This window comes from Bombina bombina, chromosome 7 (assembly GCF_027579735.1).
Source record: "Bombina bombina isolate aBomBom1 chromosome 7, aBomBom1.pri, whole genome shotgun sequence".
In the NCBI taxonomy this organism is placed as follows: domain Eukaryota; kingdom Metazoa; phylum Chordata; class Amphibia; order Anura; family Bombinatoridae; genus Bombina; species Bombina bombina.
This window is the reverse complement of record NC_069505.1, coordinates 304,777,537-304,921,715: the sequence shown is the minus strand read 5'-3', so window position 1 is coordinate 304,921,715 and position 144,179 is coordinate 304,777,537. Positions and strand designations below refer to the sequence as shown.

Here is a 144,179-nt window from a genome sequence, read left to right as displayed (position 1 = left end):
ATAAATCGGCCCCTATGTATTTACTGTAAATATTTGACATTCCAATATTCAACACATAGCAGAATATGTTCTAAGCATTTTTAAATAGATATTCCTCTATCTATCTGTATATATCTATACCTATATATAATCATGTATATATATATACTGTGTGTATATATATATATATATATATATATATATATATATATATATATATATATATATATATATAAAACAACATTTTAAATTGGGGGAGATAAAAGGCGAATTTAAAATCCTCCACTACGCACACAATATAGAAAAAATAACTAATTGGGGGGTAGTTATCAAGCCGTCAACCTCAAATATGCTGGAATTAAGCAGCTTATTTGTGGCGAGGCTGATTAGCCTTAGTTATCAAAGGCTAGAGACCATCAAAAGTAGAATTTTGTGACGTAAGCTTCGATCCGCCGGACTCATTCCGACACAGATCGATTCTTACGTCACTCCAGATGTTCCGCACACAAGTGCGGCACTCTGACTACTTTTGCTAGTTATCAAAAAACACTTTTCCGGCCCAGCGTACCTGGTTTTCAATCCGCCGCCCTGGAGGCAGCGGATCCCATAGGAATCAATGGGAGTCTGACCATAGCGAAAGTACAAGTTCGCTGCTGCCAGACATCCCATTGATTCCTATGGGAGCTGTCTACACCTAACACCCTAACATGTACCCCGAGTCTAAACACCCCTAAGCTGTCCCCCCCTACACCGCCGCAACTAAATAAAGTTATTACCCCCTAAACCGCCGCTCCCGGAGCCCACCGCAAGCTACTCTATACATATTAACCCCTAAACCGCTGCTCCCTGACCCCGCCGCAACTATAATAAATGTATTAACCCCTAAACCGCCGCTCCCGGACACCGCCGCAACCTACATTATACATAGTAACCCCTATCCTGCCCCCCCTATACCGCCGCCCTCTATAATAAAGTTATTAACCCCTATCCTGCCAATCCCGTACCTCGCCGCAACTAAATAAATAGTTTAACTCCTAAACCGCCGCTCCCGGACCCCGCCGCAACCTATATTAAACTTATTAACCCCTAATCTGCCCCCCCTACACCGTCGCCACCTATAATACATTTATTAACCCCTATCCTGCCCCCCCTACACCGCCGCCACTGTAATAAATTTATTAACCCCTAAACCTAAGTCTAACACTAACCCTAACACCCCCCTAACTTAAATATTAATTAAATAAATCTAAATAATATTTCTATTATTAACTAAATTAATCCTATTTAAAACTAAATACTTACCTTTAAAATAAACCCTAATATAGCTAAAATATAAATAATAATTATATTGTAGCTATCTTAGGATTTATTTTTATTTTACAGGTAACTTTCAATTTATTTTAACTAGGTACAATAGCTATTAAATAGTTATTAACTATTTAATAGCTACCTAGCTAAAATAAAGAGAAATTTACCTGTAAAATAAATCCTAACCTAAGTTACAATTAAACATAACACTACACTATCATTACATTAATTAAATAAATTAACTACAAATAACTACAATTAAATACAATTACATAAACTAACTAAAGTTACAAAAAATAAAAAAAGCTAAGTTACAAAAAATAAAAAAAATAAGTTACAAACATTTAAAAAATATTACAACAATTTTAAGCTAATTACACCTAATCTAAGCCCCCTAATAAAATAACAAAGCCCCCCAAAATAAAAAAATTCCCTACCCTATTCTACATTAAAAAAGTTCAAAGCTCTTTTACCTTACCAGCCCTTAAAAGGGCCTTTTGTGGGGCATACCCCAAAGAAAACTGCTCTTTTGCCTGTAAAAGAAAAATACAACCCCCCCAACATTAAAACCCACCACCCACATACCCCTAATCTAACCCAAACCCCCCTTAAAATAACCTAACACGAATCCCCTGAAGATCATCCTACCTTGAGTCGTCTTCACTCAGCCGAGCCACCGATGGAACTGAAGAGGAGATCCGGAGCGGCAGAAGTGATCCTCCAAGGGGCGCTGAAGAAGTCTTCCATCCGATGAAGTGATCCTCCAGGCGGCGCTGAAGAAGTCTTCCATCCGGGCGATGTCATCTTCCAAGCGGCGCTGAAGAAGTCTTCTATCCGGGCGATGTCATCTTCCAAGCGGGGTCTTCAATCTTCTTTCTTCAGGATCCATCTTCATCCCGCCGACGCGGAACATCCTTCTTTCCCGACGGACTACCGACGAATGAAGGCTCCTTTAAGGGACGTCATCCAAGATGGCATCCCTTCAATTCCGATTGGCTGATAGGATTCTATAAGCCAATCGGAATTAAGGTAGGAAAAATCTGTTTGGCTGATTGAATCAGCCAATCAGATTGAACTTCAATCTGATTGGCTGATTCAATCAGCCAATAAGATTTTTCCTACCTTAATTCCGATTGGCTGATAGAATCCTATCAGCCAATCGGAATTGAAGGGACGCTATCTTGGATGACGTCCCTTAAAGGAGCCTTCATTCGTCGGTAGTCCGTCGGGAAAGAAGGATGTTCCGCGTCGGCGGGATGAAGATGGATCCTGAAGAAAGAAGATTGAAGACCCCGCTTGGAAGATGACATCGCCCGGATAGAAAACTTCTTCAGCGCCGCTTGGAAGATGACATCGCCCGGATGGAAGACTTCTTCAGCGCCGCCTGGAGGATCACTTCATCGGATGGAAGACTTCTTCAGCGCCCCTTGGAGGATCACTTCTGCTGCTCCGGATCTCCTCTTCAGTTCCATCGGTGGCTCGGCTGAGTGAAGACGACTCAAGGTGGGATGATCTTCAGGGGATTAGTGTTAGGTTATTTTAAGGGGGGTTTGGGTTAGATTAGGGGTATGTGGGTTGTGGGTTTTAATGTTGGGGGGGGGTTGTATTTTTCTTTTACAGGCAAAAGAGCAGTTTTCTTTGGGGCATGCCCCACAAAAGGCCCTTTTAAGGGCTTTTAAGGTAAAAGAGCTTTGAACTTTTTTAATGTAGAATAGGGTAGGGAATTTTTTTATTTTGGGGGGCTTTGTTATTTTATTAGGGGGCTTAGATTAGGTGTAATTAGCTTAAAATTGTTGTAATATTTTTTAAATGTTTGTAACTTATTTTTTTTATTTTTTGTAACTTAGCTTTTTTTATTTTTTGTACTTTAGTTAGTTTATGTAATTGTATTTATTTGTAGTTAATTTATTTAATTGATGTAATGATAGTGTAGTGTTAGGTTTAATTGTAACTTAGGTTAGGATTTATTTTACAGGTAAATTTCTCTTTATTTTAGCTAGGTAGATATTAAATAGTTAATAACTATTTAATAGCTATTGTACCTAGTTAAAATAAATTAAAAGTTAGCTATAAAATAAAAATAAATCCTAAGATAGCTACAATATAATTATTACTTATATTGTAGCTATATTAGGGTTTATTTTAAAGGTAAGTATTTAGTTTTAAATAGGATTAATTTAGTTAATAATAGAAATATTATTTAGATTTATTTAATTAATATTTAAGTTAGGGGGGTGTTAGGGTTAGTGTTAGACTTAGGTTTAGGGGTTAATAAATTTATTACAGTGGTGGCGGTGTAGTGGGGGGCAGGATAGGGGTTAATAAATGTATTATAGGTGGCGACGGTGTAGGGGGGGCAGATTAGGGGTTAATAAATTTAATATAGGTTGCGGCAGGGTCCGGGAGCGGCGGTTTAGGGGTTAAACTATTTATTTAGTTGCGGCGAGGTGCGGGATCAGCAGGATAGGGGTTAATAACTTTACTATAGAGGGCGGCGGAATAGGGGGGGCAGGATAGGGGTTACTAGGTATAATGTAGGTTGCGGCAGTGTCCGGGAGTGGCGGTTTAAGGGTTAATACATTTATAAGAGTTGCGGCGGGGTCTAGGAGCAGTGGTTTAGGGGTTAATACATTTATAAGAGTTGCGGCGGGGTCTAGGAGCGGCGGTTTAGGGGTTAGTAACTTTATTGAGTTGCGGGGGGCTCCGGGGGCGCCGGTATAGGGGGTAGAACAGTGTAGTTTAATATGGGTGCTTAGTGACAGGCTAGCAATAAAGCTGTAAAAAAGCCGAAAAGCAGCGAGATAGGATAAGTGATAACTATCACAGTCCGCTGCTCATCGCCCCGTACTTGGAGCGCGGCTTTTTGACAGATTTATTGATAACTTAGGCAAATTTTTTCAGGTCTGCTGCGGCGATGGTAGGCGAGCTTAGGCGAGCCTATTGGGCCAGCGAAGGCAGGAAAGTTGACACGTTGATAACTACCCCCCATTGTGTAGTTCATTAACAAATCTAGACAGGCCCAGGGGCTTGTTTTCCCACAGAAAACCTCTGAATTACATTGTTTTCAATGCAGCAAAGGATTCTGGGTAAGATATGCAAATTAAGTACAAAATGACACACCTTTTTACTTTAGTCTGCTTTTCAGCAGGTTCCCTTTACGCCAAAGTATCGCTGTTCACACAGCTTATAAACTTAGCTAGGGTTAGTGCAGCGATTCATAACCATCCCAGAACAGACTGTTTCGTGTTTTTTTTTCCACTCATCAGCTGGGAGAAGGTTAGAATCACTGCTGGGTGAAGTTGATTCCAGGCAGAATACAACAACATTTTAAATTAGGGGGAGATAAAAGGCGAGTTTAAAATCCTCCACTACGCACCAAATATAGAAAAAAATAACTCATTGTGTAGTTCATTAACAAATCTAGACAGGCCCAGAGGCTTGTTTTCCCACAGAAAACCTCTGAATTACATTGTTTTCAATGTAGCAAAGGATTCTGGGTAAGATATGCAAATTAAGTACAAAATGACACACCTTTTACTTCAGTCTGCTTTTCAGCAGGTTCCCTTTACACCAAAGTATCGCTGTTCACACAGCTTATAAACTTAGCTAGGGTTAGTGCAGTGATTCATAACCATCCCAAGACAGACTGTTTCATGGTTTTTGCCACTCATCAGCTGGGAGAAGGTTAGAATCACTGCTGGGTGAAGTTGATTCCAAGCAGAATACAACAACATTTTAAATTAGGGGGAGATAAAAGGCGAGTTTAAAATCCTCCACTACGCACAAAATATAGAAAAAATAACTCATTGTGTAGTTCATTAACAAATCTAGACAGGCCCAGAGGCTTGTATTCTCACAGAAAAACTCTGTATTATATTGTTTTCAATGCAGCAAAGGATTCTGGGTAAGATATGCAAATTAAGTACAAAATAACACACCCTTTTTACTTCAGTCTGCTTTTCAGCAGGTTCCCTTTACGCCAAAGTATCGCTGTTCACACAGCTTATAAACTTAGCTAGGGTTAGTGCAATTATTCATAACCATCCCAGGACAGACTGTCTCGTGGTTTTTGCCGCTCATCAGCTGGTAGAAGGTTAGAATCACTGCTGGGTAAAGTTGATTCCAGGCAGAATACAACAACATTTTAAATTAGGGGGAGATAAAAGGCGAGTTTAAAATCCTCCACTACGCACAAAATATAGAAAAAATAACTCATTGTGTAGTTCATTAACAAATCTAGACAGGCCCAGAGGCTTGTTTTCCCACAGAAAACCTCTGAATTACATTGTTTTCAATGCAGCAAAGGATTCTGGGTAAGATATGCAAATTAAGTACAAAATGACACACCTTTTTACTTCAGTCTGCTTTTCAGCAGGTTCCCTTTACGCCAAAGTATTGCTGTTCACACAGCTTATAAACTTAGCTAGGGTTAGTGCAGTGATTCATAACCATCCCAGGACAGACTGTTTCGTGGTTTTTGCCACTCATCAGCTGGGAGGTTAGAATCACTGCTGGGTGAAGTTGATTCCAGGCAGAATACAACAAATTTGCTGCATTGAAAACAATGTAATTCAGAGGTTTTCTGTGGGAAAACAAGCCTCTGGGCCTGTCTAGATTTGTTAATGAACTACACAATGAGTTATTTTTTCTATATTTTGTGCGTAGTGGAGGATTTTAAACTCGCCTTTTATCTCCCCCTAATTTAAAATGTTGTTGTATTCTGCCTGGAATCAACTTCACCCAGCAGTGATTTTAACCTTCTCCCAGCTAATGAGTGGCAAAAACCACGAAACAGTCTGTCCTGGGATGGTTATGAATCACTGCACTAACCCTAGCTAAGTTTATAAGCTGTGTGAACAGCGATACTTTGGCATAAAGGGAACCTGCTGAAAAGCAGACTGAAGTAAAAAGGTGTGTCATTTTGTACTTAATTTGCATATCTTACCCAGAATCCTTTGCTGCATTGAAAACAATGTAATTCAGAGGTTTTCTGTGGGAAAACATGCCTCTGGGCCTGTCTAGATTTGTTAAAGAACTACACAATTAGTTATTTTTTCTATATTTTGTGCGTAGTGGAGGATTTTAAACTCGCCTTTTATCTCCCCCTAATTTAAAATGTTGTTGTATTCTGCCTGGAATCAATTTCACCCAGCTGATGAGCGGCAAAAACCATGAAACAGTCTGTCCTGGGATGGTTATGAATCACTGCACTAACGCTAGCTAAGTTTATAAGCTGTGTGAACAGCGATACTTTGGCGTAAAGGGAACCTGCTGAAAAGCAGACTGAAGTAAAAAGGTGTGTCATTTTGTACTTAATTTGTATATCTTACCCAGAATCCTTTGCTGCATTGAAAACAATGTAATTCTGAGGTTTTCTGTGGGAAAACAAGCCTCTGGGCCTATCTAGATTTGTTAATGAACTACACAATTATTTATTTTTTCTATATTTTGTGCGTAGTGGAGGATTTTAAACTCGCCTTTTATCTCCCCCTAATTTAAAATGTTGTTGTATTCTGCCTGGAATCAACTTCACCCAGCAGTGATTCTAACCTTCTCCCAGCTGATGAGCGGCAAAAACCACGAAACAGTCTGTCCTGTGATGGTTATGAATCACTGTACTAACCCTAGCTAAGTTTGTAAGCTGTGTGAAAAGCGATACTTTGGCGTAAAGGGAACCTGCTGAAAAGCAGACTGAAGTAAAAAGGTGTGTCATTTTGTACTTAATTTGCATATCTTACCCAGAATCCTTTGCTGCATTGAAAACAATGTAATTCAGAGGTTTTCTGTGGGAAAACAAGCTTCTTGGCCTGTCTAGATTTGTTAATGAACTACACAATGAGTTATTTTATATATATATATATATATATATATATATATGTATATTGTGCCAAAATACCATCAGATGTATGTAGAAATATGTATTTATGAATAACAGAGTATATTCCGTTATATGCAGAATATTGGAATATAAAATATTCATATTTTCATGATGCTTTAGCGCTAATGAGATAATGCCATCTGTTTGTGTGAGAGAAAGTTTTTCCCCCTACTTTTTTTCTATCTTGACTTCTATGGGGGAATATGTTAATGCACACTCGATATTCTAACGTTGGATTTTTGCGCTAGTTGGCTTACCACAAGAGCGAAAACAGTTTACTTTCAACTCGTAATACGAGCGCAACCCGATGAACACAAAAATCTTAATTCTAGCACAAATAACGCTCTAGCGGAAGCACAAAATACTGCTCCACCCATAATCTAGCCCAAAGTATATTGTTTTCTAGGGATGTGCAGGGAAGAAATTTTAATTACAAACAAAAATTTTGTAACAAATATTTGTTTTCCAGAAAATTTGTTCCCTGCACTATTCATTAAAAATGTATATTATTTTTCATTTAAACAAATGTAAATGTTTCGAAGCTACAGGTGAAAAGTTCACCTGTAGCTACAAATTTACTTTTAAAGTGTAAAATACATACCCTAATGCATTCTGGAGAGCAGGCTAACCTGATTCTCTTCTGGGTGCCGAGCATGCTGAGCCTCCTGTGTGTCCCATTGCTTACAATACAGTTCATCAGCAAATAGATAATAAAGATTTGTCTTTGTGCTTAACTTTGAATTGGGCTGTTTATGTTGAACACCATACAAATAATGCTCAATGTTGAGCTCCAGTTGAAGATTCAGCTGGTGAACAAATGAGACACAGAAATACACATGTATGCACCAATCCCTGGTCACATCCTCATGTGGAGTAGTATGGAGGTGCTCTTGAACTGAACATTTGATAACATATTTTAGCTTTTTCAATGTGCTAAACAAGGAAATTTGTTTAAAATTAAAATGCTTTTATTATAGTAGGCATGTTATTTTTATACTACAATATTCCTTTAAATTCATAAATTTACACAGGAAGGTTATGTATCTGACTTTTCAAAGTCAAGAAGAAAATTATAAAAAAATGAGAACTCATAATCCTAATATTGTGCTTTCAAGTTAAAGGAAGCTTATAGTTATATCTGGATTTATCAAAAATGGTTATAATATTGTATTGATGGCTAAATTTGTACGCCTGATTTTTTATTTGTTCAATTATGTTCCTAAAATGTAACTTTTACGTCCCAATGCCATAAGGCATTATGTGGACAGCTATAGCCAAGGTTTAGTTCAAATATAGTAGGTCTCTCTTCTCGAAGACTAGATTAACAAGTCTATTTTTCATGAATATTGGTTTTACGATTACTACTGTTCTAGATGTGATGTAGAAGGTTGTAAATCTTTGAAACTGTTAGGCTTCTCTACAACAAATAAATGTCCCAAGTCAAGAAATATTCTTTATATTAAATATGCCCTGAGTACAATTGATAAACTAGTTATAAAAATGATATTTAAGTGAAATAGGCAAGACAAAATAGCTTATGATTAAAAACACACACAAAGTGGACGAGATGTTAATTTAAGTAGTACGATCTAGATAGCAAAATTAGTGAGATCCACTGAGTAGTTTCCTGAATATGTCAGAATAAAATCATGGAACAACCGTAACCATATATAGTATGATGTAGATCTTACATAATGGTCCATAGTTACCAAAGTCTGTCGGACCTGATCCGACAGTGCGGGTCAGGTCCCTCAGACCTCGCTGAATACGGCGAGCAATACACTCGCCATATTCAGCATTGCACCAGCAGCTCACAAGAGTTGCTGGTGCAACGCCGCCCCCTGCAGACTCACGGCCAATAGGCCGCCAGCAGGGGGTGTCAATCAACCCAATCATACCCGATCGGGTTGATTTCCGGCGATGTCTGTCCGTCTGCTCAGAGCAGGCGGACAGGTTATGGAGCAGCGGTCTTTGTGAGTGCTGCTTCATAACTGCTGTTTCTGGCGATCCTGCAGGCTCACCAGAAACACGGGGCATCAAGCTCCTTTCAGAGCTTGATACATATGCCCCAAAGACTACACTTAGCCCCTTTTTTAGAAGTATTATACTACCTAGTACGAGTAACTACTAATAGATAGACTTTTACAATATAGTGAGGATTGGATATGCTAATCCTGCTAATATAATTATAGTGAATTACTAGAACTAAAATAGTTTTGTTCCTGGTCTTCATATTTGGAAATAAGTCATTTGTTTGCGCCCTAGGATTGGAGTAAACTGTTAATTCCTAACATGTCTAAGTATCACATACAGATACTACTGTTTAATATGTATGTTTATCCTATTAACCTACTTTTCCTCTTTCTAGCTTTCTCTTTTCTTTTCTGCAGGCTCTCCAGAAATAGCAGTTATGAAGCAGCGGTCACAAATATTCGCAACAATTCAACCCGATCAAGTACTATCGGTTGATTGACACCCCCTGCTGGCGGCACATTGGCTGTGAGTCTGCAGGGGGTGGCGTTGCACCAGCAGCTCTTGTGAGCTGCTGGTGCAATGTTAAATGCGGAGAGCGTATTGCTCTCCGCATTTAGCGAGGTCTTGCAGACCTGATCCGCACTGTCGGATAAGGTCTGCAAGACCTTTGATAAATAGGGGCCCTTGCCCTCACTGATGAGGCCCAAAGGAGGCCAAAATAAAATCTGTGCTGACCTTGTTAGGCAGGATCAGACTAATGTACTTTAGCAAAGTTTTCCTTTAAAAAGCACAATTCAGATGAAAGACGCTACTTCCAGGTGCGTGTTTATATATATATATATATATATATATATATATATATATATATATATATATATATATATATATATATATATATGTGTGTGTGTGTGTGTGTGTGTGTGTGTGTGTATATATGTAATGTAAAAAGAGAGTTTTTAAAACATAGTGTATCAAGACACTGCACTTATGTCCATAAAGGAAGCTCTAAAACGCTCTCTATTTTTCCCATCGAACAGACGTAGGGAGACCTACTGGATCCACAAATTACATGATACTTTTATTCCAGAAGGTCTCAATGAATGTGTGGATCTAGCAGCATTTGATCTCTAATCATTTGGTATCTGACATGAGATGTTAGTCCATACTGTATATTGTTCCACTCATATGCACTCACTTATTAGTGCATATGACTCATTGGTGCACTCACATCCTGATATATAGCTTTAATTAATGATATATACCTACACTTTACACATATACCTATGTTCATACTGTTAAGACTTTGCGTCTACTTGCTCACTTCACACATATACTGTCTAACATAGCCTACACATTTATTAGGGACTCATCTTCTTATATCATATAGATTATTACAGTGTTATGAGTGATGCTCTATTAACTTCATTATCTATTCCGGTTACTTTTATTATTCAACAGTCTATATTTACACTTTTATGTACTTTTATCATATTATATATGTGACTAGTATCACAATATTTTATAGAGACTCCTCACTCCATGTTGTGAGAATATGACGGTCTCTGGGTTAGGGGAGCACCCCTATACCATATGACCATTTTAGCCACATATCCATGTTAATATATAACCCTCATACAATTCATATAACTTCTTTAAATAACACCCCCCCCCCCCTGTGGCACCACCACAAATCACCCAATATTATGTTAGCTCACTGCTTCCTTTCTATTAATTATTTATATTGACACTGTAAGTTGGCACACGCTAGCACCTTCAACCTCATATATAGACCCAATTAACCACACACACATCACTTCACACATCTCAGATCGTTAAGATATTATATAGAGATTATCTTCACACACATTTCCCATATAACAATTAGTACAACTGGAGACACCAGCGTCACCAGAGTACTACTAAGAGGTGCCTAGGGCAAATGAGATATGATAAGAATCTTAAGTATAGTACAATTAAGAGAGGTATTTACAGTAGATACTGTGGATAATGAATTACTATATAGAGATTATATAAGGCAAAAAATACTTAGTAACAAATGGAGATCCTAACTCCTGACAGATGGAGACAAAATTCAGATAAAAAAAAACAATTCAAAATAACAATAGAATGATGATGTGTATGAACTATAATAGTCCAGTATATGTATTTGGTTTAACAAGTCCAGCAAAGTCTGGATATTAGTGCCCAAAAGGATATATGTGGTGGGCAAAATTCCCAAATGAAGTAGGCTGCTCCTCCAGAGTGTTATGCCAGGAACACAGATGGAAAATCTAGAAGAGAATAGATAGAGGGCGCCACAGATGCAGATCAAATGTGATAAGAGCAAAACAACAATATGAACAGAGGAATCCTACTCACAAGTTGTAGCGCACATCAAAGTGCAGTAATCGCAATCCGGAACCACACGTCGTCCAGTAGACCACAATAGGTAGATTCCACTGATGGAGGTCTTTGTCTTGCCAGGGAGAGTCCAGGGATACCCAAGATAATAAAGTGAATATGGATCAGTACACCAAAGATCCAGCAGGCAGTCCAAAAAGGTGCTTGAAAGGAGCCAAATGTATATATCAAACCACAGCCCAAAAGGGAAGAAATGTGATCGGTAGCAAATAGAGAATTTAAAAACAATTTAAAAATGTAATAATAGTAAAAACAACAGCAACGCGTTTCTCAGTGTGACACACTGTTTCATCAGGCTATACAAACATTCTCTAAGCTGCCATATTTAAAATAACTAAGAACCAATCAATGATCAGAAAATCACACACCCCTAATGGGGCATACCAATATACAAATGGTGGAGTCAATTGGACAAAAGTTAGTTAGATATGTAATAAATGTACATTAACATAGATCATACAAACAGACCCTTGTTAGAAACAACATATTATTAGTATACATCTATTTGGGTAATATATTGTAAAGCATTACATGATTTTATTTGACTGTGCAAAGAATGTAATAACACACTGGGCCCCAAGGCAGAAACAAAAATGGTATGAACCTCTCTTGGGCGATAATCTAATTTTATTCTACAATGTTACTCTGATTTAGTTTATATATGTGGCCATTGTATGATAAACTATTGACCACAAAAGTATGGATGTATTAATAAGGTGCATATAAATAGCGTAAATAACATTAGTGTATTCGTTGCGTGATTGAAGTGATGTCAAAGAAGGGGCGTGACTGACTACACTGCATAAGAAAGTGTCCATCGAGTACAATCAGTGAGACACTTAGCTGGAAAATGGCAAAATAAAAGCAGACTGCAAGAAGGCTGAAAAGGCAGTATTGCAAAACAAAGCCGTGGTGTTAATTGTAGTCGGGTGGCGTAAATATACAAGAGGGCTAAGATCGTGAGGAATAAAAGGGGTGTGATGTATTATCAACCAATAGCGTGTAGCTAAAGTAATAACAGTGGGGCGTGCGGCACCAGAACAAAGCGTGATGTCAGAGAAGACAAGACTGACTAAACCAATAGCAGCCAAGATACAAGGTAGATGGGGAGGCACAAAACAATGTGAGGGGAGGATTAATACTGGAACGGCCAATAGCGTATGGCCATTGGGTAAACAAAGGGGCATGGATAGCAATCTAGTGCGTGACATCGTATCAGTACAGGTTTCAGGTTTGCCTAGCTACTCTGCATAGAAGGGGAAAGAGACATAAATACATAGAGCTCCTGGTGACTAAATGTGTGTAATAACGGAATGTCTCATCAAACAATAAAGAGACAAAATTCCAATAATAAATAATATTGATAATCAGTGTTCTAAGGTATATATGATAATTAAATAAGAATACGTGAAGAGATATTTGGAGGGGTGATAAAGTGGATGAAGGCAAAATGGGAGATATGAAAGAAACAATAAATCTGCCGATATATGCAGATATAAATACTTACCAAAGGAGTGAATAAGTGATGTAAAGGAGAGAGGGAGGGGGAAATATTATTGTTGAATAGCTGATCATCAGCTAATCTCGATACTCAGTCAATGTGGTGAGTATAGAAAACTGTAAAGAAACACAACGGTTCCCAGATACACAGTGACAGGTCCAGAAATAAAGGACCAGAGAATAGAAAAATATATACCAGGTGGAAATACATATAAAGAGGTGAATGGGAAAAATAATGCCAGCAGGAGTGTGATAGGGGAATGGACTGGTGGATATACATTTACTTAATATTAGTAAATATCAACAATTGTACTGGTAGAGTGGGTAAATAATAGAGGAATTAATAAGAGCCATGCCGACATGCAAAGGTTAGGTGGGGGGACAAGGGCCATGATTAAATGAATATAATAGGTGGTGTAAAGCTGGGGGGGCTGACAAATGATTTACAAATAAAGGGAAAAAAAAATGATGAGATATGAATGGAAATAAATGAGAGAGATTGTGACGGTGTATAATCAATGTGACTAGCGTGGAGAGAGGGGGCGAATCTACCAAGATCGTGACAAACATAAATATTAACATAACAGGTGATAAGAGAGAGTAAAAGACATTGTATAGAGGGGGTTATATCATAGGTATCCAGTGTATTCAATATGTCAATTGAGTTTCGTATTCATAAGCCAATAAACTATATATAGTCAAGAATGTAGTTCAGAATGCTGCTAAGTCCATATTAAGGTTGAGACCAGAGGGAAATAAGGTGTTCAGTTTGTAGATCCAATATGTTTCCCTCTGTCTCAACCTATTGAATCTATTATACAGATGGGAATGGGGAATCATCTTAAGTGGACAAATACTAAATGTGTTAGTTATCCTGTTATGTGTATTGTTGCAGTGTCTGGGAACACTATGATTGCAAAATTTGTTTTTATTATTTCTTAGATGTTCATTCCATCTATTCCTTATCAGTCTGCAAGTGCGGCCTACATATTGAATCCCACAAAGATTGCAGGTCAATAAGTAAATAACATAAGTGGAGGTACAAGTCAGAAATTGATGAATATTATATGATTTCTTTGTGACACTGGAAGAAAAGGTTTTACTCCCAGGTGAAATATGTTTACACATATTGCAGTTTTTCAGTGGACACTTCCCTATTCCGCTCTTTTTAGTTGGTATAAGTGAATTTGCTCTTCTGTTAAGTTTATGAACTAAAACTTTACTGGGTGCTAAAACACTTTTAAGTGTAGGGGCACGTCTGAACACACACTTGGGTTCAGAATCAACTAGTTTTCCTATAATTGGGTCCTTTTTTACTAGATCCCAATGTTTTTTGATAATGCGTTTTATCTTGATATGATTCACACTATATTGGGTAATGAATAATGGGTTAGAATGATTAACAGTTGTAGTATTAGTATAATGATCTTTTTTCTTGTTCTTTGGTTTATATACAAAGTAAGAATCTCTGTTGTCAAATTTAGCTCTTTCGTACTCAATATCGATTATTTGTTGGGGATAACCTTTTTCTTTAAATCTGGTTTTCAGGATGATACTTTGTTGTTCAAAATCCTCAATATGGCTACAGTTTCTACGTATCCTTTTAAACTGCCCATATGGGATATTGTTAAGCCAAGGACTATAATGGTTACTCCTATAGTGAAGGTAACTGTTACAGTCCACAGTTTTGAAATGTGTAGACTTGATAATTTTATTCAAATTAGAGAAAGATAGACATAGATCCAAAAATACCACTGATTGATGTTCACTATTACTAGAGAAAGTAAGGCCCATACTGTTAGAATTAAGATGTTTAACAAAGGATTCGCCAGACAAAACGTCTCCCCTCCATAGGAACAGCAGATCATCTATGTATCTGCCATAGAAGACCAGGTTCGCTCCAAAGTCAGATCTGTAGATGTATCTATCCTCAAACAGCCCCATAAAGAGGTTGGCAAAACTGGGAGCGAACCTGATCCCCATGGCAGTACCTAGTATCTGTAGATAATATTCGTCTTGGTAGACAAAATAGTTATGTTCCAAAATAAAAGATATCAATTGCACGATAAACTCCTTCTGTAATGCTGGAATGTAGATATCACTTGCCAAAAACTCAGATACAGCTTGAATACCCAATTGGTGTCGTATATTGGAGTATAAAGCGTGAACATCACATGAGTTCCATATCAATTTTTGATCCAAAATGATCTGTTCAAGCTTTTTTATTAGATCAGGGGAATCTTTGATATTGGAGTCTAATGTGATGACATAGCGTTGAAGATACCAATCAATATATTCAGATACGTTGGCGGTTAGGCTCCCAATTCTGGCTATGATGGGTCTCCCGGGTGGACATTGGGTGTCTTTATGCACTTTTGGCAAGTGATAATAAAAGGCACAATTGGGTTTTATGGGAATTAGAAAATTTCTTTCTGCTATGTTAATAATACCTTCCTGGTATCCAAAATTGATAATACCTGTCAAAATTTTAAGGAATTTCTCAGTAGGGTCAGTATGTAGCTTTCTATAGTATTTAGTATCACTTAGTATCTTATTTGCTTCAAGCAAATAATCTGATAAGTCTTGTAAAACAATACCTCCGCCCTTGTCTGCCTGGCGTATCACGAGGTTATGGTTGTTTTTAAGAGCTTTAAGTGCTTTCATCTCATTGGAATTGAGATTATTATTTTTGAAATGGGAAGTGGTCGGGAGTCGCTCTAGGTCTTCTAATATATATTCCTTAAATAAAGCTCTTAAAAACAACCATAACCTCGTGATACGCCAGGCAGACAAGGGCGGAGGTATTGTTTTACAAGATTTATCAGATTATTTGCTTGAAGCAAATAAGATACTAGGGCCTAGATTTGGAGTTCGGCGGTAAAAGGGCTGTTAACGCTCCGCGGGCTTTTTTCTGGCCGCACCGTAAAATTAACTCTGGTATCGAGAGTTCAAACAAATGCTGCGTTAGGCTCCAAAAAAGGAGCGTAGAGCATTTTTACCGCAAAAGCAACTCTCGATACCAGAGTTGCTTACGGACGCGGCCGGCCTCAAAAACGTGCTCGTGCACGATTCCCCCATAGGAAACAATGGGGCTGTTTGAGCTGAAAAAAAACCTAACACCTGCAAAAAAGCAGCGTTCAGCTCCTAACGCAGCCCCATTGTTTGCTATGGGGAAACACTTCCTACGTCTGCACCTAACACTCTAACATGTACCCCGAGTCTAAACACCCCTAGCCTTAGACTTATTAACCCCTAATCTGCCGCCCCCGCTATCGCTGACCCCTGCATATTTTTTTTAACCCCTAATCTGCCGCTCCGTAAACCGCCGCCACCTACGTTATCCCTATGTACCCCTAATCTGCTGCCCTAACATCGCCGACCCCTATATTATATTTATTAACCCCTAATCTGCCCCCCTCAACGTCGCCGACACCTGCCTACACTTATTAACCCCTAATCTGCCGAGCGGACCTGAGCGCTACTATAATAAAGTTATGAACCCCTAACCCGCCTCACTAACCCTATCATAAATAGTATTAACCCCTAATCTGCCCTCCCTAACATCGCCGACACCTAACTTCAATTATTAACCCCTAATCTGCCGACCGGAGCTCACCGCTATTCTAATAAATGTATTAACCCCTAAAGCTAAGTCTAACCCTAACACTAACACCCCCCTAACTTAAATATAATTTTTATCTAACGAAATAAATTAACTCTTATTAAATAAATGATTCCTATTTAAAGCTAAATACTTACCTGTAAAATAAATCCTAATATAGCTACAATATAAATTATAATTATATTATAGCTATTTTAGGATTAATATTTATTTTACAGGCAACTTTGTAATTATTTTAACCAGGTACAATAGCTATTAAATAGTTAAGAACTATTTAATAGTTACCTAGTTAAAATAATAACAAATTTACCTGTAAAATAAATCCTAACCTAAGATATAATTAAACCTAACACTAGACTATCAATAAAATAATTAAATAAACTACCTACAATTACCTACAATTAACCTAACACTACACTATCAATAAATTAATTAAACACAATTCCTACAAATAAATACAATTAAATAAACTAGCTAAAGTACAAAAAATAAAAAAGAACTAAGTTACAGAAAATAAAAAAATATTTACAAACATAATAAAAATGTTACAACAATTTTAAACTAATTACACCTACTCTAAGCCCCCTAATAAAATAACAAAGCCCCCCAAAATAAAAAATTCCCTACCCTATTCTAAATTAAAAAAGTTACAAGCTCTTTTACCTTACCAGCCCTGAACAGGGCCCTTTGCGGGGCATGCCCCAAGAATTTCAGCTCTTTTGCCTGTAAAAGAATAAATACAATACCCCCCCCCCCAACATTACAACCCACCACCCACATACCCCTAATCTAACCCAAACCCCCCTTAAATAAACCTAACACTAAGCCCCTGAAGATCTTCCTACCTTGTCTTCACCATACCAGGTTCACCGATCCGTCCTGAAGAGCTCCTCCGATGTCCTGATCCAAGCCCAAGCGGGGGCTGAAGAGGTCCATGATCCGGTCAAAGTCTTCATCCAAGCGGGGCAGAAGAGGATCTTCCATCTGATTGAAGTCATCATCCAGGCGGCATCTTCTATGGTCTTCCATCCGGAGCGAAGCGGCAGGATCCTGAAGACCTCCAGCGCGGAACATCCATCCGGACCGACGACTGAACGACGAATGACTGTTCCTTTAAGGGACGTCATCCAAGATGGCGTCCCTCGAATTCCGATTGGCTGATAGGATTCTATCAGCCAATCGGAATTAAGGTAGGAATTTTCTGATTGGCTGATGGAATCAGCCAATCAGAATCAAGTTCAATCCGATTGGCCGATCCAATCAGCCAATCAGATTGAGCTCGCATTCTATTGGCTGATCGGAACAGCCAATAGAATGCGAGCTCAATCTGATTGGCTGATTGGATCAGCCAATCGGATTGAACTTGATTCTGATTGGCTGATTCCATCAGCCAATCAGAAAATTCCTACCTTAATTCCAATTGGCTGATAGAATCCTATCAGCCAATCGGAATTCGAGGGACGCCATCTTGGATGACGTCCCTTAAAGGAACAGTCATTCGTCGTTCAGTCGTCGGTCCGGATGGATGTTCCGCGCTGGAGGTCTTCAGGATCCTGCCGCTTCGCTCCGGATGGAAGACCATAGAAGATGCCGCCTGGATGATGACTTCAATCGGATGGAAGATCCTCTTCTGCCCCGCTTGGATGAAGACTTTGACCGGATCATGGACCTCTTCAGCCCCCGCTTGGGCTTGGATCAGGACATCGGAGGAGCTCTTCAGGACGGATCGGTGAACCTGGTATGGTGAAGACAAGGTAGGAAGATCTTCAGGGGCTTAGTGTTAGGTTTATTTAAGGGGGGTTTGGGTTAGATTAGGGGTATGTGGGTGGTGGGTTGTAATGTTGGGGGGGGGGGTATTGTATTTATTCTTTTACAGGCAAAAGAGCTGAAATTCTTGGGGCATGCCCCGCAAAGGGCCCTGTTCAGGGCTGGTAAGGTAAAAGAGCTTGTAACTTTTTTAATTTAGAATAGGGTAGGGAATTTTTTATTTTGGGGGGCTTTGTTATTTTATTAGGGGGCTTAGAGTAGGTGTAATTAGTTTAAAATTGTTGTAATATTTTTATTATGTTTGTAAATATTTTTTTATTTTCTGTAACTTAGTTCTTTTTTATTTTTTGTACTTTAGCTAGTTTATTTAATTGTATTTATTTGTAGGAATTGTATTTAATTTATTTATTGATAGTGTAGTGTTAGGTTAATTGTAGGTAATTGTAGGTAGTTTATTTAATTATTTTATTGATAGGGTAGTGTTAGGTTTAATTATATCTTAGGTTAGGATTTATTTTACAGGTAAATTTGTTATTATTTTAACTAGGTAACTATTAAATAGTTCTTAACTATTTAATAGCTATTGTACCTGGTTAAAATAATTACAAAGTTGCCTGTAAAATAAATATTAATCCTAAAATAGCTATAATATAATTATAATTTATATTGTAGCTATATTAGGATGTATTTTACAGGTAAGTATTTAGCTTTAAATAGGAATAATTTATTTAATAAGAGTTAATTTATTTCGTTAGATAAAAATTATATTTAAGTTAGGGGGGTGTTAGTGTTAGGGTTAGACTTAGCTTTAGGGGTTAATACATTTATTAGAATAGCGGTGAGCTCCGGTCGGCAGATTAGGGGTTAATAATTGAAGTTAGGTGTCGGCGATGTTAGGGAGGGCAGATTAGGGGTTAATACTATTTATGATAGGGTTAGTGAGGCGGGTTAGGGGTTCATAACTTTATTATAGTAGCGCTCAGGTCCGCTCGGCAGATTAGGGGTTAATAAGTGTAGGCAGGTGTCGGCGACGTTGAGGGGGGCAGATTAGGGGTTAATAAATATAATATAGGGGTCGGCGATGTTAGGGGCAGCAGATTAGGGGTACATAGGGATAACGTAGGTGGCGGCGATTTGCGGTCGGAAGATTAGGGGTTAATTATTTTAAGTAGCTGGCGGCGACGTTGTGGGGGGCAAGTTAGGGGTTAATAAATGTAATACAGGGGTCGGCGGGGTTAGGGGCAGCAGATTAGGGGTACATAAGTATAACGTAGGTGGCGGTCGGCAGATTAGGGGTTAAAATTTTTAATCGAGTGGCGGCGGTGTGGGGGGACCTCGGTTTAGGGGTACATAGGTAGTTTATGGGTGTTAGTGTACTTTAGGGTACAGTAGTTAAGAGCTTTATAAACCGGCGTTAGCCAGAAAGCTCTTAACTCCTGCTATTTTCCGGCGGCTGGAGTTTTGTCGTTAGAGCTCTAACGCTCACTTCAGACACGACTCTAAATACCAGCGTTAGAAAGATCCCATTGAAAATATAGGCTACGCAAATGGCGTAGGGGGATCTGCGGTATGGAAAAGTCGCGGCTGAAAAGTGAGCGTTAGACCCTTTAATCACTGACTCCAAATACCAGCGGGCGGCCAAAACCAGCGTTAGGAGCCTCTAACGCTGGTTTTGACGGCTACCGCCGAACTCCAAATCTAGGCCTAAGTGATACTAAATACTATAGAAAGCTACATACTGACCCTACTGAGAAATTCCTTAAAATTTTGACAGGTATTATCAATTTTGGATACCAGGAAGGTATTATTAACATAGCAGAAAGAAATTTTCTAATTCCCATAAAACCCAATTGTGCCTTTTATTATCACTTGCCAAAAGTGCATAAAGACACCCAATGTCCACCCGGGAGACCCATCATAGCCGGAATTGGGAGCCTAACAGACAACGTATCTGAATATGTTGATTGGTATCTTCAACGCTATGTCATCACATTAGACTCCTATATCAAAGATTCCCCTGATCTGAAAAAAAGCTTGAACAGATCATTTTGGATGAAAAATTGATATGGATCTCATGTGATGTTCACGCTTTATACTCCAATATACGACACCAATTGGGTATTCAAGCTGTATCTGAGTTTTTGGCAAGTGATATCTACATTCCAGCATTACAGAAGGAGTTTATTGTGCAATTGATATCTTTTATTTTGGAACATAACTATTTTGTCTACCAAGATGAATATTATCTACAGATACTAGGTACTGCCAAGGGGACCAGGTTCGCTCCCAGTTTTGCCAACCTCTTTATGGGGCTGTTTGAGGATAGATACATCTACAGATCTGACTTTGGAGTGAACCTGGTCTTCTATGGCAGATACATAGATGATCTGCTGTTCCTATGGAGGGGAGACGTTTTGTCTGCCGAATCCTTTGTTAAACATCTTAATTCTAACAGTATGGGCCTTACTTTCTCTAGTAATATTGAACATCAATCAGTGGTATTTTTAGATCTATGTCTATCTTTCTCTAATGAGAATAAAATTATCACGACTACACATTTCAAAACTGTGGACTGTAACAGTTACCTTCACTATAGGAGTAACCATTATAGTCCTTGGCTTAACAATATCCCATATGGGCAGTTTAAAAGGATACGTAGAAACTGTAGCCATATTGAGGATTTTGAACAACAAAGTATCATCCTGAAAACCAGATTTAAAGAAAAAGGTTATCCCCAACAAATAATCGATATTGGGTACGAAAGAGCTAAATTTGACAACAGAGATTCTTACTTTGTATATAAATCAAAGAACAAGAAAAAAGATCATTATACTAATACTACAACTGTTAATCATTCTAACCCATTATTCATTACCCAATATAGTGTGAATCGTATCAAGATAAAACGCATTATCAAGAAGGATCTAGTAAAAAAGGACCCAATTATAGGAAAACTAGTAGATTCTGAACCCAAGTGTGTGTTCAGACGTGCCCCTACACTTAAAAGTGTTTTAGCACCCAGTAAAGTTGTAGTTCATAAACTTAACAGAAGAGCAAATTCACTTATACCAACTAAAAAGAACGGAATAGGGAAGTGTCCACTGAAAAACTGCAATATGTGTAAACATATTTCACCTGGGAGTAAAACCTTTTCTTCCAGTGTCACAAAGAAATCATATAATATTAATCAATTTCTGACTTGTACCTCCACTTATGTTATTTACTTATTGACCTGCAATCTTTGTGGGATTCAATATGTAGGCCGCACTTGCAGACTGATAAGGAATAGATGGAATGAACATCTAAGAAATATTAAAAACAAATTTCGCAATCATAGTGTTCCCAGACACTGCAACAATACACATAACAGGATAACTAACACATTTAGTATTTGTCCACTTGAGATGATTCCCCATTCCCATCTGTATAATAGATTCAATAGGTTGAGACAGAGGGAAACATATTGGATCTACAAACTGAACACCTTATTTCCCTCTGGTCTCAACCTTAATATGGACTTAGCAGCATTCTGAACTACATTCTTGACTATATATAGTTTATTGGCTTATGAATACGAAACTCAATTGACATATTGAATACACTGGATACCTATGATATACCCCCCTCTATACCATGTCTTTCACTCTCTCTTATCACCTGTTATGTTAATATTTATGTTTGTCACGATCTTGGTAGATTCGCCCCCTCTCTCCACGCTAGTCACATCGATTATACACCGTCACAATCTCTCTCATTTATTTCCATTCATATCTCATCATTTTTTTTCCCTTTATTTGTAAATCGTTTGTCAGCCCCCCCAGCTTTACACCACCTATTATATTCATTTAATCATGGCCCTTGTCCCCCCACCTAACCTTTGCACGTCGGCATGGCTCTTATTAATTCCTCTATTATTTACCCACTCTACCAGTACAATTGTTGATATTTACTAATATTAAGTAAATGTATATCCACCAGTCCATTCCCGTATCACACTCCTGCTGGCATTATTTTTCCCATTCACCTCTTTATATGTATTTCCACCTGGTATATATTTTTCTATTCTCTGGTCCTTTATTTCTGGACCTGTCACTGTGTATCTGGGAACCGTTGTGTTTCTTTACAGTTTTCTATACTCACCACATTGACTGAGTATCGAGATTAGCTGATGATCAGCTATTCAACAATAATATTTCCCCCTCCCTCTCTCCTTTACATCACTTATTCACTCCTTTGGGAAGTATTTATATCTGCATATATTGGCAGATTTATTGTTTCTTTCACATCTCCCATTTTGCCTTCATCCACTTTATCACCCCTCCAAATATCTCTTCACGTATTCTTATTTAATTATCATATATACCTTAGAACACTGATTATCAATATTATTTATTATTGGAATTTTGTCTCTTTATTGTTTGATGAGACATTCCATTATTACACACATTTAGTCACCAGGGGCTCTATGTATTTATGTCTCTTTCCCCTTCTATGCAGTGTAGCTAGGCAAACCTGAAGCCTGTACTGATACGATGTCACGCACTAGATTGCTATCCATGCCCCTTTGTTTACCCAATGGCCATACGCTATTGGCCGTTCCAGTATTAATCCTCCCCTCACATTGTTTTGTGCCTCCCCATCTACCTCGTATCTTGGCTGCCATTGGTTTAGTGAGTCTTGTCTTCTCTGACATCACGCTTTGTTCTGGTGCCGCACGCCCCACTGTTATTACTTTAGCTACACGCTATTGGTTGATAATACATCACACCCCTTTTATTCCTCCCGATCTTAGCCCTCTTGTATATTTACGCCACCCGACTACAATTAACACCACGGCTTTGTTTTGCAATACTGCCTTTTCAGCCTTCTTGCAGTCTGCTTTCATTTTGCCATTTTCCAGCTAAGTGTCTCACTGATTGTACTCGATGGACACTTTCTTATGCAGTGTAGTCAGTCACACCCCTTCTTTGACATCACTTCAATCACGCAACGAATACACTAATGTTATTTACGCTATTTATATGCACCTTATTAATACATCCATACTTTTGTGGTCAATAGTTTATCATACAATGGCCACATATATAAACTAAATCAGAGTAACATTGTAGAATAAAATTAGATTATCGCCCAAGAGAGGTTCATACCATTTTTGTTTCTGCCTTGGGGCCCAGTGTATTATTACATTCTTTGCACAGTCAAATAAAATCATGTAATGCTTTACAATATATTACCCAAATAGATGTATACTAATAATATGTTGTTTCTAACAAGGGTCTGTTTGTATGATCTATGTTAATGTACATTTATTACATATCTAACTAACTTTTGTCCAATTGACTCCACCATTTGTATATTGGTATGCCCCATTAGGGGTGTGTGATTTTCTGATCATTGATTGGTTCTTAGTTATTTTAAATATGGCAGCTTAGAGAATGTTTGTATAGCCTGATGAAACAGTGTGTCACACTGAGAAACACGTTGCTGTTGTTTTTACTATTATTACATTTTTAAAAAATTTTTAAATTCTCTATTTGCTGCCGATCACATTTCTTCCCTTTTGGGCTGTGGTTTGATATAAACATTTGGCTCCTTTCAAGCACCTTTTTGGACTGCCTGCTGGATCTTTGGTGTACTGATCCATATTCACTTTATTATCTTGGGTATCCCTGGACTCTCCCTGGCAAGACAAGGACCTCCATCAGTGGAATCTACCTATTGTGGTCTACCGGACGACGTGTGGTTCCGGATTGCGATTACTGCACTTTGATGTGCACTACAACTTGTGAGTAGGATTCCTCTGTTCATATTGTTGTTTTGCTCTTATCACATTTGATCTGCACCATGTGGGGCCCTCTATCTATTCTCTTCTACATTTCCCATATAGATCACTGTCTTGTCAAGACCGTTGCCTTACTATGTCTATTAATTAATCTGGTCACCTATATTATTAATAGTTCATCCCTATTATTTTATATACATCACATTATACATGCGATTATTGTACAGATACCTTACACTCTCCCTAGCTAGGACCTGAGGGTGTTTGGTTTAGGGCAATCACTCCCACAATAACGCTATCACTTACTCTCTGTATTATATAACTTCCATGTATTTAATTGATCTAATACTTATTATTTAATAAGTCATTTTGTCAGCACTATAAATCACTATTCACTATATTAGCCCACAGCTCCTAGTATTTAATACTAGTATGGACACGGTGAGTTGACATAACAAACGCTTTTTCACTTTGTAGCCAACGATAGTTATATTTTCACAGTACATCACACTATTATGTAATGAGTGCACACTCATTACCTTGCACACACTGTTAAACAAATCTGGCAGTCAGATAGCAACACTATGGTCAGCTCAATATATCCTCTTATACACATATATATATTTCCACTGTGAGTGATACACTTTAGTTCTAGTGAATAGTGACCATCTCTATTTACCTTTATTATGATCTATTTAGGCTAATCCACTAGACTAGGGTGAACTAAACACCCTGCAATATCCTCTATTAAGGTGATCCACGGAGCGTGTATTATTGTTTCATGTAGTTATAGGATTTGAGCCTGGTCCCCACACACCCACTACGTTTCATTGCAGAGAATGCAAGTCAGCCAATAGTCTCAATCACACAGTAGTCACTACATGAGACGTATTTGTTCTAAAACCATTCCTGCCTGAGCCATTATAATAACACTCAAATTGGATCACACAAGGAATTTATTTTATACTTGGCACTATTGCACTCTAACAAACACTAAATAAGAAAAAGCCTGAGACGCATGATATTCTTAATTTACTACTTGCTGCCATACATTACCATTATTTGACCTACCACTCTATCCTGGATTGCTGGGAGTTCCTGCTTCACCGGTTATCAGTCTACTGGGTGACTGTTTGATCCCAGTTTGCCTCTAGTGCACCAATGGAGGTGCTCCACCAAATATGAGTGCAATTATTTTCATATATTTTCTCATTGGCCCAAAACAATACTAGGCCATATTGGCATTGTTGTTATCTGCTTACACCACCTACAGATTGCTGAACATCTACTGGAGGTCAGTCTGCTGGGTGACTGAATTTGATCCCAGTCTGCTCCATCTGCACCACTAGGGGTGCTTTATCAAATGTGAGTGTACTCATTACACTAAGATTTGTCATTTTGTCAAACAATATTGGGCCATGTGGCGCTTCTGTCCTCTTATGTTGTCCACAGACTATATATATATATATATATATATATATATATATATATATATATATATATATCCCAATAATATTTGCAACATTGTGTGCATGCCAATTTGCAAAGTACCTAATTGTATGCAGGTCTGAAAATATTATTTTTTTACTCATATTCAGTACATATTTTTTTACATATGTAAATACATTGTTTTTTCTTGCTATCTCAAGTATCCAATTGAACAAATAAGCACCATCTGATTAGCTAAGCAAGAGTAATTAGAGCTATCCTTTTGAAAGAGCTTGTTATTCCAAATTCACAAGAGATACTTTATGAACATCTGCTGAAATCTCAAATAACATGACTTTTAATGCATTGAGTTCATTTCTTTGCCCAAACTGGTCGAACGGATGAGATTTAACAGAGCGTGTATATAAATGTTTAATTAAGAAGTGTTGTAGAGTGCATTATTAATATTTGTCAACAATTTGAAATGCATTAGAGTAGAAATTTACATTGTGGCACATTAAATATCTGTTTCCATTAATTTCACATTTATTGTTAAGTCCCATGCTGTTTCATAGCGTTGTGTGATGTTTGTCACTCACAAAGCTACATCTTCATTTTATGTTTGTAGCGTGCATCAAATTCTTTGATAAATGTATTTTTTTTCCGATGCCTTTGAGGCAGATTCTTGCAAAACTTTATTAAATGTGCTTTAGGTATTGACTGTTATTAAATTGTAATACCATATATTTATGCTTAAAGGGACAGAAATGTCATAATGAAACTTGCAATATTCAGACAGAGCATGCAATGTTAAGAAACGTTCCAATTTACTTCTGTTATCTCATTTGCTTTATTCTCTTGGTATACTAATGTGAAAAGCATACCTAGATAGGATCAGGAGCAGAAATGCATTACTTGGAGCTAGCTGGTGATTGGTGACTGCACATATATGTCTCTTGTCATTGGCTTACCTAATGGGGTAGATTTAGTATGCAGTGGATGCTGCATTCTACACCTATAGTTTCAGTTCCACCTGAAATGTAAGAAGACCACTGCTCCTTAACTTCCCCGCCACCTTTTAGGTGGCGGACTGAAATCATCCCGACCCGTTCCGAACGGGATGATTGACACTAGAAATGCTTGTGCTATGATAAATGCCAGCATAGTTACCCCAATATGATCAGTTTGCTCGCAGTGATGCATTGCTGTTCCTTCAACAAAGAATAGCAAGAGAATGAATGTGATACATCAAATGACCTACACATGAAATCTATAGTATCATTTATAAGTTACTTGCATCTGTGAGGCACATTAAATAATTTTAAATTGTGCTAATCTGTGTCGAAAAAGTACAAATAGAATGTGTGTTCTTTTTGTAAATTTTCCAGAGTAGTTGTCTAATGATGTAGAAGATTATTTAATTTCCTCTATCTCATAAATATCACGGTTTAAATCACTGCTTCCTAAACCCTCTCCGCCACCTTTGAGGGGACAGATTAAAATCCCAGAATGATGTAACCAGCGTGATTGAGAACCCTTGTTTTTGCATGAATATGATAAATATGGGCAGTAAACATCCACAATTTTTAAATACCTGTTTTCAGACAATGATAAATCTGCAAGTTAATCTTGACCATCCGGACAATGAAAAATCTGCAAGTTAACCCCCTGTAAAATTGTCTGTCCAGACAATGATAAATCTGCCCACTAGAATAACTAAAATAAATCTCTGGACAAAGTGTAAAATGCTGGAACATGGATAATAAAGGAATAAGAATGTGGTTGGTCCAAAAGAGTAATCATGATGATCAAGTGTCAGGGTCTTTGTGATTGATAGGTTGGATTTTTTTTTATTTATTTATGTATTTTTATCTGAGTGTGATTTGAGTGTGATTTTATTTATTTATCTATTTTTATCTGAGTGTGATTTGAGCATTCTTGAAAAAAGTGTAGGTTGCTCCAGGTTTTCTAAAGTGAAACAAAGCCATGAAGGAAAAACAGATAGATAGAATGACTTCCCAGTGTATAGCCAACCTGTAAATTTCAGGCATGATTTGTTCATACTGTTAGTAGAAAGTCTCAATAAAGTCTCGATATTCAGAATAAAAGCTATGGAATTTCATGGTAGTGTTAACAATTCTACTGATTTAGACTATTACCCTATTTGTGATTTTTTTCATGCGGTATATGGAGTTCCATTATTTACAATTTAGTAACTTGAATATAGAAATTTGTATCCTGGAAGAATATTCATGTGTGAGGAATAGGGAAAAAAAATCTGTGGGTGTTTTATTATTCCTTCCACCCGACTGAATATTTGGAATTTGGCCTGCCCCCGGTATCTCTCTGTCTGAAGATTCTGCCTTATTTTGCCAGATTGTTGCTGACCCGGCCTGTGAACTTCACTATGGTAACTTGTGTTACTTTTCCTTTATTCCAGCTACTGTACCTGCTAGACCTACGTTTCTCTTAACTTATTTGATCTTATTGTCTATAGGTGCTTCTCAGCCTTTGGGTCCTAACGTTATATTTTTAGGCTGCAGGATATTCTACCTGTCACTTCACCTGTTGCTGGCATAAGACGACTACTGGCCAGGTAACTGGAGTGAAGGGTGAAGTTCCTTGTAGACCTGAGAGTATACATTGGCCAGAAGATGAACCCCCTGGAAGTAACTAATGCAGTCACCTGCCAAGGGTACCTTCTCTGAGTTAATGTTACAGTGCGTATTAAGGCCAGAGAATGTTTTTCATACTGAATAGGATTAGCGTTACTGCATCCTTGATTAGGATGGCTGTTTTTCGCATGTAGTAGGGTATATAGGTTTTCTGCACTCAGTTTCTACTGGTAAACCAGAGATACCCCTTAATGTTATATCTAAATAGTTGCTCTCTGTTATGTTAAATTCATATATAAAGCCTAACCCTACTTCATTCCTATTTAGATAATCAACAAAGCTAGTAACAGATTCATCTATTCCTTTCCAAATGAACAAGAGATCATCAATGAACCATTTAAAAAACACTATCTCCTCTCTGTGGGGGGTTTCCATCCCAAAGATGTGGAATCGCTCCCACCAACCCATGAAAAGGTTACTGTATGAAAGGGCAAACTTAGCCCCCATAGCTGTTCTACACCTCTGGAGATAGAACCCACCCCCCAATTCAAAATAAACTCTTGCACTTTGTATTTTAAATACAGAGGAAGCAGAAACTTGTCAGGAGTTTTGTGTGCAATACATATGTTTTTAAATGCTGTTCGCCCAATTTGAAGATTTTAGTAACGCAGAATAAAGGGAAGTTTTATTTTGTTGTTGCTCCTCGGATCATTTTATTTTCTCACACTGTTCAATGATAGAGTCTAAGGTTTGCAGTTGAGTAGCGTGAACTCCCAGAAGGTGCCCTTGGCAGGTGACTGCCTCAGTTACTTCCATGGGGTCTATCTTCTAGCCCGTGTTTACTATCAAGTCTGCAAGGAAGTTTACCCATCACTCCAATTACCTGGCCAGTAGTATTCTTATCCCAGTGTCAGGTGCATAAGTTCAGTCAATTGAGATTGAAGATTTGACTGTGACTATAGGTTTGACAGTAATATTAACTTTTGAGCAGTGACACTCAGGGATTGAGCCGGAGTATAGTTAATATAATGAATGAATGTACGTGTGATTTTAGCTGTTTTTAGTTTCATCCATTTGAAATAATCCACTATGCCATATCTAGAATTGGGAAAACGTTCTGTCTAATCTATTTTGGACATTTTATTTAAAGGGATAGCCTTTAACAATATAAGGAAAAACCTTTCCTAAAAATTCTAACCTGACTTAAAAGGATATGAAACCCAAATATTTTTTTTCATGATTTAGAAAGAGTATGTAATTTGAAACAAATTTCTATTTTACATCTATTATCTAATTTGCTTCATTTTCTTGATATAATTTGCTGAAAAGCATATCTGGATAGGCTCGGTAGCTGCTGATTGGTGGCTCCACATAAATGCCTCATGTGATTGGCTCACCCATGTGCATTGCTATTTCTTCATCAAAGTATATCTAAAGAATAAAGCAAATTAGATAATAGAAGTAAATTGGATTGTTGTTTAAAATTGTATTCTCTACCTGAATCATGAAAGAAAATTTTGGTGTTTAATGTTCCTTTAAGTTCCACTAACTTGTTTTTATGATAGTTTGCATCTAAGAACAGTTGACCAATATTTTTAAAGTCACATCACATAACCATCTGGTATTCCTGCTACTCCAGTTCCCCCTCAAATCATTTTTGGGAACCTTACTCGTTTAGGATCTCATCTACCAATCCCCGATAAGGAGAGAGGAAAGAAAGACGCTGAGTCTCAAGGTATGTTCATATGTTTATTGGAAAGGGACACTGAACCCAAATTTTTTCTTTCGTGATTCAGATAGAGCATGTAATTTTAAGCAACTTTCTAATTTACTCCTATTATCAATTTTTCTTTGTTTTCTTGCTATCTTTATTTGTAAAAGAAGGCATCTAAGCTAAGGAGCCAGACAATTTTTGGTTTAGAACACTGGACAGCACTTGTTTATTGGTGGGTGAATTTATCCACCAATCAGCAAGAACAACCCAGGTTTTTCACCAAAAATTGGCCAGCATCTAAACTTACATTCCTGCTTTTCAAATAAATATACCAAGAGAATAAAGAAAATTTGATAACAGGAGTAAATTAGAAAGTTGTTTAAAATTGCATGCTCTATCTGAATCACAAAAGAAAAAAAAATGGGTTCAGTGTCCCTTTAAGGTACATCAAGGTGTTCCCTTTTTCTATGCGTTTCGCGCATGCGTACATCGGCTTCATCAGAGATCAGTTTGATGGTAACCCAGAGAAATGCAGTGGTTTCCTCAATCAATGCAGACTCAGCACAAGTAGCCTTCATAATTTCCTTGCTATGAGGTTAGGCCCTGGCTTGGCTTCAGCTGTGTTTTACTAAGTTACAGGCAGTTTTCAATAAACCTGGACTTTCAAAGGCTGCTGAGACTTCTATTTTACTCAATCTATAGCGCAGTATGCTTATGATTTTAGTATCCTTGGGGAAGAGACAGATTGGAATAATGGGGCTCTGAAGGATGTTTTCTGCAAAGCTATCAGTGAGAGAATCAAGGACGACATTGTTTATCAAGAAATTGCCAGAATCACTTGAGGGATTAATTGAGCTCTGTATTAACTTGATTCTCATTATTATGAAATGCTATCAGAGAGAGAAGGAACTCAAAGATTTCTCAAACCCATTATCAAACTAGCTCCTCATTTCACCCCTACTCCTTCTTCTTCAGAACAATATAAACCAGCAGAAGAACCAATGGAGGTTGGTACCATCTGAATTAGAATAGGCTAAATGATTGACAAGTCGTACATTATGATTATGTTTCTGTTGTGGACAAAATGGTCACCTACTCTGCAACTGCCATACTCGGCCAGAAAACATTGGTCTTAACTTTCGAGGGGGTATAAGGTTAGCCATATTTCATATCTGACCTTCTATAAATCAAAACTATTTATCTCCATTTAGTTATCCATCTTAGAAAATGTTTTTGAACCTCCTTGCGCTTGTAAACTTTTGTGTTGCAGGAATTTTTCTGGATTCTACCCGTGCTACTAATCTTGCTATGCCTAAAGTGAAGAAGAATCACTGCCTCTTTGTAATGACTGAAGTTTGGGCTCCAAATGAGTACAAAACAAAAACCCAACAGCTTTGTAAACTACCCAAAAATGTTATCTTTTTTTCAGTTGTCATTTTAACAACTACAGGTGAAAATTATTAATATCAGACTGGTAAACTTGGTGTATCTGATTTGGTAGATTATCAGCTGTAACTGATTGAACATTGTTAATATTGATAAATCCTAATTCCAAAAATCAAAGTTTAAAGGGACATTGTACTTTAAATTGTGCTGTCAATGATAATTATAGAAACATAGAAACATAGAGTTTGACGGAAGATAAGTGCCATAGGCATAAGTCTGCCAGATAAAATCCATTTTATCTGTGACTCTTACATACTTATTGTCCGACACCAGAATCAATCAACAAATAATGGCCTGGAATCCTGGCTGGTATCCTGTCTTGTATTCTGCATGGTATCCTGTCTGATGTCCTGTATCCTTTCTGATATCTACCTGGTGCCCAATATCCTGCTTGGGGCTTAGTATCCCGGCAGCTGTCTAGTAGCTTCCCTGGTGTCCAGTATTCTAACTTGTGCCCTTCTGGGGTCACTTGATCTCTGTCTGGACTGATTCTGTTTTCTATGTGGTATTTTGACCCTTTGAAATAAAATTTCCATTGTATTCCTAATGTTGTTTTCCTGAGGTCAATTCCTGCATCTGAGTTCTACCCAACAAACCCTAACCTTTACAACCTTCCCCTTTCAATTAGATGTTTCAATTATTAATTTGATTGTAGACCAATTATTCCAGCCTATGTAGTGTGAGGGAGTTGACCCGTCTGGTTCATAAATATTGAATTCAAATGACTGTACTTTGATATACTAAAATTTATTCTAGGAATTATAACATCACAGAAAATGAAGAGCACTATTTTATGTTAAACCACAAAAGGCTAAACAACACAGACAGTATGTTTTAAACATATTTTAATAAAAAATATATTTTTTTAATATAAGAAATGAGTAACTGTTTGTCAATGAAAGCTAGGTTAAAGGGACACTCAAGTCAAAAATGATTAAGATAAAGCAGCAATTTTAAACAACCTTCCAATTTACTTCCATTAACAAAATGTGCACAGTCTTTTTATATTTACACATTTTGAGTCACCAGCTCCTACTGAGCATGTGCAAGAATGAATAGAATATAAGTATAAACATTTATGATTGGCTGATGATGTCACATGATACAGGTGGAGTGAAACTAGGCATAACTGAAATCTGTCAGAAAAAAAATCTACTACACATTTGAAGTTCAGACTAGGGGGCATATTTATCAAGCTCCGTATGGAGCTTGATACCCCGTGTTTCTGGCGAGTCTTCAGGCTCGCCGGAAACAGAAGTTATGAAGCAGCGGTCTAAAGATCGGCAATATCGGATCATGTCCACTCGCACATTCATAAATAGGCCCCTAAGTGCTAATACATTGTTTTTTTTTTATCATGCATTTGTTGATTAAGCAAATCTTTTGTATTTACTGGTCCTTTAAATAGTAAATAATAGTCGGCTAAATTATGAGTTTTGCGGTAAGAGCTGCTCGGTACTAACTTGCAAGTTATTGTCACCGCTCACTTACCTACAGTGCTGGAATTACAGGTTTACAAAAACCTGGCGTTAGCAGGCAAGAAGTGAGAGTAGAGCAAAATTGCGCTCCATAGCGCACTCCAATACCAGCGCTGCGGTAAGCTGGTTTTACATGCTCGTGCACAATTTCCCCATAGACATCAATGGGGAGAGCCGGCTGAAAAAAAGCCTAACACCTGCAATAAAGGAGCGTAAACCTCCGTAACGCAGCCCCATTGATTCCTATGGGGAAACTAAATTTATGTTTACACCTAACACCCTAACATAAACCCGAGTCTAAACACCCCTAATCTGCCGCCCCCACATCTCCGCCACCTTCATTACACTTATTAACCCCTAATCTGTCGCACCCCAATGTTGCCGCCACCTACATAAATATATTAGCCCCTAATCTGCTGCCCCCCGATATCGCCGCCACCTACCTACACTTATTAAACCCTAATCTGCCGCCCCCAACGTCGCCATCACTATACTAAATTTATTAACCCTAACCCTAACACCCACTAACTTTAATGTAATTAAAATAAATCTAAATAAAACCTACTATTAATAACTAAATAATTCCTATTTAAAACTAAATACTTACCTATAAAATAAACCCTAGGCTAGCTACAATATAATTAATAGTTACATTGTATCTAGTTTAGGTGTTTTTTTTTATTTCACAGCTAAGTTTGTATTTATTTTAGCTAGGTAGTATAGTTAGTAAATAGTTATTAACTATTTACTAACTACCTAGCTAAAATAAACACAAATTTACCTGTAAAATAAAACCTAACCTGAGTTACACTAACACATAACCTTACACTACAATTAAATACATTACATTTATTAAATACAATTAACTAAATTACAAAAAAAAACCCACTAAATTACACAAAATAAAAAAAGAAATTATCAGATATTAAAACTATATACACCTAATCTAATAACCCTATCAAAAAAAAAAATCTCCCCCAAAATAAAAAACTCCCTAGCCTAAACTAAACTACCAATAGCCCTTAAAAACATTGCCCCAAATAAATCAGCTCTTTTACCTGTAAAAAAAATACAAACAACCCCCCAACAGTAAAACCCACCACCCACACAACCAATCCCCCAAATAAAATCCTAACTAAAAAAACTAAGCTCCCCATTGCCTGAAAAGGGCATTTGGATGGGCATTGCCCTTAAAAGGGCATTTAGCTCTTTTTCCCCCCAAACCCTAATCTAAAAATAAAAGCCACCCATAAACCCTTAAAAAAGCCTAACACTAACCCCCGAAGATCCACTTACAGCTTTTGAAAACCCGGCAGAAATCCTCAACGAAGCGGCAGAAGTCTTCATCCATCCGGGCAGAAGTCTTCATCCAACTGGGCAGAAGTCTTCATCCAGACGGCATCTTCTATCTTTATCCATCCGGCGTGGAGCGGGTCCATCTTCAAGACATCCGGCGTGGAGCATCCTCTTCAATCGATGTCTTCTTGAACAATGAATTCTCCTTTAAATGACGTCATCCAAGATGGCGTCCCTTGAATTCCGATTGGCTGATAGAATTCTATCAGCCAATCGGAATTAAAGGTGAAAAAATCTTATTGGCTGATGCAATCAGCCAATAGGATTGAGCTTCAATCCTATTGGCTGATCCAATCATCTAATAGGATTGAGCTTGCATTCTATTGGCTGTTCCAATCAGGTAAAAGAGCTGATTTCTTTGGGGCAATGCCCCGCAAAAGGCCCTTTTAAGGGCTATTGGTAGTTTAGGCTAAGGTTTTTTTTATTTTGGGGGGCTTTTTTTATTTTGTTAAGGCTATTAGATTAGGTGTAATTAATTTAAATATCTGATCATTTGTTTTTTATTTTGTGTAATTTAGTGGGGTTTTTTGTAATTTAGTTAATTGTATTTAATTTATGTAATTGATTTAATTGTAGTGTAAGGTTAGGTGTTAGTGTAAGACAGGTTAGGTTTTATTTTACAGGTAAATTTGTATTTATTTTAGCTTGGTAGTTAGTAAATAGTTAATAACTATTTAGTAACTATTCTACCTAGTTAAAATAAATATAAACTTAGCTGTAAAATAAAAATAAAACCTTAGATAAATACAATGTAACTATTAGTTATATTGTACCTAGCTTAGGGTTTATTTTACAGGTATGTATTTAGTTTTAAATAGGAATTTTTTGTTATTAATAGTAAGTTTTATTTAGATTTATTTTAATTACATTAAAGTTAGTGGGTGTTAGGGTTAGAGTTAGACTTAGGGTTAGTTTTAGGGGTTAATAAATTTAATATAGTGGCGGCGACAGATTAGGGGTTAATAAATGTAGGTAGGTGGCGGCGATGTTAGGGGCGGCAGATTAGGGGTTAATAATATTTAACTAGTGTTTGCTATGCAGGAGTGCGGCGGTTTAGGGGTTAATATGTTTATTATAGTGGCGGCGATGTCTGGAGCGGCAGATTAGGGGTTAATAATTTTATTTTAGTGTATGCGATGCGGGAGGGCCTCGGTTTAGGGGTTAATAGGTAGTTTATGGGTGTTAGTGTACTTTTTAGCACTTTAGTTATGAGTTTTATGTAACAGCTTTGTAGCGTAAAACTCATAACTACTGACTTTCAGTTTACGTTATGGATCTTGAAGTTTTAAGCTGTACCGCTCACTTTTTGGCCTCCCAGGCAAACTCGTAATACTGGCGCTGTGGTGCCATTGAAAAAGGACTTTTTGAAAAAATTGAGCGGTGCCCCTAAACCTGCAAGACTCGTAATACCAGCGGTAGTGAAAAAGAGCCTTAACACTGCTTTTTCACTCATACCGCAAAACTTGTAATCTAGCCGAGTATTTGTTGCATCATATTTTATCAGATTTCCTTTACATTTATAATAATCTAATATGGTAATATCCAATGTATTGAAAAGAGAATTTGGTGGCAAATTAAAAATCTAAAAAAATTAAATGAATAAATGGTTTGTGAATAAACCTCAGTATTGTTTGTATATTTATTTATTGAAATAGTATCAGTAATGTGCTAGATTCCAACTGTGTTATATGGTTGTTACATAGTGCTATGATTTGTTTTTGATTAAATTTAAACTGCACAAAAATGTAGCAGCTGCCATCTAGCTCCCAAGTTATAGTAACAGCTGTTACATTCTATGAGAAGCGTTGCACCTTACTAATGAGTTTATACTTTGGGGCTGAATTATCAAGCTCCGAATGGAGCTTGATGCCCCTGTTTCTGCGCCAGGCTTCAGGCTCGCCAGAAACAGCAGTTATGAAGCTGCGGTCTAAAGACCGCTGCTCCATAACTGGTCTGCTGCCTCTCAGGTTGCAGTCTGCAATCCGCCCGATCCTATATGATTGGGCTGATTGACGCCCCCTGCTAGCGGCCGATTGGCCACGAATCTGCAGGGGGCAGCATTGCACAGGCAGTTCTGGTGAACTGCTTGTGCTATGTTAAATGCTGACAGCGTATGCTGTCGGCATTCAGCAAAGTCTTTCGGATATGATACGCTACAGCTTATCATGTCACACAGACATTGGTAAATCTGCCCCTATGCCTTTTGCTACCGTGAGGCTGGTGGCTAAGCCCTAGTGAGTAAATTCATTATACCAATTAGAAGGCAAGCTAAAACTTAAAGGGACAGTCAACGCCAAAATGGTTATTGTTTAAAAAGACAGGCAACACCATTACTACCCATTCCCCAGCTTTGCACAGTCAACATTGTTATATTAATATACTTTGTAACAATTAAAGGGACACTCAGGTTAAATTAAATTTTCATGATTCAGATACAGCATGTAATTTAAAACAACTTTCCAATTTACTTCCATTAAAAAAAATGTGCACAGTCTTTTATATTTACAATTTTTGAGTCACCAGATCCTACTGATCATGTGCAAGAATTCACAGACTATACGTATATGCATTTGTGATTGGCTGATTGCTATCACATGGTACAAGGGGAGTGGAAATATACATAACTTTGAAATGAGCTATTACATTGTCTTGTTATCTTGCATTTGTTGATTATGAAAATCTAATGTGTTGACTGGTCCTTGAAACCTCTAAATTTCTGCCTATTTCAAAGCCACTACAGACAGCCTCTTATCACATGTTTTTTTTTTATTAGCTTTTCACAACAGGAAACTCCGATCAGCCAATAGAATGCGAGCTCAATCTGATTGGCTGATCGGATCAGCCAATCGGATTGAACTTGATTCTGATTGGCTGATTCCATCAGCCGATCAGAATTTTCCTACCTTAATTCCGATTGGCTGATAGAATCCTATCAGCCAATCGGAATTCGAGGGACGCCATCTTGGATGACGTCCCTTAAAGGAACCATCATTCATCGGGAAGTCGTCGGAAGAAGAGGATGGATCCGCGGTGGAGGTCTTCAAGATGGAGCCGGTCGTCATCAGATGAAGATAGAAGATGCCGCTTGGATCAAGATGGTTGCCGGTCCGGATTGCCTCTTCTTCCCGGATAGGATGAAGACTTTGGAGCCTCTTCTGGACCTCTTCAGCCGCCGGATGATGGATGTCTAGCCCCCGCTTGGGCTTGGATCAAGACATCAGAGCCAGGACGGATCAGTGTGATACCCGGCGAGGTGAAGACAAGGTAGGAAGATCTTCAGGGGCTTAGTGTTAGCTTTATTTAAGGGGGGTTTGGGTTAGATTAGGGGTATGTGGGTGGTGGGTTGTAATGTTGGGGGGGGGTATTGTATGTTTTTTTTTACAGGCAAAAGAGATGAATTCTTTGGGACATGCCCCACAAAAGGTCCTTTTAAGGGCTGGTAAGGTAAAAGAGCTTTGAACTTTTGTAATTTAGAATAGGGTAGGGCATTTTTTTATTTTGGGGGTCTTTGTTATTTTATTAGGGGGCTTAGAGTAGGTGTAATTAGTTTAAAATTGTTGTAATATTTTTCTAATGTTTGTAAATATTTTGTTATTTTTTGTAACTTAGTTCTTTTTTATTTTTTGTACTTTAGTTAGTTTATTTAATTGTATTTATTTGTAGGAATTGTATTTAATTTATTTATTGATAGTGTAGTGTTAGGTTTAATTGTAGATAATTGTAGGTAGTTTATTTAATTAATTTATTGATAGTGTAGTGTTAGGTTTAATTGTAACTTAGGTTAGGATTTATTTTACAGGTAATTTTGTAATTATTTTAACTATTTTAGCTATTAAATAGTTCTTAACTATTTCATAGCTATTGTACCTGGTTAAAATAAATACAAAGTTACCTGTAAAATAAATATTAATCCTAAAATAGCTATAATATAATTATAATTTATATTGTAGCTATATTGGGGTTTATTTTACAGGTAAGTATTTAGCTTTAAATAGGAATAATTTATTTAATATGAGTTAATTTATTTCGTTAGATTTAAATTATATTTAACTTAGGGGGGTGTTAGTGTTAGGGTTAGACTTAGCTTTAGGGGTTAATCCATTTATTACAGTAGCGGCGAGATTCGGTCGGCAGATTAGGGGTTAATAATTGAAGTTAGGTGTCGGCGATGTTAGGGAGGGCAGATTAGGGGTTAATACTATTTATTATAGGGTTATTGATGCGGGAGTGAGGCGGATTAGGGGTTAATAACTTTATTATAGTAGCGGTGCAGTCCGCTCGGCAGATTAGGGGTTAATAAGTGTAGGCAGGTGGAGGCGACGTTGAGGGGGCATATTAAGGGGTTAATAAATATAATATAGGGGTCGGCGGTGTTAGGGGCAGTAGATTAGGGGTACATAAGGATAACGTAGGTGGCGGTCGGCAGAATAGGGGTTAAAAAAATGTAATCGAGTGGCGGCGATGTGGGGGTACCTCGGTTTAGGGGTACATAGGTAGTTTATGGGTGTTAGTGTACTTTAGAGCACAGTAGTTAAGAGCTTTATAAACCGGCGTTAGCCCAGAAAGCTCTTAACTACTGACTTTTTTCTGCGGCTGGAGTTTTGTCGTTAGATTTCTAACGCTCACTTCAGCCACGACTCTAAATACCGGCGTTAGAAAGATCCCATTGAAAAGATAGGATACGCAAATGACGTAAGGGGATCTGCGGTATGGAAAAGTCGCGGCTGGAAAGTGAGCGTTAGACCCTTTCCTGACTGACTCCAAATACCAGAGGGCGGTAAAAACCAGCGTTAGGAGCCTCTAACGCTGGTTTTCACGGCTGCCGCCCAACTCTAAATCTAGGCCATAGATAGTCTTAGGTGCCTCAATGCATTACTGGAAGCTAGCTGATAATTGGTGCCTAATCACATATTCCTCTTGTCGTTGGTTCACCAGAGATGTTTGTTTAGGTCCTAGTAGTGCATTGTTGCTCTGCAGTGGTTTAATTATGTGTTTAACTCCTTTTCAATGTAATAATACTTTGCTCTAACACATTATAGCATTTTCTTTTTTATTTCCCTTTAACTATGTAAGATTTAAAAGGACAGGGGAAAATTGAATACTTTCAATAGTTTAAAGGGACACTAAACCCAACATTTTTCTTTCATGATTCAGATAGAGAATACAATTTTAAACAACATTACAATTTACTTCTATTATCTAATTTGCTTCATTCTTTAGATATTCTTTGCTGAATAAATAGCAGTGCACATGGGTGAGCCAATCACACGAGGCAGCTATGTGTAGCCACCAATCAGCGGCTACTAAGCCTATCTAGCTATGCTTTTCTGCAATTAATATCAAGAGAATGAAGCAAAATAGATAATAGAAGTAAATTAGAAAGTTGTTTAAAATTGCATGCTCTTTCTAAATCATGAAAGAAAAAAAATTGTGTTTCATGTCCCTTTAAAATTAGACTTTGTGGGATCGAGAATTACTAGGCAGATCATTATACTAATAATTAAGTTTCCCCCTCTTTTTAAAGACAGTTGTAAATAAGCTTCACAATTTTAAACAACTTTCCACTTAACTTCTATCATCAAATTTTCTTAATTTTCTTAGTATCCTTTGTTGAAGGAGCAACAATGCAGTACTGAAAGGTATCTGAATATATTGGTGAGCTAATTACAAGAGGCACATATAGTATGTGTAGCCACCAATTAGCTGCTAGCTCCCAGCTGTGCATTGCTGCTATTCAGTTAATCTAGGTATGCTTTCCAACAAAGGATACCAAGTGAACTAAGCAAATTTGATAAATAAAGTAAATTTGAAAGTTGTATAAAATAGCGTGCTCTATCTGAATCATGAAAGTTTAATTTTGACTTTGCTTTCCCTTTAAGCAGATTAAAGGGACATAAAACCCAAAAAATGTATTTGATGAAAAAGCAGGGAGGTAAGTTCAGGAGTGTGCACGTGTCTGCAGCACTATATGGCAGCAGTTTTGCAACAATGTTATACATTAGCAATGGCACTAGATGGCAGCGCTATTTCCTGTCATGTAGAGCCTCAGGCATGTGCACACTACCTAACTAGCTATCTCTTCAACAAACAATAACATGAGAACAAAGCAAATTTGATAATAGAAGTAAATTAGAAACTTTTTAAAAATTGTATTCTTTATCAAAATAATTAAAGATTTTTTTTTGTTTCGTGTCCCTTTAATGACAACAATAACTAATTTTATTATTTATTGAATTGAAAAAAATGCAGATATTTGTAAATGTTTACTTGTTACCAACGGCTAGATTTGGAGTTTGGCGTTAGCCGTGAAAACCAGCGTTAGAGGCTCCTAACGCTGGTTTTAGGCTAACTCCAGTATTTGGAGTCACTCAAAAAAGGGTCTAACGCTCACTTTTCAGCCGTGACTTTTCCATACCGCAGATCCCCTTACGTCAATTGCGTATCCTATCTTTTCAATGGGATCTTCCTAACTCCGGTATTTAGAGTCGTGTCTGAAGTGAGCGTTAGAAATCTAACGACAAAACTCCAGCCGCAGAAAAAAGTCAGTAGTTCAGAGCTTTTTGGGCTAACGCCGGTTCATAAAGCTCTTAACTACTGTACTCTAAAGTACACTAACACCCATAAACTACCTATGTACCCCTAAACAGAGGCCCCCCCACATCGCCGCCACTCGATTACATTTTTTTAACCCCTAATCTGCCGACCGCCCCCTACGTTATACTTATGTACCCCTAATCTGCTGCCCCTAACACCGCCGACCCCTGTATTATATTTATTAACCCCTAATCTGCCCCCCACAACGTCGCCGCCAGCTACCTACAATAATTAACCCCTAATCTGCCGACCGCAAAGCGCCGCCACCTACATTATAGCTATGTACCCCTAATCTGCTGCCCCTAACACCGCCGACCCCTATATTATATTTATTAACCCCTAATCTGCCCCCCTCAACGTCGCCTCCACCTGCCTACACTTATTAACCCCTAATCTGCCGAGCGGACCGCATCGCTACTATAATAAAGTTATTAACCCCTAACCCTATAATAAATAGTATTAACCCCTAATCTGCCCTCCCTAACATCGCCGACACCTAACTTCAATTATTAACCCCTAATCTGCCGACCGGAGCTCACCGCTATTCTAATAAATGTATTAACCCCTAAAGCTAAGTCTAACCCTAACACTAACACCCCCCTAAGTTAAATATAATTTTAATCTAACGAAATAAATTAACTCTTATTAAATAAATTATTCCTATTTAAAGCTAAATACTTACCTGTAAAATAAATCCTAATATAGCTACAATATAAATTATAATTACATTGTAGCTATTTTAGGATTAATATTTATTTTACAGGCAACTTTGTAATTATTTTAACCAGGTACAATAGCTATTAAATAGTTAAGAACTATTTAATAGCTACCTAGTTAAAATAATTACAAAATTACCTGTAAAATAAATCCTAACCTAAGTTACAATTAAACCTAACACTATACTATCATTAAATTAATTAAATAAAATACCTATAATAACCTACAATTAAACCTAACACTACACTATCAATAAATAAATTAAATACAATTCCTACAAATAAATACAATTAAATAAACTAACTAAAGTACAAAAAATAAAAAAGAACTAAGTTACAAAAAATAACAAAATATTTACAAACATTAGAAAAATATTACAACAATTTTAAACTAATTACACCTACTCTAAGCCCCCTAATAAAATAACAAAGACCCCCAAAATAAAAAAATGCCCTACCCTATTCTAAATTACAAAAGTTCAAAGCTCTTTTACCTTACCAGCCCTTAAAAGGACCTTTTGTGGGGCATGCCCCAAAGAATTCATCTCTTTTGCCTGTAAAAAAAAACATACAATACCCCCCCCCAACATGACAACCCACCACCCACATACCCCTAATCTAACCCAAACCCCCCTGAAATAAAGCTAACTACACTATCAATACATTATTAATTAAATACAATATCTACAAATAACTACAATGAAATAAACTAACTAAAGTACAAAAAATAAAAAAGAACTAAGTTACAAAAAATAAAAAAATATTTACAAACATAAGATAAATATTACAACAATTTTAAACTAATTACACCTACTCTAAGCCCCCTAATAAAATAACAAAGACCCCCAAAATAAAAAATGCCCTACCCTATTCTAAATTACTAAAGTTCAAAGCTCTTTTACCTTACCAGCCCTGAACAGGGCCCTTTGCGGGGCATGCACCAAGAAGTTCAGCTCTTTTGCCTGTAAAAAAAAACATACAATACCCCCCCCCCAACATTACAACCCACCACCCACATACCCCTAATCTAACCCAAACCCCCCTTAAATAAACCTAACACTAAGCCCCTGAAGATCATCCTACCTTGTCTTCACCTCACCAGGTAGGTTTAATTCTAACTTAGGTTAGGATTTATTTTACAGGTAATTTTGTAATTATTTTAACTAGGTAACTATTAAATAGTTCTTAACTATTCAATAGCTATTGTACATGGTTAAAATAATTACAAAGTTGCCTGTAAAATAAATATTAATCCTAAAATAGCTACAATGTAATTATAATTTATATTGTAGCTATATTAGGATTTATTTTACAGGTAAGTATTTAGCTTTAAATAGGAATCATTTATTTAATAAGAGTTAATTAATTTCGTTAAATGTAAATTATATTTAACTTAGGGGGGTGTTAGTGTTAGGGTTAGACTTAGCTTTAGGGGTTAATACATTTATTAGAATAGCTGTGAGCTCCAGTCGGCAGATTAGGGGTTAATTATTGAAGTTAGGTGTCGGCGATGTTAGGGAGGGCAGATTAGGGGTTAATACTATTTATTATAGGGTTAGTGAGGCGGATTAGGGGTTAATAACTTTATTATGGTAGCGCTCAGGTCCGCTCGGCAGATTAGGGGTTAATAAGTGTAGGCAGGTGGAGGCGACGTTGTGGGGGGCAGATTAGGGGTTAATAAATATAATATAGGGGTCGGCGATGTTAGGGCAGCAGATTAGGGGTACATAGGGATAATGTAAGTAGCGGCGGTTTACGGAGCGGCAGATTAGGGGCTAATAATAATATGCAGGGGTCAGCGATAGCGGGGGCGGCAGATTAGGGGTTAATAAGTGTAAGGTTAGGGGTGTTTAGACTCGGGGTACATATTAGAGTGTTAGGTGCAGACGTAGGAAGTGTTTCCGCATAGCAAACAATGGGGCTGCGTTAGGAGCTGAACGCGGCTTTTTTGCAGGTGTTAGGTTTTTTTCAGCTCAAACAGCCCCATTGTTTCCTATGGGGGAATCGTGCACGAGCACGTTTTTGAGGCTGGCCGCTTGCGTAAGCAACTCTGGTATCGAGAGTTGAAGCTGCGTTAAATATGCTCTACGCTCCTTTTTTGGAGCCTAACGCAGCCTTTATGTGGACTCTCAATACCAGAGTTATTTTTATGGTGCGGCCAGAAAAAAGCCGGCGTTAGCTTTTCGGGTCGTTACCGACAAAACTCCAAATCTAGCCGTGTATACATCATTCTACTTTAAAAAAAGGTATTGATAAAATTATCAATATTCCCACATTTTGATTACATCCCACATAAAGAAACATACAGAGGTTCCACAATTAGATCCTTCTATGTTAGTTGCTTTCACGGATACCAGACTGCCAGGGCCACCCCCCCCTACTGCCTGGCTCTCCACTTATCACACCAGTTTTGACCTTTTCATGGCTTATGGGATCGCCCTGACTCTTCCTATTGCTTCTCTTGTGGTTTGTACATCCTCATGGAAGAGCTGATCTCTTATCGCCTAACCCCTCTCTGGCTGGCCGGGCTCCTGGAACTGCCAGCTGGCCACACCGCACAAGATACCCACTAACCTTTACCCTTGGTCACTCCAGCAGCCCTTTGCCCCAGAGCTTCACTCTTTTGGGGTTTGGTAGCTACCAGGGAGGACCAGAGGTGGGGTGATTGCTGAAAGGGAGCTCCCTAGGGAACCAGGGGTTTTGAACACCACTACCGCAATATCTTTCCCAGGCTGTAACTCCAGTCCCCAGTAAAGGATCATGCTGCTTTTTGGACTGTGGCATCTGGGGACCACAAGCTTTCCAATTACACCCTCGGTTGTAACATTGTAACTCTTTTTCTTTACAAATTCCCAATTTTACAACCGATTTTTCAGCATAGGAAGGAAAATTAGAATACTGATAACTAATAAACACTGTATGAAAGGGTTAACGTGCCGCTCCTATGTGTAAGGGAAAAGCAGAGGGATTCAAAAGGGGGTTATACACTCATACAGCCACATAAAAGCATACATTTGGAGCAGTGATCTGCTGTTTGCTTGACTGGGCCTACTCTGGGAGAAACGCATTGAGATACTAATGTCCTGCTTGGGCTTCCAAAGATGACTGCAGCCACAGTTAGATTGATGTCTTGAGAAGGAGAATATTGATCAGTTGTTTGATGGCTAGCGGTACAATCGGAAGCGGGACGTTTGTGATATTGGACATGTTATAAAGAATTTACGTTACGTAAGTAGGATTTTATTTGTGCGTGATTGATTGTAAACAAATTTACCTTGAATCTGGCTTTGCACTGTTCTTTTGTATCCCATACTCTACTAGATTTTTTTGGCTTGTGAAGGAGGAAAGCACAGCAATAAAGATCGGCAGCATCCAGTGGGGAACTCCACTTAACACATCCATTACCTGACTGTTCAAAGGGTCTCTTTCAGGACATTATGTAATGTGTTTCCACTACCAGTAAGACTTTTGCACATAGATCTCACAGATCGGTGCTATATTTGTATGTGAGGGCTGCTATATAACTTGAGGTGTTCCTTGAGTATACATATTAGAATTAATTATGTTATAAAATAATCCCTCTATGGTGCTTAGTATAAAAAGACTAATAGGTGTGTGACATGAGTATTTATAAAGTTTTATACTTGTATTGTAATATATGTAATATTCAAAACAGTTAAGATGATGGACAATTAGTTATCAGGTTATACCCATTGAAAAATAGAAATGGGTATAATGGTGATGAGAAAGGGTCCATAATCCTTCCACCTTCCTGTGTTGTTATTTTTTTTCTTATATTAATATAGCGAAGGTGCAAGAAAAAGACCAATTTCTGATGATAAAATAATTCTGTATTCTTATTGTTTTTCTATTTAAGTGTTTAAGTAACACCAGTGTAATATGTAGATTGCAACTAACTAATAGGAGAGATGTATAACCATTTTTAATACTATATTTATTGTTCCTAAGACACAAGTTTTTTGAGGAATAGGTACAGTTTAGAGGACAAAACGCAAAATTTGTTGGTCCTGTGTATTCCATGGGAATAAAATAAAATTCTCTTTTTGTTTAAAGGGACACTGAACCCAATTTTTTTCTTTTGTGATTCAGATAGAGCATGAAATTGTAAGCAACTTTCTAATTTACTCCTATTATCAATTTTTCTTCATCCTCTTGCTATTTTTATTTGAAAAAGAAGGCATCTAAGCTTTTTTTTTATCAGAACTCTGGACAGCACTTTTTTTATTGGTGGATGAATTTATCCACCAATCAGCAAGGACAACCCAGATTGTTCACCAAAAATGGGCCGGCATCTAAACTTACATTCTTGCATTTCAAATAAAGATACCAAGAGAATGAAGAAAATTTGATAATAGGAGTACATTAGAAAGTTGCTTAAAATGTCATGCTCTATCTGAATCACGAAAGAAAAAATTTGGGTTCAGTGTCCCTTTAATGGTTTATCTTGTTATTTCTAGACATGCATTTGTTTAATTCTGAATGCATATTGGTGATAAAAACAAGGATATTCATTTAGTTTTCACAAAACTAATATCCAAATGAATGCACTAATTTTAAAGAAAGCTAATATATACTAATGAAATTCATCAGTATACATGTGTTTTCTTTAAATGAGTTGTAATAGCAAAAATACTTACCTTTAGTGCGCTGGGAAGCCATGATAATCCCAACCCTTCTTTACAGGGCCCAAGTTTGCACTAATAGAAGGCTTAGTGTGGCAGATTCCAGAGCATGTGCTCAAGGAGATGGTCCTTTGCCCGAGGTTTTGGGATCTGTCTCGCTAAAACTTCTATTATTGCGGCCTTGGGCTCTGTGGAGAAAAGGAGCACTGGATCTGTTAAAAACACTTTTATTCATAAAGTTGTTTAAAAACTTTAGATTCATCTGCATATAGATAGGGAGGTCGGAACAGATGTCCCCCTTAGCTAGACTGAATTGCGGCTGACACATTTCGGCTTGCGCTGTACTCTAAGCCCATTAAAAAACACTAGTATAGTGCTTCCTTAAAAACATGCTCAAGCTATCCTATTGGTCAAATTCCACCCATACAGATCACACTAATCATTTAGCCAATTCCTGGCCCTGATATATGCCTACTCTTGAACATTTCCACTCCTTAATGTTTTCATAATCACCATATTACCTGTCACTCTAAAGAATTTATCCTATTTTGTCTACAGAATTACGCTAATTTATACCTCCATATGTATATGATGAAATCACTCTGTATCTTCGTCCACAGACTACACATAAATCCAATATAAATTAGCATTCAAAGTTTGTTCACTAAATACCGTCAGTTCTAGTTCAGATCTAGTTTTGAATTATAATCCACGTATACTACATATGACTCTCTCTGATCATGTCAGGTTATAAATCTGCACTATTAATAATGGAAAAAGGTTCACTGAAAGTAGCTGTAATTATGTACATATGAAATCTCTAGGATTAATAAGTAAATGCAAACATAAATATATAATTATTCCAGACTATATAGTACACCCATTGTACTGTGCAAATTGTTAAACCTCGTTATGAGATTGGATGCATGATTAAATAGAATCTGAAAGAATTTGTCTTACTACCATCTCGACCCGATCAGCTAATTACGGCTGTGGCTGGCTTACAGGTCCATTTGCGAATATATGTGATGTGGTTAAGTGTGGTTTACCCAAAATGACTATACACCTTAAATTGGTTGGTTATTATTGCACTGGGTATCTACACTTACTGAAATAGAAGCTCGAGACTAATTAAATCCCAGAGGTTTTGCCACCTATATTCTGGAATATTAATACCAGTATAAAGATTGTTGATTACAATCTGGGTATATATTGATTCCAGTGGATTTTTGGATACCCCATATATGTCTACCTTTCAAAGCCAATACTGGACAAGTGGGTGTGTGTAATCTGTATCTGTGTAATTGTATCTGATAACAGTATAATGGATTGTTGACGTCATTATAAGGACTGATTAGACATTTGACCCTGTATCCCATCATCTATTCTGATATTTTTTTCTGTGGAGAAGGACCAGGATTTGTGTGGCTCACCCAGCGCACTGCAGGTGACATTTTTTCACCTGCAGTAAACCGACATTTATATTCGTTTTAATGGAACAAATGTAAATGTTACCGAATATTCAGTATTTGTTTAGTTTTAAACAAACAAATACTCTGAGAAACAAATATTCCAAAAAACTAATCTTCCTAAATATCTGTTCAAAATAATTTGTCCTAAATGAATTATTCACTGCTGCACAAGTCTAGTTATTTCCAACAACTAAATCATCTCTAGAGAGATATTGACTGGTGCAAGATAAAGTGTTTGAGCCTGCAAGGCTAATGGAGGTAATCATAGTTGTGGTGGTAATTAGTACCAGAATATTAAAACAAAAAGGGTTGTCCACTTTTTAAAATTATTTTATTGGAAGACAAATAATATAGGTATGAAAAATGAACAATTACCTACAAGCTACAAAAGTACTAAACAAGCCTCAAGAAAATACCAAAAGCTACAACATACAGTCCAAATTATACAGGACAACTATATATTAAATAAACCCAGATTAAGCAATACTAACTAAACATAGTGAACCAGAGAATCTATCCCAAGAAAAATGCACAAGAATGTGAATATACTCAGCCAGTTTAGTCCTCCAGTGTCCTCTCTCTTTCTCATCAGTTGCTTCCAGGAGGTAAGGAAGATAAAAAAAGTTTGTTTACACCAATCAAAGACTACATGGGAGTGTCCTTCATAGACAAAGACTAGGCCAAAGCCTAGTCTATAATTTAAATCACAGTATAGTTTAAGAATGAGCTATTTATAAATTATAGGGATAAATTATCTGGTTTTATGACACCACAATATTTAGAGGTAATTATGTTAATGTAGCTGTAATTGGGGGGGGGGGGGGGGGATCTGCTATGCTTTATTGTAGTTTTACCAGATTATGGTTAGTAATATTGAGCTATAGAACTAGCACCTATATAATTTTGTGTTTTAGTGGATGGTATCAGTAGTTTCAACCTGTATAATTTATAATTTATATATAGTGAACTGTTGTAAAATATTTTGAGGTTCTATTGCCATACAGGTGTGTAAATGGAACAAATTTGCCACAGTTACATTTTTGTGTAACACCGACCTTTATATGGCAAGACTGAGATCAAGCATAACATGTTTAATTAAAATAAATTTGTTTTGATAGTGCTCTGAATCTGATCTAATTAGTGGCTACTTTCCTGCTCAAGTAACATCCTTAAGATTACAATTGTATCCCTCTTCATTTGTAGACAAACCTTTTCCAGGCAAAAAATAATGACCCAGACATAATACAAAATTTAGCCCTAGGTAACAGCTGACCCAACAAGATTCAATCCTTTAATATATGCCGAAAGTGTACTAAATATTTATCAACATCTCTTGGGTTATTAATATGAAGTTCCACTATTTTCTCTCTCTTGTAAAATACAAGCTCGGGTATTAAAATTGGATAGCCACCAATGGATATGTGCCTTAAATCTATTTAATACACTGTATCCTTATTATTTTTAATTTATTTTAGCGATAGCAAACTTCAGAAATTTCCATGGCAAATTCCAGACATTCAGTTGATTCTTGACAAGCATCAAAAAGACCACAGTCAAAATCACAGTCACAGTTGCAGTCATTATTAGTGTGTTCTTCTGCCGATGTGTGGTAATACCTATGTAATGGACAACACAGATTCAGCATAATGTTTTCACACGTATTTGGCAGCATAAGTAGAAAGTCACAAAAGTGGCAGAACAGGCAGGCGAGAATTAGAGAGGCACATTCCCCTGGAAAAGAAAAAAAAATGGAGGCTCAGACAATTTAATATAAAGTGACACATTTTCATAAATCATTTTACCATGTAAGTATTTTTTTTCTAATCTATAAAGTGCTATAGGCAACACTCAAGAAATAAGCATTGCATGTTTTAATGTGGTAATAATACTTCTACAACATTGGAAATACAGAACTAAAAAAAATATTGCATTTTTATTGATTTTTTCCACACCCATATACTGTAGGTCATTAACATTATTAGGTAACTAAATACTTAAAAGAACTTATAAGACTGCAGTGGAGGCTGTTCCTTAGAGTTATTTTTATTCAATTATACAATTCTGATAACCACTTTTGCTATTCTCTCACTTGCTCTCCTATAATTAGTGCTGTGCGGAGCGCCCTCTAATGGTTCTATAATTTCAATGCAGGCAGGGCTAGATTGTATATAGACCTACTGTGATGTATAATTAAATTTTGTAAAAGCTGCCTAACTATGGGCATTTTCTAATGCTGGTGTAGAGGGCAGTTCATACTGTTGCCCTGACTCTTTCAACAGTGTTCAGCAAAGTACTTTATGATATCACTTCCAATTTTGGCTAGGTTGAAAGATTCAGCTACAAACAGACAATCAATGTCAGTTCTTTGTCAGCTTTTATTAGCAGTAGGATATTTGATTCTATAATGCTTTGCATAGGAATGCTCACAGATGTAAAAACTGGGGTTATCAGAGCCTCACTGCAACATTTTTAAAAGGGTTTGGGAATATCACTCTTACTGCCATTTTTCTGGAGATTGCATGCAAATGTCATCTTTCTAACCCATCATCTGCCTGTTCCTACACCTCTTATATCTCTTTAGATAGGTAGTTGGTAGAATCAGGCCAATGTAAAACAAGCCGTGAATAAACATGCATAGGACCCTGTCTGCAGTGTACATTGTCAGAATATGTACAGCTACAAAAAAACACAGATATACAGTATGCTGTCTGACAGTACAGAATATGCATTCACTGATATCAACAGATATAAGGAGATCCTCCCTGAGTAAGAGTTATATGAAGGATATTAGCAAATGAAGCACTAACCTTTTGCTTTACTCTATTTAGCTTATATCAATAGTAACTTTTGACATATCTGAACCAAGGGCAAGAAAACTTTCACCTCTTCTTAAAGTGCCATAAAACAGGTTTATGATGGCTAGACCTATCTGCCCAACCATGACTATGGGGAGAGTGTGGGCAAGAAGGGGTTAATAGCATTAGCACTCACCCTACCTTATACCTATACTTCTACAAGGGCATAAAGGGACACCAAATGAACCCCCAAATCCTGACTGCACCACCACAGATTAACTCTGCTGCCACCACCCAAGACTTAATACACATGGGTGCCTTGGGAACCTCAATTACACTCTAGAAAATACTTAGAAGAACAAATGCCAAAAATGTACCAGTAACCCATACAAGTAACAGTTTGGTAACGTGATTACAACCTTTTCTCTAAGGCTCTGTGAATTCAGATACTAGAGCCCAAAGACAGAATTAGATTATTAATATTTTAATGACAAAAGACACATAGATGTTACACGGTGCCAAATTAGATAGAACAAAAGGACACACAAAAAAACAAATAGATACAAAATACAGTCCATGAAAATAAAATGGGACTGAAAAAAAACAAAAAAACAGACCTGCACTTACATACATAGCACCATGCCTGTGGGAACCCATTTTTTCAGATGTTACTCAAATAAGATCCTAGTGAAGTTCTAATATATTTCAAGCTGCATTAAACTTTAACCTGTGAACATTTCCTTTGTGTAGCAAAACCAGCCTCCTTTTGATCACATGACTATTTAAACTATTGGCTCCTTGTACAGCTTTGGGGGGGGGGGGGGGCTTTTGATCAATGAAGACTAGTAACAGACAGAATGTTACACAGAAAATAAAGACAATTCAAGATAACCCTGGCAATGCTGAGACACCACACCACCTTTGCTGGGTGACTAGTCCAGGTATCAGCTACACCTCATGAGCGTATCATGACACAGGTGCTATTTAACACATAACATGACAAATGTGAAAGTAATGTGTGTGCATAAATGAAAACAGATTAGCAATTAAAAGTATTTTTAATTTATTTTCATATTTGGCATAAATCACTTAATTTAAATGGTATTATAGAAGCCCTGATTCCCCCTCCCCCTCTTATCAGCAATTTACTCTAGGTTTAACTACATTAGATGCCAACTCTTCTTTGAATGCTATTGGGATCTTGCGTGCGCCATATAGCTCATGGGAATGTGTAAAAATCTCCCCATTGGCTTTATATATTGTACATAGCTATGACTGCCACTTCTCTATATGGAAAATGGTGAGGAGGAGTTTGTTTTCCACATATTTAGAAGTCAATAATTTTTAGTTAAAGGGCCAGTAAACCTACAAAATAATGTTATATAGTTCTGCACATAGTGCAGAATTATATAACATTAACTTAGCAGCAACTTTATAAATTAAAAGGTTTCAGAGATTTTTAATTCCAAAATTGAATTTACCTGAAATCCACTCCTGGCTCTACTGAGCGGGTCTTGTGTTTCAAAAGCGCTTTACGGGAGCGCTGTCTAGTCACAGCATGCCCGATCGCACCATCAAACTGAATGTTAGCTGGTCTGGTAGCGGGAGCGAGCTACATTCAGTTTAATGGCGCGATTGGGCGCGCTGTGTCTATACAACGCGCCCGTGAAGTGCTTTTGAAACACAAGACCCACTCAGTAGAGCCAGGAGCGGAGTTCAGCTAAATTCAATTTTGGAATTAAAAATCTCTGAAACCTTTTCATTTATAAAGTTGCCGCTAAGCTAATGTGCAGAATTAGATAATTATATACCATTATTTTGTAGGTTTACTGGCCCTTTAAATTACAGGAAAAAGAAAAACCGTTATACTTTGCAAAGAGTGTCAAACCACAGTTAAAATGGCAGAGATCTATCAACTATTTCAAATATTTCAAACGTGCTAAAGAAATATAAATGTAATAAACCGTTTTAATCTTGAACTAACAGGTCAGGGAAAATGTATAATTTTCTAGGGCCTAAATTTCAGAAATGTTAGAAGCTTGTAAGGTATTTATATAATCTTTTAGCAGTTGACCCAATGAGCAGGAATTAAATTGTTTATAAAAGTATTTAAGATTTACATAGATTTGTGCTTATTCACCTGGCATATATGAAGCATAAAGTTTTAGTAGCTGAATATTCATTTAAATTAAGTGTTTGATCTTTTGCACTGGACAAAATAATATTAAAAAAAAAAAAACTTGAGAACAAAAATAATGGCCAGTTTATCATTTATTTAAGCATTATAACTATGTGGTAATTTATATCACTGGTATTACCAAAGCTACATTACTTTGTAATTTACATTTGCTAAATTAAAGTGGTTATTTTGTAGCCTTCATACTCAAATTACTACATTCTTGAGCAAATGAACTGCAATAATTCTCAAATTAAAAGGTTTTATAGGGTTACACTAGCACATTTAATTGCATGAAATATACAATACACAACGCAGAAAGTGTAATCATTTTATCCACCAGTGCATGATGTAATTAACACTATCCTTATTAGATACTGTATTTTACATTTATGATTATTTTTCACACACCTAGGTAATAGATAGGAACCCTGACACATTCTTGTAAGTGTTATACATGTGAATCACTTCTTTAAAAAAAAAATACATTTTTTTTACATTAATTCTGTATTTGAAATTTCTCAAGGGATAAGGTAATAAAAAAGATATTCTTAACATCTTTCTGCATTATTATTTTGAATTGAGACTAAAAAAAAATTAAAAACACGTTTCAATAATTCTGTTGCAGCACACAAACTGTGATGTGCCGTAAAGATGCTTTTAAATTCCTATCAGAGCACATACCGTGAACTCTGCTAATGGATGTAACACGCTTTATACAATCTGCATATGCGAACCTTTTCCTTATCTGGGTTTAAGTGTGGTGGTGTATATAAATAATAGATAAAAACAATTAAGCATTTATTCATATGCAGTTGCTTATTTGGTTCAAAAATAACTAAGCAAAAAAGGATTTGCAATATAAGGTTCCTAAATATCTGTTGCTAGTGGAAGTAATTTAATTATTAACTATATATCCATATTGCTACACGTTTGTACATTTACTATTTTTTTTCAGGAATAACGCAGTGTAGAAAATTGAGTAAACATGTCTTATTTTTTTTTAAATTCTATGGGGCCACATTATCAAGCCCCAAATTATCAAGCCCCAAATTGAGCTTGATGCCCCTGTTTCCGTGAGACTTCAAGCTCGCCGGAAACAGCAGTTATGAAGCAGCGATCTAAAGACCACTGCTCCATAATTTGTCCACCTGCTCAGAGGCTTCGGACATCAATCCGCCAGATCCTATACGATCGGGCTGATTGACACCCCCTGCCGTGAATCTGCAGGGCGCGGCATTGCACAAGCAGTTTACCAGAATTGCTTATGCAATGATAAATGCAATGTCGGCATTTATCGATGCATGGTGGACATGATACGCTACATCATATCATGTCCGCTCGCACTTTCATAAATTGGCCCCTATGTCATATCAAATCTAGTATTTTGAGGTCTTTTTACTGCATGCATAAATGATCAGAAACCCTTTTATTACATAACATAGGCCTTTCATTGCTTGAATGCACAATAGAACAGTTTAACAATGTTTTTAAAAAAACAGGAACCAGGAACCAGCCTAAAGTTTTAATTATCAGGAATATTTTAAATAGATTTTCATAGTCGGTTTTCATAGTAAAATAACAAGATTAACCAGGATAGACAGAATATTCATAATTTCGGAAAAAAAATAAAAAACCTATATCAGTTTTTTTTTTGCCCCTAAAGCGATACTAAACCCAATTTTTTATTTCATGATTCAGATAGAGCATGCAATTTTAAGCAACTTTCTAATATAATCCTATTATAATTTTTTCTTTGTTCTCTTAGTATCTTTATTTGAAAAATCAGGAATGTTAGCTTACAAGCCCGCACGTATTTGGTTCAGCACCTGGGTAGCACTTGTTGATTGGAGTACTATCCAGGGTGCTGATTCGAAAATAGGCTGGCTCCTATACTTATACTGCTTTTTCAAATAAAGATACCAAGAGAGCGAATAAAAATTGATAATATGAGTAAAATAGAAAATAAAAATGTATGCTCTATCTGAATCATGAAAGAAAAAAATTGGGTTCAGTATCCTTAACAACCAAGGACATGTCAGGCACGTTCTACAAAAAGTGTCAGTTAAGGACCAAGGACATGCCTGACACGTCCTGTGGGGTTTCAAGCACTGGAAGTGATCCTGATCGCTTCCAGACACTTTCAGGGTATTGCAGTGATGCCTCGATATTGAGGCACCACTGTAATACCCTTTTTTTAGCCAATGATGCAGAAAAAAACACTCTGTGGCCCTCTCTGCATCAGCCAGCGATGGTGCAGTTCGTTGGTGGGTGGGAGCCATAGCAGGGAGGCGGGTGGGTGGCCCATTGCTGGTCGACTTTATGTCAGGTTGGATGATGGTGCCGGTAGCGGGGGCGTGCGTGGGAGCGCGTGCCAGTGGGTGGGAGTTCACTGGAGCGCACGGGATCGGGTGGGACTGGGACCGCTTCATTACAAAAAATTGTAAGGGATGAAGGGGGAGGGGGAAATAAATGTTTGGAAAGGGATCTGGGACAGGGGGATAGGGTATTAAGGGGGGCAGCTACACTACAGAAAATTGGGGTTTTATTTATTTATTTACAAAAATAAGGCATTTTTTTTTAACAAACTGGGTACTGGAAACAGTTGGCAGTACCTAAGATAGTGGCAACTAGGTAGAGGGGGGAGGGTTAGAGAGCTGCTTGGGGGGGATCAGGGAGATTTGGGGCTAAGGGGGGATCCAACACTGCAGAATAACTATATAAAAACAAAACAAAAAAAACCTTTTAGTTTAGTACTGACAGGCTTTCTGCCAGTACTTAAGACGGCGGTGACCATTGTGAGGTGGGGGAGGGAAGAGAGCTGTTTGAGGGGGGTCAGGGAGGGATCAGGGGGTGGGATGTGGGAGGCTAAGGGGGATCCAACACTGCAGAATAACTATATATATATATATATATATATATATATATATATATATACTATATATATACAGTATCTCCCAAAAGTGAGTAAACCCCTCACATTTTTGTAAATATTTTATTATATCTTTTCATGTGAGAACACTGAAGAAATGACACGTTGCTACAATGTAAAGTAGTGAGTGTACAGCCTGTATAAGAGGGTAAATTTACTGTTCCCTCAATATAACTCAACACACAGCCATTAATGTCTAAGCCGTTGGCAACAAAAATGTCCAAATTGGGCCCAAACTGTAAATATTTTGGTGGCCGCCATTATTTTCCAGCACTGCCTTATCCCTCTTGGGCATCAGAGTTCATCAGAGCTTCACAGGTTGCCACTAGAGTCCTCTTCCACTCCTCCATGATGACATCACGGAGCTGGTGGATGTTAGAGACCTTGCACTCCCCCACCTTCCGTTTGAGGATGCTCAATAGGGTTTAGGTCTGGAGACATGCTTGGCCAGTCCATCAGCTTTACCCTCCACTTCTTTAGCAAGGCAGTGGTCATCTTGGAGCTGTGTTTGGGGTTGTTATCATGTTGGAATACTGCCCTGTGGCCCCGTCTCTGAAAAGAAGGGGATCATGCTCTGCTTCAGTATGCCACAGTACATTTTGGCATTCATGGTTCCCTCAATGAACTGTAGCTCCCCAGTGCCGGCAGAACTCATTCAGGCCCAGACTATGACACTCCCACCACCATGCTTGACTGTAGGCAAGACACACTTGTCTTTGTACTCCTCACCTGGTTGCCTCCACATGCTTGACACCATCTGAACCAAATAAGTTTATCTTGGTCTCATCGGACCAAAGGACATGGTTCCAGTAATCCATGTCCTTATTCTGCTTGTCTTCAGCAAACTGTTTGCAGGCTTTCTTGTGCATCATCTTTAGAAGAGGCTTCTACATGCAGACCAATTTGCAGTGTGCAGCGTATGGTCTGAGCACTAACAAGCGACCCTTCAACCTCTGCAGCAATGATGGCAGCACTCATACATCTATTTCCCAAAGACAACCTCTGGATATGACGCTGAGCATGTGCACTTAACTTCTTTGGTCGACCATGGCAAAGCCTGTTTTGAGTGGAACCGGTCCTGTGAAACCAATGTATGGTCTTGCCCACTATGCTGCAGCTCAGTTTCAGGGTTTTGGCAATCTTCTTATAGCCTAGGCCATCTTTATGTAGAGCAACAATTCTTTTTTCCAGACTCTTAGAGAGTTCTTTGCCATGAGGTGCCATGTTGAACTTCCAGTGACCAGTATGAGAGAGTGTGAGAGCGATAACACCAAATTTAACACACCTGCTTCTCATTCATACCTGAGATCTTGTAACACCAATGAGTCACATGACACTGGGGAGGGAAAATGTCTAATTGGGCCCAATTTGGACATTTCCACTTAGGGGTGTACTCACTTTTGTCGCCAATGATTTAGACATTAATGGCTGTGTGTTGAGTTATTTTGAGGGGACATGAAATTTACACTGTTGTACAGGCTGTACACTCACTACTTTACATTGTAGCAAAGTGTAATTTCTTCAGTGTTGTCACATGAAAAGATATAATAAAATAGTTACAAAAATGTGAGGGGTGTACTCACTTTTGAGAGATACTGTATATATATGCAGTATATATATATTATATATATTATATATATATATATATATATATATATATATATATATATATATATATATATATATATATATATATATATATATAATCTGATTAGGAATAAGCACTCTCTGGATTTTAAACAGCAAATATTTATTCGGCAGTGACGTTTCGGGGCATTCACCCCTTCCTCAGACCCGTCTGAGGAAGGGGTGAATGCCCCGAAACGTCACTGCCGAATAAATATTTGCTGTTTAAAATCCAGAGAGTGCTTATTCCTAATCAGATTGTCTATTTCATTAAGCACCCTGGTCTGTGTCCGGGTTGGCAAGTGAGAGTGCACTAATTTGAAGTCTATATATATATATATATATATGTATATTATTTTAGTACTGGCAGACTTTCTGCCAGTACTTAAGAAGGCAGTGACAATTTTGAGGTGGGGGAGGAAAGAGAGCTGTTTGATTGGGGTCATGGAGGGATCAGGGGGTGGAATCTGTCAGGTGGGAGGCTGATCTCTACATTAAAGCTAAAATTAACCCTACAAGCTACCTAATTATCCCCTTAACTGCTGGGCATAATACAAGTATAGTGCGCAGCGGCATTTAGCGGTCTTCTAATTACCAAAGAGCAATGCCAAAGAGAAGCATTTACAACCATTTGTGCCGTGATTGCACTAACTATTTGTAAATAATTTCAGTGAGAAACCTAAAATTGTGAAAAAGTTAAAAAAAAGATTTTTATTTGATCGCATTTAGTGGTGAAATGGTGGCATGAAATATACCAAAATGGGTCTATATCAATACTTTGGGTTGTCTACTAAAATAAAATATATACATGTGAAGGGTTATTCAGGGATTCCTGACAGATATCAGTGTTACAATGTAATTATCGCTAATTTTGAAAAAGAAAAATGGTTTGGAAATAGCAAAGTGCTACTTGTACTTATTGCCCTATAACTTGCAAATAACATGTAAACATTGGGTATTTCTAAACTAAGGACAACATTTAGAAACTATTTAGCATGGGTGTTTTTTGATGGTTGTAGATGTGTAACAGATTTTGGGTGTCAAGGGTAGAAAACAGTATATAAATATGTGTGGGTACAGAAAATAAGTAAGAGGAAAATTACAGCTAAATACAAACACTGCAGAAATGTAAAAATAGCCCTCGTCCTTAACGGTAAGAAAAATGAAAATATGTCTGGTCCCTAAGGGGTTAAATAATAAACAAAAACGCTTGTAAAATCTCATCAGCATTAAAAATTGCTTGATAAAGTTTTTATTATTAATAATATTATTAGACTCATGTTCCTGTCTCTTTCGCACATTTATGGCTAAGCAAAATGAGCTTAAGAGAACACTTGGGTCCCAATAATCTAAAGTCTTGTTAGTACGGTGTGAGCCCTCAAATAATTTTAAAAACTCCGATTTTACCTTGAGAGATGTTTATTTCTTTATGCAGGATTATGTATGTAAAGGAAAGAGTCCTATATTACAATATAAGGTCTAAAACTAATCCCAAAGATTTAGGTGCAATTTCTCACAATGCTGGTGAGTTTTTGATCACTGGCCCTCAGAATAAATTTATTATTTATTCATTTCAGCACTCCTTAATCACCTAGTCTCTGATAATTATTACTAGGCTCCACCTCCCCCTAAAAAGAATATACCACTTAATTTGCATGACTTGTGATGGTTATTGCAGTGCCCCCTGTGTTTATGGGATGTTCTATTCCCATTTGAATACAATAAAGAGAGTGTATATTTTATCTTCATTATAATAATCATACGTTAGAACTGTTATATAAGTTACCAAAACTTACTCTTGTAGTATAAATATTTGGTTGTTTGGCTTATATATAGAAAATTCTTGGGTAAGTAAAGAAAATTTGTTGAATAAACTAAAAAGGTGGCTTAAGTGCATAGTATAACAATATGCTGCAAATAAGTAGTTAAGGGACATTTTATTAATCATACGTATTTTTACTATAATATTAATATAATAGTATTAAAAAATGTATACATGTGCCAAAGTTTACATTTTTAATCAAATACAAAAAAAGCTGTTTCAATTGTTACTTCATGGAAATGTGAAACGTAAACTCTACATCATAAAAAACGGAGGGACTTTTTGTTAATGATTTTTTTGTTTGTTAAGGTGGTATAGTCTCTTGATGACTAATGATGTATGTATGACAGGAAAAAAAAAACCATTACTGAAGTACTGTTATAATCAAGCGCCTAGAACACCATACCTACATCACATTAAGCCCTGTCAACTACACAACCATATCAATTCAGACCCCCTGACCCCCAACCCCTCTGTCAGTTCCACATCCACATAAGATGGTATGGTCCTGTAGCATATCTATTAAATAAGTGCCCATATGCCAGTCAGTTGACTGCAGACCAGAAGAGACAACAGATGATGAGTTCACAAGAACTTCTGGAAAAAAAAAATAAAAGGAATATGGACAATTTCTGCATGTGATTTGTCAATATGATTGAGTGCTGCCCAATTTTTGGCATCTAGGTTTTGATATGTAGCAGATATTGTGATAATTAATCTGCAGGGGTGAGACTGTAACAGGTGACTGTTATGATAACTTAATTTGAAAATTCTACTAGTCAGTGGTCAAGGGGGTTAGATTTACTATGCAGCGTATGCTGCATTCTACCCCGATAGTTTCAGGTCCGTCAGAAAAAAAGTAAGTCTGTCTCCTTAACTTCTCAGCCATCTTTTAGGTGGCAAACTGAAATCATCCTGATCTGATATGATCAGGATGATTGACACCCCATGCTAGTATTGCACAAACATTTCACAAGAAATGCTTGTGCAATAATAAATTTGATTAAAAAAAAGATACATTTAGCAATATTGAGTGGACATGATTTCACAAGAAATAATTGTGCAATGATAAATTTGATTTAAAAAAAAGATAAATTTAAAGATGTCGAAGTGGACGTGATTTCACAAGAAAATTATTGTGCAATGATAAATTTGATTGATTTTATAAAAGATAAATTTAACGCTGTCGAGTGAGACGTGATTTCACAAGAAATTATTGTGCAATGATAAATTTGATTTAAAAAAAAATAAAATAAATTGAAGTATTGTATCAGACCCCAAATTCACCAGACCTTGCTCCCAGGAACTATTACATGTTCCTATATATTTCAATGATTATTTGAGAGGAGCAATAATAACGTGGTGGTGGCTCTTTCTGAGAGTCAAAAACAAACGTTTTTCTTTTTTAGAAAGGTATTCAAATGTTGCAACATCATTTGCAGAAGTGTGTTGAGCTCAAGTGGAATAAAGTAAAAAAAATAAAATAAATTGCATGGTGTTTTCTTAAGTAATTCACATGGGGCTTATGAGGGCAAATGTAAGTGGCATTGGGACTACCAGGCAGGAATATTATAAACAGGGGCTAATGAACATTGAAAAGAGGAGGTTTCAACTCAGCCCCATTACTATAGGATCACTTCTCACAAGATCTTCTCCATTTAACCTTGCTCCATGTGTGAATAAAAATCCGTTTGTGCCATAGTTTACATTTGTTTTCTTATAACATTGCTTCACTATTGATTTTTACCATCCTTCCATGAATGTATTTTCACGTTCAACAAGTGATATGTGCACAGGTTAACGCAGGTGAGATATCTCAATATTGCGTGCTAGCCCTATATAAGTAATCATATATTTATGCATCAACAGTCATCTCATGCATCTGCAGGAATAAATTAAGGTGTTTTCTTAAATGGATTTGGGGATTACAATGCAGGGTATATAAAGGTATTACCTTAATTCCAAATCCCAACAAACCATAAGGTACAGTATTAAATTATAGACCAATTCCATTACTGACATCAAAAATATTTGTCAAAGTTCTAGCTAACCATATTAACCATTTTCTTTAGTGAATTCATAATGTTATTTTTCTTGTATGGGAATCCAAATTCAAGAAACATGTTATTTTTTTGAATAATGATATATTAATTGTTAGGCAAGTTATTCTAAAGAGATGGACTGAAAATCCCCCCACCTATGCTGACACAGTTTAAACTAGACATGTGAATGGGTGAACAATGTTGTTTCCAGCTTTTTCAAATGTTTGGTTCAGCCAAATTTTGACCATGCCCACATAGAATTGGATTTAATTCATTGTAATTATTTCCAATGTGATCAGCTAATATAGACAATACTATCAAAACCTTATATCATAGGATTCAAACAATTAAAGTGTGTATTTTTCAATGTTCAAGGAACATATACCTACTACTGTATGACTAAAATTCTTGCATTTAATACCTGACGGCTGTCCCCGAACTTCAATCATTAGTAATACTATAGCAGGATTGGAAAGGGGACAATTAAAAAAATAATGATAAGACCCCCTGCGCATCATTAAAAAACAGAGGAGCTTATTAGCCAAACAATATAACTCCTTCCCCCATTCATTCACCTTTTTTTGTTTCCAAATGGCAAGAGTGTATACATTAATTAATTTGTCAAGCAATTATTAGTTTTTCACTCGTTTTGTCCAATAATGTATTCGGCTGTTTGTATATGAAATGACTCAACGAATCAGCAAATCTCTAGTTTCTGCACATCTGTAGTTTAAACAAAAACTTATGTCACAATTAGTGAGTAAGATTCACAGTGTTGAAAAAGGGAAAGAGGTAAAATATTTTTCAGGAAATGGGAAATATGAATTAATCATCTGACTCCAACAATCCAAACCAAATTAAATAAAATCACCATTTGTGAAGGAGTAATCACTTGGTTTTAGATTTAGATTTGCTTCCATGATTTCTTCAAACTAGATTTCTTTTAACATTGTGAGTATTGGAGCACTAATATATATATATATATATATATTATATATATATATATATATATATATATATATATATATATATATAATGTCCAGAAAAAGCACACTCAAAGGTCTTATCAAATGTGCAGTAGTCACTTTTATTAGTGTGAATGTTTTCGGGTAAAACAACCGTCCTCAGACAAATAGTGAATAAAATAAAAATTGTTCACTATTTGTCTGAGGACGGGTTGTTTTAACCCGAAAACGTTCACACTAATAAAAGTGACTACTGTACATTTGATAGACCTTTGGAGTGCGCTTTTTCTGGACATATAACGATAAGTTTGCTGCACCCAAGGCTGATGTTCATTTTATTCTGGAGTGCACACTGTCTGGAGTTTATTTATATATATATATATATATATATATATAATATATATATATATATATATATATATATATATATATATATATATATATATATATATATATATATTTCATCATTATCTTAAAGAGAGTATGTAAGAGAGTAATGATATATACTCTGAAGAGAGAAAGGGATTTCAGCACTTCATACTATATTTATAAATTCCTATCACTAAATAGTCCAATACACATATTTAATTTATTGTTTCAACTATACTGTATAATAAATATCTGCACAAGTGGTGCCACCAGGGGTAGACACCAGTACACATTGACAGCATATTTCAATATCTGTGTGGTCCCTGTTGGGAGATGAGCCCTGTGGAAGCCCCTAGGACGATTAGTGACGTGGGGGTTGAAACACGTAACACCACTTACTTTAAACAACGAAGGATCTGTGGCATCAAAAATCGATCAAGGAAAGTACTGTTTCTATAACTCTCATAATAATTGCTATACGTTAAGGAGGAATGAGAACATTAGAAAGTAACACTGCAGGGTTGAATAAGAACATACATGGAGAACATGATTTGAATAAACCTTAGGATTTGTTGTGTTGTCTCCACTGATTGTTTGGTGAATTGAACCCATCAATTAACTTCTGTCCAAGGATTTGACACACTAGTTAAACAGCTGAATTAATTGACTTTCCTTACTGATGCCACATGCTTATATCCGGAATGAACATAGATGCAAATGATTTATCCACGATAACATATAGCCACCAGATTTAGCGGTTATCCTCTTGTAGAGATGTTGTTTATCTGGTGTTTAACTGTGCAATATACACATGTATAATAAGAATGTATTCCATGCTTTGACTCTATTACGTTTATATTACATAGAATCCTCATTTGGATTACCAAGGTGACAGATTCCTACAGTATGCAGGGTTACCCCCTGGTAGAGGTGTTGCATATATTTATTTATAAATATATATCTATATATATATATATATATATGTATAATTATATATATATATATATTATATATATATATATATAGTTTTTTTTCCCCCTTTTTTTGGATCAGAATAACTTCAGAGTTTATAAACTGAAGTAATATATATTGTTTCTTCATATTGCTGTAATCGGTTGTATAAGTATGAAAATAAAATGTAAAACAAAACAAAAAAACATATTTCAGGTAACAAAATAAAGGTAAATGAGCTGTTTCCCAAACCAGCAAATAAAATAGACCATTAAAGTGTATGAAGTCCCAAAAATTAACACTTCTCCTTATAAGGGATCCTCCTATCTACTTTTTATCATATGGACAGTTCAATTACAATACAGATTTATAATAGTATAATATAATATAAATCCACTTTTAATATGGTTAGAGAAATTTCAAATTTTGAAAATGTTCATATAACCACACCCCTCTGTGCCTTCTTTTGTCACTTATTTATTAGATCTTAATTCAAAACCCACCTGGTTTCATTGCCACCATGTATGAAGAGTTGGGAAAGTGATATAGATGTTAACATTTTGAGGCCAATTTATCAAGCCGTCAACCGCAAATACGATGGAATTCTGCAGCGTAATTGTGTGAGCTTGATCGCCTCATTTAAAAGAATCCTCCAGACGACAAAAGTTTGAAATTTGTGACATAACATACGATCCGCCAGTCTCAGTCCGACCACAGATCGATGCTTATGTCATTACAGATGTTTCCGAATGCAAATTCGGCACAATCTGACTACTTTTGCTAGTTATCAAATATCTTGAATATATTGGGTTTCTCACAGCGCCTTCTCTATATCCTACTAGCTCCCCAGAAAGGCAAGACACCTAGGTTTGTCTTCAGATTCTAAAAGACGTATTTAATAAAGATCTAGGAGACGCATTCACAGTGGGCAGGGATATTAGATGACACTATGCAGGTATAGATGATATATAAACAGATATATTTATTTATAACAAGGTTAAAAATAGTGTTAAGTTACTCAAACCAACGGTATATCTAATCTCATAGATTCACATGCATAAATAAAATCACAAAACATACATAAAATTACTCATGGATCCATGATTTACAGTAAAAATGTGATAAGAAACATTTACTCCTAAAAGGTTAAAAGAAACTATCTCAAATGGTAATAGGTCTAATAGATAAATTTCCCCAAATTGACTGATATGGATAGCAGTCCAAGATGGCGATCTAAAATGTCAGTCTAGCAAAAATCAATAAAAGAATTATAAAAACAATGTGTCGTGTCTCCAGGTGTAGTGAAAAAATTCCAGGTGTAGTGAAAAAATTCCAGAATGTGCGTGGATGCTCAAGTTACCTTGTGGGGATCCAACCCTTTAAATAAGTATATCCTATGGTTAATAGATGAGAAGGTGTCCAGAGAAGGGGATAAAATATTGTGTGCTTAAAAATGCAGCAAAAATAATAACAAAAATCGAGTGTCCTTATGTTGGTAAAAAACAAAATATGAGAAAAATGTAAAATATAAAAATATAAAAGGTGAGTCGTGAAAAAATGCAAAGAATTCCCAGTGTACCTGTGGAATACAAAAAAACAAAAAGTGCAATAACGCTATAATATTCCTATGCTAGATGAAATGAGGCTTACCATCAATAGCCAACTCGTTTCGGCCCTTCCTTGGGCCTTTCTCAAGACTGTATTGTGGTAAGCACTGATTAAGCCTCCTTTTATATTGTAGTGTACCAATCAAAATGCGCTAATTTTGCGCCAAAAAAGGTTGTGCCTTTGAACCGGAAGTGTTAGTATCCCATTCAAATATCAAAAATGCATTTGTTCCTAATCGTATATATTTGTAAAATTAACAATAAAAGTAACAATAAAAGTAATATAAGCTATCCATTGCTTGTTTCACCCTTATTCTCCTTGTGTGTTCTTTTATTAACTTTAAATTTGTGCAATTTGAAAATATAAATCGCTGAAACCGGAAGTGTACATTAAGTATTAGTATCACTTCCGGTTCGCGATATGCTGCCAAAATTTTTCCGATTATTATAAATATTCCCATTATTAGAACTTTTTCAACCTGCTGAAACTTTTATAAGATATAATTATAAAAAATGTACTATCTTTTATGCTCTTATATCAAGTAGGGGTTTGATAGGCTGAATCGCCGAAACCGGAAGTGTACATTACGTAATAGTATCACTTCCGGTTCGCGATGTAGAGTCGATGTTGTTCCACTTCGTATCAGACAGGGTTTAATAGGCTGAGTTGCCGAAACCGGAAGTGTGCGTTATGTGATAGTATCACTTCCGGTTTCACGATATGAGGCCGATGTTATTCCACTCTGAGTGACTGTTGTCTTCATTACAAGCAACTATTAGACAGGCCTTTATATTTTTAAAATGTCTTACTCTCAGGGATACATTGTCTATTATGGTCCCGATTGGTTAGCACTAATACCTGGGGCCGGAAGTTACATCAATTCCGGAAATGGTATTATGGTCTCTATGTGTCTGACATAATGCTGGTTCTAAAAATTGCTATTAAAATTACAATCTTCATCCTATCACTAAGGCTAAAATATAAAATTTGTATACAGATGTATAAAAGATTCATACAGTTAGTCCAACTCCTAAAATAGCATGCAAATATGTAATTTATAAAAAACAGATAAATAATGGCAAGGAAAAATAAAATGAATTAATTCTAATACTATGTCGTAGCCAAGATACATATGAGGCTACACTTATATTGCATAACCTATATATATAGAGTAGGAGATCCATATTCTGGATCTAAATTGTCCTAATGGATTAGATTAGGTGGTGGGGGATTAGGGTAATTTTCTATCCGGGATTGGACTAAAGAGGTCTCAGAAATCACTATTCTAATGGAAGGCCATATTTGTCAATTATGATTTGGTGGAACATAATCATAAAGGGAAAATTCTTCCAGATTAAGTTCTATGGTAGTATAGGGATAGATGTTATGGCTAGTGGCTTTGAAGGAAACTACTTCCATAGTCCATTACTCCACTTAACAATATAATTTGAGCACTTAAGTAGCTGTCTATCCGTATTCAGAGATTGGGCTGAAAAACATATAAATATTGAAATACTATAATAATAAAATATGTGAATACAAAAATACTAATAAAAATATGGGCTAACAGGGTGTATGGGTACATGTGGTTCTTTCATATGGGAGGCGGGGGGGTCAGAGATAGGAGATTGTGCTCTTATAGGAGAAACACTTATCTATATTGCAAGTATGAAGATACATGCTAATAATCGATCTCTGTTTCCTATTATACATTTCTGAGCATGTTTACTTCAAATTGAATAAATGTGATAGATCCTCCTTGTTGTTAAGACCCTAGGATAAAGGCAGTCTAAATTAAAGATCCATCTGGATTCTTCTATGAGAAGTTTTTTCTCTTGGTCTCCCCCTCTCCAACTTGGATTTACCAGTTGGATACCACAGTATCTAAAATCTTTCTTATTACCAGAGTGCTGTTTAGTGAAATGTTTATACAGTGGGGTCTCAATACTCTTATGCTTAATTTGTAACAGATGTTCCCTGATGCGATCCTTTAAGGGTCTCGAAGTCTGACCAATGTATTGGAGACCGTAATTACATTCGATGAGATATATGACCCCCTTACTGCTACATCTTATGTGATCTCTTATGAGATAGTCTGTTTTGGTGTTACGTGCAGTAAATTTCTTAGTTTTCACACCTCTTTCACATGCCTTGCAGCTTGGGCATGGGTAAAAGCCCTTGATATCTCTACCTTGTATGTCTCTTGTTTTCATCTTAGGAGTTCTTGGTATACTGGGTGAGAGTATGTTCTTTAAGTTGTCTAGTTTTTGATAAATGAATTTGGGAGTTTTCCTTTTATCACAAGGTATAGCTCTAATAGATACATTATAGAAAAGATCATAAAGAAACATTGGTCGATTCTGAAAGATGATGAGATACTTGGTGAGAGGTTACCGGAAACTCCCAAATTCATTTATCGAAAACTAGACAACTTAAAGAACAGTTTCTGGTATACTGGGTGAGAGTATGTTCTTTAAGTTGTCTAGTTTTCGATAAATGAATTTTGGAGTTTCCGGTAACCTCTCACCAAGTATCTCATCATCTTTCAGAATCGACCAATGTTTCTTTATGATCTTTTCTATAATGTATCTATTAGAGCTATACCTTGTGATAAAAGGAAAACTCCCAAATTCATTTATCAAAAACTAGACAACTTAAGAACATACTCTCACCCAGTATACCAAGAACTCCTAAGATGAAAACAAGAGACATACAAGGTAGAGATATCAAGGGCTTTTACCCATGCCCAAGCTGCAAGGCATGTGAAAGAGGTGTGAAAACTAAGAAATTTACTGCACGTAACACCAAAACAGACTATCTCATAAGAGATCACATAAGATGTAGCAGTAAGGGGTCATATATCTCATCGAATGTAATTACGGTCTCCAATACATTGGTCAGACTTCGAGACCCTTAAAGGATCGCATCAGGGAACATCTGTTACAAATTAAGCATAAGAGTATTGAGACCCCACTGTATAAACATTTCACTAAACAGCACTCTGGTAATAAGAAAGATTTTAGATACTGTGGTATCCAACTGGTAAATCCAAGTTGGAGAGGGGGAGACCAAGAGAAAAAACTTCTCATAGAAGAATCCAGATGGATCTTTAATTTAGACTGCCTTTATCCTAGGGGTCTTAACAACAAGGAGGATCTATCACATTTATTCAATTTGAAGTAAACATGCTCAGAAATGTATAATAGGAAACAGAGATCGATTATTAGCATGTATCTTCATACTTGCAATATAGATAAGTGTTTCTCCTATAAGAGCACAATCTCCTATCTCTGACCCCCCCGCCTCCCATATGAAAGAACCACATGTACCCATACACCCTGTTAGCCATATTTTTATTAGTATTTTTGTATTCACATATTTTATTATTATAGTATTTCAATATTTATATGTTTTTCAGCCCAATCTCTGAATACGGATAGACAGCTACTTAAGTGCTCAAATTATATTGTTAAGTGGAGTAATGGACTATGGAAGTAGTTTCCTTCAAAGCCACTAGCCATAACATCTATCCTATACTACCATAGAACTTAATCTGGAAGAATTTTCCCTTTATGATTATGTTCCACCAAATCATAATTGACAAATATGGCCTTCCATTAGAATAGTGATTTCTGAGACCTCTTTAGTCCAATCCCGGATAGAAAATTACCCTAATCCCCACCACCTAATCTTATCCATTAGGACAATTTAGATCCAGAATATGGATCTCCTACTCTATATATTATATAGGTTATGCAATATAAGTGTAGCCTCATATGTATCTTGGCTACGACATAGTATTAGCATTAATTCATTTTATTTTTCCTTGCCATTATTTATCTGTTTTTTTTAAATTACATTTTTGCATGCTATTTTAGGAGTTGGATTAACTGTATGAATCTTTTATACATCTGTATACAAATTTTATATTTTAGCCTTAGTGATAGGATGAAGATTGTAATTTTAATAGCAATTTTTAGAACCAGCATTATGTCAGACACTTACGATCCCCCATAGAGTCCATAATACCATTTCCGGAATTGATGTAACTTCCGGCCCCAGGTATTAGTGCTAACCAATCGGAACCATAATAGACAATGTATCCCTGAGAGTAAGACATTTTAAAAATATAAAGGCCTCTCTAATAGTTGCTTGTAATGAAGACAACAGTCACTCAGAGTGGAATAACATCGGCCTCATATCGTGAAACCGGAAGTGATACTATCACATAACGCACACTTCCGGTTTCGGCAACTCAGCCTATTAAACCCTGTCTGATACGAAGTGGAACAACATCGACTCTATGTAATGTACACTTCCGGTTTCGGCGATTCAGCCTATCAAACCCCTACTTGATATAAGAGCATAAAAGATAGTACATTTTTTATAATTATATTTTATAAAAGTTTCAGCAGGTTCAAAAGTTGCTAATAATGGGAATATTTAATAAATCGGAAAATTTCGGCAGCATATCGCGAACCGGAAGTGATACTAATACTTAATGTACACTTCCGGTTTCGGCGATTTATATTTTCAAATTGCACAAATTTAAAGTTAATAAAAGAACACACAAGGAGAATAAGGGTGAAACAAGCAATGGATAGCTTATATTACTTTTATTGTTACTTTTATTGTTACTTTTACAAATATATACGATTAGGAACAAATGCATTTTTGATATTTGAATGGGATACTAACACTTCCGGTTCAAAGGCACAACCTTTTTTGGCGCAAAATTAGCGCATTTTGATTGGTACACTACAATATAAAAGGAGGCTTAATCAGTGCTTACTACAATACAGTCTTGAGAAAGGCCCAAGGAAGGGCCGAAACGCGTTGGCTATTGATGGTAAGCCTCATTTCATCTAGCATAGGAATATTATAGCGTTATTGCACTATTTGTTTTTTGTATTCCACAGGTACACTGGGAATTCTTTGCATTTTTTCACAACTCACCTTTTATATTTTATATTTTACATTTTTCTTCACATTTTGTTTTTTACCAACATAAGGACACTCATTTTTGTTATATTTTTGCTGCATTTTTAAAGCACACAATATTTTATCCCCTTCTTGGACACCTTCACATCTATTAACCATAGGATATACTTATTAAAGGTTGGATCACCCACAAGGAACTTGGAGCATCCACGCACATTCTGGAATTTTTTCACTACACCTGGAATTTTTTCACTACACCTGGAGACACGCCACATTGTTTTTATAATTCTTTTATTGATTTTGCTAGACTGACATTTTAAATCGCCATCTTGGACTGCTATCCATATCAGTCAATTTGGGTAAATTTATCTATTAGACCTTTTACCATTTGAGATAGTTTCTTTTACCATTTAGGAGTATATGTTCTTTATCACATTTTTACTGTAATCATGGATCCATGAGTATTTTTATGTATGTTTTGTGATTTTATTTATGCATGTGAATCTATGAGATTAGATATACCGTTGTGTTGAGTAACTTTAACACTATTTTTTAACCTTGTTATAATAAATATATCTGTTATATATCATCTATACCTGCATAGTGTCATCTAATATCCCTGCCCACTGTGAAGCGCTCCCTAGATCTTTATTAAATACGTCTTTTAGTTATCAAATATCTACCAGGTACGCTCACCACTATTCCGGCCCAGCGTACCTGCTTTTCAATCCGCCGCACTGGAGGCTGCGGATGCCATAGGAATCAATGGGAGTCTGAAAGCAGTGAAAGCTTATGTTCGCTGCTGCCCGATATCCCATTGATTCCTATGGGAGGATAAAAGTTGTTTACACCTAACACCCTAACATGTATCCTGAGTCTAAACACCCCTAATCTGCCACCCCCTACACCACCGCCACCTACATTATACTTATTAACCCCTAATCTGCCGCCCGACACCGCTGCCTCCTATATTATACTTATTAACCCCTAATCTGCCGCCCCCTACATTATACTTATTAACCCCTAATCTGCCGTCCCGACACCGCCGCCACCTACATTATACTTATTAACCCCTATCCCGCCGCTCCCGGAGTCCACCGCAACTAAATAAAGTTATTAACCCCTAAACCCCTGGCCTTCCACATCACTACCACATACTAATCCTATTAACCCCTAAACCGCCAGCCCCCCACATTGCCATAAGCTAAATTAACCTATTAACCCCTAAACCTAACAACCCGCTAACTTTATATTAAATATTAACTCATCCCTATCTTATAATAAATTAAAACTTACCTTTAAAATTAAAATAAACTATATTAAACCAATAATTAACCTACCCTAACTGTTATACTAAAATTATATTAAACTATATTAAACTATTAATTAATCTACCCTATCTATTATACTAAAATTACAATAAACTATATTAAAGTAATAATTAATCTACCCTAACTATTATACTAAAATTACAATAAACTATATTAAAGTAATAATTAATCTACCCTAACTATTATACTAAAATTACAATAAACTATATTAAACTAATAATTAATCTACCCTAACTGTTATACTAAAATTACATTAAACTACAAATTAAATTAACTATATGTTATAGTTAAAAATCTTACCCTACTCAAATAATTTAAATATACTATTAAATATTACAAAGTTAAAAAAATAACAACTAAGTTACACAAAATAAAAAACACTAAGTTACAAAAAAAATAAACACTAAGTTACACAAAATAAAAAATAAATGATCAAATATTTAAACTAATTACACCTAATCTAAGAGCCCTATAAAAGTAAAAAAGCCTGCCCGAAATAAAAAAAAAACCCCTAGCCTACAATAAACTACCAATGACCCTTAAATCGGCCTTTTGCGGGGCATTGCCCCAAAGAAATCAGCTCTTTTACCTGTAAAAAAAAAATATAAACCCCCCCAACAGTAAAACCCACCAACTACACAACCAAATCCCCCAAATAAAAACCTAATCTAAAAAACCTAAGCTCCCCATTGCCCTGAAAAGGGCATTTGTATGGGCATTGCCCTTAAAAGGGCATTTAGCTCTTTTTCAGCCCAAACCCTAATCTAAAATTAAAACCCACCCAATAAACCCTCAAAAAAAAACCTAACACTGACCCCCGAAGATCCACTTACAGTTTCTGAAGAGCCGACATCCATCCTCAATGAAGCGGCAGAAGTCCTCAGCGAAGCCGGCAGAAGTCTTCATCCAGACGGCATCTTCTATCTTCATCCAGACGGCATCTTCTATCTTCATCCATCCGGCGCAGAGCAACTCCATCTTCAAGACATACGGCGCGGAGCATCCTCTTCTTCCGACGTCTTCTTCAACTATGAATGTTCCTTTAAATGACGTCATCCAAGATGGCGTCCCTTAGATTCCGATTGGCTGATAGATTTCTATCAGCCAATCGGAATTAAAGTTAAAAAAATCCTATTGGCTGTTGCAATCAGCCAATAGGATTGAACTTTCATCCTATTGGCTGTTGCAATCAGCCAATAAGATTGAGCTCACATTCTAGTGGTTATTCCAATCAGCCAATAGAATGCGAGTTCAATCCTATTGGCTTATTGGATCAGTCAATAGGATGAAAGCTCAATACTATTGGCTGATTGCAACAGCCAATAGGATTTTTTCAGCCTTAATTCCGATTGGCTGATAGAAATCTATCAGCCAATCGGAATCTAAGAGACGCCATCTCGGATGACTTCATTTAAAGGAACATTCATTGTTGAAGAAGACGTAGGAAGAAGGGAATGCGCCGCGCCGGATGTATTGAAGATGGAGCAGCTCTGCGCCGGATGGATGAAGATAGAAGATGCCGTCTGGATGAAGACTTCTGCCGGCTTCGATGAGGACTTGAGCCCGCTTGGATGAAGACTTCTGCTGGCTTTGATGAGGACTTCTGCCGCTTCGTTGAGGATGGATGTCCGGTCTTCAGAAACTGTAAGTGGATCTTTGGGGATTAGTATTAGGTTTCTTTAAGGGTTTATCGGGTGGGTTTTATTTTTAGCTTAGGGTTTGGGCAAGGAAAAAGAGCTAAATGCCCTTTTAAGGGCAATGCCCGTCCAAATGCCCTTTTCAGGGCAATGGGGAGCTTAGGCTTTTTAGATTAGGTTTTTATTTGGGGGGTTGGTTGTGTGGTTGGTGGGTTTTACTGTTGGGGGGTATTTGTATTTTTTTTTACAGGTAATTTACATTGTAGGCTAGTTTTTTTTTATTTTGGGGGGGCTTTTTTATTTTCATAGGGCTCTTAGATTAGGTGTAATTAGTTTAAATATTTGATAATTTATTTTTTATTTTGTGTAACTTAGTCTTTATTTTTTTTGGTAACTTACGCCTAGATTTAGAGTTTGGAGTCAAAAGCAGCGTTAAGGGGTCCTAATGCTGCTTTTTATCGCCCGCTGGTATTTAGAGTCAGCCAGGAAAGCGTCTAACACTCACTTCCAAGCCGTGACTTTTCCATACCGCAGATCCCCTTACGCCAATTGCGTATCCTATCTTTTCAATGGGATCTTCCTAACGCTGGTATTTAGAGTCTTGGCTGAAGTGAGCGGTAGAGCCTCTATCGACAAGACTCCATCCGCAGGAAAAAGTCAGTAGTTAAGAGCTTTCTGGGCTAACGCCGGTTCATAAAGCTCTTAACTACAGTGCTCTAAAGTACACTAACACCCACAAACTACCTATGTACCCCTAAACCGAGGCCCCCCACATCGCCGCCACTATAATAACATTTTTTAACCCCTAATCTGCCGACCGGACCTCGCCGCATCGCCACATCGCCTCCACCTACATTATCCCTATGAACCCCTAATCTGCTGCCCCTAACATTGCCGACACCTACATAATATTTATTAACCGCTAATCTGCCCTCCCCAATGTCGCCGCTACCTTACCTACACTTATTAACCCCTAATCTGCCGACCGGACCTTGCTACTACTATAATAAATTTATTAACCCCTAAAGCTAAGTCTAACCCTAACCCTAACACCACCCTAGGTTAAATATAATTTTATGCCAATTAAATAAATTAACTCTTATTAAATAAAGTATTCCTATTTAAAGCTAAATACTTACCTGTAAAATAAACCCTAATATAGCTACAATATAACGAATAATTATATTGTAGTTATTTTAGGATTTATATTTATTTTACAGGCCACTTTGTATTTATTTTAACTAGGTACAATAGCTATTAAATAGTTATTTACTATTTAATAGCTACCTAGTTAAAATAATTACAAAATTACCTGTAAAATAAATCCTAACCTAAGTTACAATTAAACCTAACACTACACTATCAATAAATTAATTAAATAAATTTCCTACAATTACATACAATTAAATAAACTAAACTAAATTACCAAAAAAAAAAAAACTGTTTCCCCATAGGAAACAATGGGGCTGCGTTAGGAGCTTAATGCTGCATTTTTGCAGGTGTTAGGTTTTTTTCAGCCCCATTGTTTCCTATGGGGGAATCATGCACGAGCACATTTTTCCAGCTAGCCGCTACCGTAAGCAACGCTGGTATTGAGAGTTGAAGTGGCGGTAAATATGCCTTTACGCCCCCTTTTTGGAGCCTAACGCAGCCTTTCAGAGAACTCTAAATACCAGCGTTGTCTTAAGGGTGCGCTGGAAAAAAAGCAGCGTTAGCTACGCGGGTCTTTACCGACAAAACTCTAAATCTAGGCGTTAGTGTTCTTTATTTTGTGTAACTTAGTTGTTAGTTTTTTGTAACTTTGTAATTTTTAATAGTAAATTTAAATTATTTGAGTAGGATTAGGTTTTTAACTATATAATATATTTAATTTGTAGTTTATTGTAATTTTAGTCTAACAGGGTAGGTTAATTATTAGAAAACAAGGAAACTCCTCGGCACACCAGGGATACAATAGGTAAAAAGCCAGTCTTTATTTGATAGATAATAAGAACATAATCCTCATACAGCAACTTGGTAAAAACATGTTATATGAACCGGAACAGGGGGAACATCACCTCCTGTGACATCATACGCGTTTCATGCCTCTGGGGCACTTGTTCACTGATAGGTTAATTATTAGTTTAATATAGTTTAATGTCATTTTAGTATAATAGGGTAGATGAATTATTAGTTTAATATAGTTTATTGTAATTTTAGTATAATAGTTAGGGTAGATTAATTATTATTTTAATATAGTTTATTGTAATTTTAGTATAACAGTTAGGGTAGGTTAATTAATAGTTTAATATAGTTTAATTTAAATCTAAAGGTAAATTTTAATGTATTATAAGATAGGGATGAGTTAATATTTAATATAAAGTTAGCGGGTTGTTAGGTTTAGGGGTTAATAGGTTAATTTAGTTTATGGCGATGTGGGGGGCTGGTGGTTTAGGGATTAATAGGTGAATTTAGTTTATGGCAATGTGGGAGGCTGGCGGTTTAGGGGTTAATATGTTTAGTAAGTGGTAGTAATGTGGGAGGCCAGGGGTTTAGGGGTTAATACATTTATTTAGTTGCGGTGGGCTCCGGGAGCGTCGGGATAGGGGGTTAATAATTTTATTTAGTTGCAGCGGGGTCCGGGAGCAGTGGGATTAGGGGTTAAACAGTTTAGTATAGTGGCGGTGTTTAGTGACAGTATATAAATAAAGCTGGTAAAAAGCCGAATAGCAGCGAGATCGATGACTCTTAGTTAACAACAGTCCGCTGCTCATCGCCCCGTACTTGGTGCGCGGCTTTTTGACAGCATTTTTTATAAATATGGAGAGCGTATTCAAGTCCGTGACGCGATGTTAGGCGATGTCAGGAGAGCGTATTGGTGCCGTCGAATGCAAGTAAGTTGACGGCTTAATAAGTAGGCCTCTTTGCCTTATTTAAGTTATACTTTAACAGAGAGAACAATTAAATAATCTATCGCAGCTGCAACAGTAGAACCCTTAATTGTAAAATACTTCACAGATGGTCTTTTACCCCTCAAAAAATACATGATCTGTTTCCTCAAAAGTGAAATAAATGTTAGCTATGTGGGTATTTAAATAGCTTATGTGGTGGTGGTGCCACTTTAGTCAATGTTCTGGTCTGGTCTGTAATTATAAATCAAGTCCATATTATGGGGCCGAATGATCAAGTCCTGAATGGGTAAATGTAGCCACCAATCAGCAATCGCTATCCAGGGTTCTGAACCAAAAATGGGCTGTGTCCTATGTGTACATTCCTGCTTTTTCAAATAAAGATACCAAGAGAACCATGAAAAATTAATAATAGGCTTCAATTAGAAAGTTGCTTAAAATTAAATGCTCTATCTGAATCATTAAATAAAAATTTTGGGTTCAGTATCCCTTTAAGTAGATTCTTTTTTACCTGCCTAATGTACTTCATGTTCAATAGACAGCATAGAATATTCCTTTTGTACTCTCTCTTAAACAAGCATTAGTTCCTTTCTCTCTCAAACCATTTCTCCTTCACACTGACTGCTCGATTCTATAAAGCTCTCTGGGCTGGAGAAATTCTTTAACAATGCTCGCCAGTTCTTTCCCAGGAGGAATTCTATAAAGCCACTTTTCACCCCGAAAACAGGGTGTCTTGATAAGGGGCATATACTGCATTTTTGTATGGGAAGGAGATGCAAACATTACAAAAGTCCGTAATGAAAATCGTGATTTAAAAATCATACAAATAGTTAAACCATTCACACAAAAATACACAGGAAAATTGTATTGTTAAGGTGCATCAAAAAGATTAGAAAAATTGTTCACCAAAAACATTTTGTTATCAAAAATGTAAAATATCTATATAAATTACACAGGAATATATTGTATTAAATATGCACACCATAAATCGTAATGCTAAATTCCGGCAGCGGAATTCAGCCTCCAGAGGCGAGCTGCGGCGGACAGGGGTGCATATGTGCACCCCTGTCCTCCGCAGCTTCATAAATTGACCCATAATATTCATCGGATATGATCTCATATAGAACAGAAGGATATACAATCATACAACTATACAGCATTACAATGCATAAGCTTATAATCATGATCAACAATGAATAAAACAAAATGTACATTCAAATAAAAGGATAATACCTAAATAATACAAGAAAAAGAGTAAAAAACGTCTGCCATCTAACGACAGACGAGTATCATAAAGCTAACTTGTATAAATAAGGTTAGCTTCCAAGATAAATTTAGAATTGTTCAGTGGGAGAGTTTATCGCTGAGGCCCACTTATTAAAAATGTTTTTAATCTTACATTCTCAATCCGAAATAAAGGCCTACTGTTTCTAATAATAAATAATGTAAAAAAGTCTTTTTAAATATTGAGAATTTAGGTTCCTTAGTCGATAGCCAATTCTTTAAAATAATCTTCCTTGTAACATTCATCACAAGAAGTCAAAAAGAAAATATGAGATAATGTCAAAGAAGTAAATACATTTCTTATCTTAGTAGGTCAAAAACTAATTTTCCCAAAATGTTGAATAAATGGACATGACCAGAAGCCGCGTACCAGATCTGCCTTTAAAAAATTTACATTTAGGACATGAGATCTTATCAAGATTATTATTAAAATGAGAACTATGAGGGGGCGGAGTTAACCCGCCATACTGAATGGACGCAAGCTAGAGAAGCTCCGCCAAAAATTTTGACACTAAAATGGGTTTAAGGACATCTACCTCCTCGTAATCCAGATCTGAAAATCCCTGCAATACATCAGAGACTTGATGGGGCTCTGAGAGCAAGTGTTTCAGTCATGAAAGTACCAGGCTCTGGATCAGAGACATACGGCAATGATAGGGGCCCTACTACAAAGATATTTAGCCTAGCTTCGTCATCCCTCTAAAGAAATGAGCTCCAAAGATACTGAGACTCGCTGCAATTCGAGCCCCAAAGATACTGAGACTAGCTGCAATATGAGACCTGGATGTCACAGTGCTGGAAATCGGATCCCATACCCTTCAGGCAACCATTTTAATTAAAAGTGGGGAAACAGGCTTTTGGCTGCTCCAATATATTCATAACGGTCTCTCCATGGAGCTGGCAACCTCCCTTTTGGCAGCACTATGTGATCGGCTGGACATGCACCATGCTGCACTTGTGGACACTCTGAGGAATGTGAGTGGCGCTCCTTACGCTATAGTCCTTTCTGAAGACTCACACGCCAACACGGCAGATACTTCATCAGATGGTGGTGACTTTACCCTACATAAATTAGCTAGCCAGCAGCGCCTATGCCATGGAGAGCCTGAGCCTGTTGAGAGATCAGAGCGGAGAGTGCTGGAATCAGCAGGAAGCTTTGAACCTGCTCTGGATTCAGATTGTGTGTTGGGACAGCAGACCGTTAACCTTCTATCCATCAAGGGAGGAATTTTCAGCGCATCCCTCCAGAGACCCCCTGACATACCTACTACAACGGTCTGAGGGTTAGCTCTCTTACATTAGCGCAGCTAGATCAACGCAAATGACTCTTGCCAAAATAACACCTCTGAAGCATCAGATATCAAATAGAAAATGGAGTTAAATTACACTTTATTTAACAAATATGCTTGAAAACAGACGTTACTCCATAGGGGGTAATATTATAAGGGAAATAAATCCAGGGTTATGCAACCTCTGAACAAAAATTCAATCAGTTCCAATTCCAATATTCCCCTATAGGTAATTAAACAAGTTAAAAAATAAGGCAATATAGAAAGCTAGTGAAGAATGGGATTGTCACTTCCATAATTCAAAAAATCATTGCCTATATTCTATAAACCCAAATATTAAAATTAAGGTGGTGGACAGGTGTAGCGTGTCTAGTCAGACAATAGCATTTAGGAAAGAGAAGTTAGCAAAAGATAATCTCAATATGCACAAGAGGTTTCAATCTTACAGGCATAAGCAAATATGCACTAGCTATGCGCTCAACAGGCATCCTCCTCTCTGCGTACTGCTCTGATTTAACAGAGTCAGCGATTTCTAACTTTTTCCCCTATCAGTTAGGTCTAATTCACATACATTATTATCAGTATTAGAAAACTTAGCAACTATTCAGTGGAGATGTTATGCTGAGTGTTAACTAACAGCTAGTATTGCACTAGGTTAAATGCAAGTAATTTCATTTAGTCATAAGTCAGAGAATCAGAAGTTACTATGTAACCAAACATATAGCGTTAGTAGCGTTTTATGTATAGAGTTAGACAACTTGTTAACCTTACATTGAGTGCTAATTAATGGTAGTATAACAGCATAACAGCAAAACCCCCTGTATATAACCCGATATAGGCTAAGTAAGGCGGTATTAAATATAACAAACCGCTAAATTAGTATGTGAGCATTGTGACCGGTCTGGTTAGACCACGCTACGCTACAACACTGTCCACGCCCACCGACGCGTTTCCGTCACTGAACGTGACTTCGTCAGGGCATAGGGGCCAGCCCAGCATTAGATGCGGTGAAAAATACTGATCCGTCGTCATGGCAACGTATGTAAATCATACACAGTAAACACGGAGGTGTAAACTCCGCTATGGCCTCATTTGAATACATTAGATATATTAAGTATATTTTAAACCTTTAAAGTATTGATTAGTACCAAAACTATTGGGACAAGAAGGGAGCTAAATAGTTGTAAAATTAAGCGCTCATATAACTAGGTATATTGTATATTAGATCCGTTGGTTAAAAGACACAAGATTCCCTCAGTAACTAGAGGTATAGGTGTATTGATAAATTACAGAACATATCTTGAACAGTAATTTCTTCAAAGGATTGCTAGTAATTACTAAATTAATTTAAATTTAAGCAATGAAATGATATACTTATAAGACTACTCGAAGGATCTTGAAAAATGTCCCTAGTGATCTACCCTAAATGATCGTTCAAAATTAATTATTTACTCATTAGAAAGGCAAATGATTATTAGGGAGAAGAGACAATTTTCCTCATTGTTATACACAGTGAAGTATTAGTTTATGCAAACTAATCGTAATATTTAAATTTATTTCAAAAGGTTCAACTCATTTATATGCCATTTCAAAGATATTATTTTACAGTAGTGCATACATATTTAGTTTCAATGGTCAGAAGGGAACGGTTTATAAATAATAGTCATGCAAGACAAAATGTATATCATGATCCGTAGACTATAAGAAACATTATATGATATTGCTTCATTCAGTCCCTTAGGTGAGGTGGATTGTAATTCATGAATCCATCTACATTCTTTTTTGTAATAACATTTTAGTAATATCGCCCCTCCTCCCTTTCTTGTTCAATTGCACAGAAATAGATTTCATATTTATGTCCCTGATGTTCATTATTCATGTGTTGTGCTACAGGAACATTTCTATTCCATTTGATATCGCCTATATGTTCTAGCACTCTGGTTCTTAGCTCTCTCGAGGTCTCACCCACATAGATTTTTGGGCATTTGCACATAGCGATATATATAACTTGCTTAGATCTACAGTTAGAAAATCTTAATTTCATACTGTTTTTCTGTGTTGGGGTGTATGAAGGTTTTAGTAGGGGCCATGTTCTTACAGGCTTGACATCTTCCACACTTGTGGAAGCCTTTGGTTTCTCGCAACCAGGTTCTAGGTAAGTCTTTAGAGTAATGGACTCTCCATAAGTATGTCTTTAAGGTTTTTTGATCTTCTATAGGTAATGTTAGGTTTTTCAGAAATTACTTCCTTTAGGTCTTCATCTTCTTGAATAACATGCCAATGTCTTTGGATGATATTCTTTATGCAGACATTTTTGTCATCATATGTACCAATAATTCTTATGGGCTGCTGTTCGTTTGTTTCTTGTGCATTACATAGAAACATAGAAACATAGATATTGACGGCAGATAAGAGCCATAGGCCCAGCAAGTCTGCCCCACCTTACCTAACAGTATAAACTTATCTAGTTCGTAGGATAGCCCTATGCTTGTCCCATGCATTTTTAAAGTCCCCCACAGTGTTTGTTGCTACTACCTCTTGAGGAAGTTTATTCCATAAATCAATCACTCTTTCTGTAAAGAAGTGCTTCCTCAAATTACTCCTGAATCTACTACCCTTTAGCTTGAGCTCATGACCCCTTGTTCTTGAATTTTCCATTTTATGTAAAATACCCACAGCCTCAGTTTTACTAAACCCTTTAATGTACTTGAAAGTTGCTATCATATCACCTCTTTCCCTTCTCTCCTCTAAGCTATACATATTTAGGTCATTGAGCCTATCCTGGTAAGTTTTATTTTTTAGACCATGTACCATTTTGGTAGCCCTCCTTTGCACAGATTCAAGTTTGTTAATATCCTTCTGAAGATATGGCCTCCAGAACTGCACACAATACTCAAGATGAGGCCTAACTAATGATCTATAAAGTGGCATAAGAACCTTACTATTTCTGCTGCAAATACCTCTACCAATACATCCAAGCATTCTGCTAGCCTTACTCGCTGCCTTACTACATTGTTTACTAAGTTTTATAATCATCTGAAATAATAATTCCCAAGTCCTGTTCCTCGTCTGTAACAGTCAGTAAAGTGTCATTGAGTCTGTAATTAACATTTGGATTTTTCTTCCCTAAATGCATTATTTTACACTTTGCTGTGTTAAACTTTAGATCCCAGTCGTTTGTCCAATCCTCCAATTGTTGTATATCACTTCTCATTTTGTCTACCCCCCCTGGAACATCCACTCTGTTGCAAATTTTTGTATCATCTGCAAAGAGACATACTTTCCCCTGTAGCCCTTTGCTGATATCGCAGATAAATATGTTAAACAAAACAGGCCCCAGAACTGACCCCTGAGGAACACCACTAGTAACAGCCCCCTCTGCTGAATGAACTCCATTTACTAAGACACTTTGTTTTCTGTCCTTAAGCCAGCATTCCACCCAGTTCACAATTTTTGAATCGAGACCAAGGAGATATAGTTTGTGAATAAGTTTATTGTGTGGGACGGTGTCAAATGCTTTGCTGAAATCTAGATATGCTACATCAACTGCTCCTCCCTTGTCTAATACTTTTGTTACATAATCAAAGAAGTCAATTAGATTAGTCTGACATGATCTCCCTGAAGTAAAACCATGCTGATTTTGGTCCTCTAAATTGTTTGTCTTTATGTAAGTCATAATTCTTTCCTTTAAGAGGCTTTCCATTAATTTCCCTACTACTGAAGTTAAACTAACTGGCCTGTAGTTGCCAGATTCTTCTCTACTGCCCTTTTTATGAAGAGGTATTACATTTGCTATTCTCCAATCATCTGGGACAGCTCCTGTTAATAGTGACTGATTAAACAGATCAGTTAATGGGACAGTTAGCACTGAACGAAGTTCTTTTAAAACCCTTGGATGAATATTATCAGGACCCACTGCCTTTGTAACATTTATTTTTGATAATGCTAACAAAACCTCATCCTCTGTAAAAAGATTACTGTTAAGCTTGTTTCTATTTTGCATAGCATCCCTTAATGTAGACATTGTATCTTCACAATCTTTAGTGAAAACAGAACAGAAGTAATCATTGAGACAGTCTGCAATCTGCTTATCTCCTTCTATTATTCTACCATCAACTGATTTCAATTTTACTATTCCTACCTTATTTTTTCTTCTTTCACTGATATATCTAAAGAATGTTTTGTCCCCATGTTTTACTGACTGTGCTATCTTCTCTTCTGCATCAGCTTTAACCTTCCTAATTAACTGCTTAGTCTTTTTTTGTTGGAGTCTCCATATTTTCATATCATCATCTGCTTGTGTGTGTCTGTAATTTTTATAAGCTATCTTTTTTGTCTTTACAGCATGTGCTACTTCTTTGGAAAACCAAATTGGTTTCCGCTTTCTTTTACTTTTACAGACATGTCTAATACAGTGTGCGGTTGCATCTAAAATGGCACCTTTCACAAATTCCCACTGTTCTTGAACCCCTGTAATAAGATTTTTCCCCTTTAAATAGTTTTTTAGGTATTCTCCCATTAATGAAAAATCTGCCGTCCTAAGTCTAAAACTTTTGTTTTAGTCTGGGTGTACAGTTCCTGAACATGAATACTAAACCAAACAGATTGATGATCACTGGATCCTAAGTTCTCACCTACAGACACATCTGAAACTGTATCACTGTTTGTAAGTATTAGATCTAATATAGCTTCCTTACGAGTTGGTTCCTTGACTAATTGTTCAAGTGATTCCCCTAGCAGAGATTCAAGAATATACCTGCTTCTAGCCGATCTAGCAGAAGGAATCTTCCAGTCTATATCTGGCAAATTAAAGTCCCCCAGTACTATAACCTTACCCTTCATGGTCATTTTGGTTATTTCATCTAATAACAGATTGTCCAGTTTTTCATCCTGCAATGGAGGCCTATATACAACCCCTATTCTAAAAACATTTTTATCTCCAATTTCCAAAGTCACCCAAATACTTTCCACCTCATCATTTGTTCCTACAATTTCAGTAACCTTTATATTTTCATTTACATACAAAGCAACTCCTCCACCTTTCTTTCCTACTCTGTTCTTTTTTAAATAACCTGTATCCAGGTATGACTATGTCCCAGTCATGCAAATCATTGTACCATGTTTCTGTTATAGCTACTAAATCCAAGTTGTCCCTAGTCATTATTGAAATGAGTTCAGGTAATTTATTTCCTAAGCTGCGAGCATTTGTGCTCATGGCACGAAGAATTTTTCTACTAGAATTTCTAGAATTGTTACTTGGACTAACAGTTTTGGCATGCTGTGGGGGGCAGGTGGATATATTAATGCTACCCCCCTTTATTAGTTTAAATGATTTCTAATAAAGTATTTGAACTCCTCTCCCAGATACTCTGTTCCTTTAGCATCCAAATGCAAGCCATCTCTCCTAAATAACCTAGTATCTTTCCAAACAGAGCTATAATGGCCAATAAAACCAAATCCTCGTTCCCTGCACCACTTATCTAACCAAGAATTAAATGTTGTTATCCGCTCCATCTTTCCTGCTTCCTGGTCATACACAGGTAAAATAGCAGAAAATGATAGAGTTGATGCCACAGTCTCTAAATGATTACCTAGGTCACAAAACTCTTTCTGAACAGCAGCAACATGATTACTAGCCAGATCATTTGTTCCTAAATGAACAATCACATCCATTTGCTTACTGGTTTGCAATAGTGTATTTCTATCCAGTAATTTAGCTCTTTGATATGCCTTTTTAAGGCATCTACCTGGGTACCCTCTTTCTTTAAACCTTCTTTGTAATTCCCTCGCTTCTGTTTCAAAATCAAGTTCTGTGCTGCAGTTTCGTCTGGCTCTTAAGTACTGACCAAACGGAATGCCCATTTTCAATTTCTTAGGGTGATAACTCTCCCATTTGAGGAGACTGTTGGTAGCTGTCTCTTTTCTATACAGTTTTGTATTTAGTGTGCCATCCGTCTCTTTTCTGATCTCTAGATCTAAGAAAGAAATTTTGTTTGAATCTATAGTTGAAGTATACCTCATACCATCTTTGTTGTTATTCAGCCACAACATGAATTTTTCAAAGTCATTTTTAGTGCCCGTCCATAGAATTAAAATGTCATCTATATATCTAATATATAGATCCATATAATGCATATATGGGTTAACGTCTTCATTGAGAATACTCTTGTTCTCAATCCACCCCAGGAACATATTGGCATATGTTGGAGCACAGCAAGTGCCCATTGCTGTGCCCCTTTTCTGTAAGTAGATCTTTTTGTTGAATAGAAAATAGTTATGTCTTAGTACATAATCTAATAGATCAATGATGAAATCATCTTCATCATTTCTGGTTGGGTTAACTGTTCTCAGGAAGAAAGTAACTGCCTCCAAGCCCAGGTTGTGGGATATGTTAGAGTATAGACTTTCAACGTCTATGCTAGCCAACATAGTATTATCACTGACTATAACATCAGCCAGGCATTTCAAGACATCTTTAGTATCTTGTACGTAAGATGTAAGGGTGTGTACAAAATGTCTCAGTTTTTTATCTAAAAAAATGCTTGCATTTTCAGTGATACAGCCATTTCCGGAGACTATAGGTCTCCCGGGTGGTTTTGTCATATCCTTATGAACCTTAGGAAGGCTATAGAAAGTAGCTATTCTTGGAAACTTATTAAACATAAACTGATGTTCTGCTTTAGTAATTACCCTTTCTTGTAGACCCCTATCCAGGAGGGATCTTAATTCTCGTTGGAAGGCATCAGTTGGATCACGAGTAAGGACCTTGTAATTATCAGTATTGCTCAGAATATCGGTACAAATTTCTTCATATTGAGAATTGCTCATAAGGACCATATTACCTCCCTTATCTGCATTTTTTATTGTAATCTCCTTATTGTTTTGTAATTTCTGAAGGGCTTTTCGTTCTTTATAACTCAAGTTTTTTTGCACTTTGCTTTTTTTATTTATCTCCTCTATTTCTGTTGTGACCAGGGAGACAAATTTAATGATACATTTAATTGGATCAAGGACATACATCTGTTTGCTAGAAAACTTGCACTACATAAATTTCACAAAAATGCTAACACAAATTCCCTGATTGATATGGGAGTAGAACAAGAGGACCATGAAATGGTTAATCTAATGATATCATTACTGAATGAAAATGTAGAGACTCCAGAAAGCCCTTCAGAAATTACAAAACAATAAGGAGATTACAATAAAAATGCAGATAAGGGAGGTAATATGGTCCTTGTGAGCAATTCTCAATATGAAGAAATTTGTACCGATATTCTGAGCAATACTGATAATTACAAGGTCCTTACTCGTGATCCAACTGATGCCTTCCAACGAGAATTAAGATCCCTCCTGGATAGGGGTCTACAAGAAAGGGTAATTACTAAAGCAGAACATCAGTTTATGTTTAATAAGTTTCCAAGAATAGCTACTTTCTATAGCCTTCCTAAGGTTCATAAGGATATGACAAAACCACCCGGGAGACCTATAGTCTCCGGAAATGGCTGTATCACTGAAAATGCAAGCATTTTTTTAGATAAAAAACTGAGACATTTTGTACACACCCTTACATCTTACGTACAAGATACTAAAGATGTCTTGAAATGCCTGGCTGATGTTATAGTCAGTGATAATACTATGTTGGCTAGCATAGACGTTGAAAGTCTATACTCTAACATATCCCACAACCTGGGCTTGGAGGCAGTTACTTTCTTCCTGAGAACAGTTAACCCAACCAGAAATGATGAAGATTATTTCATCATTGATCTATTAGATTATGTACTAAGACATAACTATTTTCTATTCAACAAAAAGATCTACTTACAGAAAAGGGGCACAGCAATGGGCACTTGCTGTGCTCCAACATATGCCAATATGTTCCTGGGGTGGATTGAGAACAAGAGTATTCTCAATGAAGACGTTAACCCATATATGCATTATATGGATCTATATATTAGATATATAGATGACGTTTTAATTCTATGGACGGGCACTAAAAATGACTTTGAAAAATTCATGTTGTGGCTGAATAACAACAAAGATGGTATGAGGTATACTTCAACAATAGATTCAAACAAAATTTCTTTCTTAGATCTAGAGATCAGAAAAGAGACGGATGGCACACTAAATACAAAACTGTATAGAAAAGAGACAGCTACCAACAGTCTCCTCAAATGGGAGAGTTATCACCCTAAGAAATTGAAAATGGGCATTCCGTTTGGTCAGTACTTAAGAGCCAGATGAAACTGCAGCACAGAACTTGATTTTGAAACAGAAGCGAGGGAATTACAAAGAAGGTTTAAAGAAAGAGGGTACCCAGGTAGATGCCTTAAAAAGGCATATCAAAGAGCTAAATTACTGGATAGAAATACACTATTGCAAACCAGTAAGCAAATTAATGCACAAGAAACAAACGAACAGCAGCCGATAAGAATTATTGGTACATATGATGACAAAAATGTCTGCATAAAGAATATCATCCAAAGACATTGGCATGTTATTCAAGAAGACGAAGACCTAAAGGAAGTAATTTCTGAAAAACCTAACATTACCTATAGAAGATCAAAAAACCTTAAAGACATACTTATGGAGAGTCATTACTCTAAAGACTTACCTAGAACCTGGTTGCGAGAAACCAAAGGCTTCCACAAGTGTGGAAGATGTCAAGCCTGTAAGAACATGGCCCCTACTAAAACCTTCATACACCCCAACACAGAAAAACAGTATGAAATTAAAGATTTTCTAAACTGTAGATCTAAGCAAGTTATATATATCGCTATGTGCAAATGCCCAAAAATCTATGTGGGTGAGACCTCGAGAGAGCTAAGAACCAGAGTGCTAGAACATATAGGTGATATCAAATGGAATAGAAATGTTCCTGTAGCACAACACATGAATAATGAACATCAGGGACATAAATATGAAATCTATTTCTGTGCAATTGAACAAGTAAAATTGAAAGGGAGGAGGGGCGATATTACTAAAATGTTATTACAAAAAGAATGTAGATGGATTCATGAATTACAATCCACCTCACCTAAGGGACTGAATGAAGCAATATCATATAAATGTTTCTTATAGTCTACGGATCATGATATACATTTTGTCTTGCATGACTATTATTTATAAACCGTTCCCTTCTGACCATTGAAACTAAATATGTATGCACTACTGTAAAATAATATCTTTGAAATGGCATATAAATGAGTTGAAACCTTTTGAAATAATTTAAATATTACGATTAGTTTGCATAAACTAATACTTCACTGTGTATAACAATGAGGAGAAATTGTCTCTTCTCCCTAATAAGCATTTGCCTTTCTAGTGAGTAAATAATTAATTTTGAACGATCATTTAGGTAGATCACTAGGGACATTTTTCAAGATCCTTCGAGTAGTCTTATAAGTATATCATTTCATTGCTTAAATTTAAATTAATTTAGTAATTACTAGCAATCCTTTGAAGAAATTACTGTTCAAGATATGTTCTGTAATTTATCAATACACCTATACCTCTAGTTACTGAGGGAATCTTGTGTCTTTTACCAACGGATCTAATATACAATATACCTAGTTATATGAGCGCTTTAATTTACAACTATTTAGCTCCCTTCTTGTCCCAATAGTTTTGGTACTAATCAATACTTTAAAGGTTTAAAATATACTTAATATATCTAATGTATTCAAATGAGGCCATAGCGGAGTTTACACCTCCGTGTTTACTGTGTAATGATTTACATACGTTGCCATGACGACGGATCAGTATTTTTCACCGCATCTAATGCTGGGCTGGCCCTATGCCCTGACGAAGTCACGTTCAGTGACGGAAACGCGTCGGTGGGCGTGGACAGTGTTGTAGCTAGCGTGGTCTAACCAGACCGGTCACAATGCTCACATACTAATTTAGCGGTTTGTTATATTTAATACCGCCTTACTTAGCCTATATCGGGTTATATACAGGGGGGTTTTGCTGTTATGCTGTTATACTACCATTAATTAGCACTCAATGTAAGGTTAACAAGTTTGTCTAACTCTATACATAAAACGCTACTACGCTATATGTTTGGTTACATAGTAACTTCTGATTCTCTGACTTATGACTAAATGAAATTACTTGCATTTAACCTAGTGCAATACTAGCTGTTAGTTAACACTCAGCATAACATCTCCACTGAATAGTTGCTAAGTTTTCTAATACTGATAATAATGTATGTGAATTAGACCTATCTGATAGGGGAAAAAGTTAGAAATCGGCTGACTCTGTTAAATCAGAGCAGTACGCAGAGAGGAGGACGCCTTTGAGCGCATAGCTAGTGCATATTTGCTTATGCCTGTATGATTGAAACCTCTTGTGCATATGAGATTATCTTTTTGCTAACTTCTCTTTCTAATGCTATTGTCTGACTAGACACGCTACACCTGTCCACCAGCCTTAATTTTAATATTTGGGTTTATAGAATATAGGCAATGAATTTTTGAATTATGGAAGTGACAATCCCATTCTTCACTAGCTTTCTATATTGCCTTATTTTTTAACTTGTCTAATTACCTATAGGGGAATATTGGGAATTGGAACTGATTGAATTTTTGTTCAGAGGTTGCATAACCCTGGATTTATTTCCCTTATATATTACCCCCTATGAGTAACGTCTGTTTTCAAGCATATTTGTTAAATAAAGTGTAATTTAACTCCATTTTCTATTTGACTTATTCAGTGTATAATTCTACACTTGACTTCAATGTCATAAATCCCCTTTTGGTTCCCTAACCTTACTACTATGAAGCATCAGATATCTCAACACCGGCTTCGTCCATTTTGGCTTCCCTATGCTAAACAGCCAGATAGCTACATACAGTTCGATCCTGCACACTCTCCTCTTACTTCTGAGACAGCTTATGAACTGAACTATGCAAGAACTGGTATGGGGTAATTTGGGGAAGGCATGAGAGCATTTACAGTGGGCTATTACTCGAAACTACTGACTGCTATATAGTGTATAGCCCCTGGTGTTCTAGTTCTAAAGTCTAGTATATAAGCTGTTATACATTTTTTATCCTTCAATACGCTCTGTACCGTTCACTCAGTTCTATTTGGAGGCTTGGTTTATTTCTGTTTAAATGCTATGTTCCTGTTTACTACTAATTAACATATAGGGTTACCGTTTTAGTTTCTCAACATGGTCATTACTGTTTGCACTAAGAACCTCAACGGTTGGGTATTAGTGTAGCTTACATAGAGCATATTTATATCCCTGTCACTGAGTTATATGTTTATAGAATCTGGTTCCTACTTAATGTACAAGCTATGAAAGTTACTGGCTAGTGTGTATTTCTTACTGAAGAAATCTCTATTACTGTTAAAGCCACCTACTTCAACACATCACACTATACGGTCGGTCCTATTATACCGAGTAGAGGCTTAGTATGCTGAAGATTTTATAGACTATCCACTTTATTGGAACCGGGCACTAATATTATACACAGCTAAGAGTTAGACTCCTACACTATTTAATACCATACTAGTTTTCAGCAACCTAGCTTATTACAAAGATTTCCTCAATCGCCCTGAAGTTGGGGTATGTTACTGTAAAAGCTTCGATATAGCAGTGCGCAGGGGACTCACTAATGTAATATCCTATTTACAGGAGCCACCTAACAATTATTTAGTGTATTTACCATTTTATAGGTCTTATATCTGGGAGAGAGGGATTTTCAGCTATGCACCAGTAAGCTCCCCCCTCTCTCTTCACATCCCAAACAGATATTCAGAGTACTTCCCAGGCACCTCTTCTCCTTTTTTACACCGGCTCCGTTTCATTTAGCACAATCTATAATGGCTTTGCCCCCTATAGTGGGTCCTATACCCATTTTCTATTAACCCAAGCGGCTCTTGCCCGCTGTAATTTTTCTCTTCTTTCTCAGCATTTTTATTAGTTATATCCCTTCATTGACACAGACCCCTTGACCAATCAAAAAGTTCCATATAGTTATCTGATAAACATTTTCCTCACCTCAAGTGGATTTGCTGATCTTTGACTATAGTATCACTATGTCACCACTTCAGTTTGCAAAGCATGTTCTACTTAGTCCAACTCTCCATAAAATAGGGATATAACTATGTTATCTTATATTCACAAAACTCCTTATAATACTAAAAAGAGACCCTTTATTTATTTTTGTGAAATTCCACCCCTATACTCACCAGCACATATAGAATTGTGTATGTGTTAAGTGCGAGATAATGATTATTACACCACTGTTTAAGACGTATTGTTTCTCTTTTGTATGTTTATCATTTCTACTCACATACCCATGTGGAATTATTTTATTTACTTTTGTTTGTCTCAATAAAAAATATTTAAAAAAAAAATAAATGTACTATTGTATCTCCTATCATTTGTATTGTAAAATAATTTGTCATCATATTTGTCTTTAACAGCTGAAAGCAATATTTACAAATGTATAATGTTTTTGAGGAAACTATCTGTAAATATCTCCATTACTGTTACAATGTATCATTCCTGTTTTTTAAAAAGCTATTTAATAAAGGGCAGCTTTTCCTGAAAAAAAAAAAAAGAGAACTATATAGCGGCATCTAGAACACCTGAAACAAAATTTTCAGATGCTGTTCTCTTAGATATTCAGAGACAGTTTCACCAACATTGGAATCAAAATGGTTCCATCTAATACAGATATATCTTTGATTACTGTCTTCTTGAGGTTTTAATAAAATTCTATAAATACTTGTGATTGACAAGTTACCCTGTCTCAGTGAGTCAAGAATTAAACTATAATTTTGACCTTCCTAGTCACAGGGTTTAAATTTGATAAACTGCTCCCCATAATGTCTAATTTGGAGATAGGATAAAAATTAGTAATTCGGAATCAGAATATTATATTCCCTTTTGCAATTGTCAAACATTTTAAAAGAGCAATGTTCAAAGTTAATTAACTGAGGTATATTAATAACCCCCAGCTTGTCCCATTTACTAAATCTCTTTGATTCATAAAGTCAGGGTTCCCTCTAATTGTCAAGTACGGTGAAACAGCAAAATTAATATTTATCAGGTTACAAAATCTATGCCATTCTACAAGAGAACTCTTGATAAGTAAATTATGTTTTAAAACAGATGTCAACAATTTAAGTGGTATATGTGGGATTGATTTCAAAGAATATGGGGCAACAAATTGTTTTCATGTTCTAATGAAGACTGGCCCTTCAATGTACCGCCATATACTGACGGTCTGTATCATAAAAGTGGTTAGACAAATGTTGAAGACCTGTTTTGTACTTATCACCTGCTTAGCTCTTCTCAAGCTGGTAAAATAGTTTACAGTTTTACATCTGCTGATTATTAGTAAATATGTAGACATGTCTTTGGTAGAAATGAGGAAAGCTCAATAGGTTGACACATTAAAGTAATTCAGGGATATCAGACTATACATATATCACTGTCTCTTTTTCTTCATAAGCTTTGTTTGATAAATTAATGTTGATATCTTTACAAATTTTTCAGACCATCATTATCTTTATTGAATATGTTGCACCTTTCAATTCTGTCACAATTTCTAAGAACAAGAGACAGTGGCAAAACAATTAGAAAGTCTTCTTGATGAATAGATAGAGATTGCATTGGGTACTGGGTTTAGAGTTACATTTACAGTTAAGTTAAACGGATAATAAACCCATGTTTTTTTATTTCATGATTTAGAGAGAGCATGCAAATTTAAAGCAATTTTCTAATTTACTCCTATTATCAAAATTTTATTTTGTTCTTTGGCTATCTTTATTTAAAAAGCAGGAAAGTAAATCTTAGGAGCCAGCCCATTTTAGGTTTAGCACCATGGTAAAAGCTTGCTTATTGGTGACTACATTTCGTCAAGTAATAAGCAAGTGTTACCCAGGTTCTGAGCCAAAAATAGGCCGTCTCTTAATCTTAGATTCCTGCTTTTTGAATAAAGATAGCAAGAAAACAAAGAAAGATGGTTCATAGGATTAAATTATAAAGTTGCTAACAATTGCATGCTCTATCTGAACCATTAACGAAAAATTTTGAATTTAGTATCCCTTCAAGGTTAGGGTTATGATTAGGATTTTGGGTTAGTGCTACAGTAAAATGTATTCATTTTACCAGATAAACAAACTATCACAAGACACTTTTACCTTCATTATCATCATGATGAGTCACTGAGTTGGTATCATCATCGTATGGAAGTATTTTGCTACAGTCCTCATTAGATGAGAATTGTTCATGATCCATATTCTGATCCAGGCTGATTTCATGTAAAGGTTCATCTGTCACACTTGGACTTAGTGCCTCAATATGTTTTGATGTGGACTGTTTATTGCAATTTTTCTCTGGACTGTCATTTTCAAGATGTTTTTCTGCAACAAATAGCGAAAATCAGGTCAACAAATTGAACTTACCATTGACCCAACAACGTCTATTTTTATTTACTCTAATGACTTTGACCATTTAACTCTTATCCTACTTTTAGGGTTAATGAAAAGATAGGCAATGGTAGTGCCCATATCATTTTATTTACTGCCTCTTTTGACATCTGAAAAGTGTACTATGCAATTAGTGCCACAATAAATTCATATTCACCGCACCTCATGTAATTCAGCACTTTCTAGAATTGTTTAGAATGAAACTCATCAGATAGTTATGAATTGATGATCTGTGCCTTGTGTATTTTAAAAGGATTAAAGAAGAATTATTTTAGTTATGCAACTATTATACACAAAAGTACATACATTACATTAAATCTCAATTTAGTTTTTGAGTACTGTTGATATCCACTCAAGAGCCATATTAAATGCATTTTTGTCATGTTATTAAAAAAGCCCAATGAGAATTAGCACAATGGGGTAGATTTAACAAGCAGCGAATGCTGCTTTCTACGCCCATCGTTTCTGGCTTGCCAAAAATGGAAGTTAAGAAGCAGTGGTCGCAAGACCGTGGCAGACTGAAATCATCCCGATCCGATACAATTGGGATGATTGTCACCCATGCTAGCGGCCGCTGGTGAGCAGGTAATGGCATTGCACAAGAATTTCACTAGAAATGCTTGTGCAATGTTAAATGCCAACAGCGTATTTGAATCATGTCCACCCAGCACTTGTTAAATTCACCCCAAAGTATTCATTCTGAATGCATTTTTTTTTGCATACAACTTTCTCTATAGAAAATGTAAAATTCAAATATTAAAATTTGAATTTTGATCCTCATAGACTTTAAAGGGATATTGAACCCAGATGTTTTCTTTATTGATTCAGATAGAACATGCAATTTTAAGCAACTTTCTAATTTACTCATATTATCAATTTTTTGTCGTTCTCTTGCTATCTTTATTTGAAAAAGAAGGCATCTAAGCTAAGGAGCCAGACAATTTTTGGTTCAGAAACTGGACAGCTGTCACTTGTTTATTGGTGGGTGAATTTATCCACCAATCAGCAAGAACAACCCAGGTTGTTCACCAAAAATGGTCTGGCATCTAAACTTACATTCTTGCTTTTCAAATAAAGATACAGAGAGAATGAAGACAATTTGATAATAGGAGTAAATTAGAAAGGTGCTTCAAATTGCATGCTCTATCTGTTAGTATGTATTGGGTACTTGTAAAGCGCAGCTAATCACCCGTAAAGGTCTCAAGGCGCTGCTCATTTTATCAACCTCAGAAGGATGAAAGGCTGAGTGGACCTCGCCGGGGATCGAACCTGCAAACCTTGGGTTGCTACAGAACTCAGCCACAGCGCCTTAGCATGCTGAGCTATCTGTCCGGCTATCTGAATAGCAAAAGACAAAATTTGGGTTCAGTGTCCCTTTAATGTAAGATGATCAGAATCAACATTCAAATGTAAATTTTAAATGTTACATTCAATATTGCTATCATTCATGCAATAGAAGCAATGTAACATTAGAAAATATGTCAAGAGGAATATTGGTATTGGCATGTCCCTAGACATTTACCCAGAGGAGAGTATAGCTTAAATGAGAGAAATACTATATTATTATTATACATTATAAAGGATGCTTAAGCTTTAATTACAAGTCCTTACTTAAATAAAAGGACAGCAAATATTTAATAAAAACAGAGGTCTCTACATACATATGCACTTACTTGAAATACAACTCATCAAATAAAACCAGAGTCAATTGTTTGCAACCTAATGCTGCATCAGGTAATCTTTGTGTCCTACCAAGTTGAAGTACCAGTGTGGTTGTATAAGGGCAAACTCTTTGGACCCGGTTATCAGAAGTTAATGATTGTGTCCTCCATATGTGAGGGAGCTTGTAAATACCCAACACGTTTCGTCAGCTTAGTACAAACAGACTTCATCAGGGGTTATGAAAATCAGTTATTTAGAACCATGCTGGTGTTGTAGATTTAAAGAGCCCAAACTGGAAGTGACGTAATGTCAATGGCAGAGCATCATATCCACCATCTTTGGTAAGATAATAAGTTCGGATTCAGATGTGGTGCTAATGTGATCCTCACATAAAGTTAAAAATTAACTTTATTTAGAAAAATAAATTTATTAAATATTTGCTGTGAATCAAAGGTGAGCTGTCCTTTTGTTATTATAGATTATCATATCGATGACAGAAACACTCGGGTTTCCTGTAATTAGCATCACGCTTCTAATACAGCATGTTTCTGAAGATTAATTTCTGAGTTGCCTGCTTGGATATCATTAAACTTTTAGTTTCAAGTACTTTATTAAGTTAAATTGACATAGTGGGGTCGATGTATTAAGCAGAGGATGCTGCATCGATCCCCCATCATTTCAAGTCCGCCTAAAACGGAAGTTAAGAAGCAGCTCCTCCTTACTTCTCCTTTTAGGTGGCGGACTGAACTCATCCTGATCCAATGCGATTGGGGTAATTGACGGCTCCTGCTAGCGGTCGATTGACTGCCAATGATCAGGGGGTGGCATTGCACAAGCATTTCACTAGAAATGCTTGTGCAATGTTAAATGCCGACAGCTGGTCGAACTGACATGATTTGCTACAGCGAATCATGTCCGCTCAACCATTAATAAATTGACCCCTATATCTGCACATTAGCGTGATTTAAAAAATTGGCTAAATATATATATATATATATACCCTGTCTATGATTATGGCAGAGTGAGCTGAAACGCGTCAGCCTGTTGGTTCTGCTCCCTGTTAATCTGTATAGATTTTTATGGAGATGTTTTTTTCAATAAAGTTTTCCTTTTTAGAGAGCAGATCGTCAATCTTCTATTATTTTTATTTATATGTATGTATAGCCAGAAAAATTCTAAAAACTTTGATTTACTTTTTAACCTAGCCTATATAGAAGTAAATATGTATTTTGTGGTATACATTTTTACTCTAAAGAATCTTGAACTATCTACTCTTGTAAGATGCAAAAATGGGAACCTTTCAACCCACCTATAACAATATCCCATTGTGGTCCCCAATCATTTCGGTAATATGTTTCTCACATTAAACTATTTCTATCATGCAAATAAGCACTGCTATTGCTTCAGTAACCTACATACGTTGGAATTTATTTGGTACCCTTTAATGAACAAGATTTAAAGGAATATTCCAGTGTTAATGACATCTATAATTATATGTTTTCAAAAAGGCCTGTTTGTAATTCTTTTAGTAATTTGAGATTATACTTCCTACACACCTCAAGATCTGCTCAGGATTCCTTAAAAACTAATTGATGCGTCTGCATCTTGAACAAGCTTGAGTTTGTGTGGAGTGCAGCAATCCGCAGATTTATATGCTCCCTCATTTGTGAGGTATGTAAAAGTCTTAGGCCCAATGTTCAAAAGGGTTTGTAAGATTCTCTATGGAATCACGCCAGTACTATGAATTGTCCTAATTAACTAAAGGCAATTTTTACCTGGAGAACAATGTGTTTTACAATGGGGTGTTCCTTGCTTTTAAGTATGTGAAAGAGATACATATATTAGAATAGGGTTCACAAAAAATAATATATTGAAATAAAAAGACAGTAAAAAAAACTGTATAGTTCAATCAAATTAAAAATCATATTTTAAACGATTACTAACTTTTGGTTTTGCTATTCAAATTGGAACAAAGATTTAGCATTGCAATTATCTAAACAATGTAGTGTAGCTTTTTTGTTTCAGAAACGAAGCTCCCTTTATCAGTAAAGTAATGATTTATTTTATCCTCATTACATCACTAAACCAGCCCTCAAATGTGGGCCATCTATGGTCTAACATACTTGCCAATCGGATGGCGAGTATGTGAATAAAATTAAAATACATTATTGTGATTCCACGCATGCACAATAGGATCAGGCTAGTCTCGCATGCGCATATAGCGGCACAGAAGCCAACATGACCGACAATAGACTCAATAAAACGCATGCGATGATGTATGTGATGATGTTGCGCTAACTCGCGCATGCGCATTGAGTTTTGCAGTCGCCATCTTCCAACTGCAGTTGTCAGCACGGATTGCACTACAGTGTCGCTTTAAGGAAAAGTTAAAATATGTATTGAAATTATACAGAAAAAAATCTATTTAAGGCACACAGTAGAAATTAAATAAAATAAAACATAAATAAAAATAAAAATGTATTGTTTTCCTTAGAGTAATATCAATAGTTTCCCAGCCTCTGCTAATGGGCTGAACAGGGGTGTTCTATGGGTGTAGCTGAGAGTTCTATGCCAGGTCTTCGGTCTTGCTGATTAGCCTTGCAAACTGAAGGGTGTTTAGATTATGTTAAAATTCACTAAATATCACCCTAATATAAAAAGCATACAAAAGTAGAGGTGATTGCAAGATACTTTGCTGAAAACAGTGAAATCTGGTTTGTATTGGCTGCAGTATTTAACCTTTTGAATGTGCCACCTGCTAGCTTTGCTCTCCCCTGAGAAGCTCCCATTTAAAGCAAACTCCAATACTTTCTAAGAGAGACATCTTGCAACTCGCAGGCACAGCCCACCTTTTTAGAAACTTCCCAGGGGGCAGGCCCTGCAAGTATCATTGAGGTTTTCCATGTTCTATCCTGCGAGTTAAAAAAGCAAATGTTTTTAAAACACATCTGTATTATAAATTTAACATTAAACTATCCGTTAAATGCTTTCCTTCAACCTTCTGACTCTGTAATTTTATCATTAACATTATCCAGGTATGACTATGTGCCTGTTTTACATTCAGTCATCATTATTATTATTGATTATGCATTTCAGCAGATATTAATTAAATATAAGTGCTTCCTCTAACATGAATTATATAAAAATGCATAATATGGTGAAAAAGGAACATTACAACATATTAGGATTTTTCAAGGTCGTCTTAGATTATAATCATTCATTGTAGGATAAGTGAACACCAGTTATGATAAATCCTTAAATAAAATGAAGATTAAGACATCACATGTAGAATATGTAACAATTACGAATCAGCTACACTCAGAAAATTGCATCTTTCAATTTCCTCTTACACAAAGTCAAAGGTCAAGACAGACATTGAACATAAATGTTCTGATAACATCCCATGAATCCAGTCGTGTGACCTCTGATAAAATATTATGCAAAACAAGCTTACTTCTTACATCAAAATGCACAAATTATACAGTAGCTTTCCAGAGAATTTAAGTTAGCTACTATACTTGAAAATTAATGTGATGTTGCTACGACGAGTAATGAAAAAAGACATCTTTTAATGTACACAAGAGAAAGGCATTAAATATATGCATTTTAAAAGAAAATGGGTTTCTGTTGTCTATAAAATATTAATAATCCCCACAGATAATGGAATATTGTATTATAAGGTAAGAACAGAGAGTTCTAAATTACTTTGGGCTAGATTACAAGTGGAACACTATTTAGCGAGTTTGCTTGCATGCAAACCCTGCCAGAAGTAAGCTTTACGGATTAGCGTGTGAATTAGAAGTTGAAAATAAATTTAGCCCTAACAAAACAAATGCACATCTAATATATATCTGTAAATATTCATATAGATATATAGTTAAAGATATAAATAAAATAAAATAAAAATCATATAATTAGATATGCAACATCTCAGGCGTATCTAATTTGCATATCTTACCCAGAATCCTCTGATGCATTGGTTACAGTGTATATGGAGTATTTCTGGGTAAAGGCAAGCAGGATACATGACTAGATGTGCTAATTGCCCCTGCAATAACTTATGTAGTTATACTTTTATGAATTGGAGGATTTTAATCTCATGATTTTATCACCTCCATAATTTAAATATATTTTTGTTTTGCCCTGGAATGAGCTTTACTTAGCAGCAATCAAAACCTATCTTCTGCTGAAGAGTTCTACTAAGGAAGAAACAGCTGTCCAGAAATGGTTTGTATTTGCTGCTCTTTCCCAATTAGGGGACAGTTGTGTTTTACACAGTATTAGAAGCAAAAATCTTGAGATATTGCATAACTACTTTGCATATCTTACCCAGAGTCCTCTGGTGCATTGGTTGGAGAATTTTTGGAGTATATCTGGGTAGACAGCCTAGAATACTTGCCTAGATGTGCTAACTGCCTATGCAATAACATCTGTTGTTATACTTTTATAAACTGGAGGATTTTAATATCATGCTTTATCTCTACCATAATTTAATTAATTATATATATATATATATATATATATATATATATATATATATATATATAGTAAGCAATTTCCAGTTCAGCCCACCAGTAGCCAACTCGCCTGGGTGCAATGATATACCATGAAATAGAAAGCAAAAGAATGCACTCTCAGGACTTTTCCACAAAAAAAACAATTTAATGTCATTAAATTGGTTTTTTTTGTGGAAAAGTCCTGAGAGTGCATTCTTTTGCTTTCTATAAATATATATATATATATATATATATATATATATATATATATATATATATATATATATATATATATATATATATATATTTATTTATATACAGGGCTCAACATTTCCGATTGTAAGCTACTAGCCAGGCCAAAATGTTACTCGCCCCCTCTTTGCATATGTTTAGCCATTGTGAGGATTATAAAAACAATAAAGTGTATGTGTATAAATCACAGAAGGGATCATATGATTTGGGCACTGATGCCTCTGACCCAGAACTCAATACTCCCCAAAAAAAACTCTTCTGGTCTGGGCCCAGAGGGAAGGGGAGGAGGAGAACGAGAGGGGGCAAAAGGAAAAGAACAGTGTGGGGCACCATTGAGGGAGAGATACTACTAGAAAAGTCAGACAAGGGGGAGAGGAGAAAAGTATGGACAGAACAGAGAGAGGCCCCGAGGGAGGGGGACACGCAGGGGCTATTAGAGAACCCAATGGATGAAGATTTGCAGGTTATTAACCTCTCATCCTTCCCTCTAAATTTGGCCCATATAGATCTTTCGTTCTGCCCTACTGCAAATTTAGATAAGTTTGAGGTAATTAAGGACCTTCACCTCTTTGCACAAAAAATTGTCCTATCCCAAACCATTAGAAAGCCAGATGAGTCTGGTCCAAATGCTATAACCAATGATGAAGAAGCATTAAGGACTCTTGAGTCCCTCCTCGCTGAAAGTGAGGGGGGGGGGACTAGATACTCCTTTGTGAAAGAAGGTGCTTTTTTTAAACCTAAGTCATCATATATGCCATCACTCCCTTTGGTTCCATGTGTGAATTTCTTTGTCAGACAAGTTGAGAAAGATATACAATCTCTGAATGAAAACCTATGTCATGACAACTTGAAACCAAGTGAGAGAGGTGCCCTTATAGAACTTAGCACTGCCAGAAATATAGTAATTAAGCCGGCCGATAAGGGCAGAAATCTTGTTCTAATGGATGAATGTTTATACATGAATGAGGTTAAACGTCAGCTAAATGACAAGCACCAGTATGAAAAACTTGACATGAATCCCCTAGTTAAAATACAGAATTCCCTGTTTAAATTGATAAATGATGCGAAAAGCCCAGGGTTGATTTCATCGAAGGAATTCCTTTTCCTGTATCCTGAACATCCAGTGATGCCGGTTTTTTATGTTCTGCCAAAATTGCATAAAAATATGAAATGCCCTCCCTCCTGGGAGACCGATAGTCTCCGGGATTGGAAGTGTCACCAAAACAAATTGGTGAATACGTGGATCAACATCTGCGCCCTTTTTTGGTGACACTGCCATCTTATGTTAAGGATACATCTTAGGAGACTTGATGGCATATGTATTGGAGGAACATATATCTTGGCTTCACTGGATGTGAAAAGTTTATACTCTTCTATCCCCCACGATATAGGTTTGAAAGCTGCTAAATGTTTCTTGAACACTAGAGGTCCCAAATTCAAAGAGCACACAGATTTTGTAGTGTCCCTACTGAGATTTATCTTAGAGAACAATGTGTTCATGTTTGATAGCAAGATGTGAGGCAGTTGAGAGGCACAGCAATGGGGGGAGTCTGCGCCCCAACATACGCTTGTTTGCATTTAGGAGCCTGGGAGCTCCTTGATGTTTTCGAAAATTACAGTGACATTGTGGATGAACACATCCGTATGTGGATACGCTATGAGGATGATGTGTTCATCCTATGGGATGGCACCACTGAAGAATTTAAAGACTTTGTTTCCATCTTAAATAAAAATAATAGGAACATCTTTTTGACTTCAGAAACAAGTGAAAAATCCCTTGCCTTCCTTGATTTAACAATTATCAAGGATGGACAAACTATAATCACTGAGAATTTCAGAAAACATAATGCAACAAATACCGTGTTACATGCGGGGAGTGGCCATCTGGACCACCTCAAAAGAGGTGTTCCATAATGTCAATTCCTGCGTCTTAAAAGAAACTGTTCATCCCTCTCTAGTTTTGATTATCATGCCTCATTAATGAGAAAACGTATTTTAAGGAGAGGGTATTCACAAAGTTGTGTTAAAAAGGCCTTTTGGAATGCTAGAAACCTTTTTAGGGATGATGTCCTGTATAAAAAGAAAGAGAAACCTAATCAGAATAAAATAAGGTTTATTATCAGGTTTAATAAACAGAGGGAGGATGTTAGGTCTATCATTAAAAAGAACTGGCACCTCCTTACAATGGATGAAAAAGTTGTAGAGGTGGTAGGAAAGGAATCAGCTATGGTGGCAAGAAAAGCCCTAAGCCTAAAAGATAAATTGGTTAAGAGCCAGTTTATAAAAGGACCCTCAATCTCAGATTGCCTCAGAAAGAACAAAGGCATCAAGGAGTTTCCCCTGTGGCCACTGTGTATACTGTACCCATATGGATAGTACAAAAAAGTTCACAGTGGATGGTGTGAAATTGTATGATATTAGGTTTTTTTCAATTGTAATTTGAAAGGGGTTATTTATCTCTTACAATGTTCTTGCCTGGCTTTTTATGTTGGGAAAACGAAAAGAGCCATGAAGGACCGGGTACAAGAACATAGATACGACATCACAAAACAAAGGGACACCAATGTGGCAAGACACTTTGCTTGTGCACACAATAGTGATGCACAGTCCCTTACTTTTGTGGTAATTGACAATGGGATCTCCTCTGGTAGAGGGGGAGATAACAACAAAATTCTGCTTCAAAAAGAGGCCAAGTGGATTTTTAGACTAGGCACTACATTTCCACTTGGCCTGAATGATAGATTGGAGTTTGCGTGCTTTTTGTAACGCTTTCTCCTTTTGTCATTTATACCATTTCTTATTTTCTCAAATATCCTTTGTAAATTATATATAAAAAACGTTTTATTAAATTTGGTTGATGCATGAATGCATAAGCGTAAAGAGAGTGAGCACCATGCCAAGTTGATAAATACTCATTAATATGCAGTTATGGGTAAAATTGTCTTTACTAGGAATTATGTTGTGACATTTACTGTTCAATTACTGCAGCAAGAGAGGGCAGTTTTCATGTCAATGTGTTTATTTGAACATGAATTAACTTTCAAGTTGGTTAAGTTCCCTTTAAATACAATTTAAATGTGGATCACCTGAGCACAGACAGGTACTATAAAAGAGGTGGTTCTGGGATATCAATCATGCCCTGATGAAGTCCCTGACACACATGCTAAATTGTGGGGGTGAAACGTACATGACGTTGGCACTAAGTGTGTAGTTCCATTTGCGACACTTTGCTTATGGACTTTGTTCATTTTATACTAATCCTTGGAACAAGTTTACCCTATGTGAGATATATGGACTTTCCTGTCGTTAAAGAGTGCCAGTAGGAGGAGCTTCCGGACATCCAGGAGATAACTGAACAGGTTGGATCGGATATACCCTACTGGGCACGCAAACACAGAACTGTGTACACTGGAAAGGTCTGTGATTACCAACCCCAAGTTTGTTTTCATGCTGTATATTGGTCCTGTCAAACTACGGTCACATGTGCCAGTGCTTCCCTGCCTCTGACAGGCAGAATCGTCTATGCAGCTAAAGAATCGAGAATTGACCAATTGGATGAGAGGTGTGTTGGGACGCCAGCACTCCCACCTGTGATGTCACTCTGCAAGATCTGAGCATCCATGCTGAGACACTCAAGGCGGTATGTTTGAAACGGGCCTGCTCTAGCCGAGGTATACCGTCAAATATCAGTTTGCTGGCCAGCCTAATCTATCTTTGGGGACTGTGTGAGCAATATAACTCTAACCCGGATACAGCCATATGGCTTTTGCCATTTTTGGAGAACTGTAATTCGCTATACATCTTCATGACAAGGGCTTGCTCTTGTGCTTAGTTTGCAGGTTTTTTGCAATGGGTTTGCTTTTATTAATGTGATATATAATATGTGTATGGTATTTATCTGCTGAAAATCTTTGTAGATATCCTCCAGTCATTAATTTGTGCCGTAGGCATTAAATAAATATGAGATTTATTCTCTAATGTAACTTTGAGTGCAAGCATCCCTTTCTTTAAAGTGACAGTATTATATGTTGCTTCCCTCTTTACTTTAATTACAATGTTCATATTATGTTAAAGGGCTGCACCTTTCTAGCTTTCTTATGTAGTATTTTCTCCTCCGTCCTATATATACAGTATATAGAATATATATATATATATATATATATATATATATATATATATATATACTTTATATATATATATATATATATATATGGCTCAATATTTCAGGTCGTAAGCTACTAGCCAGGCCAAAATGTTACTCGCCCCCTCTTTGCATATGTTTAGCCATTGTGAAACACATTATTGTGCAGTCATTTTTAATATTTTTTATTTTATTCCTTAACAAATTATTTAATGCTACATACAGTAAAAGATTAGCAAAAATAAGTGCATAGCAGTTAGCAACATAAACTGGTGGTTCTGAGTAAGACAAAGGCTGGATAGAAATAGAAAGTTGTTAAAGTAAAAGAATGGAGAAAGAGAGTGACGACAGTCATGGAAGGTCATAGCAGATGTGGAGATTTTCTTTTAATAATTATCCTCTCTTCCTTCTCTCTCTTAACTATCTTTCTCCCCTCCCTCCTTTCTTCAGTCTCTCTTTTTACCCTCTCCCTTATTTCTCAAGCCATATCTGCTCTTTACAATCTTTATTTCGCCTCTCTCATATCTTTTTACTCTCTTTTCTTCTCCAATCTCTTTTCTCCACTTTTACTTTTTCTTTCCAATCTCTCTCTCTCTCTCTTCCCCCTTTACCCTCTCAGAAGTAACAGTCTAAGCCCTAATGGGGTCCCTACAGTCCTAGAGGAATAACATATCCTTGCCCTTTCTAGGATATAGCCCAAATTATGAGTTTGTCAAAGCTACTCACCACCATTAAATTTCCACTCGCCAATGGCTAGTCAAGAGTATAAATTTTGAGCCCTGAATATGTATGTATGTATGTATATATATATATATATATATATATATATATATATATATATATATATATATTATATATACAACCTTTATATTAAACTTGCCACTGCACTCCCTTATGATTCAATAGGTGATTGGTCCTTTTGAATACAATAAAACAAATACCATGCACTCTTCAGCAAAATACTTGTATTGATGGAAATAAAAGTATTTTGCTGAAGAGTGCATGAATTTTGTTTTGTATATATATATATATATATATATATATATATATATATATATATATATATATATATGTATATATATATAAATATATATATATATATATACACTGTATATATATATATATATATATATATATATATACTATATATATATATATATATATATATATATATATATATATATATATATATATATATAGTTTTGTTTTGTAATCCATACACCCTACCACATAGAAAAATGTAATTTAGTAAGACAGAAAGAAATTGAATGTAGTTAACATTGTTACAACTAATTGTGCATGGCTTTCATGTGACATGACTAGAATACAATAAGTATTGCAAATGGTATCTTCATATATAAGCATAAAATCAAATACATTTTTTCTAATCCATCTATATCCATAAATTACATTGTATGCATAAAAGCACAAGATTAGATGCATGAAGATAGATGAATTATTATTACTCAATAGATTAGAATATTCCACAAGTTCACCTTGTTGACTATTATACTGTAAATAAAAACTACACAGGTCTGGAATATAATAATTGTGTTTTGTTTTTTTAAACAAATTTAGGATTTTATGGGGATTTACCCAATTTTTTCCCATATGGTCATTGACGGATGCAACCTTCTGGGAGTCACAGGAGTGGATTTATCATGCCCCGTATAGTGTCGTATGCACCTGTTTCCGCACGAGCCTTCAGACTCGCCAGAAACAGAAGTTAAGAAGCAGCGGTCTAAAGACCGCTGCTCTTTAAGTCTTCCGCAACCTCTGAGGTGGCAGACAGCAATCCGCCCGATCACATACGATCAGGTTGATTGACACCCACTGCAAGCGGCCGATTGGCTGCAAATGTGCAGGGGGTGGCATTGCACAAGCATTTCTAGTGAAATACTTGTGCAATGATAAATGCAAACAGCGTATGATGTTGGCATTTATCAATGTGCGGCGGACATTTATAATTCCGCCCCAATGAATCAAGGGAACTACTAATTAGTTGAAATTTCCTTATTGATGTGTATTTTATATACAAATTCAACATTAATTATGGAGAATAGGTGTTGTATACTAAACAATGACTAGTGTAGGACCAGTAAAGACCACTGAACTAAAAGAGTATACATATTAGCACTCACTACAATTTGTGAATAGACTACATCATTGCTCAATAGAAATTAATATGTATTGTATAATATCCTCCCGGATTACGGAGAGGCAACTCTAAAAAGTAACTTTTATTAAAATTAAATAAAAATAAAATTGCGGCGAAAAAATAAATGCTTTAAAATCTCTTTTGTCTTGCGTGTTTATTACTTAAAGGGATAGGAAAGTCAAAATTAAACTTCCATGATTTAGATAAAGCTTGTTATTTTAAGACATTTTTAAATTCACTTCTATTTTCAAATGTGCTTTGTTCTCTTAGTATCCCTTGTATGCACATATCCTACACTAGTGGTAGCCAGTTGCTGATTGGTGCCTGAACACATTTGTCTCTTGTGATTGGCTAACTAGAGGTGGGTTAAAATTGTATGTTCTATCTGAATCATAAAAGAAAAAAAAAAAGGTTTCCTGTTACTTTTCATAAGTGCATATGTGAGCATAATAAGTTAGCAAAATAATTTCATAAGCAATTCAAAAGAGTTGTCCCCAAATCATATTTATATACCAAGTATTAAATTCAATAAGTGGTATAATCTCAAGCATCATTATAAACACTGTTCCCAAATAACAATTTCAAACATAGAAATCTGAAATGGTTTATAATGTATTGGTAATGCTGTTCACAGAGCCTAGTTGCTACAATTGTAGACAAACATCTTAGAGGAAATAATAAAACCCTGACAGGTAGGTAGGTTGATATGCTAATTAATAATGTTACTACTGGGGGGTGCACATCATTATATTCTCGGACACAGGCAGCACAATATTTTGAGCCAGCCCTGGTTATATATATAGCTTGGGGAGGAGGGGATTATTGCACCCTTATTTTAGACAAGTCTGTTTATTACTTTAAATCATGCACTTCAGGGGACCAGGGGGTCAAGTCCAGTGGGAACGCATGGGAGCAGAGTTCCTGCACTATTCTGGCAGATGGAACTAAGTTCCCCCTGGACAGAGAACAGAAAGGCTTCAGTAAACACTATTGCTGCTGGTGTGAGGAGCTGGACCACAGTCTGGTTAGAGGGATAGTGAGATCCTCCAGTAATTGGCAGTAACATTTCCTACAACACAATAAATGCAAGCCTGTCAGCGGTCCTGCTGTGTGATCACACATGGTGCTTACATTTCTTTGTGGCTTGCTCTGGGGTTATTTAGCTCCCCTTAGCAGAAATAGGACTATATCACCTTAAATGGGTGAGACTCTGTGACCGAGGAGGAGTCTGGAGTTGCTATCAGACACAGAGGTCTCAGCCCACCCTGGAAAGGAAGGAGGGAAGAGGAAGGAGGGTGTTAGGAACTGAAGGTAAGCTGGCTATGCACCATGTGAGTTAAAAACAAAGTATGGACACCCTGTATCTTGACATCAGTATTCAATATCAGTTGAATCCTAAATTACAAATAAAAATGTCACCCCTGCCATGTAAAAATGTAACCATGGGTGTCCATCCTCAGGCCCAAAGGCAACCATTCAGTCCTGTATCGGTTTTAGTTTGCTTTCAATAACCAGAGTGTGTGTGTGGGGGGTATAAAACAATATTAATTGTGAGGGGGGTGGAAGTCTTGGTGAGTTCCCACACTTTTTTCATAGGACTTGACCCCTGAGGGGACAAATCCAACAATAAAACAAATATGCACATGATTTGTGTCATTCAATAATAATATTGGTGGGTAAAACCACATCACAGATGTAACTGTCGTAAAACAATGATTCTGGGAAAAAAGGTTTTAAAAAAAGATGTAAAAGCAAACACAACATGACGTTACTTTCCCCTTCTAAATAGGCGGCAATGAGGCCTAATGCAGCTTAGAAGCATGAGCACAATAAAAGGAGCACAGCAAGGCAGGAGCATGAAGATCACATGCAGCAACCCAAGAATGCTTAGCCGCTGAATAGCCAGCCCAGTCCACCAAATACTGAACACTTTTACCACAAAAGCAGGAATTATGAATACAGTAAACCTCAAACTGAGGTTGTCCATCAACAAGAACTACACCTTTTGTGTAGTTTGTAACTGGTGGTGATGATCGTGCGTCATCCTGTGATTTAGCAGGGGGCGTGGAGGTTTTAAACATTGTAGCTTTTTTTTCTATTGAGACAGCCTTATGAATCGGCATTGACCACCCAGAAATGCGTTGCTGTGTCTTTTAATAAAGATTTGTAACCAAACTGCTACCTCTCTGTTGATCTGTTGTCCCTGCCGGTGCCTGGTATCCTGTCTCCCTTTGACTTGGAGGATCGGTATTCCGTGACTGTGAAGGTGATATCCAGGCCATAGGATCCATTGGGTAACAGCCTACACGAGATCAGCTGATTTGCGGATTGTATCCCAGACCTCAGTGCAGGAGGGGAGTCAGTCGAGAGGCTCCTAATTGTCTCAGACTGCCTATTGAGCACAGTTGTGTGCTTTATATCAAGTGAGTGAGACCGAAATGTATTAAAACTTGCATCTTTATCCTGACAATATTGCGCTAGGAGGGGCCTCTGTTTGTTTCTCCTTTCCCATAGGAACTAATATAGTTACGAGCTCTATAATCAATACAAGGCCAAAGCCCACCGTCTTTCTCAACAAAGACAAAAACAGCTCAGCTGGTGTCGTGAGGAAGAAGAGGTAATTAAAACTCATTGCAAACTACCCTTGATGTATTTTTTTAAGAGCTTGGTTTTCAGGCCGAGAAAGTGGAAGGGTTCTGCCTTTCAGCAGGGGGGCACAGGAAGCAGAATGATTGGAAAATCAAACTGTTGATGAGGTGGCAATGTTTATGCCTCTTTCTTGGAAAATACTTCTTTAAGTCTTGGTGGGTCTGATACAAATTAATGCGGCTTTGAAATCAATTAAAGGGACAGTCAACACCAGAATTTTTGTTGTTTAAAAAGATAGATAATCCCTTTATTACCCATTCCCCAGTTTTTTGCAAAACCAACACTGTTATATTAATACACGTTTTACTTCTGTGACTAACTTGTATCTAAGAATCTTCTGACCACCCCTAATCACATGACTTTTAGTTATTTTGCATATAGTTGCATTTTAGCCAATTAGTTCAAGTGTCTGCCACTAGCCACAGGCGTGATCACAATGCTATCTATATGGCCTACATGAGCTTGCTCTCCCCTGCTGTGAAAAGTAAATAAAATAGAGGCGGCCTTCAAGGGCTTAGAAATTATCATATGAGCCTTCCTAGGTTTGCTTTCAACTAGAATACCAAGAGAACAAAGCAAAATTGTTGATAAAAGTAAATTGGAAAGTTGTTTAAAATTACATGCCCTATTTGAAAAATGAAAGGTTTTTTTGGACTTGACTGTCCCTTTAAAGCAGTAGAAATTGCAGTGAAAAAATGTACAAATGTTAATAGGTACTAACACCTTAGTCTTAGAGAACTGGAAATAGTTGATCTGGTCTATTTAAAAAAAAAAACTACACCACCCCAGTCTAGCTCAATAGTTCTATAACTCTTCCCAGATTGCCTAACATGCTCCCCAGACCGCAAACTTTTCCCTAGAACTATGAGACACTGTACCAGGACCACTTTAACTCCACTCATTGACATCATCGAGGGTTAAAAGAATAACAATGTACCTTATTATACCTATCAGGAGCCTGGTCCTGTGGATGACAATGAAATCAGTTTAATTTTGTCTTGCATGCCGCTTTAAATGATAGAGCCTATTATAAAAAAATATTTTTATAATGAACAACCATTTTCGGTGTTATGGCTTCTTGTTATCATTTCTATGCATATTTATTTTAGCTACTGTAAATATCCAATGTTGCTTCATATCTTAAGCTAAAAAGTATAAGCAAATAATCCTTTATTTTCTACATTTCTTTATGCACTAGTAACTTTTTACAACTTTTGTCTTTATGAATTACCTTTAGCAAAAGCAATTCAAATTACATGCAGACTGACTGTGTGCGATAATTGGGATTGATTGTTAATTAACTCAGTAAGTAAATAGCTTTGCAATCTCCATAACCATCAAAGATTTTCTATCTGTCAGACATTTCTGCCTATCTACTTAATATATGGCTTGAAATAAAGGAACAGACAGTAGTAAACCAATAATTTGGTTCCTTTTTTTCCATCAGCGCAAATGTTAAGGTTTTATAAAATTCATCTCTGTAACATACAGTGCATCGCTAAGACTTGGATTTATTGATTGGTGCTAAACAAGATACTGCATCTGTATTCATCTCCTAACATTTTTACTACTTTGTGAGTTTTCTAAATTAAATTTTATGTTTGATAAATGTATGTACAGATTAATTTGCTTTACATTGTGGTAGATCAAAAAGGTGCTGGGGTTTCTATTGATCTCCCAAAGATTATTATATCACCTGTAATCTTCAAAGATGCTAACAGCCCTGAATTTTGACCCTATTATCATCATCTACTTTGTTATAGCAATGCATTCTAGACCCTGTCTTTTCAGGGGTTAAACACATAGGTAAAGTTATGATCAGGAGACACAAACTGTGCAATTTCTGAGCAGGACATCACCAGTAAGTCAGACAGAAGTGGCAGCCAATCACTGTGTCCTACACAGGCTTGTAGCTCCAAGTGGGACTTTACCTGTATGTTTAACCAATCTGTGAGGGCTAACTATGTAGGGTTAGATTACAAGTGGAGCTAAACTTTCAAGATAGCCTTACCAATTTCATGTTCGCCTAACATACATAAGGTCCCAAGTTCAAGTCCAGTGGAGTCCCAAATATATATATACATATTATTAATAACATAATTCCTAACATAGAGTTATGAGCTACCGCTCCTAAGGTTCCTAGCCTCACGGACACGGACGGTTCCCATTTTCTTTTCTTTTTTTCTTTCATCTCTTGCCCTCTTTTTCTTTCTCCCGCCCTTTTTTCTCTTTTCTCCCCTCCCTTTTTTCCTTCTTAGGGTTAGAATGTCTGACTTTGTGATTTAGAAATGGCAATCCAAGTTGGTTCGAAAATAGTTTATAGAGTTCTTTTTCCGCAAGTAGATTATATGATCAGATAGAAGAGACAGGAGCTAGCCGGGAACAAGAATCAATAGATATCAGTGATGAAACTTGGTACTATTTGGTGTTGTTGTATTTTGTTTCATGATTTCTATAGATGAGTTTAAGCATACTGACTAATGAAAAGTATAATTTATGTTTTATTTATGTATCAATATGCTTTATTGAAAATTGAGGATGATTTTATGTTATTTTGCTAATTATGTCATGTTACAGTTTGATTATCATGTACTGACACGAGTCACAATGTTTATGTGGATTGTTATTTATTTTTATGTTGAATAATAAAACAAATTAAAAAAAAAAAAAAAAATTACAAGTGGAGCACAAATATGCTACTGCTGTTGAGCGCTAACGCCACTCAACATAAGTCAATAGCTACCATGTATGCAATGGTATTACAAGTTGAAATAAAATAAGTTATTGGTCGAGTGAAAGGCTCATGCTTGCTAACATTTAGAGGTTGGATATTTTGCGACCGTGCTAACTCCCTTTCCTAAGAGACTGAAGCCTTTTATCTCTTTAGCCCAAGCACTATAGCGAAGGTACGCTAGGAGAACTGTGCTAAAGCTGAAAATGTGTTAAGAATACTTCAAATAAATATGCTCTTCAATTAGAAGAAATTTTTTTTTTTACTTTTAAAATTAGCTCAGTCACAATATCCATTGAAAATATAGGGCTCACAAAAAGGATCTTGGTCTCACTATATTTTCTATGGAAATTTTTTTTTACAATAGAATTGTAATACTAATTTGCTCAAAAAAATTATATCAATAGCGCTCCACTTTTCATTCGGGTCATAGTAAGCTTGGATTAGTAATGACAAAATGACATGCTCTCCCAGTAAGCACTGCGGCTGGTATTATGGCATTGGCATCCGTTAGCTTGCATGCATGCAAGATGATAAACTGACTCACACATCACATATGTGCCCTGGCTTTACTACAACCTATCAGCCAGTATTTAAATATTTATATGTTTTACCAGGAAGAAGAAGAGTATACCTGGAATGTTCCTAAAGTACGGTACACTCTTAGAGGCCCATTTATTAAAGGTCTGTCGGACCTGATCCGACAGTGCAGATCAGGTCCGACAGACCTCACTGAATGCGGAGAGCAATACACTCTCCGTATTCAGCATTGCACCAGCAGCTCTTGTGAGCTGCTTGTGCAACGCCACCCCCTTCAGATTTACGGCCAATCGGCCACCAGCAGGGGGGTGTCAATCAACCCGATCGTACTTGATCGGGTTGAATTGTGGCGATCTCTGTTCGCCTCATCAGAGCAGGTGGACAGGTTATGGAGCCGCTGCTCCATAACTTGTGTTTCTGGCGAGTCTGAAGACTCGCCAGAAACACGGGCCCTCAAGCTCCATTCAGAGCTTGATAAATGGGCCTCATTACCTAAAACCCCTTAACCCTAAAACGGGGTTAAAAACAAAATAGGAAGTGCAAAATTCTAAAGTACTGTTATAAAATTTTTTTCAATATATTTAATAATAACATACAGCTATATAAAAAAGTACCTATATGTAAAATGTATTTATTCACAAAAGCACATCAAAAACCTGTATCCAGTTCACAGTGACAATATGCTCCATGTACAGTCCAATAAAATAATTAACTAAAAATAGTGCCGGCTCAAAAATAATGTTTAATCATCGTCCGTTAGTAATCACGGATTCTCAGTAAGGTCCAGCTTATGAGCACGATATCCACGATAATAATCTCACACAGAGAAAGAGAGACGATATCATTCAGTGAATCTCCCTATGAACCTTGAGAGCAGTGCCAACTGGAAAACCTATAAAGAGAAAAATATCCAAAATAGTGCTATACAATAGAAAAATAGAAAAACAAACCCCAAATATGGACCTAATTAACAGTTAAGTTAGCCAAAATAATCAACGTGTTTTTGACCAAAATAGGTCTTTATCAAGACTAAGGACTAGACTAGCAAAAGCTTTTTACCAGCACTAACTACAAGAAGTGAATCATCAGCTAAAACACTTCACTTGCTCTAAATGGTAGCAAGAGCAAGGTGGCAGAGCTTCATCCAATTGTCCCTTGCCCCACTTGGCGTCCAGCTCATGCCTTGGAGGGTATGCAGTGATTGGATGAAGCAGGAATTATCATCACTCAGCTAAATAAAGTAGGAGATGCTAGAGGAGGAACAGCACAATGTTTACCATCTTTAATTTGTAAACATTTTAGAAATGAAGCATCTTAAAAAAATGGAATCAATGAAAGTGCCTCTGTTTTTAATAATAATGTTATATACTAAGCAGTAAACACTTAGGGGCCGATTTAACATTGTCTGTCTGACATGATACGCTGTAGCGAATCATGTCCGACAGACATCGCTGAATGCTGACAGCATACGCTGTCAGCATTTAACATTGCACAAGCAGTTCTGGTGAACTGCTTGCGCAATGCTGCCCCCTGCAGATTCATGGCAAATCGTCCGCTAGCAGGGGGTGTCAATCAACCCGATCGTATATGATCTGGCGGAGTGCAGACCGCAGCCTCAGAGGCAGTGGATTAGTTATGGAGCAGCGGTCTTAAGAATTAGGGGCATCAGGGGCCATTTGACCCTTGATAAATCTGCCCCTTAAAGCTAGATGACAAGTGCTGCAGTAAATTTCGTTATTACTAGGTTTTTTCCAGCTCTCGGGTTCCGCTGGTATTAAAAGTTGCAAAAAACTTTTTACAGGTAAGTTTTTTTATTTTAAGATAGTTAGGATTTTTTTAGTTAATTTAGGGGTAATTTTGGTTAAGTTAGGGGGTTTAAATGTTAGTGTATAACTTTGCATTGTGGGGGAATGGTGGTTTAATGGTTAATAGTTTATTTAGATACTTTGTGATGTGGCTGCTGGATGGTGGTTAGGGGTTAACAGTTTATTAAAGTACTATGCAATGTGGGGGGATGGTGGTTTAGGGGTTAACAGTTTATTTATGGGTGTAAGTGTACTTTGTAATGTATTTTTGTTGTGTTTTCTGCAAATTTTTATTTTCGGAACCCAGTTTACCAGAGCTCTTAGATCGCGGTAAGGATTGAAGTGGAAAAGGCTATTGCGCTAGCGCAATCGCAATTTCGCTGAACTTGTAATATCAGCTGAAGGAAAATGGATTTAGAAAATCGTGATTGCGCTATCGAAAAAAACTTGTAATCTAGCCCTTAAAGTTTACAATCACTTTAAGCAATTAAAACAGAAAAACTATTTTGAAGAAAGCCGCAGGAACAGGGTGAAATGTGAAAACATAGTGAAAAGTTAGTATTCTTTTGTAATGAGGCCCAGCAGTTTGCCCCTGTTTACTTCAATTGCCAGTGCACATGACAAACTTTACAAGAGTATCCTTGATACATGTGTGCCCCTTATTAGCCTTAGCAGAAATGATCAGATAATGAACTGCAAAACAATATAGATTTTGTTAACAAACTGTCAGTAGCTACAGTATCAAATCTGGACTGGCTTCTCCAAATAAGGATGGATGGAGTTTGGGAATTTAAAAACAGCTGCAGAAATACTTATTAATCTGTATTAACATTCTATGCGCCATCCTAACTGCGCTGGGCTTTAGTGCCGTTAAGACGGCATGGAACATCATAACCGTTTGGCTGTCCTGAAACCTTAGCCCCTTTCTATATGGGATCATAGGCTGGGGGCCATGCCTAGCGTCAAAGGCACTCCATTCTGACCCAATCCCATGATTGAAATGAAAAAGGTTAAAGGGACAGTTTACACCAGAATTTTTATTGCTTAAAAATATAGATAATCCCTTTATTACCTATTCCACAGTTTTGCATAACCAACACAGTTATATTTATTTACTTTGTACCTCTGTGATTACCTTGTATCTAAGTCTTGGCAGACTGCCTGCTTATTTCAGTTCTATTGACAGACTTGCATTTTAGCCAGACATTTTAGTGCAGACTCCTAGGTAACTCCACGGGCGTGAGCACAATGTTATCTACATGTCACACATGAACTAACGCCCTCTAGTTGTGAAAAACTGTCAAAATGCATTCAGTTAGATGCAAAATTGATGATAAATGTAAACTGGAAAGTTGTTTAAAGTAACATGCCCTATCTAAATCATGAAAGTTTGTTTTTGATTAGACTGTCCCTTCAAAGACTAACTGTTGGCCAAGAATGATCCACAACACCAACATAATAAATGTGAACTATGTGTTTAACCTGAGCAAACATTGGAGCTTCTGAGCAGGAGCTGAATGGTGATTGGCTACTATGGGCTACGGATCTTCCAATAGGCCAAGTTATGTTTGGATACTACAATGCTTATGTTTTCAGAGCAGGACTTTAGCTATGTATTTAATGTCATTGAGGGGGTGAAACACAAAGTTGTCAGGTGTCATTGCTGCAGAAATCATATATTGGGGCCTATTTATCATGCTCCGTATGGAGCTTGATGCTGCGTGTTTCTGGCGAACCTACTGGCACGCCAGAAACACAAGTTATGAAGACTGCTGCTCTATAACCTGTCCGCCTGCTCTGAGGCGACAGACAGACATCGCCGAAAATCAACCCGATCCAATACGATCGGGTTAATTGACACCCCCTGCTGGCAGCCGATTGGCCGTGAATCTGCAGGGGGGCGGCGTTGCACCAGCAGTTCACCAGACAGCATACGCTGTCGGCATTTATCGATGTGCGGCGGACATGATCCACAATATCAAATCATGTCCACACGCACTTTAATAAATAGGCCCCATTATAGCAAATGAGAACATAATTTTCCTTTAATATTTTACATGCAGAAAATATATTTTTTTTTACATGTTTAAATAGTTTTCTTTTATATGCATGAAATGTTTTGAGTTTAATGTCCGATAACTTTGTGGGTTTTTCTGTTTTATGTCTGTTATAAATTTTAATGTTGTATCTGAGAGACTGTAAAAACAAAGATGATGCCTTACTAGCATAAAAGCATGGATCACAATTTTTATATTTAGATTAATAATGGAGTGAGAGCTTGGAAACACAAGTGAAGCCAAATAGGCTTTTAACAAATCATTACGTACAAATTGGAAGCATTCAGTGTCAATGATATATATGATTATGAAAAATAAAAACATAATTAGCAGAGAGATTGAAAAGCATGTATCAGTGGCCAATATAAGAAATTGTATCCAGTTTGTAAGGACTATAAAGTACCAGCTATTAACAATATTATATTTTTTTCTTCTATTTATTAAAAATTAACCACCCACTTCTGTTATATGATATCAACAAAGAACTGATTTATGGCTAGGTTACAAGTGGTGTGCTATTTAGCGCTCCTGCTCAAGCATAAACATCGCTAGAAGTAATCTTTGCAAGTCCAAAGTGGGTTAGTACGAGTATTAAAAATTGTAAGTAAACCGTTTGCGCATAAGCGAAACCTGATGCACACTAAATTGAGGAATTTACTTTTTGTTCCCATAGACTTCAATAGAGAGTGCAGAACAAAAAAGCTAATGCTTATCACTCGCACGCTAACCCGACAGGCGTTATTAATATTTACCATTCCAATGTCCTTCTCAAAATGTTGTTATTATTTTAGATATGTATTTCTTTATATATCTGAATATACTTATATATCTCTTCATATAGATATATAGATATATATTTTACATTAACATTAGATATTTCTAGATATATAGAAATATATATTTAATAATAAAAATTATTATTTTTTTCCTTTAGTTTTTTTTTTAGGTCTAACGCAGTGTCAGGTTAGGACACAGAAATAATTAGTTATCTTAATGTTATAGAAATATAAAAAATATGAATAATGTGCTAAACAAATCTTAATCCATAGAATATATGTATATATATATATATATATATATATATATATATATATATATAGGAATACAAAAGAGAACAGGTACAATTGCACTTTAACAGTTAATATAGTAGTAAGCCTCCATAAGGATTTCGATTCCACTCTACCCCCTTTATACTCAATAAGTCCTTATAGGTGAGAGTAACAAAATAGTTCAATAAAATCCTTTTATAAGTGTTTCCCCATAAGGCAGCCGGAAGAGACAGACCAAACAAACAGAAGAATATACCTCCCTTGTTTTTCAGGTAATATGCGGTGGTACAAAATCAGTGTTCAATAATACTAAGGCAGCTTGCAGAAGCAGTACCTGTGTCGGATTCTTTGCTGCTAATGGCGTCCTGCGTGGATCCTAATTCCGAGACCCGACCGCTTCAAAGCGCCTCAGACAATGGGATCGTTGTGCCTGCCAGGAGGCTCCAGGTAGATGACGCTGGGGAAAGAAACACTCGTCCAAAGGCAGAAGGGGGGAGTGGAAAAGAGGCGAGCTCCTGCTACAGCCTGGAAAGCGCTGGTGATTAAAGCCAAAAAAGGAGAAAAAGTATCCAGGCTGTATAAAGTTGAAAATAAAATTGTCTTTTATTTAAATTTCACTTGGAATAAAAACAGATGCATGGGGGTCCAGCACAAACAATGTGACCAAAAACTCAGCTAACATGTTTCCGTGAAAACCGTAATATATATTATTTTTTTACATTATCTATAATATTTTTTAATAATTTAATAACGTGCTTTAAGATAACTAATTATTTATGTGCCCTAACCTGACACTGCATTAGACCTAAAGCATTACTCATATTTTACATTCCATTGTTCTTTACTTGGAAAAATAAATAGATTTAATTAAATATATATTTCTGTATGTATCTTCTTAATGTAACATATATCTAAATAGCTATATATCTATATGAAAAGATATATATTTAATGGTGTGTATATATATATATGTATATATATATATATATAAATAATAAAAATAATATTGTCCTGTATGGGAAGAGCATTGGAACATGAAATGTTTACAGTAAAACACACTATTAAATATTTTTCTGGAATTATTATTTATACATATACATTTATATATTATAGCTCTTTGCTCGCCGGAAACAGGAGTTAAGAAGCAGCGGTCTTAAGACTGCTGCTCCTTAACTGATCCGCCAACTCTGAGGCGGCGGACAACAATCCACCCGATTGTATACGATCGGGTTGATTGACACCCATTGCTAGCGGCCAATCTACAGGAGGTGGCTTTGTCCGCCCAGGGTATGATATATCTACTCCTTTAAGTTAAATGGTATGCATACATATGTGTGTATTTATGACACACTTAAAAAAAAAATATATATATATATTTATATATATAAATATATATAAACACATATACACACACAAAGGGGCCATGAATTTGTCTGACTGGGATCCGACTAGGGATGGGCGAATGTGTTTATATACGAATTTTAATCTTAGAATGAATGTTATTGTAGAAATTTGATTTACATAACGAATATTCTTAAAGATTCTATTATCGAATGTTATTTATAGTTTTCAAATGTCACATTCGAATTCGAATGTCACATTGAAATTCGAATGTCACATTCGAATGTCACATTGAAATTTGAATATTACATTTATAAAACACAATTGTAGAGTAGAAATACTATTTTGAATTTGAATGTCACATTCAAATTCAAATGTCACATTCGAATTCGAATATTACATTTCTAAAACACAGTATTAGACTAGAAATACTATTTCGAAATTGAATGTTACATTTATTAAACACAGTTGTAAACTAGAAAAACTATTTTTGAATTTGAATGTGACATTCGAATATGACATTCAAATTCGAATATTACATTTAGAAAACACAGTATTAGACTAGAAATACTTTTTCGAATTTGAATCTTACATTCAAATTCTAATATTACATTAGGAAATTGAATGAATACATAGCTGAACATTCTATTATTCAAACGAATATTTTCAAATTTTATTGAAAAATTTGAAAAACGAAAATTCGAAAATAGAACGTTAGAATGTAATATAAACATTTGAAATTCAATTTGAACGAACGAATGTATCAAAATTAATTTTAAATTTAGAATTTTTAGAAACATTAACCCATCCATAGATCCAACCCCTTGCTTATGCAAGCCCAATGATGCGTAGGAGCTGTCAATCCAAAGGTTTGGAAGCAGCTGTCTGATGACCGCTGCTTCAACTATTAGCTACAGGTTTACTCAAAGGGCCTCTGAAGCTACATATACAGGCACACAGCTTTATAAATGGAGTCCTAAATGTTAATATATACATATTATACACACACACATATATATATATATATATATATATATATATATTAAAATCCAATTTTTGCAGCATCTTTTTGGAAGAATGGAAGATAAATAGTACATCGTGTATATGTTCCACAAGAGTATGAAAAAGAGGATTGTGGCTAGTCCTGCTCTTTTATAATTGTGCATATGCAAATATATTAGTAAAAATATCTATTAGCAAAACATTTTAAGCTTGATAATTCAAATTTCAATATATCAATGCTTAAATATTAAAAATATTAGACTAATGTTGATAAATCCTGCAAATATGTGTACACAAGTTTTCAAAAATATTTTTTGTACAACTATAGCATATAATATTGAATGGCTTAATTTAACATCTTTCAGAAATTCTTATTCTTAGGACCCATATAACCCAACTAATATTGTAAACAATTCTATTGGCTACTAGGTACTGCTATACATTATTACTTTTGTGGAAACTAGAGGGCTACAGCCTATGAGAGGGTATGGTAGTGGTCCAATAAGGGCAGTGATATTGGTTGTGCTACTGAGAAGAGGATGGCTACATTACCAACAAGAGAATGGCTAGGTGGCACAGGCAGTGTTGGGGGCTTTTCTGAGAGAGATGAGATCAGTGCTTAGGTTTCTAAGGATTTTGGTCTATATATACTTTCTAGCCTTCTGCAGTTTTCAGTCATCCTGTAGGCTTGTTAGTAGAATGGCAGAACCTACTTTCTAATGTACTAGTCAGTTTCCTACCAGCTCTTGGTTGAGCTGCCAAAGTGAAATAGGGTTTGTATGCTCAAGGTGTAATATTGACTCGCATGGCATCCACCTTATGTGCAAAAGATTTATGTATCATGCATGTATGTGTAGCATTCCTTGAAAGTTGTCATGAGTCATATGTCCTGCATCACTCCTTTTCTCTTCCCATTCTGACAGGTTTTCAATAATGTTTGTTTGGTCATTTATTTATGCATATTATCTATTGTGAGTCTGTATGCCATTTATTGTTAGGTATAGAACTTTTGTGTGAGCAATTTCAAGAACACCTAGTGAACAATAATGCATAGTATCCAGTAACCATGCACTCTTAAATCCATAAATATTTTGTGGAAATCTATGAATGTACTCAGCAAAATAAATTTAGAAAAATATTGTTCTTTGCACACAACAGTTGTATCCAAGTATTTAGGTTTTCTGTTTATGATTAAAAAACTTTTTTTTTTTTTAAATATGTATAAATATGTTGTTTTTTTTTAAATATGACCCTCCTAGTTCAACATCTGTCTTATATTGATAACAAATGTAACTTCTTATTGAACCAAATACAATTATCTTATTTTGAAAAAATATTTGAAATTATAATTACCTACAACAGTTTGAAATAATCAACAAAAAAATATGTATGAAATCCAAAGAAATATGCTGTGAGCATTGGCTTTTAAAAAATTCTAAATATAACTTATTTCTTCTGTTAAGAAATATCACATATATATTTGTTGAAAATAGATGGCAACCTATAAATACAAATGGGTTTAAGTGGGCAATTAAAAATCAATCATAGTACACATATATTATTCGGCATATTATCAATGATTTCATTATGTTTACGATGACATTTACAATTCAATACACATTTAATATTTTTTACAAACTTCAGTTATTTTAAATATTAATATAGGGGACAATATATTAAGTTCTTTGAAAAATATCCATAGAATATTGTTGGAAATAATAAATATATTTGAGGAAATTTCCTAAAGATTTGACATTTCTTCAGACAATGGGGCCGAATTATCAAGCTCCGAATGGATCTTGATGTCCCTGTTTCTGCGCAAGCCTTTAGGCTCGCCAGAAACAGCAGTTATGAAGCAGCGGTCTAAAGACTTGTCCGCCTGCTCTGAGGCTGCAGACATCAATCCGCCCGATCCTATACAATCGGGCTGATTGACACTCCCTGCTAGCGACCGATTGGCCGCAAATCTGCAGGGGGCAGGATTGCACAAGCAGTTCACAAGAACTGCTTGTGCAATGATAAATGCCAACAGCATATTTTGCCAGCATTTATCGATGTGCAGCGGACATGATGCGCTATATCGTATTATGTCCGCCCGCACTTTAATAAATTGGGCCCTATATTTTATGAAGATAATAATAATAAACAACATGAGTACACTTGTATAATCATAAATTAAAATAAAATAAAATGCTTAAATACACTATATGATATATGATCATTCATAACTTATATTAACATTTATTGCCATTAATAATAATAATCGTTATGTGTTATTTGAAGGTAAAAAGGTTACATTGTGAGAATTTGTTACATTTTTCAGTATTTTTATCTCTTTTATCAAATCAATTATTTTATTTGAGTAATTTAGGGTGATAGACCAAATTCAATATCTTAAATATGCCATTATAAAATTATAATAATATAATTTATGGCATTTTGTATATTTTTACAAATAGTATATTAAAATGATATGGATAAAATACGTTGTAGTATGAAGTGTGCTCTGACAGTAGGTATCTGATACTCCATTGTTTTTTAATATCACAACCATTTCTCCTCATGTTATGTGGAGAATAGTTGTAGAACCTGGTTGCTCCCACCTATCACACATAATCCTGGTATGATTGAGTGCACATATGGTGTACTTCATCAATTAGGGTTTTGTTGTCAACACCAGGTGATGTGTTATCATACTCTCCATTGAAGGTCATACATATATATTTAGCTTACTGTTTTCTTCACAACTTTGAACCAAATTAGTATTTCAAATGTAAAGCAACATAAAAAATTTATGAAAAAAATAAGGGTTAGACAGTGAAGTTGGAAAACAGAAAAAATATAAATGAGGAGCACTAAAGAAAGCTGAGACAGCTAATAAAAGGTAAAGGTAGTAGATATATAGACTTTACAAATGTATTTGTAAATCCTATATATTAGAATACATGAAGCCAGCTAAAAAATGGCTAAAAAAGGCTAAAAATGGATGGGGTGAAAAGGGGGAGGTAATCCTTCCCTATAGTTATTCACAGTCGCTTACAGGTAATAAAATTACACAGATAATAAATGGCACAGTATAAAAACAACACAATAATGAAAAATGCACAATTGTAAAAAATGCACACAAGTATGTTTACCGTTCCTTAGATGAAACGCAAATAAATCAGTTAAACAGTGATGTACAAAAATCAACTGTGTGAGTTACATATATAAAATTAGAAATAAAATCTGTCCATAAGTGTACAAAAAATATCCCAAAAATTTCCAGAGAGATATATATCAAAAAGTAGGTGTGTTTCTTGTAGTGAAACAAGCTAGTTCTTAAAACGAATCCTAATGTTTGTGCCCAAAAAAACTTTTGTAAAACAGTGTCCAAAATTTCCGTATCAAAAAAGGGGGTGTACACCAAAAAATAAAAAAAGTTAAAAATGAATACACAAATACAAACTATACGTGAATAAGGTGTGACGGTCTGTGTGCACAGAAAAAACATTTTAAACAATTTCAATCTTCAAAGGTGTATAAAAATATCCTCAAATCAGTTATAGTCGATCTCCCTATAAGAGATAAAGATACATAGTGCAATATAGCTAAAAAACTTCACAAATATAAGTATTTTGTTTACAAAACGATGTAGGCTGTGCTCCTGTGGATTTTAATTGTTTTTAGAACAAAATAAAAAACTTTATCTACTCGCACCTTGCTCTCGCTTTTGGATCTTGGAAAATAACGTTTCAGTCTCAACAGCACACCTGTAAGTTTATCCCACAGACGATCGTTTGGTGTGTTGGTTCGGGACGTCCTGTGCACCTGGCCCAGCTGTTCCTTCGAGTGGATTGAGTCAGCCGAGCGGCTCTGAAGCCTCGGTCTGCTGATTATTGCACTGGATGTGCAATTTGGTTTGTGAGTATTCATTTGCACTCACTTATCTTCATATTGATTGTGTTTTTGTTATTACACTATCAGGCGCCTCTGTCTATCCTACTGTTTAGGAGTTTGTTTGCCAAACGATGTGATGTGAGCCATTTAACTAGTAAAAACGTCTACGCATTTCGACCTTAAACAAGACCTTTCTCAAGAAAGTTCAGTCTTGAGAAAGGTCTTGTTTAAGGCCACTATGTCTCAATCAAACAATGTACTACAATTAGACATGTGCATGGCGAAAAAATTCGGTTCGGTTCGGATTGATTCAGATTTTTTCAAATTTCGGTTCGGAGCGTTTTGAATTCGGAAAAATTTTAATCAATTCGGTTCGGATTTGTTTCGGATTCATTCGGATTCGAATAAATTCGGTTCGGATTTGTTTCGGATTCATTCGGATTCGAATAAATTCGGCTGGATTCGGTTCGGTTCGGAAATACGGAATTTCGGTAAGTGTTAGGTGGGATTAGACTAGTATTATGTACTGTATATTAGGTGTAACCCATAGCAGAGTGATATAACCTAATATACTGTACAATACTAGTGTAATCCATGGCCATCCGAATCTACCGAATAAATCCGAATAAATCCGAACTAATTCGGATTTATTCGGTAGATTCGGCAGTATTTTAATTCGGAAATTCGGTTTGATCCGAATCTCCGAATTTTCCGAATTTTCCGAATTTCCGAATCGAACCGAACCGAATTGCACATGTCTAGCTACAATTAATTTTATTAACACAAAAATAAATAGAATACTATAATATATAATTTATATGATGATGCAAAGACTTTCCTTGAAAGTCTTTAAAAGTGTACAAAAATACCATAAAGGTCAAACCCAAAGTACACAGTGATGCAGATATATTTGTATACATATCTAATTGTAAGAAAAGAAATGTTGAAACCTACAAATACTCCAGCAGTTTTTTTTAATGTATTTGGTGGGTTTGTAAGTAAATTGAATGTAAATGAAGCCAGAAATATTCTAAGATACTGTCCAATGTTTTTGCACAGATATTTAAAAATAAATTGGACCATTGTTTGTTACCAATAATTTATACAAACTCAACATTAAAGGGACATAAAACCCAATTTTTTTCTTTCATGATTCAGATAGAGAATACAATTTTAAACAAGTTTCAAATTGACTTCTGTTATATAATTTGCTTCATTCTCTTGGTATCCTTTGTTGAAGAAGCAGCAATACACTACTGGGAGCTAGCTGAATGCATTGGGTGAGCCAATAACATGAGGCATATATGTAAAAGGAGACATGAAAAGCGGCAGATTAGGGATATACAGAACAAGACATATGGCTCAATTTATCAAGCTCCGTACGGAGCTGCTCCATAATCTGTCCACCTGTTCTGAGGCGGCGGACAGAAATCAACCCGATCGAATACGATCGGGTTGATTGACACCCCCTGCTAGCGGCCAATTGGTTGCGAATCTGCAGGGGGCGGCAATGATAAATGCTGACAGCGTATGCTACATCGTATCATGTCCGCTCGCACATTAATAAATTGACCCCTTAAATGGTAATGAAACACCAAAAATTTATTTTGTGATTTTGACAAAGCAAACAATAATAAAAATAAATAAACTTTCCAATTTAATTATATTATCAAATTTGCTTCACTCCCATGGTATTCTTTGTTAAAGAGATACCTAGATAAGCGTCTGGAGCAATACATGGCAGGAAATAGTGCTGCCATCTAGTGCTCTTGCAAATTGATAACATTCTTGCAAAATTACTGCCATATAGTGCTCCAGTCAGGTGCATGCTCCTGAGCCTACATCCCTGCTTTTCAACAAGAGATACCAAGAGAACAAAGACAATTTGGTAATAGAAGTAAACCGGGTGGTATCCTACAGTGATTAATTGGGTGATATTCACTTTTTAACTCATTATGTGTCTATCTAGAAGATATACTGGGTATAAATGCAATAAAGAATGCCCTTTAAATCAGAGCTATGCTTCTCCTCTGTGGTCTTATGCTCTTATGTGCAAAGTAAAATGATGCTTTATTGAAGCAGCAACTGGTTCACTAGAGAATTAATGACATCATATGACGTAACTGACATTGGAATTGCTGAAGGGTCTTATCCATATTTGTTTCACAAGCAAGCTATGCATAGAAATGTGCAATCAATTTGTTTCTAAGACATGTGCCTGACTTAAGTCTTGAGCTGATATTTTGTGTTTGTTTGATATTTACATATATTGCCCAACCACAGGCCTTAAATTAGAGATGCTAATTAGCGCACATGAGAATATGCTATCAGGTTTGCGCGAGAGGGGGGTGTTTTTTCCATTTTTTTACCGTTGACTTCTATTGGAGAATAAGTGAATGTGCACATGATATTCTAAATTCGGCTTTTTACATTATACGAACGCAACCCGACAAGCGCAAAAAGTTTACTTCTAGCACAGTTAACTCTCGAACAGGAGTGTTAATTAGTGTACCACTTGTAATCTGGCCCATAGGCAACAAATAATGCTTTTAAACAGTCTGTATGATCTTTGAGGTATATAGTGATAAACAAATCAAAGTCCACAAAACCAGAAATAAACTTGTCTGATCCAATATAGAGTCACATAAACATATTAAAACTACATTAGAGACAAACAAAGCCGGAAATAATTTCCCTTATACCTATTTACAATGGTACAGTTACTCTCTCTCTCTCTCTCTCTCTCTATGGCCTCTAGTTATCAAACTCCGTAAGGAGCTTGACGGCCCCTGTTTCTGGCGAGTCTTCAGAAACAGACTGCTGCTCCACAACCTGTCCGCCTGCACTGAGCAGGCGGACAGACATCGCCGAAAATCAACCCGATCGAGTACGATCGGTTTGATTGACACCCCCTGCTGGCGGCCTATTGGCCGCGAGTCTGCAGGGGGCGGCGTTGCACCAGCAGCTCTTGTGAGCTGCTGGTGCAATGCTGAATACGGCGAGCGTATTGCTCGCCGTATTCAGCGAGGTCTGTCGGACCTGATCCGCACTGTCGGATCAGGTCGGACAGACCTTGATAACTTGGGGCCTATATATATATATATATATATATATGTGTGTGTGTGTATTATTATTTTTTTCCTAATGAAAGTTCATGAATAGGGTAATGCTCACTGACACAATTTGGGAATAGGTGTATTCTTTTTTTATTAGGGATTGGTGAATGTGGTGAGCAGTTTCTCCAAATTCAATTTTTAATGAATTCTGCCGTCTCAAAACTATTCAACCCCCTAAAAAGAATCCCTCAGAACAGCACAAATATGCAAAACAGGAGTTGTCTTAAGCACACCTGGTGCAACTAATCAAGGGCTTCATCAGTTGCATCAGGTGTGCTTGAGCTAGAACACATGAAATACCTGAACTGGCTAGGGGATTGTTGAGTGTCACGTTTGACTGCATGTTAGAAATGTGGCAAGTGAAACGAATGGTCAAAAAAGTTAAGAGATCATCGCTCTTCCCAAACAAGGAACAGGATACAAAAAGATACCAAAGGCACTGAATGTTCCTAGAGACACCATTGGAAGCATATTTAGCAAATTCAAATTTAAAGAAACAGTGGTTACACTAACTGGACGGGGCTGAAAAAGGAAGCTATCAATGGCTGCAACCAGATTTCTGAGAAGGCAGTATGAGAAAAACCTTCAAGTGGCTGCAAAATCCTGCAGCAAGACTGGTGGCAACAGGCACTGAGATTTCAGTTTGCAAAGTAAGGCACATACTAAACATAGAAAGTTTCCGTGTCAGAGCTCCAAGACAAACACCACTACTGACCCAAAAGCACAAGCAATGTCGGCTCCAATATAGCATATATATAAGCCACAAATGTTTTGGGATTCTGTTCTGTGGATCGAATTAAACAAAACTGGAACTTTTTGGCCTGAAGGATCAGCGGTATGCCTGAAGGAAGAAGAATGAAGCATATGCTGAAAAGAACACTCTGCCTATATTTAATCATGGTGGTGGCTTGCAGCTCTGGGGCTGCTTTGCATCCTCTGGCACTGAAAAACTACAGCATGTGGAAGGCAAGATTGATTCATTGAAGTATCAGGAAATCCTAGGAGAAAGCTGAAGCTTGTGTTTTGTTGGACCTTTCAACAGGACAATGATCCCAAGCTTACCTTAAATTCCACCAAGTCTTGGTTGAAGAAGAAGTCCTGGAAGATTCTACAGTGGCCATCACAGTCACCTGACTTGAACCCCATTGAAAATCTCTGGTGGGATTTGAAGAAGGTGGTTGCACCACGCAAACCCAAGAATATGATGATGCCTGATGAAACGGCAATTGAAAAGCAGAGAAACGTGTTGCATTAGGGGGCTATATGTTTATGCCCCCTAACACTTGATGCTTAATGTTTTTATGTGATTTTCAATAAACCCCCTTTTTAAACTTAAGCTAAGTATTAGCACCTTTCTATCCTTGGAACCGCACCCTGGGGCGGATTAAACTTGGGAGCTTTCTCCAGTGTTCCTGTTTGCAGCCAGGACAAGGGTTAGCTGATATACACTAAGATATCAGCCCGCAACTACCAGCACACAAGGGTGCTTCAGCTACATATGAGTACCCATTTGTCATCTTTTGATGTGTTGTTTGGTTGTACTTCTGGTCTACACATGAGGCACCCCTCTGTTTTTTGTCCATTTTAGAGCCTGATCTGGAGTGATCTGCGAGGAGGAGAGCAGCCGAACACCTTATGTTTGGACACTAAATATGTCTATGGACAATGCACACTATTATCTGACTTATTTGGGACTGCATTGATCTCATTTCAATCCTTTTTTTGGATTTTATACCTTTTTGTTTTATTTTTATTTTTCATTTTTTGTTTAATTTGCAGATTGTTTTATACATCATTATATGTTTCAATATCTTGTTGAAGGTTTTATATATCATCTTAGTGACTATACAGTTTTTATAGTGTGCTCCCTTTAATCTGTTGTTAAACCCCAGAAAATTACTGAACTGGAGGCCATTGCTCATGAGGAATGGGCTAAGATTCCTCAGGAACACTGCCAAAAGCTGCTGTTTGGATATGCATTTAGTTTGCAGCAGGTCATAACAGCAAAAGGGTGCTCTACTAAGTACTAAAGATGCTTGCCATGAAGGGTTTGAATAATTTTGAGACTGCAGAATTCATTAAAAGTTGCATTTTCAGTTTAATTTGGGGGAAAAATTTGAAGCATTCATTGTGTTGAGCTATTTCAATTGCTTTTGTTTGAGTGGTTCATTGCAAACAACTGAAAATCTGTACATTTTGACAATAAATCTGATTTGCAATGGGGGTTGAATAATTTTGATTACAACTGTATACCTCTTGTCGTTGACTCTTCAGCTAGCTCCTAGTAATGAATTGCTGCTCCTTCAACAAAAAATACCAAGAGAAAGAAGCAAAATTAATAATATAAGTAAATTGGAAAGTTGTTTAAAAATATATATGTTCTTTCTGAATCATTAAATACATTTTTGGGTTTAATTTCCTTTTAAGTAGTTCTTACATGTGTATGCCCTTTTGAACTACATTGTATAAAAAAAAAACAGTCTATGAATATCTTTAAAGAACTTTCCATAGTAATCAATGTATTGATGTATTTCTCTATTTTCTGTATGTATTTCTTAGGTATAATACTTCAGCCCCAGTATCTAAGAAGCCAAAATCAAATCTTTGATATTAGGTGAAAAATATGCAGCATTTACACCTGAAAATAAATAAAGTGATGGTAAATCCAAGAGTTTAACAAACGCTAGGATTTACCATCACTAAAAATAAACTCTAGTTTCTGTCATCAATTACTAAAAAACAGGTGCTGAAGTATATTGCTAAAATCAGTGCCCCCAGCCACCAACACCACAGTGCTCTTCTTTAATGAAGTGACGTTTCCACCTCTAAACCTATAGCCGTGTGTGTCAACTGACATCCTAGCGTCACCTCATAGGTAAAGGAGCGCTGTGCCGTGGACGGCCAGAGGCACTGATTTTAGCGATATACTTCAGCACAGAAAGGGTGAGTTTAGCACCCAGTTTTTAGTTATTGACAGAAACTAGGCTTTATTTTTAGTGATGGTAAATCCTAGTGTTTGTTAAACGCTTGGATTTACCATCACTTTAAAGGTACTGTATGTGAGTTTATGCATAATTTTGCTCTAGTTTCCCAAATATCACATCAGAACTACATTAATCTCAAACAAAGCATTGTGCAATTTTTTGGTTACATTTTTTCAGATCACTGAACAAACTGATATAATAATTTTTCAAATTTTTTTACAGTTATGTCCCATGTTGTTTGACATTCAGAAAGTGCATTGCACCTGTTTTCCACCTTATCAGAATCAATTACTGAAAGAAACAAGAATTCTGTCTCTCTTGTGAAGTGGTGACAAATCCCTTTTACTACAGTGAGATCATTCCCTTTTATCTTTCTCATGTGCAAGGAAACTACATTAATATGAAATTAACTGCTTAAAGCTACTTAAAGCTATTTGTCACTAAACTGTTACCAGAGGAGGTGACACACAAATGACTGTTATGTTCTGGATATATGTCATCTTGCACCAATTATCCAGCAAAAAAACCCTACAACATATATTACCAGTTACACATCTTGAACTCTATTTCATTTTATTTGTTGTGCAACATCTGAATGCAAAACAGATCATTTTGTTGGGATGTAATTTTATCATCAGTGTATACATCTTACTTGAGAACAGCGAAAGTGAATTATATAGTAATATAGGGCCTCATGTACTAAGGGCAGTGTGGGCAAGGCTCTCAACTTGAGTACTTGTTCCCAAGGCTTTGTGGTGAATAGGCAACAGACCCAAGCTGGACAGATAGCGCAACATGCTAAGGCACTGTGGCTGAGCTCTGTAGCAAAGGTTGCAGGTTCGATCCATGGTGAGGTCCACTCATCCTTCGGAGGTTGATAAAATGAGCAGCACCTTGAGACCCTAACGGGTGATTAGCCGTGCTTTACCCAATATATACATACATACCCTGTATGTCCATCCCCCATATGTAGCATTACATACTCGCTTGATTGTGTAATACCGCTCCCTTTCTCTCTTGTGACTTATTGTGTGAAAGAAGGGCCTATAATCTCAGAAGAACATGTCGCCTTGATCTTATGTTTCTCATTTATATGTATTAGAAATGTGTATTCATTTTTGGACAAATGTAAAAACTATAATTGTTTTAATATTTATTGCATTTTCGAAAAGTATAAACAAATGACAGTTTAAATAAAAAGACCAACAAATGCATGCGAGAATTTTTTTAGTTAACGTGTTTGTTAAAATTGTTACCGTAAAGGTGCAAAATACTCTTTGGTAGGCGGAAAGGCTTTAAAAAGGTCAGAATCACAGAATTGCTTGAATCTAGTGTCAGTCAATTAGCATCTTAAAAAAGTGTTGCTGCTAGCTTCTAGCATTAGCAGTAGCTAATGCTTTTAATGTTATTAAAGTTTAAATTGCAATCCATCTGCTCCTATGCTGTCCTGAATACATTTACCTTATAAAAATAGCAGATAAATGGATTTTCATTATCAAGCTAATTTTAAACAACCCCCTTAACTAATTTTGGAGAAAACAAATGTTTTTTCTTGAAAAATTATTTGTCTAAAATGTGCATATGTTGAATATGTATGTACAGTCTTTATTGGGCAAAAGGGAAACAAAACAAACATGGAAAATAAAAGTTAGCTCTTGAACTATGCAAAATGCCTTAGAAACTACCCACCTGGGGTAACCCTTGGGGTTTGGGAGACAAGCTGAATGTTGTTCACCAAATTAATATATTCAGACTTGTTTCACAGAAATGTAAATAACATAAAATAAAAACAAAGCAAAACAATGAGCTGAATAATACAGATGTGTGCTGAATTCATAATTGTGTTTTTTTTTTTTTTTTTTGATGACCTGGTAATAATTGATATACTGTATGTGCTACAAATTTGTGTATCTTATCCCTCTCAATAGTATATTTTGTCCAGAGTCTGCGGAGATTTGGGGGGGAGCTAAATTATATAGGCAGGGCTTGTGCGTTCTGGGGGGATTGGTTTATGCAGCCTGTATTTCCTCACAGAGAGGAACAGCAGAAGTTACCTCCTAGTTCTAACTCATTTTTTGACAATTAGGTGTTATAAAATATAGAAACAAGAATGTATCTTTAAATATATCAATCTATGACGGACATTCCTTGTTTTCTCTCTTTTTCATTTTGATACATAATGCAATGTCACTATCCTATGCCCTCAGGTGTGGATCAATCTTCCTGTCTGTTCTTATCTGTATTGTATTTTAACCCTTCCTTGTTCTTGCTGGTCATGTAAAAATGGCAAAAGATTGCAAACACAAGACAAGCTAGAACCGTTTTGAGGGCACTTTTATAATGAATGGGGTGCCTAGCCTCACATAACTACTCTGGGATGTTAAAATAAAAATCCTAAACACAAAACCAATGACTTAAAAAGTAATAAAATGTATTTCCAAAGTCATACAGTCAGCTTATTTTTTTTACATGTGCATTTCCTTGCAAAATACCTATTTTCTTGGTAGTTTAAGTTCCATCTTAATTATTAACACGATGCAATAAGCGTTGACCTAAATGTTCAAAGAAATTATATGTCTGGGGTTATTAATTTCTACAGCCAATGTAAACTTATAGCCATGGAAGAGATTTTGCATTTTATGACTAATAATGACCTTCCATTACAATCTGGGAAGATTTTAATAGGTCTGGTGATCTCTGAGGTAGTGATTTGACTGATACAATAGTCCCATTAAATGTTTTAAGTGATAAATGCAAGGAACCATGTACTAACTTTGTTAATAATTGCACTTTTGCCTCGACTCAAGCCGCAACAAAGAAAAGGAGACATATTGTAATAATACTGATATGGCTACATAAAATAATAACCTTCCATGAGTCTAAATGTGACTACTATGTAAAATTAAGTATTAGACGCCATTTCATTTTATTTTTTTTAATTTTCATTACATATTTAGCATAAATCTGGGCAGATACTGCCAACATCTTTATGGATAAAAATAAGCTATAAAAAGATCAACCGGAAAACTGGATGCAGATATTAATAGGTGTAAAAGTAATTATAACATATAAGCTTTCCAGAAGCTATAGTCATTATAGAAAATAACTTTTATCAGAGGAAGTTCAGTGTTTTAGTGGTTTATTATCATTAGTGCAGTGGTTCGTAAGCTTATTGGACATTAAACATCTTTTGGAGAATGGTTGAAATTCAAGTGACACCGCAAATTTTATTTTTAATATGCACGTTTCATAGTCCTCAACTGGGAAGTTACTTACGATAAGAACTGAGAGGAACATATCCCAAACTGTCATGAAAACCTTTTTATTATTTCAAACTTAAAAAATGCATTTAATATATATATATATATATATATATATATATATATATATATATATATATATATATATATTTATTTATATATATATATAAAGAAAGAAAGAAAAATAGAAAGAGAAGAAAGATATTTATATATATATATAAACATTAAATATGTCAGCAATTAAGCACTGCACTGCAAATTGTCTAAAGAAAAATAATAATATTTGAAAATCATTTTTAAGATGTTTGTAAAATAAACTACCCATTAAGAAGTTGCTTGATTATTGTTTATCTTATCCCCTCTTTTTGCAGCTTATAAAAAATGATGGAAATTAGTTCCTGCACTGATTAAGCATTCAGCATGAAGCAACAGGTTTCTGAATCATGTAGGAAGCAGTCTAGCCTTTCTGGTGGAAAAAAAAATACATTTTTTAGAGTTAAATTACAGTAAAAAGATAATACATAATTAAAGTTTATTACAAAGTTTATTTTTTATTGTTCATAATTTAATATTTTAGGAGAATTCAATTTTTAGGTTTCTGTTATTATAAAGGTATTTTAAGTGGTATACACTGTGCAATATTTTCTTAGTTATATTTTACTAGGGGGTATTCAATTTAAAATACTTTGAACAAAATGTTTTTATTTATCTAAAATAGATATTTCTATATATATCTATATATACTTATACCCATATATCCATATATATATATATATATATATATATATATATATATATATATATATATATATATATATATATATATATATATATATAAAAAAATTGCCACCAATCATCAAGCGCTACCCAAGTGCTGAACCAAAAATGGGCTGTCTCCCAAGCTTACATTCCTTCTTTTTCACATAAAGATACCAAAAGAACAAATAAAAATTGAAAATAGGAGTAAATTAGAAACTTGCTTAAAATTACATGGTCTATGCGAATCACAAAATAATTGGGTTTCATATCCCTCTTATGAGGAAAAATACAACACATAAAAGACTTAAAAATAATCTTTGCTTATCAACTTAAAATTTTAACACTCTAATTAAGACACAATGGCCTAGTTTACGAGTGGAGCACAATATTGTGCTTATGCAAGTGCTATATTTGCGCTCCACTCAGTAATACCAGCGCACGCAAATGTGTGCTGGTATTACAAGTGTGGCGCAATGTGAACGCGACCTCACATTTGCATTCCCCATAAGCCAAGTACTCACGAGAGCGTACTTCTATAGGGTTCAATGGGAACCTCTTTTTAATGCCAACAGTTATGGCAAACCCCCTAGCGCAGTGCAGGGGGCAAATTGTGCAGCGTTGGCCAGCAATAAATAAATACATATGTATGTATATTTATATATACATATATATATATATTTATATGTTTAGATGTGTATATACATATCCTATTATATAAAGGGCCAAGTGTGTTTGTCCGATGCTGTCATATGCAGTAGAGACAGCACGAGGACAAACACACCTGGCCTTACCTGACAATCTATGGCATGCTGTTTGGCAAAAGTGGGCGTGGCCATGCTGGGACTGTGGGCATGGTTGACTGAACCGTGGGTGTGGCCGGGCAGGGCCGGGCATGGTTGGGGCATGGTGGGGCGTGACCGGGCGCGGTCGGAGCAGGCAGAGAGGGGAGAGAAATAGAAAGAGAGGGGGAGAGACAAAAAGAGATAGGAAAGAGCTAAAGAGAGGGGGGAGAGCAGAAGAGAGGGGAAATTGCAGAAGAGAGAGGGGAGAGAGAGCAAAAGAGAGGGGAGAGAGAAAGAGCAAAAGAGAGGGGTAGAGAGGGGGAGAGAGAGCAAAAAAGAGGGGGGAAAGAGAGAGCAAAAGAGAGGGGGGAGAGAGAGAGCAAAATAGAGGGATGGAGAGAATTCATGTGACACCGCAAATTTTATTTTTAATATGCACGTTTCATAGTCCTCAACTGGGAAGTTACTTACGATAAGAACTGAGAGGAACATATCCCAAACTGTCATGAAAACCTTTTTATTATTTCAAACTTAAAAATGCATTTAATTAATATATATATATATATATATATACATATATATATATATATATATATATATTTATATATATATATATAAAGAAAGAAAGAAAGAAAAATAGAAAGAGAAGAAAGATATTTATATATATATATAAACATTAAATATGTCAGCAATTAAGCACTGCATTGCAAATTGTCTAAAGAAAAATAATAATATTTGAAAATCATTTTTAAGATGTTTGTAAAATAAACTACCCATTAAGAAGTTGCTTGATTATTGTTTATCTTATCCCCTCTTTTTGCAGCCAATAAAAAATGATGGAAATTAGTTCCTGCACTGATTAAGCATTCAGCATGAAGCAACAGGCTTCTGAATCATGTAGGAAGCAGTCTAGCCTTTCTGGTGGAAAAAAAAATACATTTTTTAGAGTTAAATTACAGTAAAAAGATCATAAATAATTAAAGTTTATTACAAAGTTTATTTTTTATTGTTCATAATTTAATATTTTAGGAGAATTCAATTTTTAGGTTTCTGTTATTATAAAGGTATTTTAAGTGGTATACACTGTGCAATATTTTCTTAGTTATATTTTACTAGGGGGTATTCAATTTAAAATACTTTGAACAAAATGTTTTTATTTATCTAAAATAGATATTTCTATATATATCTATATATACTTATACCCATATATCCACATATATATATATATATATATATATATATATATATATATATATATATATATATAAAAATTGCCACCAATCATCAAGCGCTACCCAAGTGCTGAACCAAAAATGGGCTGTCTCCCAAGCTTACATTCCTTCTTTTTCACATAAAGATACCAAAAGAACAAATAAAAATTGAAAATAGGAGTAAATTAGAAACTTGCTTAAAATTACATGGTCTATGTGAATCACAAAATAATTGGGTTTCATATCCCTCTTATGAGGAAAAATACAACACATAAAAGACTTAAAAATAATCTTTGCTTATCAACTTAAAATTTTAACACTCTAATTAAGACACAATGGGCTAGTTTACGAGTGGAGCACAATATTGTGCTTACGCAAGTGCCAGTGACGTGCAGTGACGTCAGAGGCTGGTGAGGCAGTGGCTAGGATACAAAAAAAGTAGTTTTCCAGCCTCCAGTCAAATTTAAAAGACCTTTATTAATTTCTTACAGGGTCCATCATATCAACCAACAACGTTTCAAACCTATTCCAGGTTCTTAATCATGTCTCACTATTCACTATTTGCATATAATACAGTGGCTAGGATACGCCTTCATTCTTTAGATATCCTTTGTTGAAGAAATAGCAATGCACATGTGTGAGCCAATCACATGAGGTATCTATGTGCAGCCACCAATCAGCAGCTACTGAGCATATTTAGATATGATTTTCAACAAAGGACATCAAAAGAATGAAGAAAATTAGATATTACATTTAAATTGGAAAGTTATTTAATTTGCATATGGGTTTCATATGGGTTTCATGTCCCTTTAAATGGTGTCTTGGAAAACTGGTCAACTTAGTAAACATCTGATTTTAGTCTAAAAGGATTGTAACAGAAACTCTTGCCAGATAACACAATGCTTGCTCTGATTATGAGATCTAGAAATCCATGCCCATTAAAATATATTTAAAACATACTTTTTACTTTAATGCTGCAAATTATGCTTATAGATTCTTTCATTACATAAGGGATGAGAGTCAGAGGGGGAGGAAGAGAGACAGAGAGAGAAAGAGACCATGGGGGAGAACAAAACATAAGGAGAGAGATGTATAGAGAGAGAGAGAGACACACACACACACAAGGGGGGGGGGGGGGGGACCACTGCATTTTAAAGTAATAAAACAGCAGAGCTACAGAGAGTTCAGAAAATTAGTCTATAATTTAGTGTGAAGTACAGAGGCAAGCTGCTAAGTTAGTGGGTGTAAAGTTTGAGTAAACAAAATACAAAAACGACCCTGCTGTAAAAGAGTAAAAAAACACTAAACCACATTCATTAAATTATCATTTTCACTAACAGAATCCCTTTCAGTAAAATCTTACTTTAATAAGATGTGGCTGAAACACTGCAGTGCTCTCTGTGCCTCTTTTCCTGCTCTGTAAGGATTCAGGAAGTGACAGTGGCACATTCCACTGCACTTAGAGGGGAAGAACAGAACTCTCTTTTTCACTTTAGCAAAGCTAGCAGGTTCACAGGATAGCAACAAAATATATGAAAGTAGTTTTTTTCCGTTTTTGTTTTGTTTTATATGATTTAACATCCAGCCCCAACCCTATGTTCCACTTACTAATGCCTCTCGCTGGATTGGTTCAGCCCAAATAGGACTGCCTCAAATAAGCAGTTAATGGGCCATGCAATGATCTTAACCACTTGCATCCAGTAGATGGCGCAGTATGTTGTGTAATGGTGGGCAGACCTGCTTGTGCCTCTCCATTGCACAACATGTAGCTGTGAGAAAAAAAAATGCTGGGGGAATAAAATTACAATTTTTTTTTTAAAGCCAATAAAAAATATATATATTTTTGCCCATATGAGAGGTGAAGCACTGCCTCACCTGCCTCTAGTGACTGCACATCACTGGCAAGTGCTATATTTGCGCTCCACTCAGTAATACCAGCGCACGCAAATGTGTGCTGGTATTACAAGTGTGGCGCAATGTGAACGCGACCTCACATTCGCATTCCCCATAAGCCAAGTACTCACGAGAGCATACTTCTATAGGGTTCAATGGGAACCTCTTTTTAATGCCAACAGTTATGGCAAACCCCCTAGCGCAGTGCAGGGGGCAAATTGTGCAGCGTTGGCCAGCAATAAATAAATATATATGTATGTATATTTATACATACATATATATATATATATATATATTTATATGTTTAGATGTACATATACATATCCTATTATATAAAGGGCCAAGTGTGTTTGTCCGATGCTGTCATATGCAGTAGATACAGCACGAGGACAAACACACCTGGCCTTACCTGACAATCTATGGCATGCTGTTTGGCAAAAGTGGGCGTGACCATGCGGGAGCATGGGCGTGGTCGACGGGACTGTGGGCATGGTTGACTGAACCGTGGGTGTGGCCGGGCAGGGCCGGGCATGGTTGGGGCATGGTGGGGCGTGACCGGGCGCGGTCGGCGCAGGCAGAGCGGGGAGAGAAATAGAAAGAGAGGGGGAGAGACAAAAAGAGATAGGAAAGAGCTAAAGAGAGGGGGGAGAGCAGAAGAGAGGGGAAATTGCAGAAGAGAGAGGGGAGAGAGAGCAAAAGAGAGGGGAGAGAGAAAGAGCAAAAGAGAGGGGTAGAGAGGGGGAGAGAGAGCAAAAAAGAGGGGGGAAAGAGAGAGCAAAAGAGAGGGGGGAGAGAGAGAGCAAAATAGAGGGATGGAGAGAAAGAGCAAAAGAGAGGGATGGAGAGAGAGAGCAAAAAAAGGAGAGAGAGACAGAGCAAAAGAGAGGGGGGAGAGAAAGAGTGCAAAAGAGAGGGGGAGAGAGAGCGAAAAGGAAAGGGGGGAGAGATAGAGCATGCAAAAGAGAGGGCGAGAGAGAGCGCGCAAAAGAGGGGGGGAGAGAGAGAGCACAAAAGATAGGGGGAGAGAGAGTGCAAAGGAGAGGGGGAGAGAGAGCATGCAAAAGAGGGGGGGGGGAGAGAACGCAAAAGAGAGAGAGAACGCAAAAGAGAGGGGGGAGAGAGAGAGCGTAAAAGAGAGGGGGAGAGAGAGCGCAAAAGAGAGGGGGAGAGAGAGCAAAAGAAAGGGGGAGAGAAAGCAAAAGAGAGGGGGGAGAGGGAGCAAAAGAGAGGGGGAGAGAGAGCGCAAAAGAGAGGGGGAGAGAGAGCAAAAGAAAGGGGGAGAGAAAGCAAAAGAGAGGGGGGAGAGGGAGCAAAAGAGAGGGGGGAGAGAGAGAGAAAAAAAATAGAGGTGGAGCGAAAGAGTGCAAAAGAGAGGGGGAGAGAGCGCAAAAGAGAGGGGGAGAGAGCGCAAAATAGAGAGGTAGAGAGAGCAAAAGAGAGAGGGGAGAGAGAGAGAGCAAAAGAGAGGGGGGGGGGGAGAGAGCAAAAGAGAGGGGGAGAGAGAGAGCAAAAGAGAGGTGGGAGAGAGAGCAAAAGAGAGGTGGAGCGAGAGAGAGCACAAAAGAGAGGGGGAGAGAGCGCAAAAGAGAGGAGGAAAGAGCACAAAAGAGAGGGGGAGAGAGCACAAAAGAGAGGGGGAGAGAGAACAAAAGAGAGGGGGAGTGAGAGAGCAAGGGGTTGGACCGCTGCACTGCAAAAAATGGCCCATGTGAACGGGCTTTAGGACTAGTCTATATATATATAAGCAAATACATATATATTTATAGTGAAAACACAGTCCCCCATTCACCTCCATGTAAAGACACACCCCACATCCCTTCACTTTAACGCTTTAAAACTGCTTCGCGCAGATCTTAAAAAATAAAATAAAAATGCTCATATTTATACTGTCCACTTTATTTTGGGGGCAATTGGGGCAACTTTTTATCTTTAAACATAGGTCTGATCACTGATTAATTGCGCTTAGCTTAATCTGAAACTGAAATCTTAACATGCAAATTTGCCCCTTTACAGGCGTATATTAAAATAGCGCCTCACTTAATCTAGCCCAATATTTTTTACAAATAAACAAATGACTTTAGAAACATCTGGTTTCTAGTGATATATTAAAGTTTTGTAATTAAGTGTTCAAACTTTTTTATATAAAAACTTCAAAAATATTTTTTGCAACTCAAAATTTAACTGAAAACCTGATAAATAGTGCTGCGAGATTGGAATAAATAGTTCAGTCAAAGACTCCGTTTAGCTTTAAAACTTACTTCAAAAACGGTTTGTTTATAATATCTTAAAGGGACACTGAACCCAAATTTTTTCTTTTGTGATTCAGATAGAGCATGAAATTTTAAGCAACTTTCTAATTTACTCCTATTATCAAATTTTCTTCATTCTATTGGTATCTTTATTTGAAATGCAAGAATGTAAGTTTAGATGCCGGCCCATTTTTGGTGTAAAAACCTGGGTTGTTCTTGCTGATTGGTGGATAAATTCATCCACCAATAAAAAAGTGTGCTGTCCAGAGTCTGAGCCAAAAAAAAACTTAGATGTTTTCTTTTTCAAATAAAGATAGCAAGAAAACAAAGAAAAATTGATAATTGGAGTAAATTAGAAAGTTGCTTACAATTGCATGCTCTATCTGAATCACGAAAGAAAACATTTGGGTTCAGTGTCCCTTTAAGATGGGCAAAAAGTCACAGAGTTTTATCATATGCAAATACCAGTATCGCTAAATTTCTATGTTAAGATTTTCTTGCCTCCATTAAAGGGACACTCAAGTCAAAATTAAACTTCCATCCTCAACAAAGCGGCAGAAGTCCTCATCGAAGATGGCAGAAGTCTTCATCCAAGTGGGCCGGAGTCTTCATCAAGATGACATCTTCTATTTTCATCCATCCGGCGCGGAGCGGCTCCATCTTCAAGACATCCGGCGCGGAGCATCCTCTTCTTCCGACGTCTTCTGAACAATGAAGTTTCCCTTTAAATGACGTCATCCAAGATGGTGTCCCTTACATTCTGATTGGCTGATAGATTTCTATCAGCCAATAGGAATTAAAGTGGAAAAAATCCTATTGGCTGTTGCAATCAGCCAATAGGATTGAGCTCGCATTCTATTGGCTGATTGGAATAGCCAATAGAATGCAAGCTCAATCCTGTTGGCTGATTGGATCAGCCAATAGGATGAAAGCTCAATCCTATTGGCTAATTGCAACAGCAAGTAGGATTTTTTCCACCTTACTTCCTATTGGCTGATAGAATTCTATCAGCCAATCGGAATGTAAGGGACGCCATCTTGGATGATGTCATTTAAAGGGAAACTTCATTGTTCAGAAGACGTCGGAAGAAGAGGATAGTCTGCGCCGGATGTCTTGAAGATGGAGCCGCTCCACGCCGGATGGATGAAGATAGAAGATGCCATCTGGATGAAGACTTCTGCCCGGTTGGATGAAGACTTCGGCCCACTTGGATGAAGACTTCTGCCGGCTTCGATGAGGACTTCTGCCGCTTCGTTGAGGATGGATGTCGGGTCTTCCAAAACTGTAAGTGGATCTTCGGGGTTTAGTGTTAGGTTTCTTTAAGGGTTTATTGGGTGGGTTTTAATTTTAGATTAGGGGTTTGGGCTAAAAAAGAGCTAAATGCCCTTTTAAGGGCAATGCCCATACAAATGCCCTTTTTCAGGGCAATGGGGAGCTTAGGTTTTTTAGATAGGTTTTTTATTTGGGGTTTTGATTGTGTGGGTGGTGGGTTTTACTGTTGGGGGGGTTCTATTTTATTTTACAGGTAAAAGAGCTGATTTCTTTGGGGCAATGCCCCGCAAAAGGCCCTTTTAAGGGCTATTGGTAGTTTATTGTAGTCTAGGGTTTTTTTTTTATTTTGGGGGGGCTTTTTTATTTTAATAGGGCAATTAGATTAGGTGTAATAAGTTGAAATATTTGATAATTTATGTTTTATTTTGTGCAATTTAGTGGGGTTTTTTTTGTAACATAGTGTTTTTTATTTTGTGTAATTTAGTGTTTATTTTTTTTGTAACTTAGTGTTTTTTATTTTTTGTAACTTAGTTGTTATTTTTTGTAATTTAGTAATTTTTTTGGTAGATTAAAAAAATTTGAGTAGGGTTAGGTTTTTAAATATGTAATATAGTTAATATAATTTGTAGTTTAATGTAATTTTAGTTTAACAAAGTAGGTTAATTAATAGTGATGTCGCGAACCTAAAAATTTGGGTTCGCAAACACTGAACGCAAACTTCCTCAAAAGTTGGCGAACCGGCGAACCGGGCGAACCGCCATTGACTTCAATGGGCAGGTGAATTTTAAAACGGGCAGGCCCTGAAATGCACACGTCTGAAGGAAAATGACTGTTATTATTTAACACAGTCAAAAAAGTGTTGTTTTTTTTTTAAATCTACACTACTGTTACACCAGATATGAGTTGCACTGGGGTGACACTGTGCCCTGGCAGGCAAGCTCTGAAATGCACACGTGTGAAGGAAACTGACTGCTATTATTTAACACAGTCAAAAAAGTGTTTTTTTTTTTTTAAAAATCTACACTATTGTTACACCAGATATGAGTGGTGGCACTGGGCAAGTGGGCACAGTATACGCTGTGAGCCTGACACACACGCTGGCAGGCAGGCAGGCAACTGCAATTAGATTACACAGGAAAAAAAAAAAAAAAGCAGACTGATGTTCTAGCCCTAAAAAGGGCTTTTTGGGGTGCTGTCCTTACAGCAGAGATTAGATGAGTCCTTCAGGACTGTAGTGGACACTGAATACACTAGCCTAGCTATCAATTTCCCTATTAAATCAGCAGCAGCTACACTGTCCCTCCTCTCACTAAGAATGCAGCTTCCAAATGAATCTAAAATGGATGCTGTCCAGGAGGTAGGAGGGTCTGGGAGGGAGTGTCTGCTGCTGATTGGCTGGAATGTGTCTTCTGACTGTGAGGTACAGAGTCAAAGTTTTACTCAATGATGACGAATAGGGGGCGGATAGAACATCGCATATGTTCGCCCACCGCGGCGAACGTGAACATGCTATGTTCGCCGGGAACTATTCACCGGGAACTATTCGCGACATCACTATTAATTAATAGTTTAATATAGTTTAATGTAATTTAATGTAATTTTAGTATAATAGGGTAGATTAATAAATAGTTTAATATAGTTTAATGTAATTTTAGTATAATAGTTAAGGTAGGTTAATTAATAGTTTAATATAGTTTACTTTAATTCTAAAGGTAAGTTTACATTTATTATAAGATAGGGATGAGTTAATATTTAATATAAAGTTAGCGGGTTGTTAGGTTTAGGGGTTAATAGCTTAATTTAGTTTATGGCGATGTGGGGGGCTGGCGGTTTAGGGGTTAATAGGTTTAGTAAGTGATAGTGATGTGGGAGGCCAGGGGTTTAGGGGTTAATACATTTATTTAGTTGCGGACAGCTCTGGGAGCAGCGGATTATGGGTTAATACATTTATTTAGGTTGCGGCGGGGTCGGAAGCAGCGGGATAGGGGTTTAACACTTTTATTTAGTTGCGGTGGGCTCCGGGAGCAGCGGGATAGGGGTTAATATATTTATTTAGTTGCGGTGGGGTCCGGGAGCGGCGGGATAGGGGTTAATAACTTTATTAAAGTTGTGGTGGGCTCCGGGAGTGGCAGGATAGGGGTTAAACATTTTAGTATAGTGGCTGTGTTTAGTGACAGGGTATAAATAAAGCTGGGAAAAAGCCGAATAGCAGCGAGATTGATGACTGTTAGTTAACAACAGTCCGCTGCTCATTGCCCCATACTTGGTGCGCTGCTTTTTTACAGCTTTTTTTAAAAATAAGTAGAGCGTATTCAGGTCCACGGCCGTGATGTTAGGCGAGCGTATTGGTGCCGGCAAATGCAGTATAGTTGACGGCTTGATAAGTAGGCCTCAATATCTTTAATGAGATACTCGTATAGACATCTGCCACAAAACAAACAAAACAAGACAAGGCAAGTTAAAACAAAGCAAAACAAAACAAAACAAAAACAACAACATCAAAAAATAAAAAAATAATAAGTAATTGAAAAGACTAGGATACAGCAGTTTACCATAGGCCCAGCAATACCAGATCTGTGTTTCTAAAAGGGTATATTAGGTGCTCGATCTCACTGGGAGAGAAAGCTTTGATAAACTAAATTGGTGTCAAATTGTTTGATAATACATTGTTTCTTCAGACAATTCTATTCTAGATTCTAGAAAACTGGGCATTGCTCTTGTTTTCCATTTTTTAAATATTAGATACATAGCAGCTAAAACCACCAGATTCATAGTTTTGTAACTGTGTTGGTACTTCCCTATTTCAGAGCAAAGGAAAACTACTCTTGTCGATGTCAAGATCAGGCGGGAGACACCTAACAAAGTGATAAGCCAGTATTATAGCTTAAACCAGAAATTTCTAATTTTTGGACAGTCCCATAGCATATGCAGAAGGTTAGCTGATGGAAATGAGCATTTAGGGCAGGTGTTAAAATTTATATTCCCACATTTAAACCCTTTGTCTGGAGTAAAACAAGTCATGTATAGTAATTTGATATGTGACTCCCTCCAGGAGGCAGAGAGGGTCACACGAGAAACTTCTTCGATTGAAAGAGAGGGTAATCTAGAATCCAGAGAGTTTTGCATTGTCATTGCTGCCAATTTAGAGTGAATTTTTACCAAGTTAATAGGGCCCTTAGCTGAGATTCAAATTTGGTAAATATAAGAGATTGACATATGCCCATTTATAGTTAAGAGAAGCCAATTCACGATACCCCCCAAGGACCAGTTCCAACCATAGTCAGTGACCAGTTTAAGCACAAAGTGTCTCGCTTGAAGATAAGCGAAAAAGTTTTTATGAGAGAGGTGGAACTCCTCCTTAAGGGAGTTAAATGATTTGATACACCTTCTCTCAAAATCTAGTAACTGATGGGCATTAGCGAGGCCTAGATACTTCCATCTAAGGAAGAGTGTTGAGTGTAACCCTGCTTGGAACTGGGGATTACCCCAAAGCGGGATGTGTCTGGAAACCTTGAATTCAATAGACAGCGAATTACAGATCCTCTCCCAAATCTGTATTGGATTGTAGATAGATCTTACCTTTTTTATTTCAGGAGGGATTACACCATTGTTGCAGTGTATTAGGGCTGCCAGGGAAAAAAGGATAGGTTATGTTATTTTCAAGCTCATTATTTGTTACATAGTCCCTAGCAGATATCCAATCTGTTACTATGCGTGTGAGAAAGGCCTGATTATATAGGCGAAGATCAAGGAGAGCAAGCCCTCCAAATTTCGTAGGTAAAGATAATCTAGAAAATTAAATTCTAGGCTTTTTATTTTGCCATATAAAAGATCATAGTGCCGAATTAAAGAGATTGATATCTTTCGTCTAGAGAATCAGTGGGGTATTCTGCAGAATATAAAGAATTTTGGGGAGAAGGATCATCTTGTAAAGAGCTACGTGGCCAGAGAGAGAAAGAGGAAGATTCTGCCAGTTTTTAAAGGTTTCTATTATTTATTGACTGGGGAGATATTTAAGTTGTACCAATTATCAGGGTTAGAAGATATCCTGATACCTAAATATTTAAATGAATCCTGGACTATGCTAAAGGGTA

The 144,179-nt window shown here is 36.5% G+C and overlaps 1 protein-coding gene across 1 annotated transcript; it reads right to left on the bottom strand.

Moving 5' to 3' along the window:
* Nucleotides 1-49,164: 49,164 nt before the first annotated feature.
* On the bottom strand, nucleotides 49,165-98,436 carry MDFIC2 (MyoD family inhibitor domain containing 2). Its single transcript, XM_053689376.1, has 3 exons — nucleotides 98,418-98,436; nucleotides 92,510-92,731; nucleotides 49,165-49,424 (listed from the first exon to the last, which is right to left on the bottom strand). Exons 1-3 carry the CDS (start codon nucleotides 98,434-98,436, stop codon nucleotides 49,165-49,167), a joined length of 501 nt encoding a protein of 166 aa, XP_053545351.1.
* Nucleotides 98,437-144,179: the final 45,743 nt, after the last annotated feature.

What these genes read in the sequence shown, in the direction of transcription:
- MDFIC2 (XM_053689376.1), bottom strand. An exon ending in TCATCATGATGATAATGAAG is followed by an intron (nt 49,425 to 92,509) that starts GTAAAAGTGTCT and finishes TTTCTTTTCCAG; the next exon opens with GGGAATGTGCCTCTCTAATT.